The 144,179-nt window shown below is 43.8% G+C and overlaps 1 protein-coding gene and 1 long non-coding RNA gene across 2 annotated transcripts in view; both read right to left on the reverse strand.

The window, feature by feature from the left end:
- Positions 1-1,949: 1,949 nt before the first annotated feature.
- kdm6ba (lysine (K)-specific demethylase 6B, a) lies at positions 1,950-78,324 on the reverse strand. The gene is made up of 27 exons (XM_037480570.2): positions 77,658-78,324; positions 74,784-74,956; positions 74,482-74,522; positions 48,781-48,841; positions 26,554-26,615; positions 14,852-14,938; positions 13,100-13,204; positions 12,797-12,920; positions 12,553-12,648; positions 12,109-12,397; positions 11,908-11,985; positions 11,562-11,732; positions 11,279-11,461; positions 10,525-11,070; positions 6,812-10,380; positions 6,531-6,657; positions 6,246-6,351; positions 5,915-6,120; positions 5,579-5,682; positions 5,432-5,500; positions 5,197-5,345; positions 4,995-5,109; positions 4,598-4,785; positions 4,375-4,516; positions 4,000-4,126; positions 3,505-3,675; positions 1,950-3,404 (listed from the first exon to the last, which is right to left on the reverse strand). Exons 8-27 carry the CDS (start codon positions 12,913-12,915, stop codon positions 3,390-3,392), a joined length of 6,570 nt encoding a protein of 2,189 aa, XP_037336467.2. The 5' UTR covers positions 12,916-12,920; positions 13,100-13,204; positions 14,852-14,938; positions 26,554-26,615; positions 48,781-48,841; positions 74,482-74,522; positions 74,784-74,956; positions 77,658-78,324; the 3' UTR covers positions 1,950-3,389.
- Positions 78,325-105,783: 27,459 nt separating this feature from the next.
- LOC119222764 (uncharacterized) overlaps positions 105,784-144,179 on the reverse strand; it is a 39,411-nt gene continuing 1,015 nt past the window's right edge. Inside the window, exons 2-7 of the long non-coding RNA XR_005120823.2 lie at positions 136,876-137,039; positions 136,592-136,800; positions 135,869-135,998; positions 135,695-135,795; positions 126,842-126,964; positions 105,784-108,085 (exon numbers count right to left, since the gene is read on the reverse strand). This is a non-coding gene — a long non-coding RNA (uncharacterized LOC119222764). The remainder of the gene's footprint in view (positions 108,086-126,841; positions 126,965-135,694; positions 135,796-135,868; positions 135,999-136,591; positions 136,801-136,875; positions 137,040-144,179) is intronic.

Consider the following 144,179-nt stretch of genomic DNA (forward strand, 5'->3'; position numbering starts at 1 on the left):
TTTCTAGGTTTCTATAGCGTAAAGAGGATATTTACATGGTTAAGTTTCTTTTACTGGCTTTTCTGCTCTATAACATAAAAAAGCTTCCCTTACAATTCAGGTACACCGTCATGTTAGCCAAATAGTTTACATTACTCAATAAGATACAGTATGGAGTTTTTAAAAGTATTATGACCACTTAATGAATAATCGAACACTGAGCAGTCTTGTTAGTGCTGTCTGCCACTAGTCCAATCACCATCCTTGGTTTACCCCGGGCCCTGCTGTCTAAATGGAAACTTTCATATGGACGTGAGCTTTTTTTTTTTTTTTTTTTTTTCACACGCATTGCTAACAATAGCAAGGTCAAGTTTGGGACAAAGCTGTGATAAATGTTTGGCACAGCTAAGGGATATGACTTGTTATTGTAGAAATAGAGTGGAAAGGGACGTAAGGTACCGAAGGGGATGTGTCTTAAAACAAATATTTACTCTTTTTGGGACATAAACGCAGAAAATGGCAGTTGACACTTATAAGTACGAATTTGTAATTTCAGTCCTTAACAGCCGGACTATTTTAAGTTTAAGCTACGAGTTGGAAAGTGTTTTTAGACCAGAGGCTCTACTTTAAATGATGCAGTCAGAACGACAATGAAAATATGATACAAGGAATTGGGTTCTAGTAAGATGAATCAATGGTCAAAGATTTTACATTACTGTTCATGTACTGTAAACGGTCCTTTGCTCTCCTCAAGTTAATGTTCATGTTGTAATATTTAAAGCCAATATATGTGCATGATAGTTGGTGATGTACTTGTTGGATATTTATCATAAATTAGTAGTTTACCCAAAACTAGGCAGTCATGACCTTTTTATATGAATTATCACTTTTGTCGTATGGGACAGTTTTCATGGTAAACTCTATGACTTCAGAATATACCATGAAGCATTAGTACTAAATAGTCTGGAAAATATTTCTAGTCCAAAAACTCAATGTAAGCTGTAGAATTGTATGTCAAAACATTTCTAGATCCACCACAGATCAAACATAGTTGACTAAAAAAAAAAGACTGCATAGTATGTTGAAACTTATAGTAGGCTATAGTAAGTCTAAAGTAAGAAACCGCCATGGTCCGTTACGCTTTTCCTTCTGTACATGAGATTACAAAGTAAAAGGACCCTTTTCAACATGAGGGTCTCCGGACACAGGACCCTTCTCTGGCCAATTTAAGATCTTGGTCCGTACAAAATGATAGTTATGGTATAGTATGTGGAAATGGTGACAGTATAGTAGGTTTAAAAAAAGGTGTGTTTTAGAATTTGCAGCACTGGTCAAATGTTTTTATAAAGTAACCTGTTGAAAGGTTATATGTAGACAAGTCAAGTGATTGTATGTTTTCCTTTTTTTGGTACTTTGTTAAATGGTGTAGTGTATCAAAACGGTGAAAGTCATAGTGAGGTGACTTAAGTCCTCTTATAGTGTGTAAATGTATACTAAACTATTTTGAGGAATTGAAAAATGTTAGTTTATTTCTGTCGAGGCCCCCTTTGATGATTTAGGAACATGGAAGGTCCCTCCAGCAAATGGGTCGTAGCTTTGTTGTTTAAAATGAAGTTTTGAAACATTTAACCGCATGATATGGTGATGGGTTTCCAGGTTTGTCTATTTAGTGGGCTTCATGCTGTCAATCAGTATTTCAACACACCAGGGTATTTCTTCTTATGTTATTTGTGTTGTTGTGGTGATTGCTTCCCTGTTGCAGCTGTAAATCATCTGATTTGCCCTGTACACCAGTCACAAAGCTCTCCAATTTTGGCACATTTATGTTTATCTCCAACATAATATGAAATGACGTACTATCCATTGAGAAAAGTCAGTGTTGATTAGAAAATAATTGTATAGTAAATCAAAAAAGTAATATTGACTTGTGTTTAAATAGAGCAGAAAACAAATATTATGAGACACAACAGTGACTGTAGAGGTATCTTGTTTATAAATGTTACCTGCAGTTCATTGGAAAACAATGTTTTTTGCATTTATCAAAACGTTTTTATTAATGTCACACAAATTCACAAAATGTTTAAGACGTCTGGCTCAGTTTGGTGTGTGTGTGTCTGCAAGTATGTCTGTGTAAATTATCTAAACAGTGCAGTTATAAATACATGACCAAAGAGAAGAAAAATGATAAAGTAATATTGCAACAGGAAAAATAGAATTCTCATTTTAAGATGTTCACGAGAACATTTAGCACCATCTATCCCATTATCATAGTCAACAGATTAAAATCTCATCTAAAAGCCCCTATGAAATCAAAACCATTTCTCAAAAACACACGTTGGAAACAGTTTTTGTCCTTAGTGAGGATACAAACACAGCATTCCATTAGTCATCTTCTCTACGTGAACACTGTGCCTATTGTCTACGGGAAATGTGGTGTTATATTTAAGATAAAGATATCATTCAATATATATCAGAAGAAAAAGGCAGGGGTCACGAGCGACGAGCACCAGAGAAACAGCAGCCCCAAACCCCAAAGTTGTTATGGGGCAATTGCTTGCTATAAAAAAATAAAGAGGGAAACAAATCACAAACTTGTACAACCTTTTAAAAAAAAAGACCATTAATATCCAATAAATAGAAGAAACATTTTAAATTAAATGTACAATGCAAAGAAATCCAGGAAATACTAAATCTGCATATTGGAACAAAACAATCAGAGGTACAACACACAAACACCAGATGGCAATAACTTTCTTTTAAAGAGATTCTCCATACTTAGATGGAAGAAATGAATAAAAAAACCTGATGTGTGACAACGTATTATTCGCCAGAAGTAATTAAAGAATTCATACAAACAAGATTTACAATAATTTGAAAGACAAAATCTCCCCCCCCCAAAAAACAACGTCGTCGTGAAAACCCGTATGTTTAGAAGCATTCTAAACATTTGTATTTTTTAAAATTCTTAATGCTCTAGAAAAATGTTCATAACTCTATTAGTATTTTTCCTTTTGTCTAATTTCTAAATACAAGGCCAATGTGGTATATATCTAGTTTAGAAAAAAAAACAATAAATTATTTTTTTTTAAAGACAGCACCCCACAAAAACTGCAAACAGCATGTACAAATCTCAGTATTCAAGAAAACAGAAACAGCTGAAGTTGTCCATTGAACCAGCCATGTTTGTTCTGTGGCAGCACCAACTGCCCCCTGGTGGGTGACTGGTTAGAAGCACCATCTGAGAGTAAACTGGTATTTCTTTTTGTAAACAGTGATGATGAGTAAACGTATTCAACTGGCTGTTGGGCAAGTGTTAGCAGTAGTAGCAAAAGTGAAGTTGTGAAACTGTCTTTTGTCCCGTCTCGCAGGAGTTTTGGTTTTGGCTGAGGAGACGCAGGAGAGGAGCTCTGTCACCGGGAGGAAGCCTGGTGAGACACAACACACGGACATTTTCATTGACGTGAGCCAGGAAGGAGCTTCAGAGGTTTTGGGGGATGAATGGAAAACAAGTAACACATTGCTTACCAGATTGAAGGAGTCGTACGTGCTCATGAGCTCTTCCATGCGGTATTGCTCCAGCACCACTACGTTGGTCAGGTTGGGACTACGCTGACGTGCACAGTCCTCACAGTGAACCACATACGTTTTCCTGCTGTTGTTCTCACTTGTCACAAACAATAAATTGAACACCTCCACCTGTAGAATAGACGTTAGGTTGGTCAAAAACAGCCTTGTGTACCTCTCAGTATCGGTTGTCAAGTACCGAGTTAACCAATGCGCATGTGTGTAACCGTGTACTGTTGTCGCTGCGGTTATTGAACTAAAACCGGTCACTTCTCACTCTCTAGTCAGAGCTTAGACCTTTTATCCAAACCCTACAGCCTCCTAAATAACTAGTTCTAATAACAGGTAGAAATTAGAGCAGGCTTCTTTCATTAAACTTCACTGATTTACTTTTTAATTATTATATCTAATAAAATCTTTTGCAAGTAGCTCCGTAATGAAGTAATTGCTACTCACGTCACACTCATTGCAGTAGTAGGCAGGCTCATCCTTGACCCGACTCTGATAAGATAACTTCTTCCCGTCAGCTACCAGCTGGTCCCGAAGGATCTGGATGTGCTTCATGGACTGCAGCAGACAGTGTCTGGCAGAAGGGTAGGAATACAAACAAATATATTACTTTTACTTTACACAGCTTCGCAGTGGAATCCAGACAGCAAACCGGATACAAATACTACTTTGATCAAAGTTAGTGTTGAAAGTGAAGTACTACTGTTATCTTACTTAATACTATTAAATGGGTTGTTCATACTTTTGTCGCATGTGAACACATTGCAATGTTGGGGTGTAACGACTAAACTGGCCACCGGGTACAGTCCGTCAAGTACTCACTTGACCATCTTGAAGGTGTCTGGGTCCGTGATCTTGACAGTGCGGGCAGCGTTCCAGGACACGTGAATCATGGGGACGATGGATTTCACCTTCTTCACTTCGTTCCACTCAAACCTCTCGAGGGCGAGCTGGTACTGGTAAGCTGCAGATACACGTTAAACAATGCTGAATGCTGTTTTACAAATGATTCAAACTACTTTCAAAGTGACGTGTATTTGGTTACCATTGAGAGGGCCGACGTTCCATGCGATGTTGTTGCACCAGCCAACAGCCTGAACCCAGTGAACAGTTCCGGCGTTTATCCACACCAAATCTCCAGGCCGCTGAATGAAGCGGTACACTGGGATGTTTGATTTGTAGAGGTCTTCCAGCACTGGCCACCAGGACCCCGTCAGGTAATCCACTCCATGCCTGAACACATGGGCGCAAATAAAATGTTGTGCAGCGGGAAGCAGCCGTGGTGCGAGCCGGACTTTTACATGCCGGTTAGCTTAGCATGTAGCCACGGTCAACTGGCAGTTATGTGTAGTTTGAGTGAAGGCTCTGGCCAATGGACAAATGTAGTTAATAAGCTCTAAAGACACCGTGCATTTCATATTGGTGTGTCTCATTCAACTCACTTTTCACAGAAGTCACTGATTGCCTGCCAGTAGTTCTCATGGACGGAGAACCACTCACAGTCCCCGGGGCCGATGTTGATGTTCACCGAGCAGAAGTTGTTGTTCTCCTGGTGACCTGTTAATTAAAAGGAACAATATTCTCACATACGTTCCATATCGTTTTCAACTAAATCTGTCTTCCACTTGTTTCATAGACGTTAACCTGGCGTTCGGCTCCCTGGAACTTTCATGTAGAGCTGGACGGTGTTCATGCCTAGGATGGTGTGTCCAACGTGGCTCAGCATGTTACCGCTCGATGCCACGCGCATAAACGCCGGCAGCTTCTGCAACTCCTGCAGCTGAGGCTTCCACCTGAGCAGCGTATGAAGAGTTACATCAATATTCGTTTTAAATACTACAGAAATATGTAGGCGTTGTCTAGTGTCTAAATTACTCACCTCTTGGGATCTGAGAGGTCAATGTTGGTTCCAAACTTAATTATCTTTCCCACAGGTTTCTGCTCACCACTGAGAAAAGGAAATGGTGATGTTATTATTAAGTATTGCTACAAAATACTGTTAGTGGACTTATCACAGTATCCTTACCTGCTACTTTCTTTAGAGATGTCCTTGCTTGGCACATCAACACTGGTTGATGGCTTCTTCTCCTTGTCATCTTCATCCTCCTCATCATCGCTGCCCTTCTCCTCCTGGAGGAAGAAGCCACGACATGTTAATACACATATATTTATTTACTTTAACGTCTGTAGCTATGTGGAAGGAGCCTAGCATAATACGAATGTCACTGTACAGATGACCATACATATCTTGAACATTGAATAGAAAAAAATCTAAATCCTCACATATAAAATTCTGAAATCAAAAAATGATTGAATTTTAACAACATCCCTATCAGTGACAGGTACAGCACAGCTTATTTACCTGCAGACTCTCTTGGAAGCTGGAGGCCTGGTACTGGGCATACTTGGCGATGGTGGTGTGTGAGCGGCTGCTCTCACAGGGCCACGTCTGGCCCGTCCCACTCGGGTCCCAGTTCTCATCAGCAGGCTGCTGTACCTGAGTCCTCACCTCTACTGCCTGCTCTGCATTTGCTTCCACAAGGGACTTTGTAGAAAACAGCCCCAGGTCTAAAAAGCACACATTGACATTACAACCAATAGGTCAACATTGTGAGCAAGGCTACAAAGGCTACTAAGCATTTTCAGGAGAGGTGCCTGTTAAGAAATGTAATGCATCAAAAGTGTAAACATACTCAGTCGTAGAGATCCAGCCAGGCCTCTGATGACAGTAACAGGATTCTTGGGGTCTGTACAAAACTGCAGCAGCACAGGGGAGAAGGCGTCCCGCTTACTCTCCAACTACAGAATAGAAGGAATACACAGAGACCAAAGCTGTCAATGTCGTCATGCTCAAAACATCACAAGAGGGCAGCATGTTGTATTTGGATGTTGGATTAAACCTTAAAGGGCAATCCTTGCGTTGCTTGATTTGAATTCATACTTTGCTATTTGTGAAGTTTACGAGGAGTGTGACATACATAGATGCTGGGTGTAGGAGGGTTGAGTTTCTCTCTGGGAATGGGTTCATCTGAGGTCATGATGGGCTTGACAGAGAAGGCTGGGAGCAAGTAAGATTCTCTGAACTTCCCTTTCACTCTGGTCCCCCTATAACAGAAACAAGCATGTTGATTGAGGCACTTAAAAATACAGCTTTCTGTGCTACCTGATGGTTAGTTGTCCTTTGCTCAAAGGTACCGCTCTAAATGAATGCATCCCCTACATAATGGTCCATGTCAGATATTTTTCAAGGACCACCTACTTGCAGGACCTGATGATTTCACTGGCAGAGTTGGTAATGGTGATGTCTTCCAGTGGGATCCTCTTTTCCTCCACCTCAGAGGCGATGAATGTCTCCCTGTCTCCGCTCTCCACTTTGATCAGGCGAATCTTCAGCTCTTTGGGCGGCCCGTCTGACAGCGCTTTTAGTTTCAAGAAGTCTGTTGAACCCAGCGAAGAACCGGATTCAGAGTCTTTTTTGTCCTCAAGAGATCTTTCTCCCAAACTCCTCGAGGTCCACTCTGAATGCTCCCCTTCGCTGGTTGAGGCGGCACCGGTTGCTTCTGTCCGTTTCAGTTTTTCTGGGTCATAATGGGCCCGATTCTTCTCCGATCCCTCCTTGCTCTGAAAGTTGAGGTCGCCGAGAATCCTCCGATCTTTCTTCTCCTTGTGGCTCTTACCGTCCTTGTGCCGTTTGTGGCCAGAATGAGTGGATGATGAAGAGCAGAAGGTCGTCTCGTCTCTCTTGTCTCGATGCTTCTTTTCTTTCCTGTCTTCATGCTTCCTGCTGCTGTGACCGTGCTTCCGCTTATCTTTCTCTCTGTGTTCCTTCTCTTTCTCAGGTCTGTGTCTGTCTTTCACTTTGACATCGTCATCCAGTTTATCGAGGGAGTTGTTGCTCGGAAGTGAGTGCCGACCAAGCGCGATCTCGCAGCTTTTTCCCAATTCTGCCAGTGAAGATTCAGAGATAGTCGACAGCAGCTGCTCCTCTTTGACCACCTTGATTGGTTTGAAGGTAGAAATACTCTCGTTTTTGGAGTGTATTCCCCCGGTTGTCTCAGGGTCATCTCTCCAGTCGTGAGTGTCTTCAATTTTCACGTTTTTGTCTTCTAGCGGGGGAGGACGGGAGGACTTTAGCGATGGGAAAGCTGGATTAAAAGGTGGATCGGTTGAATCTGACGTCGGCGAACTGCCTTGCTGCTGGCGGCAGATATCGGGGCCCAGGGACAGTGACGAGGAATATTTGAGCCCAAGCAGAGCTGATGGAGGGGGCCTCCCAAAAGGTCCACCGCGGTAGGCGTACTTCTGGCTCTCTAGGACTGTCTCTAGAGATTTACACGTGCTGTTTACACCTGTTTGGTGAAGGTGGGGTCTTTGGGGTGGTGGAGAACAAGACGGTGTCTCGGAGTCCTCGTCGTCCTCGTCCTCGTCGACCTCACTTTTCGTCTGCTCGGGGAGGCCGTAGAGTTTAGCCAAGTCGCTGTGGCGGTAATTTGTGTTCCCAACTCCTGTATGCGTCGGGCGATTGGGGTTCAGATGAACATTTGGATACGGTTTAGAGTAGTCTTCTTCCTCCTCGTTGAGAGATGATGTTCGACTGCAGGGGGATGCCAGAGAGCCCTGGCGACTGAGCACAGGAGGGCTAGAGTGCGAAATGGATCCAAAGTCTTCCTGGTTGTGCTGATGCTTCGTTGCTGGGATTAGGTCTGGGGCACTCAGGTAGCTCTTGATGGGCTGGACACAAGGAGTAAAGTTGTCAAGGAGACGTATGGACCCAGCCTTTTCACTGTTATACATCTCCTCTTCCTTTTTGATGGATTCATCCAGCATAGCCATAATGTTAGCCAGACCGTCGGGGAGCAGTGTGGATAACTCAGAGGGCTCTTCCTCAAATTGAGCAGATTCAGCAGCACAGCTACTCGTATTTTCTGAACCACTTCCTGTCATCTGCTGGTTTAGGATTCCACTCATTGAGCTGGAAGATAACGTTTGTGTTGGGTTTTCTCTTGGAAACGCCTGATACAGTTTGGGGGGCTCTCTGGGTGCCAAAGCAGGGAGGGAGTGTTTGCAGCTGTCCGTCTCCCTTGCTGGGTCTTTGGATAGGTTGGGAGCGGCTTGCATTGCCGGGGGCTTGTTGGGGTATACCGACTGGTTCATCCCTGAGGTATTGTGTGTCGATGAGGGGCTGAATGTCGTTCCGCTATTGTTGCTCCACATCTCCCTCTGCCGCTGCTTTTCCCTGGCGTACTCAGTCTGAGGTGTGAGAGGGGGTGGCCGCAGCCTTTCTGCAGGAGTAATACCTGGGGCTGCCTGGCCTGGTGGACAGGGGAGTATGCCCCCACGGCTAAGCCAGGGGTAAGGGGGTGAAGCCTGAGAGCTGGGGGGCAATGGTCCTGAGGCAGCTGCATTCACAGAAGAGAGGCGAGGAGGTGGGGGTGTAAGGGAAGTGTTGCAGGAGAGCAGTCTCTCCAGATTTTCAATAGCGGTCTGCTCTTTGCCTTTTGCACTGCATAGATCCTTCTCCCTCTTCTGTTCCATTCTCCTCCTCTCCTCCTCTTTCCTCTCAAGCTCTTGTTTTTTCTTTTCTTCTTCTTGCCGCTGCTCTAGTTCCCTCTTCCTTATCGCTTGCCTCTCTGCTTCTCTCTTTTTCTTCTCCTCCTCTTGCCACTCCCACTCTCTCTTCTTCCTTTCCCGCTCCTTCTTGTCCCATTCGCTCTTTTTCTTCTCCTCCTCCCTCTCCCATTCTCTCCTTTTCCGTTCCTCCTCCAGTCGCTCTGCTTCTCTCCTCCTTCTTTCCTCTTCTTGCCTCCTTTTTCTCTCCTGTTCTTGCCTCTCCCATTCTCTCCTCCTCTCCTCCTCCTGTCTGCCTTGTTCTCTCTTCTTCCTCTCCTCCTCCTCCAGCTTCTTCCTCTCCTCGTCCCGTTTTTGTCTCATCTCTTCTTTTTTCCACCTCTCCTTCTCTCTAATTTTTCTCTCCCGCTCCTCTTTGTCCCTTTTTCTCTTTTCCTCAGCTTGCATGTGACCCTCTAACTCAGCATCAAGTTTGTCTAGAGCCTCTTCGATGGACTGAGGGGCCGAGGTCGGAGCTGGTGCACGAATCTGGGACTGAGAGTACGCCTGTGTCGAAACAAAATCAGATTGACCGCGTCTGGGGGAGAGCGCTGGATTGGACGACTGAGGTTCAGTATTGGGAGTCGGGCGTGGAGCTGATTGATATTTAACAGGAGAACCAGGAAGATGATCTGGAACCCTACTTGTAATCACACTGTCCCCTACCCTTTGCTGCCGTGTGGAGAGTAAAGAAGATGAGAAAAATGGAGGGGGCTGCTCCATTTCAACATAGCATGACGTCTTTCCCTTCATGGGGCGCGACTTGGTGGGTTGCTGCTGTTGTGGTCTGGGCAGCCCCTGTTGGTGGAGCTGGCTGACAGAGGCAGTATGTCCTCTCTGACACCCTGGCTGTAGCAGATCATCCAGCTGAGCGGTGGGACTATTGACAGCACGGGTGGCGTTTTGAGGTACAGACTCTCTTCCTCTTTGCCAACTGCCATTACTGCTGCCAGTGTTCACTGAGCAACTAGTAGAGGGGGATGTGCTCACCCTGGACACACCAACAATTGGTACGCAACTAGATATCCTGCTGTTGCTAGAGGCCTGGGCTATGGGAAGGTTGGCAGTGATGACAGGTGTTCTGGTGGAGTTGGTTGGGGGCAGAGGAGGGCCGACGCGATGGTGATGTTGGGAAGGACCTGGAACACGGCTATCCACGACATGATTATGGCTCTGCTGGCGCTGAGGTAGCGGTCCTGGAGGCCTGTAGATGCCCGACTCCTGAAGGGACACGTTAAATGAAACATTTTTCAATTAATAATGTCTTAATAATTACTCTCATAAATCTGGCTTGACAGAATAATTGTACATTGTACATATCACAAGAGCATGGCACTCCTAACTATAGTACAAACTTATACTCACGGCAGCGTGACTGCTGGGCCTACTCTGGTATCTCCAGGCTTCATGGGCCCCACTTTGCAAATGCTGAGGTACTGCGGTGCTGCTGGCAGAAGGAGGAGGACCCTTGTGACCCAGCCCTGGATGAGGCTGGAAGTGGCTGTAAGGCACACTGCTGCCGCTGCTGGTTGTAGGAGGGTTTGCTGGTGACAATTGGGCATGTAGGTGTTGATCTCTTTCTCCCCTGGTCGGGGTTGATGCCAAGTGAGAGGTAGCTTGGCTGCCACCTTGGATCCTAAAAGGAGTGCCTCTCTGGTTGTGAGGACCACGAGGCTCCATGGCCTGGCAGGGTGGTGCTTGCCCTAGTTTGGAGCTGGGGCTGGGATAGGACGAGGCAGGGGACTGCTGGTTTACAGCCTGAGGTTGGAATGCATCTTTCTGCAGCTGAGGAGAACATCCATGGTTGTAGCTTCCCAGGGAGGAGTTTGATGGAGGGGAGAGATTTGAAGGAGAAGTGGAAACAGGAGAAGACTTTTGGCCATAGCTACCCATTGCTTGTTTGTTGGTTTCCTGTTATACAATACAAAGACAACATTGACAGAAATAATTAAGAGTAATATAAAACAAACAAATTTGGGCATGTGTTATTTACTATAGACTCAATCCATCTTTATGATGGCACTTAATCCAATACAGGTTTTTTCATTGCTACGGTCAATAGGAAAACATTAACCCTGGCTTCAAGACCCATATATGTAATGAAGGGATATTTTCTCACTGTTCGGAGCTGGAACTCTTGCGATTGTGGGTTCTTGCGGTCAGACGTCTGTGGCTGCCAAGGAGCGTTGTTCTTGTGAAGGGGGTTCCAGAAGGCAGCCTTTGGAGGGAGGTGGTGCCCTGATGACTGGTGCTGTGATAGCAATGACTGGCCAGGGAAACGATGCGGACCAGGATGGGATAGCTGCAATATTCGGGAAATTACAATATTTAATTCTTCAAAAGCATGAACATGGACAAACACGCAGTGTGGCTGTTTTTGGTATAGCAGTATATTCTCATACCTGATCTGTACTCTTTTTCCTTTTGCTGGGGCTGGGACAGTCCTCTACAGCCGGGCGGGAGGACGGGTGCATGGATGGCGGAGGGGTATGCTGGATAACTGAGTGCTCTCCTAGTGGAGGGCCTTGTCTCTTCAGCGGACCCCCTATCATCTTCCCTGGGTAGCCCCTCTGCTGTTAACAGAGATGAAAAGGTCCGTTCAAAAAACATTCCATTGGTAAAATATTTATCCAGATCTCAGTGACAGAGGCTCTGTCTGGTTGCAGCAGAAACTACAGCGAAAGCAGAGATTGTTCTATGTCTATATGGATGATGAAATATGATCACAGCCAATTAGAGAGCTCCTACCTGATGCACCTGAGCCCACATCTCATCTCCCAGCAGTGGTGGACCCCGGGGAACATGCTGCTCTTGAGGACCCCCAAACTAAAGCAGACAATGATGAATACACAGAAAGTTTGAACACAGTCATTTTATCTTCATTTATTTTTCATGCACAAACCTGGCAATGCTACAGGGGATAAAATGGGGGATTTATGCACCACTCACCTTCAGAAGTTGGTTTGGTCTGCTGGGAAAAAGATGAGGGTTGGGGGGAGGGCCGCCGCCTCCTGCATAGCCTTCATTATGGAGACGAGGTGAGTGCTCGTTGGGTAGTGGCCCAACCGAATGTCCTTGAGGGGGAAGATGGGATTCATACAGCTGACCTAGTTGCTCCCATGACCTGTGGGGAGGTGGAGGGTGAAGATGATGATGAGGTGGAGCTCTCTGCTGCTCCCTCTGTAGACCTGGTAACATTGGCTGTGCAAGCTCAAGCTTCTCACTTCCTCGCATAGGTCTGGACAAACAAAAAACAATACAAAAGGATTCAGCAGTAGTACGACAAACAAAAAATAGACCTTATCTAAAACACAAGCTTTGTCAAGTAATGAAAACAAATGACTCGCTGCAATCTAAACAGTTCCTTCACTGGCGATTCTGTGCATGACTGACCCATTGCTGAAGAATTTATTGAGATGGTTCATTCCGCCCACAGGACCAGGAGGTAGATGGGAAAGGAGCTGGTGTTGGCTCATTCCAGGCGAACACCTAAATAGTAACCGTGACGACACATACGGTACGGTCAGATTACATTTTCTGTGTTTGTAAAGCACATTCAATATTTGACATTTTATAGCAGGTGATAGAGGTTCATGGGAGTCTGGTTTTGTCTGTGTGTGTTGTCATGGCCACAGACCTGGCAGATGGCTGCCAGGCACGGCCGCCCACAGGAGCCCATGGTCCCCGGTTGAGTCCGTCCAGAGGGAAGGAATCCCGTGTGCCACGCCCGCCAAACTGCTCTACTGCGTGATGCATCCAGCCTGTGAATGATATTAAATACCACCATTTAGATACTCCAATGCTTTTATACAGAAATAAATGAGTTACAAACTGAACATGATTACCATAAGCGTATCGTTGAATAAACCCCTCACACCTTCCTGATTATATACAAGTATATAGGGTAGCAATAATTGACCGTAATTGTGATTCTACTCACCAGACTACTGTATCCGTGAAGCCCTCCACTGCAGCAGAGAGAGGGCCTCACTCCAACACTGAGGATGCCCTCTGTCTTAAGCACCAGGAGCCCAAGGCCTGTTGACTGTAGAGAGAGAGATTATGAGAATGAGCTAGACGCATTGAAAGGCTATTTATTGAGTAGGCTTGTTGCTGTCTTTATATGTGTGAGTTAGACAGCAGAGAGGGGAGGGTGTAAGTAGGATATGTATTGCAGGGAAGTGAAGCGTTTCATGCGACAACCTTTAATAAAAGCCTTCATCTAGCCTTAATTGAATCTTTATTTTCTCACCACTGGAATTTCCTGATTTTGCTCTAGTTCGGTAATTTCCCCCGGCAACATGAGAATGGGTTAAATTCCCTTTGCAGTCTTAAATCATGATGGATGTCTATTGTCTGTAGCTGGCTGCTAGGAGTCCGTCAGCCAGTAGGAGGCGCCAGTAAGCACAGAAAAGGATTACGTGAGGCCCAGATGGCTCAGCGGGGAGCTCACCTACGAGGACGGACCTGGGGTTACTGTAATCCTTACCATGGGCCCCCCGATAACAAGAGACAGAGGGAACGAGTGAGAGGCCTTGGTCACGTGCCAAGTGTGTGTTGTGTTGAAGGCGATGCCAAGTGTGCAAGCTGCATGGTCGTTTCAGGCTTGTGCAGATTTAGTGCATGAGAGAGAGAACGGTGTGTCCTCTTAAGTGAATAATTGTGTGCATGTTGTGTGTTGTGTGTGCTGCAGTTCTCAGATGGGTGTAAGTGTGGATGCCCAGTGGATACACTAAAGTTTAATCTCATTACGGCAGGCGTAATGGAGAGGGAGGGGGGCAGCCGCGACAGACGGTCTGAACAGGATAGAAAGATAGATAAAGAGAAAAGATGCAGAGGAGAGGTGGGAAGGCTCGGGGGGGGGGGGGGCGGAGTGGAGGAACGGTGCCATGAAAACGCCCACACACCTTCTCCCACCCACGCACGCACGCACGCACGCACACAGAGACGACACAAAGGAAAGCGGTTGAGGGGAAAAACGAGGCTGCAACGCAACACCCTCCTTGCTTTTTCCAACACTACAAACACACACAATTCAAAACACAGAGGGTGTCACAATACAAAGACGTCTATGTTTCAAAACACCTTGATTCTAAAATAGACAAAAATAACAAGAGATCCTTGACTAGACCTGAGAGGGATCTATTTGTACTTAGGCCTTCACTACTGCTGTTAAAAACACGTCTCAAAACATCAAACATAATTGCTAGATCAAACCGAATTATCCCAAAACTGCAATATCGCAACAAAATGTTCTGCATACATCTCTCTTATTTGAATGACATAGATTCAAAAGGGTGATGCGAACATCCTACAAGAATATTGGATTTCCGTCACATTGGGAGTGAAACGCAAGATTAACAAGTTGTTCAATAGCAAGAGAAATGAAACCTGCACACGGGTTACGATTCATTTCTCTCGCTCCACCAGTTTTCCTAAATTAGCTATGGCCATACACAGGTTCCTTTTCCCGCCTGTTCCTCTTCTCTGTCTTTCCTACTCCCACCCACTCTGGATTGCTTTAAATAGAGAAAATCACTGGACACTTTTAGCTCATCCGGTGTGGTATGCCACACACACACCTCTCTGATAACCATACAGCAGGCTTTGCTGCTATATGAAGATAGGCTGGTGTTAACTGTCAAAGTCGCATAAGACAAACCAATACAGTCACACCTAGTGCTTAGCTTACCTTTGGGAGTAGCACCAAGTTATTGATTCACAGATATGTTGTGCCTCAGCTACGGCTGTCGATCATCTCTCTTGGGTCTCCTCGACCCTGAAAGACAGAGTAGACAAAACATTAATGTCAAGCTGATGTAAAAACCGTGTGAAGCCAAATCAAACACTATACACAGAGGCATAATGAAATACAACACTTTAATTTGATATAATTAAGGCTGACTTCTGCAGCGAGAGCAGTTTGGAAACCGTGAGGTTGACGAGGTAAATCAGCAGGGAGGCTGACACAATGGGAGTGAAGGGGGTTCACATCCCCAACTGGCACGACGGAGAGACTGTGCAGCTCAACAGTAAACACGGCTGGTCTCGCTCTAAACAGGAAGAGCTGTGCCAGCAAAGTGAACTATCTCATGTGAAAGAAGCGCTGGGAAAACAGAATATGAAAAAAAGAAGAAAGAGACCTAGCGGGAGACCCAGTCGTGACTGCAACCAGCGAGGCAGCGACACAGCTGTAATTACCAGCTTCACGCGCTGTGTGTGTGTGTGTGTGTTTAGGTCTGTTGTGGACAAGCGGTCGTCTATTCCAGTGGCTACCGAGGCTATCACATAGCTCACAGCCACTCTATCAGCACACTGTGAGGGTGTGCACATAGACACCAGACCGTGTTACATACCAGCGTGGGTTCTGAAACCGTGAGAGTGCGAGTGAGAATTGTGGCATTATATATTTTTCAGGGATCCCCTTGATGACTCAGCGTCCTGTGAGAGGACTTACCCCTAAACTCCGCCCCCCCGGGACACCGCTTACAGTCAGGTGACCGGGGGCGTTTTTCTGCACCGCCACCGATGTGAGAACTGCGGGGAATTCTTGGACTTTGTGATGTCAATTTGTCTTTCTATTCAGTTTAGTGTGTATGTGTGTTTAGATAGAAAAACAGGATGTGGTTGCAAGCGTCAGGAGAAAATAATCAAACTTCCAGAGTTGTTCAAGAGAAATGAGGTAATTCCTGGAACTTCAGAGCTATACCGTAAATTGGAAAAGTTTGAATTTAGTTAACAAAACCTTAATTCATTTTCACTGGTACTGTGTGTGCTGCATACTTAAGTCTGATTTGCTTATACTTTTGGCTATACTATACTAATATACTTTGTTTAATTCTCTTGCTATTTCAGGGTGGGGGTAATGAGACAATGTTACTGTCCGGTTGAAGTCACTGTCTTTTCAGAAATGACCAGATAAGGAAGGGAGCACAAATAACAGACAACGGTTTGTGGAGAGGCCGTGCAAAGACCCGTCTTCAACCTTCTCTGCCTCTCCCCATCTCGTTGTGTCCTCCCTTGCCCTCTGTAGACCAGTTACTCATTACATAGTCATCCCAGATAGGGATCATGTTCTGAAGGAAACACCATGCATTTCTCTCTCTCTCTCTCTCTCTTTAACACACACAGGAACACCCAGCCTGGTTGCCAGCCCCCGCGATGCAGGCTAACTTTGTCACGTCCGCATTCTTACACACACACACACACACAAACAAAATGTGTGAGTTGTTCAAGGCATCACACATACAGCAGTGTTGGTCCGCCGAGGCCACGGCACGCCAACATTGTTCCTGCACACAAACACTGAGGGATCCAACCTCCATGACGGTCAGTTGTCTCCTGCAAGAATCCAAGCAAACAACACAACGCTTCCTCAAGAGCAAGGAGCTCAGGCCGGACCTTTCATCCAAATACGCTGAGAGCCAACACGCTCCGCAGCAGTAGGCCAGGTACATGCTCTTATTTGTCTTTGTCTACTACTACTTTGTTTGTAGAGGCGCTCCCTCACATGTGCTCTTCATTCAGGCTACACACAGGCGGTGGAACATCTGTCTTCATGCAATGACTGCTGGGATGGTTATAATATCAACATCATCTATTTTGAAACAAGCTTTACGTTCACACAACGCAATCCCGTTTTGGCTGTTGGTCACGTGTCAATCTGACCTGATTTTTGGAGCCTTAGTGACACACTTACAAATAACTGTTGCCCCATTTTTTATCTGTTAGTGAAAAAATAAACAGGACGAGGAGGAAGGTAGCTGGGAGAAAAACAGAACAAGAGGCCCCATTTGTCTCTGCAGTCACCACCCAGACATCTGGGCCTTCGAATGACAACACACAACTGGGTTAGTGTGGTGCATGTGTTTTTTCTCTCTCACACACACACATGCACGCACACACCAATCAGATGCACGTGTGTGTGCGTGACGTTTAAAAGAAGGGGAACAGAGCTCAGAGAGGAGAGGAAGCACTCGTCACAACTGCAGGAAGTAGGCCTCCCTGAGGGGGGGTGTATGTCTGTGTGCGAGAGGCCGCGGTGGGTGGTGGGGGGGGTTTGGAGGCTTCCTGTTGTAAAGATATCAACTGTATGTGTATTTTAGTGTATCCGCAAAAATATTTCTGATAACCGTAACAAAATATAAAGTGATCTTATGTGACTTCTGAGTCTTTGATGGGAAACAATGAGACTCCATTCAGAAAAATGGTCAGTTTTACTCCTAAAATCCACTTCAGATACAGTCGTCTCGTGTGAGCGGCACATGTGGCCAACTCATGACTAACGCAAGTCTGGTCAAAACAAACCACACAGTCAACTGACTTAAAAGCTATTTAGTTGCCAGGGTGTTAAGTGAAAATCGTCATCTGCTCTATTCTTAGCTAAACGTGAATGACAAACATATGATTGCAAAATGTGTGTGTGTGTGTGTGTGTGTGTGTGTGTGTGCTGAATAACCAAACCCAGTCACTTTGGGAAAGGAACCATCAGTCAGTTTGTGTGTCAAAAGTGATTCGTAATAAAAAGAATGACTCAACACCTGGCCTGGAACGCGATAGAAAGGAAAATGCTGTGTAAATCCCGACGAACCGCAACTCTAAGAGGACGTAGGCGAACAACTGACAATGACTTGATTGTCACTCTCAATTTCCCCACTTGAGCAACCTCAAAGGCACCATAACTTTCTTTCTATGTCTCACCTCTGACTATTTTAACACGCGCACGGGACGAAACAGGACATCGCACTGCCTGTTTTCAGGGAAAAACCTCCTCAGAGTCAGCACTGCAAAATCCCCCCTCCCTCCCCTCGCCAGGTGCTTCTCTTCCACATTCAGGACTCACTCTCACTAGCTCAGAAGTGCACCAAGCAAGGCAAGAGACTCTGCTCCTTTGGTAACAGTTGCCTAGGGAACCAATCGCGTCCTCACAAACAGTTATTAAACTAAGCCAGAGGCAGATATGGACGAAGAGAGGAATTCGTAGGACGGTTTATGAGCAGCATGTTTACAGAGGTACAGGCAGGCTGACCTCATGCACCATCCTTGTCCTCCATGACCCACGACATAATGTCTCATCAGTTGTGTGAATAACAAAAGAACATGGACAGACATCAGAGTTAATCACATGTTATACTTAGAGTGGGTTGATAACAGATCTTTTTAACTTTAATCAGAAGAACTGACGCAGGAGGACCGCTTTTTGTTATGACCCCAATTTATGCTCATTTAGTCCAGACAATCCAAGGACTGTTTACATATTCCTGATACCAATGTTTTAGATCTTTCAGGACTCGATTTTTTTAAATAAATCTCTCATGATGCACCCAGGCTTACTCACTGGCTGTTTTGCTGACGTGGTTGAGGTGGGTAAAAGTAGTCACAGGAGATGAGGGGAGGTAAAAAAGAAAAAGGAAGAAAATTCTTTCCAAGCGGTGTGAAATTCAGTCTATGAGTCACACACACACACACACACACACACACACACACACACACACACACACACAGCGCGTAGGTCTGCACCCTTTCCACTGTGGCATCATCAGAGACAGAGAGCCAGAGATCACAGAGATGAACTGAACCCAGAGGCAAGACTTTCCCTTTTCCTCTCACTCGGCTGAATGTTCCTCTCGCATCCAATCTTGAGACGGCATACTTCTCTTTCTAATGTCATTTTTGGTTCCGTTTTCTCAGTACGAAATCCCTCTTCAGCTTCTGGAGTGAACCAAACTATTGTTATTTCTAACTATTCTGAAGGGTAAAACACAGTAAATCCAAAACTGTATATATGGCCAACATGTATATGTGCATCATTCTCTATATACTGTATATACATCATTTATATTCTTTGTTGATGTAAAATATCCAAACTTTTTTTCCAACCTTAAGGATTAGCCTATTATCCACAGTAGGCAGACGGACACTGCAGTGTGGAATTCCACACGTGGTTGACTCTCAGGTCCAATCCAGCGGGCGCTGCTGCACGTTCTGGGAGGGTTTGGGGCCGAGGCGCCGTCAAATCGCTGATGGTTTGAGGGCTCTCTTGTGGACATTTGGAGCTCTTTATAATCCCTCGCCGCGAGTCCCCATTTCGGCAGACTTTGTTCGAGGGAGTCACCCACAATTCATAGCAAAGTGACTTTCAGGTTGTTATTGCAACTGCCAGTAAAGACTTCCAAATTGGGAGTAAAAAGTATAAATGATGAAGTTGGAGGAGTCCCCGAGGGTTCATAGTGTAAATAAGGGAATTAGAATAACGCAATCTTCAAATGTTCCGCGTCTCTGCGGGAAATTCCCCATCTTATTTTTAACCATTGCGCCGGCTGAGACGTACAGGAACTCTTGTTTTAACGCTTGACCCGTGGGGCGTGTCAGGAGTCTTTGACAAAGCCTTAGCTGGGCAGATGTTGTCTGGCGCCTCCTTTTTTTGCCGCCGTCTTGTTTTGAGTTGCTGGAGGAGAAATGACACCCTTTACTGGAAAGGTTGCAACAGCCCGGTGTGACACCAAAAGACACTTTGTTACGACACCCACTCCTCTCACCGACCCACTTCTCTTTGAAACACAAATACTTGGATTGTGACTTTGTTTGTTTTCTCTAACAGGCACAAACATCTGATGTGTGGCAGGACAACCCCCCCCCCCCCCCCCCCCTCAAAACGGGATGGACTTCCACACACGCCTCACGTTTCATCACTGTCAGCACTCCTGACCCATGCTTGCCACATACATAAGGAAATATCTGAAATTAGATGAGGTAGTTTGTCACTCCCTTCACACTCCACATACACTTGTCCGCTGGTGCACTTTATCTTTAACCTTCATTTTGTATTTAAATTCCTATCTGTATTTACATTTAAATGTCCTATCTGTCTTCTGGTCCATTGTCGTACTGTCTGATGTGATGCACCTACCACCAAGTCATGTTCCTGTAAATCCACTATCATAGCTACCTATGGGTAAAGGGGCGTGGGGGGGGGGGGGGGGACACTTGAGTTGTGTGACTCAGACACATCTGAGTCGGCAGCCTTATTTCCCCCCCCCCCCCCCCCCGCCTCCTCCTCCCGGCCTGTGCATCCCTTTAAGAATCTTTCATGTTCGTCATCACTCATAGTAAAAGGGGTGTCGATTGTTCATTAACTCACTCGCACACACGCCTATTCAGATCACCAAGAGTGTGCATGGAGCGCGTTGGAGTTTATACTTTTTTACAACCTCTGACATTAGGAGTAGGGACAAAACATGCCGCTGGTTTCTAAGCAAATCAATCTGATTGATAGGAAGAAAAACCTTCAAAGGCTTTCTCTTTTTTGTTTTCTTTGCGACCCCATGCCAGCACACCCCGTTCTTCCTGATCTGGGTTCCTTTATTGAGGGCAATAAAGCGACAAATAAGCTCCCAGTCGGCCACACGTTCTCATCAGCTTCTTGTCCAAAGACATGTGGGGAAGAGGGTGGATGTCATTGAACGTCTGAGGGCGTCTGGGTAATAACTACCAATATCAATAACTATTCCAAAGAATAATACCATGCCCACCAAACTACTCATCTTCATCCTCATTTAACTTCTATTGTTTTGATAATTTGAACACCGAGTGCTATTTCGGTGGAAGGAATAAGCGTTCAAAAACACAGACATGCTTTATAAGTAAACCCATCTGACTCCTGTGGGCTATTACCCCAAATGTGTCTCAAAGTCCCTCGACTTAGGACTAGTGTTCCATGTAAAGGCAATCATTAGATAACAGATCACGTTGACCAAACAATGCTGGTCGGACATTAGTGAACCGACTCCCCTGGATCCCAGACCTAGAGGACAGCCCCAAACACCACCCTCCCCCCAATACGAGAGGTGATGCAAATCACTTCCTTTCAATCCGTCCCTTTGTGTTCGTAAGGGTTGACTGGGGGGTGGCAGCTATCCATTCACTTTATACGGCTGCCGACCTCAGTGATCCTGCCCACCCCCACTCCAACTCCTGCAGAGCCACACACACACACACACACACACACACACACACAATGGGGTGAGATCTCCTTACACAGGCAATTTTCTCTCCCTGTCCTCTAGTTCTCCTTCCCTCTTCTAGACAGGGGATGAGCAGGAGTTTTCAGGGTAACAATGGCCAAACGAGGAGCCAGACTGTCCCACAGTATCATGAGTGGGTCATTTTCATGAATATGTGTAGCCTTTTAAAAAAATGCATCATCTTCACTGCATATGAGCTGATCACTACACTAAACGTCTTCGTCTAAAAAGCTTTCTTTGAATCGTTAGAAATTGGGGATTATCTTGTACATTTCAAAGTAAAATCTCATGAACCGCAAATTCACATCGAAGCCAATTTACAGAAATGACACCACGTGCACTGAATGATTAAACACGTCCGGTAAAGATGATCGGGCTTGAATATAAATAACATTTGCGAGAATTGATGCATAAACGCGTGGGTTTTAAAAGCCACCCGTGGTTGAGGAGATAAATACAGAGACCCCCCCCCCCCTCCTCCCCCGATTAGAGGCGATCACAAACTCCCCTTCAATCAATTACTAATTATTACTTATTCTATTGCTGTCCTAATTCAGAGTTGCATTCACACCATGAATTGCACAGCCTCTCTGATGCAGGAATAAGTGGACACATTAAAGTGTGTACTCTATCAACACCAACTCGGCTGCTTACAACCAAAACAAAGTCGACCTGACTTTAAATGGCCCCGGTTCACAAAGCAGCGGAGCACTCACCGTTCGCTCAACGTAGACTTGAATAAATGGACGCTCCAAAAAGAAAACAGTCGCCAAATAGAAGCATATAAACATCCGGTTCCGTGAGGTCCGCGGTGCCTTTTTTTTTATCCGCACGCAAGTCTGCAGAGAAATTCCCAACGAGCCGGCTGAGCGAGATCCGCCACAGTCCCGTAATCCCCGTCCGCGTCCGCCGCTTCCTCGCGGAACCACGGCCGAATAAGAGCAGCCTCGTGGCCGGAGAGCCTTCCCCCGGTGTCCAGGCAAAAAGCCGGTTACCGATCCGTCCGCTCGCTCGGGTCTCGGTGTCTCTCCGCGTCGAGCTCCTTTTTTTCTTCTTCTTCTTCTTCTTCTTCTTCTCCCCCCTCCACTACTTCTGCCTCGCACTCGCTAGCAGCCAGGCACCGCTCGTGTTGCGCCGAGCTCCGTATTTAAAGGGGACAGAGCCGCGTGCGCTCACAACACACGCAAATCCAAACAGAGGGCGCGCGTACACGTGACGTCACCGCGCGGCCCCCGGAATTCCCTGACAGCGCAGACTAGCACCGAGTCGAGGTGCCGGTGTCGGAGCGGCTCCCACAGACAGCCGTACAGTCACTGGCCGTCCGCGTGACCGTCTATTTATGGACGAGAACGAGTTATTTAGCCCTAAAGCCCTGTTACCACGGGAAGACAGGCTCGGTGTCACAGTCTTCTTTTTCCATTTAGCGGACTAGTTCTCAATTAAACGTGCACTGTTCACTTGATCATGGTTGGTGAATAAAGCATAGACACCAAATAAATGAATAAAAGTACATTTATGAATACATATGTATTATGTTTGCCTGTCCCTTACTAAGCTTTACTGGAAGGCATAGGGAAAGAAGTTCACTACTGTACCAGATATATTTTACACCACAAGCACATTTTATTAAGCATTTATGAGTTGTAACTAATTGCAAATAAACAAATCAACCATGATTTAGGGATCAGTTAAGCTAGTGTTTTGGTCGTAAATAGCTTGTAACTGATCTACAAAGCATACGCCACCAATTAAGTTATTAATTACATCTTATAACTTATTTGTAAAGGTGTATAATTACAGGCATAGCCCACGTTCCTGTATGGAATGTTACATCATTATACTTCCTGGTTTTGTATTGTTCAGTCAAGTTGTTTAAACGTAAAATATTGATATAGAAACAGACGTGTAGATTTTAAAAGAAATATAATCCACTTAGAAGTTTGCATACCTAGTATATGAAATATGTATACAGAGAAGGAGGGAGGGAGATACTTCTGAAGGCAGAACAATATTCATGTAATATTTTATAAATCATTGCAATACCGTACACATGGCTAGGCCTATCAATAAAGCCTAAGTTATGAGGCTAATGCACGTTCGTTTCCAGTGGGGGACATAAACATCTTACATATCATGACTGTGCAGGCAGAACAAGAGGAATGATATGCTAACAATATAATATAATATATAATATGGGCCTCTCTAAGGCCGGAAACATCTGTACCAGCTTGCTAAAGTTACCATCCTGTACTCTGTAATAACGCCAAAGAGCCATACTGGTACAACCAACAGTATGTGACCCCAACTAACACACTCACACATAAAGGTTATATTTAGAAAGCACCACCTCAGCAGGAACGCAGGAGGCAAAATTAGCTGCAGCAGGGAGGTTGGGAATGTGTCATAGATAATGCGGAGAGGATGCTATAAGGACACACCAAGTTGGTCATAACAATTCTAATAACTAAATAACACAACAACACAATCAGGAGATAATGAAACCTCTCTGCAACTGATGCCATCGTTCTCTTACTCTCTGTTCTTCTTTCTCATATCACAACTTGTTACCCACAGTCCATATTCAGATAACTCAAGCGGCTATACTTCTACTATCATGTAATGAAGGGTGACATGCATGTGTCCATGTGCGTCCGACTCAAACCACTATTGAAGTAAGTGCATTGCATGTGCGGTATGTGCCACGATGATATGGATTCTACTGTCAAGTGACAATGAATGCTCAATAATGGGGTTTGTGTTTAGAAAGAAGGGGGGTGCAGAACAGTGGAGGTCTTTATGACCATGGGAGGTAGTGTGCTTGTACAGGGATGTTTTGTTTTCTTCCGTAACCTCATGGGAAAGACCCAGTTGATACAGTGACAGTGATCTTGACTGCAACCTTCGTAAGTTCATTGGCCAAAATTAAAATATTAGCGGCTGATGTTGTGCGAGCAAAAGTGATAAAAATGAAGGATTTCCAGAGACACTGAGACACTTAGTGTCCCTAAGACACTGAAAGATTGAAGCAGCTGCAAAGCTCCTACCACAATGCAGGGAAATTTCTCTGTAAATGGATGGAAGTGGTTTAATCCCATATGATCTAATTACATACTCATACTCAGAAAACCTGCATCAGTAATGCTCTAATCAGTGTGTGCATTGTAATACATCAAGTCCGGTGAAAAACGTTTTTATAACATAATCTGGAAGCTATTATTCTCTGAAGTGCTTTAAATACCCATCATGGAGTTGTAAACTAGTGCATTCTGAGTGTAGGGTTACATTATGTTATTATGTGTTAAATTATATGCGTCTCATCACTGCTGTCTATTTCTGCACCGGTCTAACCTGCATAAAGAATAATTCTTATTTTCATGCTGATCATGTTGCTGTTTTTTGTGGGTGTGTATGGGACTGGTTTTTCCCTTTTAGTAATTTTCATATTATTACATCATGTCTTCAATCATGCCCGTGGATTGTCTGGATAACACTGTAAAGTCCTCAAAATTGGATAGGTAAAGGATTGCTGATTGATGTGGGAGTGGGTTCGATACCAGACATACACAGCTTCTTCTTTCATAGATTTACTATAATGTAAATAATAATAGTCTGAGACGATTGCCTCTATGTCTGACCTCAATTTTCATCCTTCATGTCCCACAACTAGAGAAGCCAAAGCATTACAGTCTGTCCTAGGGTGCAGAATGAGCAGCAGAAAGGGACAGTAAAGGAAAAGACAATTTGTGAAACAGAGTTTTAAGTTAAAGGCTTTTAGGCATGATTCACAATCCTGTATTCATGTGTGTGAAACCAAGGCAGACGTGTGAGTGGTGGGGACTGTAGGTGTAATTAAAGAGATTGGGACAAGGACAGCTCTGTTTTCATATACAAAAAATCTCTTTACACAAACACACAATATATATATATATATATATTATGGACATATTGAGTGTAGTAGTTCTCCCATGGGTACGTGACCCTATATTCCTGCCCTATCAACCACACAAACTTATTATATTAAACAGCATGTAATATACTTAGAAAAGTAAACATGAGTGTGTGTGCGTGCCCTGCAGTCGTAGGAGACTTTGTCCCCGATACAGATGGTACTTCTCAGCCTCCAATATGTAGTGGAGGCTGAGTATGCATGTGGGACTGTGTGTGCGTATATGTGGCATACCGTGAGTCAGCCTTTTGGGTACACCGAGAGACACGATAATAATCACCTCCACGCACGTACTCACACCACGAGGAGACGGAGAGCCACACAGACAGACAGACAGACAGACAGCCTGGCTTAGCACACCCACATGTAGCAGCAATGTAGCCAGATGAACAGAGAGCTCAGCTCTCATAATTAGGGTACTTTTTTCAAGAGCAGAGGGGCCGATAGAGAGCGCAGCTTTCCTCGTAGCTCCTCAAACAACCGGCTAATTGTAGCTGTAGCTCTCTGATAAGCTCAGCACCCCAACCATAGACTGTGAAACGCAAACTCCAGTTAGAGGAAAAAAAAAAAAGCTCAGGTGGCTCTTTTGGGGCATTTTTGGAAGCTGAAAGCATGGACACCAAATCATCCATCTGTTCATGGTTGGTAAAATTGTCATTATTGCTAAATGCCAATACTTTAATTTACACTATACTAGTAAAAGCACTTTAGCTAAATGACTGAGAATAAGCCTGGGTGTCTTAAATGGAGGATTGTAACAATTAAAATTATTTTTTGTGGTTCTATTCTATTTTCAAGATTAAAGTAGTTAAAACGGTATTAACACTAATATACTTAACACCAACTACTAAATCTTGTGGAGCGTAGTGTGAACATATTTTAGGTGGGCTTATATTAAAATGTTGATTGAAACTCGCACTGGTTTTTTGGAACATCAAGGCCCGTTTTAATTATTTGTAACTCGTAATTAACAAATTTGCTGTTTTGCTTTCAAAGTAGCCAATGATTGACCTTTTAATTTCTCATGCGGTTTAGAAGAGCAACGTGTTAAATGTTTGATATCTGACTGATGTCTTAAAGTACACAACCCTCTGAGCACACACACAATATTAAAAGGAACAGTTGATTTATGTGCATGTTTTTGTGCGTGTGAGATTGTTAAAAGGAGCAGCAGCCCACTCACACCCATGATTTCACAACACACTAATTCCTTGAATGAATGTGTTCGTGTGCATAATGCAATCTCTTTGTTTGACTAATACTTCTGCCTTGCCCACTCTCATTACACATTGTTCCCTGTTTGTTACCTGTACATTACAGAATTGTGTCTACATGCATATAGAAGTGCCATTATCATGAAAGCATATAAAAATGAAAACCAGGGGGGAGGCGCTGTGTCAGCAGTAAGCTAAAATAGATTCTTACCTGGTGATCATGGGTAATGAAGTCAGTTCTGTTCGGCAGGCCACTGTGACACCTTCCACCTCCTGAAACCACAACATGAAGAAAGAAAGGTCACCCTAGAGTTTGTGTAAGAGTGCAAACTACAGCGGCAGCTGGAACATTGAAACTTCAGTGAATTTTTTCTTCATTGGTCAGCATTCGCGCACGCACACACACGCACACACACACACCAAGTGGTCTGCTGGGGCAGCAGCATCTCTACTGGAGACAGGGAGAGACTGAACAGACGGGTTAGGAAGACGCCCTGTGGATTGCGGGAGAGAGATGGATGGCCAAGCCATCATCCCTGATTGACAACCCCTCCATGGCAGCTATCCCCTCCATGCCGGAGACTCTATGAGCTCTGTGCAGCCCCTTCAGTGACAAAATGCTTGGGAAAGCGAGCTACGGCAGGTCCTTCCTCCCTGCCGCGGTCAGACTACCAACACCGATAGACCACAAACAAGTACTCGTACTTGTAATACAAATACATCATTTCTACCCAATTTGCACAATAATTGGTATTATATAGTATTTTTGCTTGTACTTGTTTATAATTCCTTACTGTTTATAGTACTATTGATGTCCCTTGTTTCACCGTCCACTTTGCTGCTGTAGTTGTACTTCCTCACTGGGGTGCCAATCTAGTATCATATGTTAATCATTTTTCTGCCATGCTATGTGCTTTGATGACAAAGGAGCGTTTCTATTTCTTTGGTCAAAACTATGTCAAACATGTCTGACATTCCAGTGCAGGTTGAAGCAGTGGTCATACCTTCAGTATACGGTTGAAAGATCGAGACCTTGTTTTTCTATTCTATTCAGTCTTTATATTGTGCAAGTCTGATGCTTAGCGAATGCTCTGTGGCCATGATGTTGTCGATATGTAATCCAGTGCCGCTTTTACAATTTATTCGTCTGTGTATGCGTGTCAGGAAAAATGCACAGCAGGGCCTGGACCAGCGCTGGGGCCATCTGTGTTTGCGTGTGTGTGTTCCTCATGTGCCGCCTGTTCAGTGATTCAGTGTCAGAGCTGGGGCACATTACTGAGAACAGGTGGCACCCTGGTCTTCCTCCCTACCCTCAAAACCTTCACATGCGCAATCACACGCACTTGCACCTTGAACACACTCAGCCATACAGATAATGCACCGAACACACCGGAGAAAGTGAGAAACACATTGTCTCCCCCGCCCACTCCCCCCCTTTTTGCTCTCTTAAGATTAAGAATGTGCCCTTTTAAAAAAATTGCCTGTGGTTGACACTTGCTGTGACATTTATGTTGCCATTTCACACTTCGCATGGCGCCCATCAGCCTGTGCCCTACTTGCTCCTCTCTGCCCCTGTAACATCTACCTGACCGTTGACCCAAAGACTCAAAGACACGGTGTCCTTTTGGCTTTGTTGTGAATATGCTAATCTTTTTGGTGGTTGTACTGTGGGCCAATGTCCATGCTGGAACAACAAAGAGAATGATCTACTAACATGAAACATGGATGAATTGTGTGTTTCCTATGTTCAAACCAAGCTCAAAGCCTCTTTATTTCCACTTGCCTTTCCCTACTCATTCTTCAATTTTTTTCCCTTCCTGTCTTAAAGCGCACACACACATGAACTAGTACACTGAGAACCATCATACATACACATTTGTGTGTGTGTGTGTGTGTATGTGTGTGACAGTTGTGTCAATACAAGGCTGATATAGCTGGCTCAGTCTACCCTGATCTTGCGCCTTGGTAGTTAAGGCCCCGAACCTTTGAACTCAAGGTCAAAGGCCGCAACCCCTAAAGGGCCGCAGCTGGCCACACTTCAAAGGGTGGATGGGCTGTGTGTGTGGGTGTGTATATAGCTGGGTTAGGAAGAATGTGGGTGAGCAGGGCCATCTCAAAAGAAGGCAAGTGTATGTGTGACGGTAGGTATATTCCATGTTTCATGACCCATCAAATAAACGCTGCTAGCTTTCGCCTAATCATTGGACCGAATCATTTGACCTTGCTCGATAGCAGGACAGTAACAGGGCAGGGACAGAGGTTGCGGGGGTTGCAAGAAAGATAAAAAAACAGTTAAGGGAGAGAGAAATGGGGAGGTGTGGCGAATCATAAGAAAATACAAATTTAGAGCAAAATGTATGGACATTCAGTTTAAAATTATAATAGTACTGAAAAGGATAGACAGAGTTAAAGACAGAGACAGATAAAGACAGAGTGAATAAGAGAGACAATCAAAGCGTGAGCCATCGACAGATAAGAAGGTCTACAAAGCAGTGTTTATCTTCAGTCTGTGAAGGTTAACCCGTGGGTGCACCTCCCTTTGACATTAAACACCACAGGGAGGTGGCGGGGGTGGGGGGCAATGCAGAGGTGGAGAACAGCAGAGATGTAAAGGCTGAGAGGAGGAGGAGTGTAGAGTAAAAGGCCTTGCGCTAGACAAAAGATGATCACGAGGACAAACTAAGGTAGGTTGAGAGAGACAGCGAGGGGCTGGGAGCGGATGTGACTTAAGGCATTGCTAGAGGATGGAATAGCCAGAAGGGTATAAATACTCACTCAATGTAGAGTAAAAAAACCTAAGGCAAAACCCCCCCCCCCCGACACATACACCTCAGCATGTGTGAGCCTGCATGGCGTGAGTAGAGTATCCAAGATTGGGCTGCCCCATCCCTGAGTCACAAGTGATTCAGTAGGTCCCTTCAAGTTAGGGCAGCAACCTTCATACCTGCGCGCGCGCGCACACACACACACACACACACACACACACACACACACACACACACACACACACACACACACACACACACACACACACACACACACACACACACACACACACACACACACACACACACACACACACACACACAATGGCTGGCTCCCGTATGAGTTGTGTCAAATGTTTTGATCTTCCTTGTCAGTAAGTTCACATTCACTGTCCCCCTGTGTGTCTCGGGGGGCAGTGGCAATTGGTAAACCCGTTAAATCCTTGAATGAAGGGTCAACGTCAGTGGAGACTACAACATCAGCGCTGATCAGCATGCACACAACGAGGAGCGATCAGATCTCCTTGGAATGCTGTTGCACTGCATCCTGAACTTGTGTTTGAGTTCAGGATGCGGGTCGATGAGGAGATTCTTCTCCGCTTTGGAGGTTTATTATACAGATACAATTATTTTACATGCTATCATGCTCACTATTTAAAAAAACCACTGCAAATCAAATGTAACACCACTGAAGCCCAATTAAATGTATTTAGGCGGAAGGGCAGAAAGTGCTTTTTTTAATCTTTTATATGATTAAAGAAGCAGCGAGCCGGTTCTGTCTTGGTTGCCTGTGAGCATGTCTGTGTTTGGGAGGCCGGAGCTGGCTCAGCAAACTTCTGCCACATGGCTTCAGTGAAAGGTCATGGTCAAAACCACGCCTGGCTCACAAACCATCACACCCACTCCCACACAGGCACACATAGATAGACACGACTGCCAGACACTCTGACTTCCGCAGGAAAATGACACCCACATAAAGAGGAGGAGGGGGACAGACAGACTCACCGACAAGAGCCACAACACATTACACCCCAAAATGGTCTGAAAGACAAGCATCGATGAGCCCACGCCAGATGTGAAGACAGACAAGGAGACATGAATGAACAATTGGTAATAACTTCCGTCTAGACTGACGCCAAGGAAAGCAGCTTTGGGTGCTGCCAACACCAGGACCTGTGAACACTGGATTATGTGAGTGCAAGTGAGTTAGGGCAAGAATGTGTAAATGAAAATAATGAATAATTGTGCAAATGTACACACACACACACACACACACACAGCTGTAAGCAGCATTCGGAGCCACATCAGTCGGCGCCAGCAGTCTTGTGACATCACTCCACAAAAATTTGCCGTCAAAACTTGAAACTTTGACTTATCAACCCTTTTCCCTAAAAACTTCCAAAGTACCTGAACACAGAAACAATGAGAAGAACAATACGCATGAACAACACAGCACTAAAATGCCTGAATAAGTATTTTTCTTATGTCATCATCAGACTCGTTTCTTCTTGTACAGCAAAACAATCAAAACCCCAGAGTCAGGTTTTTACATGAATGATGGTAGCAAACATCCATGAAACAGACTGACTACATAAATGCTCCAAAAATGTTGCTGCATCCCACTACCACCAAACATGTCCCCCTAGAGGTATAGATTACAAAACTGTCTAATCATGGCTTTGTAATTGCAGAAGGGGGAGAGCTGGACACACACACACACACACACACACACACACACACACACACACACACACACACACACACACACACACACACACACACACACACACACACACACACACACACACACAGGAAGTTGTGTTCAAGGCTGTAGGCAGTAGCCCAGGAACCATACACACTATATGTGTGTGTGTGTGTGTGTGTTTGTGTGAGAGAGACAAAGTTGGAGAGCGGTCAGACAAGCCCCGCCAAGCCCACATACCAGTGAAGAGTTGCTAAACTGTGCTATCCAGTTGCACAATGCCATTTAAGTTAACCGTCACATACCAAAAAGACTGACTCAGGCCTTTAGTCACCAAGCCGTAATGATTTCATACTTCATGAATACTAAACAATGGCAATTTAACAATGAGTAAGTTTAACAATGATCTGTTGAGTGAAAGCGAGCTGAGAAAGAGAAGTAGTGTGCGTGTGCATCTTGAGCTGCATCTTCTACATCTGCTCACAAAGACTTCTTTATCTGCCGTGGCACACGTGAATCCCACATGGTGGCTCATGCAGTCTTCATTGGACCACACACACACACACACACACACACACACACACACACACACACACACACACACACACACACACACACAGTCTTGCACAGTATGACAAGAACTCAATCACCCGTACCAGCAAGTGAGCATACAATGTACACAAACCAGCCCCTGCCTTCGCCTCTGTGTGTCCTTAAAGGGGAGGAAGGCCTTCTGGCTGCCCTCCAGACACTGTGACCCCACACTTCCTGCACTGGGTAGACGCCAGGAAAGACAGACAGACACACAGATCCATCTGTAATCACACAAAAGACCTCAACATATGTGGAGAATCTACAGCTACCATAGACAACTCTGTGTGCGAGTGTGCATGTGTATAAATATGTGTGTGGGTGGAGGAAGTCGAGCCCCTTCCAACCTTGCATATCACTGTATAGCGCTTTTAGTCTTCTGAACACTAAACTGCATGTCGGCATTCACCCATCCATACGGTGATGGCAGGGGCTACCATGCAGCGTGCACCCTGCCCATCAGGTCTCTAACTAAATCAGTCCCACCCATTCGTATACCGCCTGATAGGGTACTATTCGGCATTAGCCTAGCTCAAGACACATCGGCATGGATGAGCAGAGCCAGGGATGAAACCACCGGCCCTTTAATTGGAGGATGACCCTGCTGAGACAAACTTTAAAAAAAAAAATGAAAATTGAAAGTGGTGAAAAAGTGACAGTGTTTCTTGTAAGGCCAATGACCAGCTCTCCGGTCTTATAAAATTACAAGTGTGTGTGTGTGTGTGTACGCGTGTGTGCCATGATCATAATGTTCATATGATGTTGATACATTTGATACCTTCATGAGAAATAAACGAACAATATGAAGGTCTGTCACGTCGAATACAAATAACCAAAGACAACTATAAATATTCTAACGGTATGTGTGTGTGTGGGGGGGAGGGAGGGAGGGAGGGGGGGGGTTGGTTGATACAGTATGAATATGGTATGTCCTGTAATCCTGTTCTATTGGAATTGTGTTGGGAGCCTTCATTACACACACGCTAGTTTGTACTAATGTTGAATTTGATCCTTTTACATTTTGCATCGTGTCTGCATTGGAGGTGTGTGCATGTCACTGCCCTTGTACTTTTAAGTGTGTGTGCGTGTGGGCCTGAGTGCCCAGGACATGCCGGTGTGTGTTTGTGTGTCCTTGACCAGCTGCAAGGGCAGAGGAAATGAGGTGGAACTCAATCTGGTCCACACCTGTCTGTCTTTCTCTAGAGGGAGGAGCCCAGGGCATCAAACACACACAGCTTGATAAGAGCACTGTTCACGTTCTGTATGAGCAGATAGATCATGCATGCAGTGCCCAGCTAAGTAGCTTGGATCCATTAATGTCGCCCCCAAGACAGTTTTATGTCAGTCTACGCTTCATGAGAGAGGGGAAGGACAGTGAGAGCAATGACATGTGTTTGTGCTAGTGACACACAAGTATCGAGAAGAGGAAGAGGGTGACTACTTTAGGAGCGAGGGAGGAAGGGAAGATGAAAGAGATCAGGGATGACGGTGTGAGACATATAAGCACACAAGGACAGAGAGAGAGAGATTGCACTGGTATGGGAGGGTGGTGGGTTACTTCGGGACACCAGAACCCAGTGACATGACACAGATGCACTGTGCAGAGAGCAGGGGAGAGTCTGCTTTAGAAGATGGAAGAGGGGGGATGGGTCAGTGAGAGAGAGCGCACCACTCTGTTTCCACATTGGTCTCATGGTCGGCTCAATGTGGAGATGAAAACATGTTTCTATGTTCAAAAAATGCATGCAACACCTTTTTGGAGATTGGTCCCACAGGTCTGAAACTGAAAGGTCTGAGGCTCAGTAAAATGCTCAAAACCATTCCTGATTCCTGATCCCTCATTGCCTGCATTGCTAAACGATTTTGAGTTCCCCTCTCTCACGGTTTCATCATTCTAGGGTTTTAAAAAGCCCATTGGGCTGCCTTATTTTTATTTGTAAAATCGACAGTGCACATGCATTGAATAGCAGGACATGGCTACATAGTTATTAATTGGTCCACTGTAAGGAGGGACAAATTATATCCTATCCTATCTGGCCAATTATCTACTTCTTGTGTCATATCACTTGCATTCTGTCTGCAGGGAGTATGGTCTAATTTAAGAGGGGCCCGGTTGAGGTGTTGTACTTTCTGAAAGCACATAACTGTCCGGGAGGCGTTTGCAGGGATGAATGTTCAATCACACACAGCGATGATACTTCAACTCATTGGCCACTTCATGCATAAAACAAGGAAGCACTTGGGTAATGATTTAGGACTATAAGTCAGAAAGGAAGCGACAGAGATGGTGTGAGTGAACTGAGAAGACGAGCGGTAGAAGAAAGGGATAAAAAGTTATTTTCTGAAGGCTGTTTCGTTTCAAAGCTCTTGGTTTCACTTCCTCCGTTGCACTTTATTCATTACATCCAACATGCATCAGCAAAAGACTTTTTGCAGTTAATGTGTTTTTTAGATGAGACGTGCAGGATTTACTCAGCAGCCTATGATGACGCTTACAACGGGAAACTTTCAGTTTTGAATAAAATGACTGAACATAAGGAAAAATAAACATACATAAATAAAAGACAGGGAGAGACAAAGGAACAACATTCATTAATTCTTCATATGTATAGGAAATATATTAACAGAAAAGTGTGATGGGGCTGAGGAGTCATCTCCACCATCATCTCAATGGTTCATTGAAGGTGTACCATTCCAACTTGACACGGATGTTTGCGCAACAACTTTAGGGTGGAATAGATTTAGAGGCACACATTGTAGCATATAGTTAATTATGTATGTCAGCTTGATAACACACACACACACACACAAGCCCAATTCCAGGTTGCATGCAGAGGACCTTACAGCAGAACAAGGTGCTTCCACCCACACACAGCATCAGTAGTATTTATTTCACTACAGAATGTCAAACATTTGCATACATATATATGCATGCATGCGGGTTATCAGTCTGCCGACATATAACAGCATCCATCTTTCCTTCCCTTCATGCTCCCCCCCCATTCATCTCATACCATGCTTCCTCCACCTGGCAAGCCTACAGCAAGGTCACACACCTCAATTACACTGTGTGCACGCACACACACACATGCACAAAGAGCGAGTGAGGGAGTGTGATAGGGAGGGAAGATAAGAACGGAAGGGGTGGGAGCAGATTTCACGCTACCATGAACACTGGCTAGCAGGCACCAGTTTCTGACATTTTATTTATGATGTGCAATGTTCAGCTCCTGCCCTCTCCTCTGTTTTATCTGCCAGGTTGTGTCTCTGGCTTGGTCGACCATACGCACTACTTCTTTGATAAATATGTTCATTGGTCAACCATATATCAAGTAACACATTACAGAACCTGCACATAATTTGTCTTTTCATTAGAAGGAATAGATTTTTCCATGGTCAGGATTCGACGTTCACCAAAATGTCAATTGAACAACGACTCACAGCGGCCTGTAGGGCGAGCAGGCACTAAGATACTCAATAGTCACCCGCTCAACAACTCTGACAGTCTGGATATCGGGATGCAGCATCGCTCCCATTCCCAATGTGTCCAATAGCCATGTTAATGTCCCAGTGAGAAATGGGATCCCAGTGAGAAAGAGGGCTTTTCATGTGTGGAGGCAGACTGCTGTTCACCCATGTAGCCACGGGAGGCAACCAGCTGTGTTTACATTGTGGGCTAATACATCTGCCATGTGGCAAACACAGTGCAAACATAACGCATGCTCAGTCCTGTGTCCTAAAGCTCCAGCTCAAGTGGAAACGTTGAATAAAAGAGTTCTGAGTCTATAACTAGTTAACTTTGTGTAATTATGAGTTCCCTAATTATTAGAATACTAGAACAATTTTCGGTGAGAATATTTATCAGCAGCGAGTTTGGGCTGTAACATTCATTTGAACAACAACACTGCTCCAGTATATAAAAAACACCCACACAAGTCGGCCTGTGGTCAACAGGTCATGCGTGTAGGAGTTTTTAATGTCTTAGCCGTCTCTTATTAAAGGATTCTCAACTCCCAAAGCCACTTCAACTACTACCTTTTTTTACACCTCAAGAATGTTTTTATTGTCAGAGTATTTATTTTTCTATGCAACGATGACAGAAACACGAAGACGACTGACTTCTTATAGTTGACCACTGGACAAGAGATGAATGAGAACACACTGTGCAACTTATAATTCAATAGGCCAAGTCTCCCACTTCATGTCCTTCTCACCTTGCACCACATACAATCTACATGTAGCATAACCTCAGTTATCAGTACAGTATAGACAGCTTACAGAGTGATCATCTAACACTATTCAAACCAAGGAAACAGAGAAAATCAATTGACATCACCTACACTGACCCCTAAACAGAGACAGAAGGCGGGTGTGGGGGAGGTGGGTCTCAAACAGATTTATTTCAGGAGTGACACAGATTTAAAAGTTTCTGGTTGTGAGGAAGAAAGGGGGACAGGAACAGCGGATGCAGAGAAAAAAGAGAAGGCTGTGAACGGATACCGGAAGCTATAGGAGAGAGGAAAGGAGAGGCAGGGTGCAGACAGACAGAGGAGGGATGGAGGGCTCAAACTCTTTAAGACGTATCCTGTTACCAGTCTGGGGGCATGCAAACACACACACACACACACACACACACACACGTCACAGTGCACCCGCTGCCCTCCAGACACCCATATCGTCTTCAACACTTGTACACAGACACAGCCTTGATTTCCCACACAGCATTTTAAACACACACAGAAACAACGAAAGCATGCATGCAATTTCCACAAATCAGAAACATTTATTTGTTTAACATACAAGGATTTTCTAATGGTTGGTGGTGCATGCAGGGCAGTCAACAAAAGAGAATAATTTACAATTAAATCAACAATAGTATATAAAAGAATATAAAATGCAAACCCAAAAATAACAAGTCCACAAGCAAACAGATAACAATACTAGACTATACAGTGTGCAAAGGTGCCTTTGGTGCCAATGGTGAAAGAAAGCATGCAAAATATATTAGACGGAAAATGAGGATGGTAATAAAGTAGAAAATTAGAAATAGTCAACTGGATCTTACCAAATAAATGAACTTGTGTGGTCTCAACTGTGACTCATGTATTGAGAGGAACTGGAGCGAGATATTGTGGAATAAGCATGCACACACACACACACACAAGAGCACAGTTTTCATTGGAGTTACACGTGAGAGGGGTCAAGGTCCAGCGTGGAACTGTGTTAAAGAGACAGGCGATGTAACACATAGGAGAGAAGACTATGGCAGGTAAAGAAGAGGAAGAAAGCAGAAAAGAATAGAGAAAACAATGTATGAAGCTGGATAGAAAAGAGGGAGGAAAATGAGGAAGGACGGAAAGATCACTGCTGTTTTGTAGAGGTAAACCTATGTGGATTGCTGTGTAAAATAAAAATGGTAACACATGATTTCACTTCCTCATATGCGCAGCTGTGGAGTAAATCCACATCGTCCCATGCAGCAAGTAAAACCTGTGGGAGTGTTTAGACAAGGCAAACCTGAACACGGTGTTCAAGTTGTGCATCATTAAACAGCAGAGGACAAACACATACCTGCTCAGTGACAAACACTGTAGAGTTTTCATTCACAAAGATGGCAGGCACGCAGGCACACACACACACACACACACACACACACACACATAAAGAGAAATCGAAAAGGAGGGCAGTATAGGAACAGAAACCTTCAAAGAGTCTGCACATTTGTTCCACACACAATTACAGAGTGCAGTAAATACACATGGCACGACCAAAGTCCTGTGTGTGTGTGTGTCTTTACAGGAATCTATGTTTGTGCACTCACAATATACTTTCTATGGTTCACATGTTGAGCCTTCACTAGCGGCGCCTACCCAGAGGGCCACAGAAGGATAAGCGTCAATGGAATACACACTGCTAACACTGAGTAGAATCAGTACGACATCAACCAGTATTGTTGGGGAGACACAGATGCGTCAGATTCGTTGTGTGGTTCACACCCGGTTCACTCAGTCACGAGCCCTTCATACAGAGGCCAACTCTGTAAACCTATACAACATTCACACAATCAGTGTGTGTTTAAGCGTGTGTGTGTTAACGGCTACGCTATATGGCCACAAATTCACATCACTGTATTTTGTAGGATTCTTTTTTTTCATGAGTAAACACATTCAATCATTGACGCCAAAAAGGACCGCTGGGCTGAACAGCTTTTCACGGCTCGTTGGCAGACTCGCTCGCAACTGCTGTACCCAGCATGCAGTTCGGCGGGAAAACTTTATCAATTTAAATTTATTAACATTAGGTTTATGTGTCACCAACTGTTGTGTCAGGGTGTTTTACCCTGTTAAGAGTGTTTGTTGCGAGTTATTAATTGTTGTGTAATGTTATTACCATGACAACACACGTAAGCTCCGACCGCTGCACCCTCGACGGGGAACAAAACACTTGCTGCCTGCCAAAGAACATCAGCAGTTGTTACTATTCACCGGTGTGACCTGTATGGAAAACTTACCGTGAGGAAATTTGAAACCAGTAAACCCGGTGTACCCACCAGCTTTAGTATGTGTGTGTGTGTGTTATCCTATGTTATCTTCCCATCAGATGTTGTCTCCACTCAGCATGTCAATCCCCTATCTGTCCTCAGTAGCAGTGACAAAGACCTCTCCTGACTGAGGCAACTGGAATCCATTACCTTAAATCAACAGACCGCAGCTCGACGCCATCACACAAAGACGCCATGTGCACACATCCTACTATATATTTGCCAGCGGACAGGTTTGTGTGTATGCATTGAAAATGTATCAGCGTGTGTGCTTCTCCCTTTTTCTCCACTCATTTCCTTTTCTTCAGTGCAATGTATCTGACATCAGCTCAAGAAACACTGCAACTTTAGAAGGTGAAGCCAGACCGCATTATGTGATTTTTGAGTTTAGGATCTTGCTTCTGCAAATCAATAGCTCCAGCGTTCCCACTCTACACACCGGACTGCTGCTAAATATTAGCAATGCTGCTACTCCAAAAATCCTAAATCTATTCCTCAAAACATAATAATCTCTACATTATGCAGTCGGGGACATTTTTAATGCCCCTTTTTCATAAACTAGTCAACCCGCATTACATTACATGTCATTTAGCTGACGCTTCTATCCAAAGCGACTTACATTGCATTTTTACGTTACGTTTTGCCTGGGAAGCAAGTCGGGGGTTGGGTGTCTTGCTCAGGGGCACTTCTACGTGGCACATGGGATAGCTGGGATTCGAACCGCCAACTTTGCAGCTCAAACTACTCCATGCAACACCATCGCCCCTCATAATAAAATATGCCTTAAACTGTAAAACCGTAAACTGTAAAACTAGTGTAGTCACAGATAAAGCCTCAGAGCGAAGAATTTACAGTACGATATATATAAGTCTATAGCAGCAGACTCATGCTGCTCAGATACTACATGCTGCACAACAGTCACTCAACTCTTCACCCCTCCATTATATCTTTAACACATCATGATCAACGCCTCCTGGCATGAAGTCATGAAGGTGCAGCGGAAGTGGTGCATAGAGATGCCCAGATGTACACAGTAGGCTTGGTCTAAAGCAGTGCAACATCAGCATTACTGAGATGACATTAAATAGATGCCCAGATACAAAAAAAGTGTATAAAAGTAAATACATATATATATATATAAATCAGCCCAACCAACAAGCACTTTATAGACATAAATGTGTCTCAAACAACTCCTTGAACACAAGCTGTTATTAGCCCAGCTCCAGCCCATCCATCCACAGACACAACCCAGCCAAGGCGCCAGCCAGCCAGCCTCCCCTCCACCCCCTCACCTCCTCTCCTGCCTGTCTGCTCCTCTCCTTCTCCTCCCCCTTCCCCCTTGTTTTAAACACAGAGCAGCACAGCCCCCCCCCCCACCCCCTCCTCTCTCTCTCTCTTCTTTCGTTTTTTCTTTTTCTTCGGCAGGCAGCACCCTCAATCACCCTGCCCCTCCCCCCTGCCATTTCAGCCTCCATTCCAATGAATGCACAATCTCCCCCCTTCAGCCGAGGGGGGCTATGGAACCGGGGGGGGGGGCTGCCCCAGGGTTGAGGAGGGGTAGAGAGGAGAGCCGCAGCACACATGCACACAAATTCAATCACAACCCCCCCACCCCCTCTCTATGCATGTCTGTGTATGTGCACATCTGCAGAGGAACACAGGAGCATGCGGGGGTGACACACGGGGGTGGGATATTTGGTTGGCGTCCTAATGGCTCTCTATGCAGGAAATGGCTTGTTGCTACACAGACAGATCCAGAATCAACTGTTATCACGGGCCAAATTCCCATATTCTATCTGCAAAACACACACGTTCGCTCACAGCTGGGCCAGGTCACCCCTCCCCAATTAATGACTATGCAAAACTGTATCCGACGGAGAGAAGAAACCACAGCCATAATGGAAAGTAATGATATCTCCTATAATACTATATTACTTTGTGGACTTACTAAGAGCATAACACTTTTGTTTTGCTTTTTTGGTGTTTGATTGTCGTTTTTACCCTGATGTAAAGAATATTTCAGGTAAATAAAATAATAGAATATATCCCTTCTTTGAAATAATACTTCCATCAGTTATGTTCCACCACTTCATATCATCATATATTACATTATTTGTGTGTGTATTTAACTTATACCATAATTTACACCATATAATAAAACATGAATAACTTATAACAAATTCTGCCATAATGTAATGAAATGTATCATGACATACTGTATTCAGTATGGGAACCAGCAGCACTGGTGTAGGATTAACACTGGCTGAGTCCTGTATGCATTACATCCTAAACGGGCAAGGTTGTATCAGGTAGTGAGCGAGCAGACATAATGCACTCCATCTCACAGCAGGGGGCCCTGGCTGAACCGCGCCTGGCACGCCTTTGGATAATCCTGGTTGGGCAGGAAGTGGTGGATGAAAAAAAAAAAAAAAAAAGGATCAGAAAAAAGGAAAGAGAAATGTCAGAGTATAGAGTGCTCTACTTATGCTGCTAACACACTGAAAAGAGAGAAAGGAAGATATTCCCTGGGGAGGGGTGGGCATGAAGGGTGGGGGCGGCAAAGGGAATAGTAATGGTGATTTCGCCTTGTGTGTGAAAGTGTGCATGTGCGCATGTGCGTGCCGGGCGCTCTGTGGGTGTGTGGCGGAGTAAGGTACGGATCAGTTTACAGTAGCACGCAAGAGTGACTTTCTAGTCAGGCCTTTATTGCAGGAATATTTGTATTGATTTAAACACAGATTTCCTGTAATAATATATATTCATATTAATATTCATTTAATACAGGGACCAATGCACACACAACAACATTAGCTCCAGGCTGACGGCAGCGCAAGTGTTGTGTTTCTCACACCCTTACGCGAGTAGGAGCATGCATACACAACGCGGCTTCTATTAGGTCATTATATATCAGTCACACACACACATCCACAAAACGGGTGCTGACCGCAGACCACAGTACTGACAAGAACAAGGTGAAAGTCCCCTGAGCACAACACACTTGAAGGGGCAGTACACACTTTGTAGTACAGGAACTGCGAGTGTTTATATGTGTGTGTGTGTGTCTGTGTGCGCGGAAGAGATCACAGGCGATCCCAGATTAATGCTTAGGCAGCAAAGTCACAAGACCCATGTATTTCCCAAATACAAGACCTCTGTATTTCCCAATAGAGAGATCAAAAGGAGAGATAAAGAAGAGTGAGAAAAGGGAGACGAGGAGAGGACAGAAAGAGACCTTTTGTGCCTGCTCGCGGTTACAGCAAAGCTCGAGAAAGAACAGTAGGAAGAGCAAGAAATGACACGTTAGTGTAAGGTGAAGGACTATAGAGGGATGACCTAAAAGGAGACAAAGAGAAAGAGGAGTAAATATGAACTACTTTTGCAGTTTGATTTCCGCGCCGGTGAGCCGGCTGACTGCCGTGCCGTCGGGGGGGCATTTAAATGGCCCTGGCTCTGACATGAAATGTCCCTTTGGTTTACCAGTAAATTACAATCACCTGCTTTTTTGCCTTCATGTAAAGCAGGAACAGTCACAAAGTGAGGAACACTGTTGATAGGAGCGTACACACTCTCCACCTGAAGCCTTCTTGTTAAATCTCTTACCAAAAAGAGCCTGCGTGGTCGGTGCTTGTCTATTTTGGGGCATCCTTTGCATGAAAAAGTTTGGGACGCCTTGTGACATAAACATTCAAACCTTTCCGCAAACGACACATACACACACAGCCCCAGCTGGAGCACACAAGCTTCCTTTGTGCTGCATTCCTCACGCCTTTTAGCCTTAGCTCCAGCATTTAGCTTAGCTCTTCGACATGCACGCGCACACACACACACACACACACACATACACAGAGCAACTTTCTCCTGCTTTTGTCTGCAGATGGGGTAGCGGTGAAAACAGCTGAGAGCTTGTGGATAGGAGGCTTGTCTTACCGTGGCCGCGCTCCGGTTGAGCCAAGAGGGAGACGCAGGGCCGGCTCGGTGGAGTAAAATTCCAAAGAGGTTTGTCGGCTCAGCAGATTCACGCTACCTTTCTTTTCCTTGCCTTTCCTGCTGCCTGGCCTGCCTGCGCTCCCAGCTTTGTGTGCCTTGTATTTTCCCTTTAAATTGCACAGGCTGCCTCCCCCCACCTCCTCAGCACGCGCACACACACACACACACACACACAAACACACTGAGCCAGCAGAGAAAACACACTGTTCTCCAATATGACACTGTTTTCAAAAGCATGCAGCGCTGTTGTTTTTTTTGCTGTACATTTTTTTCTTATTGTACAATCTGCAAGGGAAAAAAAATAATGAAAAAAACCCAGGTCAAAATATAACTCCTTTGTCTACCGTCTTATTCTCTCTCTCTAAAAAAAATTGGGACTCTTTTTAGATCCTCTTCTCCTCCTCTGTGTTTTTCTCCCTCACCCTATCGCTTTATATTCTGTCTCGCATTTTTCCCACTCAGTAGTCAAACAAAGAAAGGAAAGGAACAGAGCGAGCGCGCACACACACGAGCACAAACGCACACACAGACATACACGACACACATTTGCCTGCTGCTTTCTCTCTCCCTCTCTCACATACACATGCAGAGGCTCGGAGCCCAACCCCCCAGCCTGCCTCCCTTGGATTTTTTTTTCATTCCCTGCCTTTCTCTAAACAGCACCTCCCCCTCCCTCCCTCCCTCCCTCAGCCTGATCTGGCCTCGTTCTCATTCGACTACCACCCCTCCCTCTCTCTCCATCCTTCCCTGCTCTACCTCTGTGTGTCAAACAGATGGGATTGGTGAGCAGAAGGAGCCGCTCTGTTCATTCTGTACCTTGATTTCTCTTCTTCATTAGTCTAATGTAAGCTGTGACCTACAGTACAAACCCTGATGAAAAAAACTAAACACATTGATAGATGCCTTTCGATCAGGGTTTTAGGACGGTGCAGCGCGTCTTGCTGCCCAGATGTGATTTTATTGCACCCACATCTCTGTACCAAAAGATCGAGGGTTTAGCACAGAAAGCAGCTAACATGTGGCTCGACAGAACAATGCCTTCTAGCTACAGAAACCAGTTTGCCATCAACATGACTGAAAGACTTTCCTGCTTTTTGTCAGCAGTCGTTTAGTCCTCTGACTGGATTGACTACTGCTAAAATAGGTTTCTAATCTACATTAACCAGATTAAATCATTTCGGTTTGACCCAAGTTGATTGACACAGCTTGGGCCTTTTTTGCAGTTGAGTTGCTATTATGAGGGACTGGGTGAGACAATCAGACAGTTATCACCCCCCCCCCCCCCCAATGAACAGCCTACCTAAAGCACCACCAATTTACCATTGTTTTCTCTTCTTTGGCTGTGAAGGCAGTTTATCTTAAAGTTGTCTGACTGCATATGTTTGTACCTCCTTCATTGCCAAAAGCTACAATAGTAAGAAATCCAAAAATAATAGGCAAGTCGTTCTTGAAGAGAATAAAACGATCACATTATGAACTTGTTCGGTTTTCTTGAGGAAACCTAATCAGTATTACTTAGCGAACAATTGACCGATTTAAAGTGTATTGTAAGGTTTTATAACAAATAGACTTCTCATTGCCCTTTACTAGATGTGTCTAAATGAACAGTAGGAACAGAAACCATGTTTGAGCTCCACACAGCCATCAAGCCGGGGCTGTGGAACAAACAGCGCCCGCTCGTTGGCATGCGGGGGTCACACACCAAAAGGCATGCTCCGTATTTCCCCTCAACCGGAGATGTGTCCTATATCGCACGTTAAGACGCCCTTTTGGAAGGAAGATGGAATTCCAGAAGGGAGACAAAAAGTTGGAGGTGGAGAGAGAGAGAGAGAGAGAGCATGAGGGAGGTGGACACAGCGTGGTAGGGGGTGACGGGATGGAAAATAGAGCATGGAATTGCTGCATTCTGACCAGCGCATAGGTTGAAGGAAATATAGGAGCCATTACAACACTCACTGACTTCTATAGCACCCCCCCCCATAACAAAGTCAAGGCACCAGGAGCCCAAGCTCCAGGCACATGACGAAAATATATATATATTTTTTAAAACCATTGTAACAGTCTCTAAAGTTATGTTTTGAGCATTTTCAAACTGATCGATCAATTAGGTTGTTGTAGCCAAGACTAACGCTTCGAAGGGTGTGACGCATTCATATATTTGAAATGCGCGATGAGTACACGATAATCCGGTCGAAGTTGGATTTTGCTCAGTTTGGTGGCCTTTAGGGCGCCCCTCGGGTGAAACACGTTTTCAACAAACACTCATTGGTTGAGCATCTAACAAGGAGGCGCAACGGCAAACAGATTGAGAAAGTTTAATTCATCAATTTGATTAAACCATTCCAGTGTTTCCCCGTGGTTTGAGGGGGCGGATCGGGTGGCGTACCAGCAGGGCAAACGGACCGGCTGCATTATATCAGCCGGGTGGGGCTGTGAATAAAAAACTAGAACTTGCCCCTTAAAGGAAGAGTTCTTTAAAATATGTTTATTTGCCTCTTTGCCAAAAGTTAGATGCCAAGATGTGTAACAAAGACATGGTGTGTTTTTAAAGCAGTTATGTGCCCTAGTATTGCCTTGAAGGGTTAAGAGCTAGGGTAGGTAGGGGAAACACTGCATTCAAACATCACACCAGTGGTGCATGATAATGGACCTGATGGGGCAGAAGCACTGTGATGACATCACCCTGTAAAATGAGGTAATCCGCAAACTATTGATTCCACCGGTAGAAAAAACCTACCTAGTTTTTACATGAACACAGTATTTAAACCGTAAACAATAATGGCCTGTTTATCATGAGGCGCAGTGGTGAGGACTAAGAGCTGAGTCAAATATCTGCAACATCTAAAGTAATTTAATGGAAGGGAGGTAGAGCTTGTAAACAATAGGATTCAGCAGCTGTTTTAAAAGCTTTAAAAAAAAAAAAGACTGACATATTAAGAGTAAATAATTATTCGTTAGTAAACATCTCAAGTCGATGGGGTCTAAAAGACACCATTCGCAATGTGGGTGCCTAGTGGACAAAAAATTGGAGTTGATGCCATGTTTTTATGCACATACTTGATGAAAATCTTTCCCCATGCAAGGACACTAGAGCGGGCATTAGAGACCAACTACAGCAAGCATAACCCTGTAGACTCTAACTACCTTGCAGATCCCCCAATACTGCAGACCAGTGGCCCTAATGAAGCATATACACAAGCCCAATAGTTTGTGTAACTAAGCAAAAAACGGAGATGCCAAATGAAAGTTCAGTAAGGCTTTACTGCTTTTTAAATGCTATATTATACTAATGTCAGGTTGAATGACTTGTTACAGTTCACCACATTTACATGATCAAGATGTTTGATCACCATATAGCTATTGGAACTTTAATGACAGTAGTTCCTCTAATCCTGCAAATGTGTGTATTGAACATGCCACCACCCCAAAACTAACTCAGAGGCCAAGGCTGCTTGAATCAGACCAAGGAAAACAAGGTAAGCTGATGACGGAGTGCAGGGGGCGGAGGAGGCACCCACCCAGGGATGGAGGAGGAAGGAAGAAGGCCAGTCAATATGGTGGCACATTACATAATTCTCTCACTGTATTGATTTATCACCTTGCAGATTTGGCCCCAGGCCAGTATGCAATAGCATTTGTAATATTTGAGCTGGAGCCCAGAGAGAGAGAGAGAGAGAGAGAGAAAGAAATGGGAGGGCAGATAGATGGCAACTCAAAGGGAGGACGGAGAAAGAGGGTGGGGGGGTAGAAGCAGGGATCATTTTGGGATGAAGCCAAAGTAACACAGAAGAGAGCGGACTGAAAAGAGACTGTCGGAAACAAAGGTGTTTAATTGAGCGAGATGGAAACAGTTGAGATTTGAGGGAGAGAAAACAAGTGCGAGCGGATGAAGACATGGTGACGGATTGAGGGAGGGCAGGACACAAAGAAGGTATGTCAGTGGGTTCACTGCAGGTCACCCTCTATGCTGTAATCAGTACTGTTACATAAGAGCCAGCAGCACTGGGCAGAACAGCCCAAGACATCGGACCTGCAGGACGGACTGCACACACACGGACACAAATACACAAAGTGTCTCTTAAAACACTAGAATAGAAAGTGCCTGTGGCCGTGTATGCTAGATATAAACTTCAGCAGCACTCACAGGTTGCGCTGAAAATACATTCACACCAGCGGGCTCCATCTCTCCGTAACCGGCGACCTGACCAATCGCTGCACATTTCAAGCGGCGATTGGTCAGGTGGTTAAGCACAATTCTTTTCAATCTTTACTATTTCAAATATACAAAAAAGTGCAACAACCGGAAGGCCTTCGAAGAAAGCGCGTGCGGTTTTCCACAGGTCTCCTCAGCATTTCCTCATTAGCTGACTGAGGTATGGACGCGGTCGATTACACCGTTCACTGGTTTAATCCTTCATCGCCTTCATGCAGGAGCACCAGGGCCTCTCCTCCCACCTCCATACCTCTCCCCCCCCCCCCCCCCCCCCACTGGCACTTCCTCCTTGTTGTGACATCACTCTCTCAATCTCAGGATGAACTACAGAAAGACGAACGGAAGGAAGCTGCGATAAAGGCAGGAAACTAGATTAATGGTCTGAATGGAGCACAAAGAGGGAGAGAAAGCGGGAGAAGATGGAAGAGAGAATAAGCAGAGCAAGAGAGCGAGGCTGAGCTGAAACAGGCTTTCCTTGTGCTACTGTGAATAATTTACTTTATTCCCCATTCTGTTTTAAAAGATATATGCAAGATATATTCATGGGAGGAGAGGGAGCTGATTAATTTGCAATTAATGTTTAACGAGGTACAGCTGTGTTCAATTAACACTGGTTTAGCCGCCCCCCCCTCCTCCTCCTCCTCCTCCTCCTCCTCTCCGCTTCTGCTGTTGATTTCACATCTCAAGTGTTACTCGAGAGAGAGAGAGTAGAGAGATTAATACACATTATTAAGACGTCGATGGGAGCTTATTTGTTTGTTAAGTTTGACTTCCAGCTGTTTTTGCTTCATTGAGGATTTTACCCAAAAAGTATGTGTGTGGATGCAAAGGTGTCAGTAAATGCTCGTCCTCCTTACGTTCGAAGTAAGCGTGTTGATGATCACAGACGTCTGCGCAGTCATTCTCTACAAAATGTTATACTGCTGTAGGAAGTTCGAGTGTCATGTCTTTTTTTCTTTTCTCCATGAAGTCGGCGCATCCAATTAGGTTGTTTGACGCGCAGCGACATTGACATTGCAAAGACTAGGGCGGTTGTGCTCGGTTTCGTAGCCTTTAGGGCACACCTCAAACAGAACAGGTTTTTTTAAAAACACTCATTTGTTGAGCAACAAGGAGGCGTAACGGCAAACAGATTGAGAAGGTTTACTTCATCAATTTCATTAAACCATTCCAGTGGTTAACAACTTTGTGAGTGGGGGGTGGGGGGGGGGGGGGTGGACCGGTTGACTGGGTGGGGTAATAGTAGGGTAAACAAAACCAGTTGGATGATAATACGTGTAAAAAGGACACAGGTTATGTGCCATACTATTTCCTTGACTTCCTAAAGTATTGCCTCTCATCCTGGTCTTCATGCTAAGCTGAAGCACACAGCTTATCGATCTATAAATCTAACTCTCAGACAGAAAGTGTCAACTTATTTGTTATTGAGGAATGGTTAATAAGTTTCCTTTCAGTAAAGTTGAAAGAGGTTTGTGGTTCCAAAAATCTATGATTTCCCATCAAAGAAGAACCAATAACTAAAGACTTTGATTTTCAGGAAGCCCATTTTTATTCACGTCAAACGGATGATGGAAAAGACCTCATTTACATTATTTTAAAAGTGTGCATGTAAGTAAATGGAGCTTAAGGAGGTTCAGAAAAGAAGATCCCCTTTACACCACTGGGTAATTTATATATACCTCAGTCGCTCTCCCAGCATTACTATATCAACCAGATGTGGCACTGTGTCTCCAACCCAATCATATTGTTGCGGTCAAACTTTAAAGGGATCCTCATGCCTCCACCCCCCCCCCCCCCCCCCCAACCCCCATCCCCAAAGATCCACAGGACATGCAAGTTTGATACCTTCTTTTTTCTCCCCCTCCAATTCTGCTTTTTCTAAATCCTACTGTATTTATTTTTCTAACCGTTTTTAGAATTTAGAATTATACAGTAAACACACCCACATGAACCTAATGGGACTATTTGGTATGTACATAGGTTGGTGCGGAAGAATAAGGAAACAGACAGCAACAAGTGATAAAATACTGTATCTGTCTCGCACAGTGATAGTTTGTGTGCGCGTGTGTGTGGTTTTGCGGTCGTAGATACAGTTTTGCTTTCATCACAATCTGATACCTCCACCCATCTGTTCACAGAGGAGAAAGGGAGAAGGGGCGGGAGCATGCAGTTGGCTATCACCCTTCATATCTGCTCCTCCTCTTCCTCTGCTCTCTTTGTCCTCTACCTCTATCCCCATCTCCTTCACTCTATCCTTCTCCTCCTCCTTCTGCCCGCTTCTGCACTCCTCTTCTCCTACTTTCATCTTCAGATAGAGGCAGAATGGAGCTCAGCTTCCTCTAAAGGCCCAGCAGGTGTGTGGTGTGTCTAATTGCACGTGAGTGTGTGTGTGAGTGTGCTAAATGTGCTTTAAAGTCCTGCGCATAAGAGCTTTTTTCCCTCTGAAGTCCTGCCGTGCCTGCGTTTGTAACTACAGTATGTTTGTTAGCTGTGTGTGTTTGTATGTGCGTATTGGAGATATCTTGTTTCCTCGGGGGAGTCCAGGCCCATTTCCACTGTCTGCTGTAGCCAACCAACCCAGCAGTGCATCGATAATCTATTAGGCTAGAAACACACACACACACACAAATTCCTCTTACCTGCTCCTGCTGAGCATTCTCGGTGTGTGTACTGCCTGTAACTGGGTGGGCCAGATATTGCCTGAAAAGCAAGCATACCACAAATAAGAATAAATACACACAGCATTTATCAGATAATCTATAATGAAGGGAGTGCAATGATTAAGGAGTAGACAGCCAGGCCCCTCTATTGCATCACATTCCTGCTGTTCAGACATGCATGTTAAATGCAGCGAACATGCGACAACACACAAACTACAGCAATGCATTTAATGTACTTTCTGCCACACACCTCAAAAAAACCACTCTGTTAGTGTCCCAATCTTCATGTCAACATTAATGCAAAAAGCTTGCAGTGAAACATTCAAAGACACCCTAATTGGAGCCATTTTATTAAATGAGTGAGCGTAATGTCTACAAAAACACACAGTAAGTAAATATCAAATCGGAGACTCAAGACAACAGGAGAAACGATGTAGATGAACTAGCTGATGTAATCCACCATGCAGTGGCAGTTATTACATACCAGACACCAACATACACTCACTGTCATCATATCCTTAGACATCCAGAGCACACCCCCCCCCCCTCGAACACACACACACACACACTTTGAGATGGACGCCTGCACACACAAACAACACATCACACAGCCTGACAAAAAGCATGAACAAGATACCAGCATGATGTAAGAAGGTGTAATATCAAATACCACCGGAATTAAAGCTAAAGCCTGTTTATTGAACGGTTAAAGTGGGACAGGAAGAGCTAATCCCCAAAGATGCAGCTTGTTTACAATAACACCGCCACACACGGATAGTGTAACCACATCTAAAATATCCTGCTGCTGCCAAACTACGTCTATTTGTAGGCACGTTGAACACCATTAGGTTATTTGTGCCATATACAGGGGGTAAAGCCATGTCAAGAGGGATTGTGAGAATGACAGAAAGCTCCCACACAAATAAATTAGTTCAAATAGAATATGTATCGAGTAAGTTATTCAGTCTTTGTTTGATTTGATTAACACTGCAGGTATGGATTTCTTTAATGAGTGATTGATATTTTAAAGAAATGCCACATCCCAAATTCCCAAAGGATTTATAGTGATTTGTAGGAGTTGACTAAAAGCCAATGTAACTTCCTTCTGACTTATGTCAATAACTACATGCTACAATCGCACAAATGAAAGACTGGGGAGTGACAGATGAGGCTAGTGGGAAGACAGATCCTCAAAATATAAAAGTATTCAATAGGTTTGAACAAATGAGGGTATTAACTGTATTATTATGGAGGTTCATTACAACAGGACAGCTAGCATCTTACACGGTAGATATCTAAAAAGATGTGTGTGGTATGTTTAGGATGAGCGGCTCCTAAAATTCAAGAAGACATTTTATCACCTCATATGGTAAATAAAATTGGGCATGCTGTCACAAATTCAACAATCGAACCCAAGCAATAATTTTGGGTAAACCCTTAAGTATTCCATCATCTACCATTTTCCTCTCTTAATCCCAGGATTCCTGCCTTATAGAATTCCTCCACAGATTACCGCTTAAACCACTCCAGGGCCAAGAGAGTAGGGGAGGGAAAGGGGGAGGGGATGGAGGCGGGTAAGGAGGAGGATGGGGATGGGGAGGGTTTGGGGAAGAGTCGTGTTTTTAGAAGTTAGAAGTCTGTGAGGCTTACAGTTCCCCCTGTGGACACGTTTTGTGCATGTCAAGGAATGCACTCGCTACATCTCTCTTGTGTAACCCCCAATCTCCCTTCTTTCTCCTTCCTTAGGGAACATAGGCATGAAGGTAGACAGACCGACGGGCTAACTGACAACAGCTCCCGTGATTTGCCTGACAACAGCCTGAGGGCCCACACATACGCACAATCAGAACAGACACATGGAGGAAAAAAAGAGACCAAAGAGGGGCCCCGGGACGGAGCCTTGAGGCACTCCAACCGGATGACACAGCAGCAGCGGCTTCCCTTCAGGCCCTCAGCTGCTGAGCCACCTAACCACCATTTGTACACTGCCTCTGTTTGCTATCCGCCATTGTTTGGCAGAAAACAATCACTAGCCCCCGCTCTCTAATTTACAGGGGGGTTGGCTCATTGCTCTGAGTGGAATGTACAGTCAGAGCAGCTTTCATTTCATGACCGGGTCGAGAAATCCCCGATGAGGGGGGTTGGTTATCCCGCTGGAGTGGGGCTCATTGGAGGGCAGGGTGAGTGAGTTTGGCCACTACTTTTAGATTACATGTCAATTTAAACTGGTGGTTTGTTCTCGTTCTGTGGTCAAGGAATGAAACAACAGTGATGAATACACATACATGCAGTGATATCTGTAGGACAAAGTTCTGAACCTGAAAAGAAGAAATTCAACCAACTATTAGCTGCAAAACCTGCTATCAAGGCTACACCCCTTCCCAAAGAACAAAGACAAATTCACCTTCAGACAACAGGTAACACAGCACGAGATAAGCAATAAAAAACGTCTACAGAATGAACAGCAAATATAAATCCTCCATAAACAGAGGACAGATAATGGAAGATATCGAGCCTTTCTGAAATGCAAACACAAGCATACGCAAACAGTCACACAATGGTCTCCAAACCACGCCCACTCTATCCCGTCACCTTGCTTAACCTGCAGTAAACTGCAACCGCTGACAGAAGATGCTCCGAGAAAAAATGTAATTCTATATCAACTCGTCTCAGTGAGCGAGTGCTGAGCCTGAAATGAAAGGGAGTGAAAGAGTGAGAGAAAGATAGAGAACATATGGTGTACGGGGACCTAGTTTCCTTCCCTTTCCCTCATCTCCTCAGTCCCCCCTTATTTCACACACCTGGGACCTTAACTGCTCGTGCAATCAACACCCAACTTTGTTCTCTTCCCGTTCTTTACAGCCTGTCCTCTTCAATTTGTCATTTACAAATTACCGTTTCGAGCTTTGCATCAAAAGTGAACGTGGAGTTCTCACAATTTCCACGCCTATTGCCTGTTTTTCTGGGTGTGGTTTTGAGTCTCTGAGGGAAATATGATTGAGAAAGTGGGACTGTTCCCACATTTTACTGCTCAATTAGTCAAAGACGATATGACGGGAGGGACAATATACTGCTGGCAAATTCACCCGTGTATGAGGGGGCATGAGAGGGAGACAGAGTGCTGACAGAGACATGACAGAGAGCAGAGTCTACATGCAGGCAAATCCCAATAGCAAGACAGAAATACACTGGATGTGATTTCAGCAAACAGCGGCCTGCCGAGAACATGAGCTATCACAACTTGTCAAGTGCTCACAAACATCGCTTGAAGCCTTTTTTCAAAGAGTTTCCCTCCTGCACACAGCGAGACACCTACGTTTCCTCTACAACTTAAGACAGGCTCATTCAGGTCATTGTGTGGACACATTTAATCTCCCTCTGGATAACAAACAATAACATAATTCTACTTAAGAATTGGGACTTTTCTCAGCCTTATTCTCTAAGGTTGCCTGGGTGAGGTTTGCATTAAAAAAAAAGTAGCTGCTGACTTGGCTGTCTGTTCTGCTTTGATGTCTTCAATCCTGACAACAAAAGGGACATGTTACTATATTTGTGTGTGTGTTTGTGTCAAAAAACAGGGTATAGAGAAAATTAGTGCTTATTTAAATCAGTGACCTCAAACCTGTGAGCCCACATCAAAAGTTGTCTACTTGCTATACATTACATGTGGTACCCTTTCTCTTTAAATAAAAAAACCCATACTTGTAAGTTCCATCAAAATAAATAAGGGTAATTACAAGACACTGTCGGAGGAAAGCCCCACATTTCATTTCCATGTAATCCATACATCCATCCAGGATGAAGGCGAATTAAACCGGCTCAGCCCGAAGTTCCACGTCAAGGATTCCCGACCCGACAACAGAACCAAGTTCCAACGAGGAACTTGTACTCATCATTAACAAATATAACGCCAGGATAAACATTAGAGTTTTGCCTACAATCCCCACATATCCGTTTGAAAATGCTCCAACAACACACACATTAGTCAAATTACTCCAGATATTGTACACACGGCAGTGTAAAAGTTGAAGACTCCATCGAAGCTAAAAGCTAACACGGAAAACCAGGTAGCAAATCGGTTGGAAGTAAAACGTCAGTCAAGTGTAATTTAACAGGGAGCGGAGGTGTTTCTTTTTCTTTCCATTCGATTCGGCTCCAATAGGATCAAATAATTCGAGCAAGTGATTGAACCATGCGGATCAGCCAACCAGTGCCGAATTTAGGAAATGAATAATTTGACGTTCCCCAGCCGCGAGACCTGCACTAAAGCCTCCTCTAGAGTGGTTATCAGCACTCTATCACTGTGAAACGTTTCATGATTAATGGCCACAAACTGGGCTATCACTTTGATGTTTTAGCCTAGTATCTCTCTACACTTTTTAATCATGGGCATGTGGCATAAAATGGCAAAAAAAACAGCTAGGACGCTGAGTTAAGAACATGTCAAAAAAGAGGATTTCTTTGTTGGGATGCATGCAATTTAAATATGGGATATGAATTGATAAGTGTAGCCGAGTACCTTGTAATGTATGTATCCTTATAAGGCTCAGCTCCATGACAGCCATTATTCTGAGTTGTAGTGGTCTTAATGAGAGCTCTGATAGTGCCCGTATTAATGCTCTATGTCTTCAGAGTGAACAAGATTCAGACAAAAATGACTTGTTGGACTTTCCACCACACAAGATATAAGTACACAGATGTTAAGTAAGTCACAGTAGAAGAAAGAAACTCTAAAGAAAATATTACATTACGGGAACTGAGTCTATCCGCGGCAGGGCAATTCTTCAGATGTGCAACTTCACACGGGGTAAATTAGACCAATGGAAAATTTGATTCTGAAAAGAAAAATCTATTCCACAAAAATAAACCGTGCTTGTTTTTGGAATATTCTCAGGAAAATGTGACAGCCAAATATGCTGTTTAGTCAGGTTTGCATCATGACGTTGACATGACGTTGTGTTGCTATGAAAGTACAGTGAATCTTATTTTTGTGTTTTGTCTGTGCCAATTAGAGGTTGGACTGCAATGAAAATCATTGGGTTAAAACAACCAAATGACGCTCTGGCACTAAATCAGACTGAGAGGGAAAATCCCACAACTGTCTTCAATATGCTGGAGCATGTGTTGCATATTGGTTTTAATGTTGTGTTTGAGAGTCATTGTGTGTGCTTGGCCGATTTCTTTATACCTTTCAGTTTGCTGTTTTAACCAGCTTGTGGCACGTGTCTGACTGTCTGGCCTCACCTTTGACCCCACAGAGCTCTAACCATCATGACCTCAGCAGTGGTGTGGCAATTCATCTTACTGAACACTCCCACCAGACTGTCTGTGTGTGTCTGTGTGCGTGTGAGAGAGTGTAATCCACTATGTCCAGTGTTTTTTCTCAAAGCAGATCTTAGACGTCAGAAACTACAAAGCTACACTAGGTTGTCCAACGGAGAAGCGTTTGCCCTCAAAACATTCATCAGAATACTGTGCTGAAACATTAGACCTTTTATTCTAATTCAAATTCAATAAGAACGATCACAGCAACACCGGGAAAAACTGAGTGACAGACAAGCCTGGTATAGTATAAGATGGTAGAAAGTGAGAGCTATGCGAAAGTTCCCGGGCTGACACCTTCAATCAACATCTGCCCCATAAGGACTGCTGCCCTCCATGCTGTCCTCCATAGCACTCTACTAGTAGCGGCATGGATTCTGCTCGGTACTCACACACACCTAGAAATCCGATCTGAGCGGCCAGACTGGGACGCGTCAGTAGAAAGCAGCAAACACAGGCTAGCTGGGGCAGCGTCACGCCTTTATTTATTCATCAACCTTCTGGTAACTGGCAAGGAGAGTCACAGCCAATACAGTATGACACACGCCCCCAAACGCACGCACGCACACACACTTTGGCAACCTATAGAATGAGATTCTATATAATAAATACTTCTCCAGTATACCTTTGGCCAACACATACTGTAATGACTTGCATTAAAATATAGTACACACGCACACACACTTAAACTCACAACACTTTGTTCAAAGACTTGTTGGCCGACTGGGTTATGCATCTCAGCCCAGAAAGCACACAGAACCTATAAAGTCTGCCGGATATGCAACAAACAAAAAACTCCAGTTTAGCTGGCTCAGCACGGCAAAAACATAAAAACTAAGGTTTAAACGAAATAACAAACCCAGTAACCTTGAGTCAAACTCTACTGTACACACACATAATACTTAAATACATCAAACTCTTGAGCATGTACGGTAACCCGAAATACTGCATGCTCACAAGTCCAAATCCAGTCACAGAAACACCCAGCAACAACGACCGCTTACAAACACAGAAGAACACAGAGGCTCATATAAAATGCAAAAGAAACTGGAACAACACCCACACTAGTTTGGGGAACACAAGCATGTGCCACTTCGCATCTGGCTCCTCTTAGACCAACACACAAAAGAAGTAGTATGTGTTGAGATACTAGAGAATGTGGTATTGTGTGTGTGTGTGTTCGTCATTTGGTCAGCGCTTCGATTGCTGGCGAATAGGGAGGAGGGCTCACCGAGAGTAGAGAGAGAGAGAGACCAGCCTCTGTCAGCTACACAAACCACATGCAGCTGTTCAGCGGGAGAGGCACGTGACGCACACTCACCAACGTCGGTCTCAGTGAACCAGTGTGTCGTACTGGTTCTCCACCATGTGCAGCTAAATCAGTGGAAATCCTCAAGTTGTCCGTGTCGAGTTTGTTGTGCTTGTGAGTCATGTTGTGCGTTGCAGGTCTCACTGTGGTGGTAAAAATAGCTCTGTGTGTCAAGCATGGTTACAGAGTGATGATGAAACAACTGTCTCTACCAGCTGTTTACACACACACACACACACATGCACACACGCCCCCCCCCCCCCCCCACCATTAAGTCACTGGCTCAACTCACTGCACCAACGCGGTTACTCGTGGGTGCCATCTCTTGTCTCTGTGGTGTGTAGAGGCGTCAGTATGTCTAATCTTACTTGCCCCCACTTTATCTGCGGGACACTCCTGTGCAAGTCTCCCCAGATCACAGAGAGAGAGAGAGAGTGAGGAATAGGGGGGCAAGGGGGCAGAGATGAAGGGAGGGTGGCTGACCAGACCGTTTGATGTTAAAGTTTGGAGCCGACCAAGGAAAAACTTCAAACACTGCATAGAATTAAAAAAAGCTTACCTCCCGTGTACACACAGACACACACTTCACAACAGGTCAGCATGCCCTCCAGAGATAGAAAAGGGGAACATCAGGCCTGTAGTTAATCTCTTTTGACTGAAGTTAAAAACAGATCCCAAACCAGCGTTCTCAGTTAAACTTTGTAAAGAAAGGACACTCTGAAATGCGCTCCATTCGCTTTTTCAACAGAAATACACCTTTACGGTGTGATGTTTTGTCATCTAGTGGCGTGTATGACTTTAGTATGGTTGGTGTTTAGAGTGCTACACCATGCAACGTCGACAGGAAAACATTAGAATATGTAACAAAGCCATCTGAGCTCATTAGGAACTTATGTTTTTACAGCAGCTGAAGAAATGAGATCACACTTTCCTCCTTGTTGTGTTGCAACACAACCTTCACAAATTCATGTGGATATTTCATGAATATAACGTGTCTTTATAAAAACATAATCATGCTAAAGGTTGAAAAACCACTCCGTTTGTTAGAGATATTGTGGTTTTATATGACTTGGGTCTCATTTTTGTACTTTTGGTCGTGCCTCTTGGGTAATATCACTACTGTTTATAACTGGTTCTCACAAAGATAAAGAATCACAGCATTATATGATCACACATTTTGTATTACCCTTTTTTTGCTGTTGTGGAGATTATTTCCATTTCATCATCATGAAAAGTCTAACAGCACAATGAATACAAGCAGTCAGACGATCAAGCAGGTTGTATCAAACTCTAAAGTTACCAACACCTAACAATCCAATAAAATCCCAAAGTGTCCATTGTGAACAGATCAAAACCAACTATCTTAATGGCACATTGTTTTCCTGTGGAATTAGGTATAATTACCATTATTACCCCCTGGATTAATATGGTGTGGCTTGAGTGTTACCTAGTCCACATCAGTGCTTTGGTGAGAAGAATATGTTTAACAGATAAAATGATGACTGATACAATGAAAACAGGACCTATGGTATTTTTAAGTTTTCAAACAAAGGATGTTAAAGCCTTTTTCAGGGTTAATTGGGAACTCTGGGGTGAAGGTTAAAAGGGGTGAACAAGGTTGAGAGGTGAGCGTGCTGGGCGGAGAGGGGGGGGGTCTACATTCTGAAGGACCCTTACGTTCAATGACAATCACTGGCTTTGCAACGGTTGTGACTGAAGGAGTCTGTGTGGCTAATCGTTGTGTGAAGTATGCATGCCTGCTGGATTGTCGATTTTCAAATTTAAAGCATGCAGACTCCGCAAAAAGTGGATTCTTTTATACCCACCATTTCACTGCATTTGGACGCTAGTACGATGTTTAGCATTTACAAGTACGTACAACAATAACATATTACAGGCTCATATATATATATATATATATATATATATATATATATATATATATTTCAATAGATCACTCCATTGGACCAATAAATAGTGCAATCAGAATCGGTCCTGAATGGGCTGTTCAATTTTGTTCGACAAACAATCTACAAAGTGTAAAAAAAAGAAACAATAATAACCACACAGAATCACCACTTAACACTTCAACCAACAGGATACCGCATCAGAATGATGTATCCCTATGAGATGACTGTGTGTGTGTGTGTGCATTTGCTTACCCTATGTGGACGGGCTGGTCTTTCATGTGAGGTGTAAAGTTTGTGGTTCAGAGTCATTACGAGACAGTTAATTATAAAGTTACGGGAGGGAAAATAGAAACAATCAAAACAAAAAGGCAAAGAAACGGAAAATAATAAAAGTTTGGTGGTGAAGGAAGGCCGAAAAAAACGGAGCAAATAAATAAAAGTTGTATATGAAATATTTGATATGAAGGGAGAGTGACTATCTCCCCATAAAGTTTCTGAAACAACCAGAGTTGTTGGCAGCAGCACTGTGGGTGGTTGTGGAGGACGCAGTTCACACCACACACCCTTAGTGAGTAATGCATGCTAGCTGGTTTGAGCCGGGTGGCTGGAGCTAGCCTTTATTGGTTATGCAGCTTGTTTGATGTGGAGCCCACACAGCGACGGGATGACAGACCCACTGTAACACACACCACAGAGAGAGGGGGCTATATGTGTGGGAAGGGGATGTGTTGAGTTGTTGCTATACGTGCGTTTGTATGGGAACATTGAAATAGTACATCTGTGTGGAGTCTGAGTGTGTGTGAATGTAACGTGTGTTTCAAACTGTGTGGGAGAGTGTGTGTGAGTTGCTGGATTGCTGATACCTTCACACCTGTGTGTGTAGGGAGGGTATTGTTTGCTATAAGTCTATGTGGGTGCAGATGTAAGAAATAAGTTTGTGTGTGTGTGTGTGTGTGTGTGTGTGTGTGTGTGTGTGTGTGTGTGTGTGTGTGTGTGTGTGTGTGTGTGTGTGTGTGTGTGTGTGTGTGTGTGTGTGTGTGTGTGTGTGTGTGTGTGTGAGAGAGATTAGTGCAGACAGAAAGAAAGAGATGAAAGACATGACATGGCTTTGCAGTACAGTAGAACAAGAGAAAAATAAAGAAAGTGTATAGAGAGATGTGAGAGTGAACAGTCAAATTAAGAAATTAACGATGACCTAATGATGGAGATAAAAAGAGAAAGAAAGTCTAGAAAAAGCAGGCGGGGCCTGACGGAGAGTCTGGCCATGTCCCAGCTTTGTCTTTGGTCTCAGGGGAGGGAGGCTGGCACAGACAGGCAGGCTGGCTGCTCTGGCTCAGCTCCAGGCCACACACTGTGCCACGCTGCCCAGGAAAGGCCCACAGTCCGGGTCCCCCCCCCCCTCCAAAAACACTTCAACGGGCCCCGGGGGACCCATTGTGCCCCCCGCTCGACCACTTGACACATCTGGTCCCCACAGCCTGGTGAAGACTCGTTCACCTTGGCACTGTGCTCGGGCTGCGAGAGAACCACCCCGTCTGCGGTCTAACCTGAGCTGGAGGGGCGCAGAGAGGATCTCACACATATATACAGTACACACACACACACACTCACATGTACGCACAACCGATCAAGTTGAACCGCCTTGAGGCAATTCTGGAAACTGGGCCAAGCTTTCCAAACTACGCTTAAATGAAAAAGGGAAAGGCAAAAGTCTCTGAATCAAAGCCAGAAAATTTTCAGACTGGTATCAGTTGAGCAGCTGCAGCAGAGGCCTCTGAAGATCAGACTTCAGTTGAAAGTGACTTGGGAAGAAAGCAACCACAGCATTCAGCCCAGAGCTGCTCACTAATGAACACTGTTTTTACAGCACTTGCTATGACTGATTAAAACCCAATGAAACCTCCCGCATGTCAGACATACTTTCTTCAAATTACTAGAAGCTATTCAATGCTTTGTGTTCCTTTTCTCTTCCCTCTGACCTCTGTGAGTGCGTGTGTGTGTGTGTGTGTATAAGTATAGAACACATTCAAATCCAAAGGATCATCATTGTTGTTTGGTTGGAAAGCATGTAATAGTACATCATATTCATCATAATGGCATATAGCAAAAATCAAATAATATAAATCCAAAACGCAAACATGTATGCTCCCTCCATTTCAACGGTTTCCACCCCTAATTAAGAATCTCCCCATTCCCGCTCAGGTATTTGTGCTGGCTACATGTGTGTGTGGACATTTCATGCCCCCCGAAGGGGCACATAGCTGATTGAACTCCATTTTCCAGCTGCCTAATAATCAGCCTTTCTCTGAAAGATGGGAGAGGACATTTGCCTCAGCGACGTCGCAATGGGATAAGATCACTGATAAACGGAAGAAAATATGGTTTACTAATGTGTGCTTTGTTATGTATATACATGTTGGGACAGGGTGGAGACTGTGTGTGTGTGTGTGTGTGTGTGTGCGTGAGTTCACCCATATCCAGTGTCTACAAAAATGACCTCTGTGTTGAACGTACAATCACTAAAGCTTAAGTTACCACCAACCCTTCCTCTCTCCCTCTGCTGTTGAGATATAAGGTTACCACAGGCTCCAGACAGTGAGGCCAATACTCCTGCTCCTCCCCCACACCTGACCGGAGGAAAGAGAGGAGGCAGGGAGAGCGGGACAGAAAAAAAAAGGATGAGGGAGCCGCAGAGACCGGCAGGGCAAAGATAAAGAGGAGGATGAAGAAATTCATTGGGAGGAAGGGAGGCAGCGAGGGAAGGAGGGCTGGGATACTGGAAGAGGATGAATAGAGGATGAAAAGAGACATGAGAATCACTGATTGTTTTGTCCACCTGTGGGATGGCCAGGAGGAGAATGGACAAGGGACACACACACACACACACACACGGGATGGGGGCAGCCACAGCAGTCAATAGACGGAAACCTAAGATGGCGGAAGATGGGGGGGGGGCCCCCACGCCTAATCAAGCTTTGCTAGGGGCCCCATAACATAAGCGTCATTCGCACACAAGCACAGAAAGACACACACACACACACCTGATCCTGCCCAACCCCCAAACGAGCCCTTTATTGATGAGGTCACAGGCTGAAAGGTCAAATCGCAGTGACAGAGAGAGATGTAGAGAATGAAAAGTGGCGTAATGGGAGAAGAGGAGAGAAGAAACAGCAAAAGCTGGTTCTGTTGAACACATTCAAATTGAAGACATTTAATTGACATCTTGGGGAGAGGAAAAGAGAATGGAATGAAACTTAACTTTAATAATTAATAAGTTCTTTTTAACTCTGTGTAGTTCTTTTACAAATGTGTGTGTGTCTATAAAATAACCTTTACGGTTATGGTGACATGTGATTTGAAAGCGTGTTCATTTATTTGACCCAGTGCTCCAAGTGGAAACAAATAGGTGGATGCTTTTTCCCATGAATAAAAGCTGCAGAACAGCTGAGGAAGTTGTCTATGGATTTCAAAGCTAGAGTGATTTCATGTTCAGCTGTGGAAATAAAGTTCCTCTTCTCTCTTCAAAGCCAGCGTTTCTTAAACTGCTACAATCTTCTCTCTCCCTGTCTTCTTTCATCTTCCTCCTCCTCCTTCGAATTTCGACTTCATCGCCTCTCTGTGGAGAAGCAGTTATCCAAGGGATGATAAACCTTACACTATGCTGCAGGGAAAGGACTGGAAGAAGAAGAAGCGGAGAGAAGTCCACCAGGTTCGAGGGAACTTTTCTGTGTCAGTTTTTTTAATTTATTGCCTCATCAAATGTCGCTATCTACCAACGACGTTTCATTATATGCAGACAATGCTGCACACAGACAACAGGACCTAAGAACACACACATTGTAATGCGGTGATGAGAACTTGCCATGTCTGAAACCAACGGATGCTCTCATTCGTTTGAACACGTTTCTGATTTTCTTGCCCCCAGATCGTTCTTCTTACCTCCCCTTTGCTTTTCTTTGTCTCAGGCACGGCAAGCGGAGAGAGTGAAAAAAACAGAAAAGGTAGAAAGTGGGAAGGAGACCGGGCTTTTCGTCTCTTCTAGTGAACTAGAAGCAGAGATTGTGTTTTTCTGTTACTTCTATTTTTAGACCGGTGCACAAAGGCTGACTGCTTAGTTCTCCTCTAATAAAGCCTAAAGTGTCATGTTTTCCATTGTTGCAGAAGTGGAAAACATGTGCGCAAGTGTGCGATTGTGTGAAAACAGACCTGCGCTCCCTAAAATGTGCCTAAACGCTCTCATTCCTGGTTCTTTTTTATTTGTGTTGTCTGTTATGTGAGTACCTTTTGAACAGACACATTAACAGCAAGAGGAGCAAAGTGATAACCCAAATGAAACCAGTGGGAGAGCTACAACCCAGCTGGGGCTGTTGTTTTTGCACGCGCACGCACGCACGCGCCTGGTAACGCCTGTAATTGCTTTGTTTTCACATGTGAGTGAGTGCTACCCCCCCCCCTCTCCCTCAACCTTCCTAAAGCTGACTTTTTCCCAACCCTTTATCTTGCATTCTGAATAATAGATAGTGGGGATTATTATCAATGAATGAATGATCGGCGACTAAGGGACGGCCATGGTGTGCGTTAAGTCATCTGAAAGGCAGTCTTGCTCCATTAGGGGAGTTTGATTCATAAGTAAGAAGCATCACTTCAGTGATTCCCCTGGCTCAACAGATCCATTACATACACGCATGCGCACTCAAACACGCACAGAGTAGAAAAAAAGGCAAGGAATGACAGAGGAAGGTGAAAAGAATTTTGCCGTGAGAGAGAAAGCTGAACAAAGAGAGGATGAGAGCCAGGAAACAGGAAGTGTGGAACGAGGAAATGAGAGGAGGAGACAGGAAAAAATGTGTAGAAAGAGCAGATGCTTTGTTTCTGCTTCTGTCAACTTGTGCGATGACGTAAAATATTCCTGCCTCTCCAAAAATGGACAAAAGCCGTCATTCTGTGTGTTGCTGCTGCCTCTTGGCCGGGTTTGATCATTGAGTATCACTGAGTACAACATACTATGGATCTCCTTATACATAGTGCTTGACCAAGATATCAAACTTGGACAGCCTGGAGACCAACATGCACATAGCAAATGCTAAACCCCCAAGTCAGACAGCCAATAACTCCTACAGCACCTCTGTCATGATGAATAATTGATGATGACTCTTTGTGACTGATGCTAACCCACATCTTATGAGTGGATGCAAATGCAATACCTCAGCCTACTCCTCTGTGTGTCATTAACACGCATAATAGCACTGGAGGCAAACAACGTGACATTAGGAAAGTCAGACAGATCCGACTCGGGCTTCAGTCATTCGGTTGTACGTTCAATAGGCGGAAAATTAAACGCTGACAAACTCATGTAAGAGGTGTAAACTTATGTCTTTTTCAAATCTCAAAATTGTCTCAGAGATTTGACGTCTGCTTGAAATATACGGCACTCTCTTATCCTGAAACCCTTAGAAAAACCATGTTGTGGCTTTAGTACCACTAACTTACTCTTACGTACTGTACGTTAGTAATATTATAGAACATAGTAAAAACCTGAGTAGACCATGAAGACCATTATCTTTACCCTGGATGCGTAAGAGTTGGCATGGCAACCACGAAAGCCCACAGAGCCATACATTACGGGATTCCCCAGCAGCGAGTTGAAATATGTCATTGACATCTCATCACATTACTTGAAACCAGCCATCTTGTTGTGTATCCACTTATGCATCCTGAGGACTAAGTGAATAACATGTTTCTTCTTTATTCTTTATTATTGACTACATCTTTTGACTAATTGCGGGATCAGCAGACTATTTGATTATGACGTCAACAAAACTTGTTGACGTTGTACTTGTGTTTAGCGAGCTACAGATATGTATGCTGTTCGGTTAATAGTGGCAATGACCCAGCAGCTGGTATGGGGTACTAAGAGGGTGGAGGGGTGGTGTTGTGGAGGGGGGTTCAGCCCGACGTGACGCCAGGGGTGTACCCAATGCTACCTGGCGTGCATTCAAACACACCCCACTTCAGCTAGGTCCCTAGAGAGCACCGCGACAACCAAAGGCACTAAACACAACATGCTACACCTTAACTCTTTCTCTCTCTGTAACTCAGAAAGATACAAACATAACAGAGGTAAATACAGTACGAGAGCACAGGCATATAAAGAAATAAACCATGAAACAATCGCCCTCCTAAACAAACAAACAAAAACCCTGACAGATGCACAAACACACATGAATAAAAAAACAGCCACAGACATGCAAAGTTACAGGCATGCATGCAGGATAACACACACACACACACACACACATATATTTGTGTGTAGGGCTTCTTTAGATAAGGACCCAGCCCAGCCCAACACAACAAGCTGTATGAAATATTCAGTGAATTTTTCAACATGTGCTCTTTCCCTTTTCACACGTGTAGATGTGGAAAAAAAAGATGTCGGGGGAGAGCAATGGGGAGACAGGAAGGAGGGGGAGAAGGAGTCAATGAGGGCAAAGGCAGAGTGAGCAGCATGAGAGAACGGACGAGCAAGCCAGGGACTGACTGGGAGAGAGAGAGACCCAGCTGATTCTGTTCCAAGCTACTCCCCTTAGCAACAGCCCTGGCTCAGCCTGCATCCCATTGGCCAGCTGACAGCATGCATCACAATCCCATGCATGGCTCCACAGCCAATCAGGGGTTTCCTTGCAACTCTGCAATTTGGATTTCATTTTCACCATGGCAACACAACCCTGGGATGTGTAGTGTGTATGTATATACAGGACTGTCTCAGAAAATTAGAATATTGTGATAAAGTTCTTTATTTTCTGTAATGCAATTAAAAAAAACAAAAATGTCATGCATTCTGGATTCATTACAAATCAACTGAAATATTGCAAGCCTTTTATTTTTTTAATATTGCTGATTATGGCTTACAGCTTAAGAAAACTCAAATATCCTATCTCTAAATATTAGAATATTTCCTCAGACCAAGTAAAAAAAAAGATTTATAACAGCAAAACAAAATCAAGCATTTGAAAATGTCCATTAATGCACTCAGTACTTGGTTGGGAATCCTTTTGCACGGATTACTGCATCAATGCGGCGTGGCATGGAGGCAATCAGCCTGTGGCATTGCTGAGGTTTTATGGATAGCCAGGATGCTTCAATAGCGGCCTTTAGCTCATTTGCATTGTTGGGTCTGGCGTCTTTGAGCTTCTTCTTCACAATACCCCACAAATTCTCTATGGGGTTCAGGTCAGGGGAATTGGCAGGCCAATCGAGGACAGTAATGCCATGGTCAGTACACCAGTTACTGGTGGTTTTGGCACTGTGGGCAGGTGCCAGATCATGCTGGAAAATGAAATCCTCATCTCCATAGAGCTTTTCAGCAGACGGAAGCATGTAGTGCTCTAAAATCTCTTGGTACACAGCTGCATTTACTCTGGACTTGATGAAACACAGTGGACCAACACCAGCAGCTGACATGGCTCCCCAAACCATCACTGACTGTGGGAACTTCACACTGGATTTCAAGCAACTTGGATTTTGCTCCTCTCCAGCCTTTCTCCAGACTCTGGCGCCTTGACTTCCAAATGAAATACAACACTTGCTTTCGTCTGAAAAGAGGACTTTGGACCACTATGCAACTGTCCAGTGCTTCTTTTCCATAGCCCAAGTCAGACGCTTCTTCCGTTGTCTTGAGTTCAGAAGTGGCTTGACCATGGGAATACGGCTATTGTAGCCCATTTCCCGGACACGTCTGTGAACAGTGGCTTTTGATACCTGGACTCCAGCTTCAGTCCACTGTCTTTGAAGCTCCCCCAAATTCTGGAAGCGACTCTTCTTCACAATGCTGTTAAGGCTGCGCTCATCTCTCTTGGTTGTGCAGCGTTTCCTGCCACATTTCCCCCTTCCAACAGACTTTTTGTGGATGTGCTTTGAAACTGCACTCTGTGAACAGCTTGCTCTTTGAGAAATTTCTTTTTGTGTCTTACCCTCCTGATGGAGGGTGTCAATGATGGTCCTCTGGACAGCAGTCAGATCAGCAGTCTTCCCCATACTTGGGATTTAGTTTACTGAACAAAGCTGAGTGTTTTTCAAGGCTCAGGAAACCCTTGCAGGTGTTTCGAGTTAATTAGACGATTCAAGTGATTAGTTGAATACCCTACTAGTATACTTTTTCATAATATTCTAATATTTAGAGATAGGATATTTGAGTTTTCTTAAGCTGTAAGCCATAATCAGCAATATTAAAAGAATAAAAGGCTTGCAATATTTCAGTTGATTTGTAATGAATCCAGAATGCATGACGTTTTTTTTTTTTTAATTGCATTACAGAAAATAAAGAACTTTATCACAATATTCTAATTTTCTGAGACAGTCCTGTATATATATATATATATATATATATATATATATACACACACACACACACACACACACACACACACACACACACACACCAGACTGTATATACAGTGCAAAGTTGATCATCCAATGGCAGACAAGCCAACCCAGCTTACTCTGTTGCATATCCACACCTGTGAATGTTTAAGTGCTCATACCAAAGTGATGCAGAGTGAAGAACACAAGAGATCTGGAGTTCATCCTACACAGACACACCAGGAGATGCTTTGATCAGTGCTCACCGACACTCATAATGAGGAAAAGAAACACACTGTCACACCTCACGATTTCTCCATCTGCCGGTATGCATCATTAAAGTCAACCATCCTTCTTAGTCGTTCTTCCCTCTCATGGTTGAAAGGGGAAGCGTCGAACAGAGTTTCCTTTCACACATGTACAGTGGCAATTATTATGTTGGTGCCATTTTTAAAAAGGAACTCATGTCATTTTTATGTAAAAACTGTTCTGGCAGATTGCCTATTACTTTTCTTTTATATCGGTTATTTTTCCATTTCTACCATTATTTAAACACTCAAAGAAAAATAGAATAATAGAATATTATAATAGAATACAAGAGGACATTCCGCTTGTTTAACCAAGCTACCCATTAACCCATGACCCTCTGACGCTCACGCCCTGTCCCCCTCCCCGACCCGGCTACATCCACATAGGGTTCAACCGGGATATCGGTATCAAATGTCCTTACGCTTTGCATTTTTCACACGCCGTCATACCGGTGAATAGACCTAACTGTTGTCGTTCTTCGGCAGGTAGAAAAAGGTTTTGTACATCGCTCACCGCTGGGGCGCAGCAGCCAAAGCGAGTTGTCTCACGTGTATTGAGATTGAGTCATGTTTATAACAACAAAATGACACGGACACAACAAGGAGCTGTGTGGAGTTTGTTTTGTTTTGAAAATCCGAACAAAGAACAGAAAAAAATGTATTGCAAAGATTGTTGTGCTGCTGGCATTGCCTCTGGTGGCAACACTAGCAGCACAACAGCTAACAAGCTAACCTGCTGGCCAGTAGCGACTGTGACTTGGGCCATACAAAATACTGTGGCTTGTAGTTTTGAACATACAGCTCAGCCCTAATCTAATCTAATCAAACGGTGTACCAGCATAAGATCTGTTTACAGTATGAACTTCTCACATACCATTCATACCGGTGTTACACCATAACAACTGAAGTTTTACTTTTACACGTCATCACAGAGCGCCCGGCGGTCGGTGCTAGTTGTCTTAAGTGTGTCGAGAGTGAGTCATGGTTATAACTTTATAACAACAATGAATAACCCACAACAGCTTGTGACACATAAACATTTTGTAATACTAATAATTGTACATTTATTTATAGCCATAATCATCAAAATTATATCAAAGGCTTGAAATATCTTACTTTGCATGTAATGAGTCTATATAATACATTAGTTTCACCTTTTAAGTTGAATTACTGAAAGTAATGAGCTTTTGCACAATATTCTAATTTTTCAAGTTTTACCTGTATGTCACAGGTAATGCAATTTGATGTAAAATGATGTCATAGGATATTTCAGCATTGCATTATAAGTTGCCTTGGAAGTGCTTTTTACAAAATCTAATATTTAGCCCTTTAGTGGTAGGTTTGGCTCACATTGCTGAAATGTTGGTATGCACACCACAGCATTTGTATTTCAACAGGAGAATGAACGCAAACACACCTCCGGGCTAAGGACCAAGAAGGAGAGTGACTGCGCTGCACCAGATGACCTGGCCTCCACAATCACGCCCCACCTGTCATCAAAGCAAAGGGTGGCTACTTCGAAGAATCTAAAATAGTTCCCTCATAGCTTTGATGTCTTCAATATTAATCGCCAATGTAGAAAAAGACAAAACATTTAATGAGAGGGTGTGTCTAAACTTTTGACTGTGTCCCCATTCTTAGAATTATGAAGCGTTATAATAAAAGCTTATTATTAACTGAATAGCTATAGCAGTCTACATAAGAAGTGTCTGTTCATGATTACAATAATCCAAAAGACACTAATAACTGTTCAAAGGATTCCTGTGTCGGTGGAGAAACTAGATTCATAAGATGAATCCTTAACATGGCACTTCATACATTTCAAACAGGCAGGCTTAGCGACAAGGTACCTAGCCATGTCCTCTTTGTTCTCTCAGTGTAAAGGGTGTGAGAGAAGGATACAGAGTATTAATGATATAAAGACATGGAGAAAGAGATAGAGGGAGGGCAGAAAGACAAAGACAAGAGGAGTATTGGGAGTTGAAGAGAGACGTGTGAGACAGAATAAGCCGCAGGAGGAACAATGAATAGCCGTTCCTCTACAAACAGACACATGATGAATAGGCTCGCTGCATAAAAAGCCAGCATGGCTGTTCACCCAACAGCATGTATGGGTTTGTCAGAACGTCAGTGTGTAACTACAGAAGCGATTCATCTGGGCCACTGTGCCAATGACCAAACCAGAGGTTGACATCCAGTATCACTGTTGCCTCCCACAAAGCAAAACATAGCGAGCAGCTCCCAGAACAGCATTCTGGGTCAGCTGTCAAACTGGTAGCAGGTAATTAAAAGTAATAGCAGCGCTTCCCATCGGGTTTGATAATAGGCGATGTATGTATCCCACCAACAGCAATTAGTTAGCCAATTACCTCAGGGCTTAATTATAATTATCGTCCATAGGAAGGCTACACGAGTCACAAAAACAGGCTCCTATGGCGCCCTTTGTTTATCTAAGTGATCAATGATTAGCATGATCACTGGGAAAGGTCAGCACCTAACATGAATGGCTCGCCATGTAATTGACATTTCTTCTTTGCTACGGTTAATTGGTAAAAGTAGCAAGTGCCGTAGCAATTAACGGTTTGAAAAAGTGCATATTAGAATGCCACAGTGTTGTTAAACATCCCAATGTTGTTAAAGGTCGACAAGCCATACCTCCCTTAAGGCGGGAGTCACGTTTTTAGTGAGTGCTCCTGAAATGTTAACACTGAACGTGTGTTTATTCTCTTAAACACTGTCGCGGTGAGCTTGCCTAGATACGTGTGAATGATGAGTGTGATGGTAACGAAAAGTTGGAAAAATCAATGGAATTTATCCGGGGTTCTTTCCAATGGGCGTGTGTGCGTGATGCAGCTCTCAGAACAGCAGGCTCGCTGGCAGAAGCTGCTCTAATCGAGTTAACTGTGGTAACAGGATGGCAGCTGGCTTTCCAGGAATATCCTCTCCTACGGAGCGCTCCTTGCGAGAGGATTTCACACATACATGCACACAGATAAGCATGCACATGCGCATGCAAATGCACCACTGTGACTTATCTTTTCGGTTTCCCGGCTTTTAAAAATACACAAGATGTGCTGCAGGGGTTTGTGGGGTAAATGTGAAGTACATGTACACACATCGAGACAGGCGAATGGACACATCCATTTGTACGTTTCCACACCAGCTTCTAGCTCCGTTGTGTCGCACTCTATACTCACACACATTACACATGCGTTGACATGATTTGTGTGTGTGCGTGTGTGTGTTGTTTACCAAAGCTGAGGGAGGATCAGTAAGTGAATGAGTCTGACTCCTTGAGTGTCTGGTAAACTATGGACACACGGACTTTAAAGCCCTCGGCCATATGATTGCCCCGTTTAAAAACTTCAAATCAATGACCAGTAACAAATGGAGAAGTTGTGCTTTGTATCAGTTTTTTTGGAATAGCTGATAACTCATGTCTCACTTGATCTCAGGTATTTTTTGAAGTCTGGCAAAAATGTTTACAGAGGGAAGGGAGATCACTTTAAAAGCAGCTGCTCAGGCAGAATTAACCAACTTCTTTTTCACTAAGCCTTTTAAATTAGCGGTGAGTTAGTTCTACTAACAAAGTCAGGACATGTGCACAACTTCACTGTATCTGTAATGCTCTATACGGCCTCCACGGACAACCTATGACAAAACCATGAAGGTGCATTACCGTAGCTACTGTATTTCTGTGTTTATGAAAGGGGAACAAAAGGAGCTTGACACCAGCGAGGTAAATTCACTCAATGTGCAAATCCACAAGTCAAGTAAGAGTTGTCCAAATGAAAGGCTTCAAGCTCGGGATTCACATCTGATCTTTAGGATCCCTCACTTTTTTCTTCCTCTGCAGCCTCCCTCCTCTCTCTCCCTTTGCTGGCCTCTCACACACAAAGGCAGTGGTGGAGGAGGGAGGGAGGGGGTAGAAGGCACAAAGGGTTGCGAGTTGTAGGCTTGCCCTGGGGAGGGAGGGTGAGGGGAGGGAAGGGATAGGGGGGGGTAAAAAGGGGTCAAAGGGGGGCCAGGGGGGGTTTTGGAGAGCTGGGGGGTGGGGAGAAACCTGAGAGTCAGAAAGCCAGAACAGGAGCTGGGGCAGAAAGTGGGGAGCAATGGTGGGAGGGGTGGAGTGGGGGGTGCAAGGGTGAGAGGGCACAACATAAGACAGCCAATAGCTGCAGATTTTTTTTGTCTCCACTTTGAGGGGGGGGGGGGGGGGCAGAGGATTTGTTCAAGAAAGGGATTTAGTTTGGGAAATGCACATCCACTATCTACCAAAGCCTGTGTAAGCGTTTTAGCAGCCTCTTTTATTAGGCAAATAGTGTTGACGTCTGGTGCTCCGATTGAGCATCAGCGACTACTACAACGGCATTTTTCTTCTTATAACACAACAAGGAGGTTTTAATTGTCGATTTAGGTTTCTAAAACCTGCCGGAAAATAAATGGGGACAAGGCTATTGGGCAATAGAATACTAGTTTCCCTACTACACGGGACAATTGTTTCAAGTGATATCAAAGATGGTCACTGTGTGAGTGTTTATCTGTAAACAACACCAATAGATACGCAATAGTTTGTGTGATCTTTAAGGTGCAGTTTGTAAGTCTCTAGTTTTTCTCATGTTTATTTGTGTACAAAATGGGCCAAATAACTCTACACTACTATGAATTTCATTAAACGGTTTCCTCTTCCTCAGAATCCAAATGTGAATGCGATGTCTGGCAAACTCTGGGGGCTAGCATTAAAAAGCAAGATCACTGCCAACATTCTACAGATTTCTTTAATACAAAAGCACCCCTTAGACGTCACCCGCACACACCACATTTCCTCAACTTAAACTACCACAGACTCGCACTAATCTTACACCATCTGACCTCTCCTAACTTACTCCAAACCACCGTGGGGCCCAGAGACACAAGTGCACACGTCAACACTGAATCCCTTCATGGACGTCCAAGTATAAACATAGCTACACTATTAACACACACACACACACAGGCGGAAGAACCGAAGCACAAGCACACACTGTACAAAACATACACACAAATACACAGCATTCCAACAGAGGCATGTGACTGTTTCATAACAAGTGCAGCAGAGGACAGGAGGCATGGGGTATCTTCCTCTGAAAAACTCTCTCACACACACACACACACACACACACACACACACACACACACACACACACACACACACACACACACACACACACACACACACACACAGAGAGAGAGAGAGAGAGTGAGAGAGACCTCTCTTTGCAGGAAAGTTACATAACCACATAGGAAGAGCAGCTCTCTTCCTGCACACTTTTCCGTCCTATATTGAGCTTCACTTCCTTCGCTCCTGCCATTTCTGTTCTCTTATTCACTGTCACTTTACGTGGAATCAGCATTTCTTGAATGAGATTTTCTCAGCTTTTGTTTAAATGTGTTAGAAGCCTTTTGAGAGCAGACACCGGACAGCTAAAGAGTTAATGGACAATGGGCCATAACAGACCTCCAGGAGGCGGATGATGTCAGCTCCACCTCTTCTTCTTCCCTCCCTACGCTACTCCTCCCTCAGTGAAATCGCTGATGATGACAGAAGAGGCGGACGGTGAAGAGGAGTTTCTCTCCCTCCCTCTGCTTCCTGTCCTAGTCCTAAGTCCTCACCCACTGCTTCCTGCCTTCGTCCCCCCCGGGCATCCTGAGTCACCTCTCTCTCTCTCTCTCTCTCTCTCTCTCTCTCTCTCTCTCTCTCTCTCTCTCTCTCTCTCTCTCTCTCTCTCTCTCTCTCTCTCTCTCTCTCTCTCTCTCTCTCTCTCTCTCTCTCTCTCTCTCTCTCTCTCTCTCTCTCTCTCTCTCTCTCTCTCTCTCTCTCTCTCTCTCCTCCTTCAAATCTGTTCTCATTTGAAGCAAAAGCACTTTTTAGCTCTTGCCCTTCATTCTCAAGGTCTCAAAAGATTTCACACTTGATTGTATTCAACATCTGGGGAACAGCAGCAGATGATAACTAAATAGCTACACTTTTCTATCACTGCTGTGACAAATTGAAAATCGAAATGAGATGAGATAAATAACTAACATATTGTTAGAAGTGCTAAAACGCCACTGAATGGTTTGTGAGCATGAATCCTTTTCTGTGGTGCCTCCACAGGGTGTCTGGCACATGGATTGGAGCATTCAGAAGAAAGAAAAGAAGGCGAAAGATGTAGCAAAGCAGATGGGATAAGCAGATGCCAAATCCAAATGTCCTGTCCTGCGCCTAGTCATGAACAATCGCAAACAGTCACCTGCTTCTATAGAAGATGACAGAGTCAACAGCAATGGTCATGTTGTATCACATGATATTTTTAGAAAATAATTTAATTTGGGTGTTTCTGTATCATCCCCGTTTTGAGACTAAATGTTTAGGTTGCTCCCCTTAATCAACATCTACAGTACAGTGTACTTATTGTTGTCTATGGAGTGCTGCTGCTCTGCAAAACAAAGTTTTCCAGCTGAACATATGTCACTCATCTACTAAGTCTTAAACAAGATCCCTGTCCAAACAAACGGTCCAAGAAAACTAGTCCCAGATGCAGCATATGGAATGAATTCACTTACAACCAGCCGATATCTAAACTCTGGTGTAAAGGGTGCTGCCAAGCTCTGCAATTCACGCACGGTGACATCATCACGGCCTTAGATTTATTAGGAGTATTAAAGTACATTTTATGGAATCGTAACAAGACAAGAGGGAATGTCACACTCCCAGGCTGTTAATCGGACTCCCGTTCAAGGCTCATTATAGAAGCAACATATTGCACATATTTCCACCAGGACACAGCAATGCCTAGAGCGTGCACACCTGCATGTCTCGGAGACAGATGTGAGCTGATTGACGGCGCTGTTTCGTTGATTGATGCCAGCGCCCACAGTTATGGCTTCACTAGACGATGTCATTCAGCGTACTCGCTCAAGATGAGTCAGTGTTCCAGATAACGTGTGACATTCACTAAACAAATGACCACATGCCGTTGGTTTAAGAGACACGGATCTAGCAAGGGTAAGAGACTACATTAAAAAACAACAACATGATCAATGGACTGAATTTGAATATGTACCAACTGCCGTATGCAAAACAAGGCTCCTTGTTGTATCATGCCTTCACTGTATCTGCATTGTAGGACCATGAATAGTAGTGGAGAAAAAGTTGCAGATTTGCAAAAAAAAAAAAAGTCACTTGAGGAATCAACCCGTGTGCATTGGAGGAGTATTGTTATCAGATTTGCAAATACTACTTGCATCCCTCTCTCCCTCCGTCTTACTGCTCAGTGTCATATTTCCTACAGACACGCCTGCAGACAGACTGTGGGTTATATGTGTGTGTCTGTGTGTCCATCTGCAGTCATAATGGAAGGTTTCTACCCAGCCTTAAGCAGGATCCAATGTTTTATGTGCATGTGCATTTATGTGTGTAATGGATCCAATACATGGCCAGCTGCAAATGTGTAATAAAGCTGAGCAGGCTAAGTGATGGAAAACCCCAGGTGTGAGGCTCGGTGGGATCCTGGGAGACGGCAGCATTAGGGAGAGAGAGATTGTGTGTGTGTGTGTGTGTGTGTGTGTGTTGGGGGGCTGGGCGCACATCAAAACAGTGAGTGAGAAAGACGTTGTGGTGTTTGACATGTGTGTCATGAATGTTTGAGAACTGTGTGTGAAAATGAAACCGAGCTGGTGTTAGGTTAGGTGTGTATAAGCTTAAATAAGGGTTTTGAAAGGATGCAGCTGAAGTGGGCCTGTGTGTGTGTGTGTGTGTGTGTGTGTGTGTGTGTGTGTGTGTGTGTGTGTGTGTGTGTGTGTGTGTGTGTGTGTGTGTGTGTGTGTGTGTGTGTGTGTGTGTGTGTGTCCAGTCCCAATGGGTTTAGTGGCAGTGTTGAAAACGGTAACTCCTCTTTGGAAACAGAGACAGACCTGAGCTACACAAGTTATGGCTATTGGAACTATTAGCGCCTTTAGAGGACCGATTGACACCAATACAACAGGTGGCCCTAAAGCAGAGTGGAAGGTAGAAACCCAGCACCAATAGACAACAGAAGAAATATTTTGGTGTGGCTTTGGGTATGAATTAGTTTATTCTCAACAACTGCCCTGAATAAAACAAACTTTTGGACTCAAACCGGCTCCAATCACATATGGTAAAAATAATCAATGACTATAACCTCAAACAGTGCAAAATCGGTGGAAATGGAAATGCCTCTAAATTTGGAGAATGAACTACACAGTAACAGAGATTGTACATAAACATATTAAATCCATTTTCTGTTTCCATTGCTAACATTTGAGCTAGTCAAACATTTTATTGTTCTGAAAGACATTCAGGCAAAAATATCTGCTGGACAGACAAAACAGGAATGACCGACCTCCCAAAATGAATAAACCAGGATGTCACGCACATCCCTAGTGTGACTGCAAGCAGGTATAATTCTGGATTAAGGGTGGAAAGTCTTACCTGGAAAGCTGGGTGCTTGAAGCGAGATGCAGATGGCTCCCCTACAGAAAAACACAGCAAGTGAACAAGGGTTCTGATCTGGATCCGTCCAATTAGTCTGCTGTTCTTTGCCATCAGTTATCAGTGTAGCTGTGGGAAAATACCTTTAAATATTATTCAATTGTTCCGTTGACTAAGTAATAGAAGAAATAAGACATTTCTGACTAAAATTCTATGAAATCAATCTGGCGAGAATTGTTTATTAAGTAGATAATTCACTTGGGTAAAGCTTAATGAAATAATTTTTTTAAATCCAGTCATACCATCTGTAAATAATGCCATCATTTCCAGAGTATGCAGTCCTTCTTGAAAAGTGGCAATGGCAGTTTAGACGCTGCGCCAATCAGAAGGTTCATTTCACTCATGGCTTCAGTCGGGGGCCGGGAGTTCTTCAAGCAAACCCCAACGACGCTTTGCCATTGTCCTCACTCCTTCTCTGCCAATGACAAAGCAATTTATGTATTGACATTGTTGAACATCAAAAAAAAAGCAATCAGGTTCAACATAATGATTACTGACATGATTACTCATCAATATGGAAAATAAACAGAGCACGGCGTTCACTGTAAGCTCGATGGCCATTTTGGTGAAAAGGCAGGGAGATATTATGTACGTATAGCTGGCATGGAGAGAGAACACAGCCTTCTATCCATCCCTTCACTGTGAGAAATTAGCAGCTGTTCACCAAGGTCACGCTCAGATTTGGGCTGGACTGCAAGAATGTCGCCATCTAGGGGCGAATTGGCAGTCTTGCAATATGTACAATTTCTAAAGCTTTGAATACTGGTGCATACATGTCAGTGTTGACATGTCATTGCCCCCACCATGAAACTTCTCATCTGAATGAAATGTCTTTCAGTGGTAGAAGAGCAGCAGGCGGGAAAAACAGGTGATTTCACAGTGGAGATGCTCCCCATCCAGCAAAGGGAAAAAGGGTACGCAACTTAACTAGTTGTCCCTGAGATGTTTGAATGTTTAAAAAGGGGATATGCACATCAAATTACTGTATTACTGTACGTCGTTGTATGCCTGTAAAGCTTATACACAATACATCTCAAAGGCTCAGCCAACCATGCAAATGGCCATTGGGTACCTTTAGGTAAACAGGTGTATTGTTTTATTGACTATTTTCGTTTGAGAGGAACAATTTACCTTACAGAATAGAGGCGGCCTACAGAGGAAAAGCGCGAAAATGTGATATTCACCCATTATAAGAGTCACATTTCATGGTAGTGTGTAGTTTTAATATAGTTACATTTACTGAGATCAAGCCACACCGAACTGCCTCGACCAATACGTCACGTTTTTATTGATTCAGTTCCGGTCGGGCCGAGGAGGGTATATCGTTACATTCATAATCAAGTGAACTTTAATTTTTCATACACAATTGTTAATTTAAGTTTAAATCAACCTGCCACACAGAGCTCGTGGGCTAAATTGTTTAAAATGCGCAAACAACACAACGTGTATTGACGGGCTTCGCTAGCTCGCGCACGTTGTGTCTGTGTAACAGCGGAATGGCACGTACCTGGGCAGAGGCCCTGCTTTGTAGCCTGCACTCAAATGTGTGCCGTTACAGTAGCTCAACACCCAACTTTTGCACTACCTGCAAACATAATAAAGCTAACGTAACATGTTTTGCTTCTCCTTCCCGGAACGGTCTACACTTAGTGTAAACTATTTGCAGCTGTGCATTGCGCTCCTGAGTCACGCTGCATTGTGGGACATCCACGGCACACTCAAACCACCGAACGGATTCATTTCAATTCATCAAGTTAAATCTTTTCACTTTTTAATGTGGACATGTGGACCCACAAACATTTAACACTAATTTAAAATCGTGCAAAATCAAGGACCACATTAGAAAGATGGTCAGTATTGATTCATTCAAATTTCATTCAAATATCCAAAACGTTCATAGTGTGACACATAAACCCGGATATTTAAAATGCATGCTCCACCACCAGCGTAAAGGCGCACCATGCCCATGACGTGCATGTGAGGAAAACTTAATCCCTTTCCAAGCGGCTGACAAACACGGAAGTTTCGGATTACTGCCACCTGCTGGCTAGGAGTGTGTATCGTGCTGCCTAAATTAAAAGTGAACCAGAGAAAATACATACATTTCTGCAGGATATCCATTTGGCTACATTAAAAAGTACTTTGGCCTTGGCGATGTTTGAATTAACTCCGTTCTTTCACCCTCGTGTATCTTTGGCACATCTGATCCCATACACTCCTAGAAGTGGTCTAATCGACTCGCGGTCCTGGATCGCCGTCCAGTGGCAGCATGTCCAAAGTGCTCCGGTGGCAGCAAAGAGAGGGGTGGAGACGACACACCACGCACACACATTCTCGTGAAGAAAAATTCAAACCCTCTTCCTGGAAATAGTCGAGAACCCGCCACAACTTCACCACATGACATTTCGGAAAGAAAATGCGACACCCCTTCCGCCAACCCCAGAGCCCATCTTTTTAAAATTCCTTTAAGGCCAATCCTCTGCCCCCGGCCAGCGAGATATCGCAGCCACACGTTATACATCACACCCACGTACGCGACCCATTACAGTTTACATTAAAAAAAATAAATAAAATAACCGTGATGTACGAGCGGCGATTGCGCCATTGCCAACTCCTGACCTACCTGCTCGAAAACTATGCCTTCCTTACGGTAAAAACGTGACATCACTAACACTTGAAATATGATTTGGGGCAAAACAGCTGTCAAGCCACGCAGCAATAACTGCTGCAATGTCTCAACTTATCGGCGCTATTGTGCGTAAAGTTCACAGTGTACTCATTACATTGTAGACGTGCTTATATAACACCGTCAAATGAGCACATTTAAAAGACGGCCACCTCCTGTTTTCATGTAAATGCATGATGTCTATGCTCTGCAAAAGCATAAGTTTAATAGACTTAATAATACTAATGATTGCCTCCACGGTGATCCACATCATCTTGTATTGCATGCAGATCGCTTCCTTTAGGATTTATTACATGGTGAGGATACTGTAGTTCGGGTTGTTTTCAATGGAGTCTCAGTGGTTCCCCAGTTGCAATTAGGTAACACCGCCTTTACAGCCTCACATGCCAGCGTGTGTGCCCGATTAGTGTCATATACGTTATAGGCTTACCTTTCTATGCGCAATCCACAGTGTGCCGTAACGTTACCGGCTTGACCCTTCGCTGTGGAAAGCAGTGTAATAGAAGAAAATCTGCAAAGCAGACCATCTTTTTTTCCTCCCAGCCGCGGATGACGCAGCCCCCTAAAAACCCTCTCCCCCCTAAAAAAAAAAGAAATCCTATTCAACATCCATAACGCGTTTAGGCGCAAATGTCGACACGGGGAGCCCCGTACAGATCGATCACAGCCCCGGCCGAGGAAATGTTGATGTGTCCGCCCGTGGGCAAAGACATGACGGGTGGACTCATCACTGATCCCGCATCTCTGCACAGTCATATCGCCTCTCCCAAATGATTGCAAAGCTCGTTTCCACCTCTGAAGAACATCTGATACCAAAAAGAAAAAACACCGCCAGCTCCTGTAACCTCCAAAGGCATGGGAGGGGGAAGCAATGGTCACGTTTTCCCTAATCATCCCACCAAAACACACACACACACACACACACACACACAACTGATGTCCATTTCCTGGAGAGGACCGATCCATCGCGATCCGAGCAGGCAGTCCGCAAAGAAATGCGCAGTTTATATTCCATTGAAACGGAGACTCTTTCCCTTCTGTCCCCGTTGAAAAGGCGCTCTCCCTCCCTCTCTCCCTCCCCTCTTCCACTCTCTCCTTCTCTCTCTCTCTCTCTCCCTCTCCTTATGCAGGTTTATTCTCGGTGGAAGAGTTTTGGACATTAACTGCCCCGCCTCCATAGTCACTGGCAAACACAAAGTGCAACGAAGCCGAATTGCATTATTAAGTGATATTCAGTGGAAAACAAATGGACCCCAGATTCCCCCCCCCCCCCCCCCCCCCTGATAACTAGTTGGAACAAGTCGAGCCCTGAGCTGGAGGTATGGTCCCCAAGTGGACCGAAAAGCCACTTGAGGATTCAAACCGTGTGCACTGGAGGAGTATTTGTTATCTTTTTAAGTTCCTGCTCATTTCCAAGAAACTGACAGCCGGGGCAGGAGTATGCTGGGAAATCCAGTCACAGCACGAGGAAAAGCCATCTAGCCAGCAGCTCCCACACAGAGGCTCACTTGGCTCCTTGAGGTGCTTCAGGTGTTGTCAAAGGCTTCCCATTAAACTCCAGATTGATTTCAATTCACTTGGGCAGACATTCAACAGCATGATCAGACTAGACATTTTTATGGTGAACGACCACGTTCTCTAACTGGTGTCTAAAGATTTTTTGGTTGAAGTTTTCATTGGTCCTTGGAGGCACAAAAAAGTCTGAATTTCCTCACGGCAAATTGTCAATAAACGTGGAAAGTGTAGAAGCTGCTGTTTTTAGGGTTCCTGAGTTGATAAGGTGGAAAAAGTTGCATGCACCGTTTATAGGAGATACCAAGTCTTACAAAATGCAAATGTTCATATTTTTTAAAACCATAGCAGCCACAACACTTTGGATACTAAATTGATGTCATGGGATACGCAAATCCTATTCAAATGTTAGACCGGATGGGTTGATGAACGCAGAACAAATACATCAAAAATGTTTCCAAACCGCATTGACAGCCCGGTTCATTGCAGCATCTTCATTTTGCATAAAACAACAATTAAAACAAATACCTCCCAGGTCTGATATTTCTGTTTCAGCCAGGCCTGAGAATAAGCCAATTTGGATTTGAATTCAACATGTTGCTGTAAGTGCCCCGTCCCCACCCAACCAGAGACCACCAGTGTGTGTACACACACACACACACACACACACAGAAAGAGAGAGGAAAAAGAGGGCGAGTGACATGGGTCTAATAAAGAGGCTCTTAAACTGAGGAGGTTCGTGGTCTGTCTTTCAGGGAGACAATCCTTACGTCTGAATGCAACCTTGAGTCCCCCCCCCCCTCTCTGGTTCCCGTCTCTCATTACTGGACCATTCTTCTTCCCGGCTCACTTTCTCCAGGGTCCTTTGCTTGTTTTTCTCTCCCTCCCTTTCAGGACTTTGGGCTGAGTCCTTTCTGGAGGGGAAGGCCGGGCCTTCTCTCTAACAACGCTGAGCGACTCCAAACGTCTTGTGTGTGTGTGTGTGTGTGTGTGAAGCTTCATTACAATTCATTTGTTTGAATATCTTCACTCCTCCCTCTGTCCTCTTTTTCAGGAATGCAGATTAGCATTCAAGTATCCTTTACCTAACCTTGATTAACTACATTGTTTGTGTGTGTGTGTTCCTACTGTGAGAAAGTTTCTGACTGTGGCAAACCAAGGGCAAATCTACTTTTCTAGAAATTGAATATATTATTTTTTGGTTAAAGGATGTAAAAATACCCCGACTTTTGGACGAATAAAAAACATTACCCGTATTTCCAGGATCGTCTGGTCAATAACTTTCAATGTGCTTTATTATGGGCCCCATGAAAACATTGTGAATTCAGTGTAAACTAAAACTGAAGCACCCACTTCCAAAATGTGATTCATTGCATACCTTCTACAGCCCTTTACCGTCTCCACGCAACCAATAACAGCTCGTTAGATTACTAAGGAATTCAATGAACACAACAGACACTTCCATAACCAGACACTTGATCCAGATGTGGCCAAGAAGCAAATTTCCAGTAAGAGTTCCAAGAAAAGGAAAAGACAGTATTAGACCATTCCATGTTTACGTGTGTGTGTGTGTGTGTCCGTGAGAAACTCTCTGTTTGATCTGGGTTGAGAAGGGGCCAGAATGGAAAGACTGATCCAGGTCGGCGGACAGCCAAGAAGGAGACAAAATAATGGGGGCGGGGGAAGGGGGGGCAGTGAGACCTTACTTGGTCCATTTACTCTTAAAGCCCAGGTGTGAGGACCTGTTATACACGTATGTTTAACTCTAATTAGAATTTTGCAATCTGGACTCCGAAGAGGTTCCCGTGCCCAGCCTGTCCCACCCGCCGCACGCACCAGGAAGTGGCGACAGAGATGAGACAGCAAAACCACAAGGCATGACATCACGGAGTGCGATGGGGAGGAACTCTAGTGAGTGGTGGCAATGAGCGGAAAGAAAAAGGATGGGCCCGTAAGGTGAGAGCTATCGACACCTGTTAGGAGGTGACATTCTGCCTACCGCTTTGGTTTATGACAATTAGGTGATCAAACTGATAGAGGAGTGGGAGGGGCTACAACAAGGGAAAGGTTGAGGACTGCAGGGGAAACTGAGGGAGCTAAGAGAACGGGATGAGGCCAAGATGGAGAGAGAGACAGAAGGTGGACAAAAGACAGGAGAGTCCTGGAAGTGTGCCTTGGTTTTGGAGTATAGCACAGCGAGGAAAAGGGGAGAGAAACGTGGGTGGGCACAGAGGAGCTGGTGGGGGAAGAGAGTGAACGGGGATGAAGTGAGCGAGAGGCAAAGACAGCTACTTTGAAGCGGGGGGGAAAACGTGACAAATGAAAACACTTTTCACCAACGTCAAAATCAGATTTTTAAGGTAATAGCGTTAAAGTGCAAGAGCAGATTTGAGGCGTGGGAGGGGAGAGGCGCAAAGCGGCATGCAGCGTTGAATGAAAACACGTTTCCTGACAAATGTGGAGCCAGAACATGCAAACTGATAGACTTGCAGATCCCTGCTCCACGCTGCCAGGGGGGGGGGCTTCAGGGAAGGGTGTGCCCTGTGGACAGAGAGAGTGAGAGCGAAACCGTCAGTACCCTTTGTGCCTCCAACTGTTGGCTGCCATTTATAATGCTGCAGTGTGGGAGGATTGCGTAGAAGTAGTTATGTTTGGGAAAGCTTTTCTCTTCCTTCGGTGACATTGAAATGATTTGCAGAAGATTAACAAGAATCTAGAAAAATCAAATGATTCGGAGGGACGTAAGTCAAAGCATCAACAGTGGAGCTCATCCTCTTTAAATAGCTTTTGTCTGGTAACATGACGTCACACATTTTAACAAAACTCCAAATAGAGGATATTCATTACACGTTGCATGTGTTTTCAGATTTAGCAAGTACCTCATTGTAAGGCCTCGAGAAACAAGTCATCATTCTACATTCATCAGGCGAGCATTAAGTCTGCTAGTGGGCACGCACATGTGCCATACATGGCCTAAATAGTTACACAAAAACACCTACACAGACAGGCACAGACGCACACAAAGGATACAAAATGGTCGGACACAGACAGGAAGGCCGGCCAAAATTAAAGCTGAAAAGTCTGTGAGCTCATGAACTTCTCACAGGCAGCCATGCTGAGGAGGAGGGGCGGAGAAGAGAGGGATGAAGGGATGGAGAGATAGACAGGCAGTCTATGTTGTTGCTCCTTAAACCAGATCAGGCATGAAGAGCGAGAGAGACAAAGGCAAGCAGCGAATGTAGGGAAGACAATTTGGAGGCTAAAAACGGGATGTGATGCAGACAGAGATGCGGTAGACATTGAGAAAAACTAAAGTATGCAAAAGGAGAAGTAGACCCAGTGGTCAGTAAAACAGAAGAAAATGGAAGCTATAGAAGCTCAGCTGGAGGCAGCCGCCCTGATAGCCGTCCAATATTGCTATAAAAGGAAACACACACACACAAGTAATAAGCTGTTGGCTAGAGCACAATGAGCTCAGGGTCTTAGGGTCTCAGGGAAATGGAGCAGGCTGAGGACCAAGGCATGCTTCACCTGATGAACAGCTGCTCACAAATACACACGCGCCACAACACACACAAACATACACGTGCGTCTGCTTACATGCTCTCGCACGCCGCATTCGATAATGAGGACCGAATCAGACACTTGAAGAGAAACTCAAGCTGCCCTGAATGACCCCTGGTTGCACACACACACACACACACACACACAAGTGTAGCCAGAATCATGTCTAGCCCCTTGACCCAGGCTGACAGCACCCTGTGTTCTCTCCTCACTGTAAAGAGAGGTCCAGTGATAATGAAGCCAGAATGGAGAGTTCAGACAGAATTACAGCTGGAACGCTGCCAGAGCCCCATCAGTGTGTATGTGTGTGTGTGTGTGTGTGAGAGAGAGCAAAGCCTCTGAACGGCGCAGAATAGATCAGCGGTGATCAGATCTCAAAGATCATTACACAAAGAGCCCCAAGTGACTAAATGGCAGCACACGTGTCCCATTTGTTGTGGAGAGAAAGTTTGAGGTGCACATGAATAAGTAATGGGTAAATAGACATAACTGTCTGCATCCAGGCACCGTGACCCTCACAAAGGGATGCTTGATCAATACTTGATCACGCTGTTGAGTACAGCCAAACCAAAAAAAAAAGGCTTGATCTGTTCTATTTTTGAATGTGTTCATGCTCTGCTACCTTTTCCAAAAGCATCCTTCCCATAACTTGAATCTCACCCAGGCAGCTCGTTTAATCATGTGAGATTCCAGTCGACGCACACCTCCAAAACTGTCTTAGTGTTATTGATTGTTGCAGCACTTCTGCGCCGTCGCCAGTCCGCCCACTTTTTGATAGCAGGTGCAGGCTCACTTCAGGAGGTGTGACCCTTCTCGCTGCTGCGTGCAGCTCGTGCATCATCAGTGCACTATCAGAGGTGGAAAGCTGAGAATAACGCCCATGGCAGCAGCAAAAAAGCAGAGAATTCAGCGTGTTTGTCTAATTTCTGTGGGATCAAAAGAACTTTATGCTGGAAGGAGGACTTGAGATTGTGTGCATGATGGCGAGCGCTGTGTGTCCATGGGTTTCTGTCTGCTACCTTCTCCTGCAGCGGTGGTGCATGGGCGTCATAGATGAGGCAGAAGGTGTCCTACAAGGCGGACCGCATCACCGCTAAGCCTTTGATCCCTTTCTCAATCTTTGCCAGGGAGGAGCCAACACACACACACACACACACACACACAGCAACATATGTCATTGTTGTCATTTCTACCTCCTTTTGTTGCAGTTATTTCTGATTCTTTCTGGTCAAGACTACTGTGCACCTCAAACAGAGGTACAAATAAACGGACCGGGGATTGGCCTATTGTTGCCGGTAGGGCTCATATTCTTTGAAAATCACCGGTTTGCGTTTTTTGCATTGGCATTAGATACTCGCGTGTGATTGGTCGGACAAGCCCAATTCGATTGGCCAAATGTGGTGAGAAACAATGCTGGAAAATCATCTCGGAAGAGTCTGACTTTATACTTCTGTAGGAATTGACAATTGCAAATCATTTTAGCTTGGAAACAGGCTAATGTCTCTCCACGTCACGGTAATTTAATCTCGCTCTAGGTCAACCCAACCCAGTGCTGATAGGCTGCAATGAACATTGTACACAGTGTACCTGCAAGACCTAAAGAGCCCTCCCCAAAACTGACTTTTATTTCTTTCCATCTCCATTATCTCTATGCCACCGAACACAAAACTCGTCTATGAAAGTAAAACGCTGGCTGTTCACTCACGACAAACAGAAACATTTTGATCAATGTCTTTGGCAACCACGTCCTTTTGTTCCGCTGCCACTTTGCTAAATGTTGGCTTACTCCGGTTCACACCGCTTCCCATTTTCATCCGTCAGTCAACAATTAATGTGCCGTTTCCCCCTTTTCTACTTGACAGCATGTGAAACACACATCCATAAACCCTCTCAAACGACTTGTTCCAGATGATAATTATACACATTGAGCTACAGTTTTATTTTGACACAAAGATGCATAGATTTGCTCCCACACTGTTGCATATCTGGGTCTCTTGCAAGACCACATTGTGATTGCTTTGGAGGAAGGACCGAAGCCCTCACAGGAAGATCTTCCCACAACTGTATGCCAAAGAGCTTAAATACCTGAAACAAAAGCGGAGCCAGATCATTGAGCTGCATACAACTGGCGGACTAATAATAGTTCAGGCTGAGCCTCTTGATGATCATTTCCAAAATACCGAGATTCTACAACAACAGTCATACCCCAACGACCACAAGCGTCTCTATAAAAGGAGCGGGATGATGAGATTACATCGCAAAACGTCCATGGACAATTCACTGAATTTGTCCGCACTATTACACTAACATGACATTAAAAGCACCCTTAAAGGCCATTGTTCCACTACAGTTTATTTTAACAGAAAACACACAATTGGATCCTTTGTCTTCAAACAGCCATTTCTGGCTTGATGTGAGTGGATATAAGGTGAGAGATTTATCTAAGCGACAGGTGGTCAAATATGTGTTAAAATGTCACCTGAGAGACCAGCGTGAACCAGTTATAATGAAACCATTTGAGTTTTGTGGTGAGTTAAGTGTTTTGACCTTTTTCTGGGACTAACGGAACATTTGTTATTTTAATATCAGACTCGGCACTCAGGAGTCAGGAGGCATAGATTCCAAAAAAAAGGGTTTTAATCATCTAATGGTGACCTGTCCTAAAACTTGAAAGGACAGTGTTCTCCATAAAAAAAACAGGTTGTATATCATTAAACTGATGATCTGGCATTGGCTTCGTGAAAGAAGCCCCTTAAACAAACTAGTTGTTATTTTGGATATTGACTGGTTGGCCTCAAAAACGGCCTGTTAAAAAACTGAAATACATATGTCAAATACATGTCAATCAATGGATTGCCTAGATACGCATGGCATACCAGTATACTGGTATTTCCATCGGAATATGCAGGCAGATGAGGCTGAGAAATCACATCCATCCATTTAAATTGCATGCAATACATACATGGACAGTTCAATATTAGAAACACAGGCTGTGACAATCTCACAATAATCATTATATATATTGTCAATATAAATGTATAAATAACTGTAATAATTGTATCGTGCACTTGGTGGTGCTGGCACTCTGCAACGTGGGAGCAACTTGAGCAGGCAGTTGAAGTGTCCTCTGTCACTGTGACGCAGCCGTGCCTTCTTCAGGTCGACTGCATGCAGCTCGTATTCATCCACAGACATAGCAAACGCTCACCTGGCTCCGGTGGGGAGGAGGGGGGAGGAAACTTAACAGACTGACTTGGAAACGCAAGATACAGACCAATGGCACCTAAAAAAATACATTCTCCTTTGTTAATAACGGTAAAGCAGCAAAGTGGCGCCAATAGCATAAATATCATCAATAGCTGAGCCAGATTTTGGCTTGTGGTATCGGTGGCTCTAACCTAAAATATTAAATGTGTATGTTAATATTCATGTGTAGTTGTTGTGTGCTTGTGGAAATATGGTGGTGTACGTCAAACAAAAAAAAGTTGGGGAAACAGGAAATAACACTATGAAGCCGAAAAAATGCAACAGCTGTTTCGGGCAATGGGGGCGTGGACTTGGCCCAGCGAGAGTGCTTGCAAGTACGTGTTCACACCTGAGGCCTCAGCTGGCTGCAGCAGGTCTGCTGTGAGGCCCACCCGAAGTGAGAACGGATGAGCCAACAAGCTGGAAGTTCCCAAGTGAGCCACAATCAAATGGAATTATGCAGACGAGATATACAATCAACATAATATGATATCTATTATTTAAAATAGGAGAAGCGGCGAGGATCAAATGTACTACAGCATGTCAAAAATAGAAGTCTTCACAAAGTGAGACACAAAGTAGTTAAACAATGAAAGAGGAGACAAACGTGCATGGAGAAAACTACCGTCATCTTCTGGAGCTCATTACAGTTATTCTTCCCATCTTTACATCAGAGGAAATAAACAGAGAGGGAGGGGGAAAGAAAGGAATTCAGAGGATAGGGCAGTTTTGAGAAGGGAATTTGAATCGGGGTATAGGGTAATCAACAAAGAAGACTTTAGCCGCGTTAAGCGGGGAATATTTGTACTCAGATAAATGCTGTCAACTCAAACTCTCATAACACAAAGCAAATGGAGATACACGTACAAGCACCCAGAAATCCTCACCTACACATCCACTCTCCTCTATATAATAGTAGAGAAAAAGACACATGCATGCCATAACCTGGGTTCAACATACAAATCATATGCATTCTTTGCTCATACTTTGAATGCAACACCAAAGAAAAGTGTCCCCGTGTGGCATGGCTTGGCTCGGCAGCGGTGAACCCAAGCCTCCAGTCTCCGGGGTGCCATTATTCAAAGGGAGCCACGGTGGCATGGAAGTTAGGGTAGCTTATGCAGCTCTGTGAAGTGGTTCCAGCTGGAGTCTACCAGCCGACTGGCACTGGGACGGTGCGTCTGATCGGCCTCATCAAGTGCTTATAACCACAACCGTCAATTGATAAAGTGCATCAGTAAATTCGCCAGCGCCGCAATCATAAAGCACCTGGCCTGTCCAAAGGATACTAAGAAAATTGCTGGTGAGGATAGGACAGTACAGTTATGAAAGATGTAATCCTTAAAATATTCCCAGGAAATCTTTTGGAAACCCAATGTGAATGAAAGGTGTTTGAGAGGGATCACTACTTCCACGTGGCTCAACATTTACATTTCTGTCAGGGATTCAAGTGTGTTACAGTCATTTGGAAATAAAAAGGAGCTGCACCTCATCCATGTTGAGTTTCCACCTCCAGGAGTTATGCACACATCTGAAACAGTCCAAGACTTGTGTACCTACAGAGCTACTGTAACTCAACAAACACAATGCATGTTTGTGATAGGATTTTAATCGGCATTGTCCAGCACACTATTGTTTGCTACTGCAGCATTATGGGCTGTGATGCCATGGTATGTCCCAGTTCACAGATGTGGCTCTGGAGATGAAGCGGGTCCTCCGCTTACTCCTGCATGCAAGCTGAGATGGTCCATGAAAAGTCCTCTTGTGAAGTGTTTACTTACGTGCATATGGCATGTGTGTGGGAGATATAAAGGTTGGCGATCCTGTTCTCTGGGTTGGTGGCCTTAAAGCGTTTCACAAGGCCTCATGTCGCACAACGAAGAAGAGATTGAGAGGCTCACTGGGTGAAAGGCCTGTTATATAAACATACTGCAATCACAGAATGACAATTGTCAATTAAATATGGAGTCGAAGGCAAACGGGTGCCCATCAAAACTGTCCACAAACACGGTGATGGCTTATAATTGAAACTTCAGTGGCTGTCACTTCTGATGACTGCATGGTGTTCACCTGCTACCCGCCGTGAGCCTCGAAAGCCGCCTGCTACAGCAGACCTAAACATAACAAACACCGACAGACCAAGAAATGCAAAGGGTTTGTATTCATCACAAAAAGTAACACATATCTAAAGAACAAGATGCAAGAAGATGCAATTCCTTATCAAATTCATGGTGTGGGTTTCGGATGTGGACTAGTTGACTTGATATCTGCTTTAAAAAGACATAAGGCGGACTGCAGTAGTACGCTGAGCTGAGCCTGGATGACCAGGGCAGATGTTGTGCTACTACATTGTTGATGAGCCTTCAATTCATTTGCCGAAAATTTGGGAGGCAGATTTCACTGGTATCACCAGGAGTAGGAATAATAAGGCGGATATTGGGGGGAGGGGTGTGAACTGTCAATCATAATTACCGATAATTCATTTATGACTGTGTGCGTGCGTGCGCGCGTGCGTGTCTGTGGTGAGTGCGTTGATCAAATATGATAGTCACACCTATTTCTTGTACTATCATATGATGTTTTATGTTTTGCTTCATCTCATCCTGCTCTTTACAAAGATTTTTATTGTTGGTTTAACCCAGTTTGGGCCTTTTGGAGAACGCCCTATGCAAAAATAATATACCAGTTATATAAGGTAAATAAAAGAAGACAAATGTTAGGATATCAGCCTAATCTTGCCCTTACCATTCACAGTCGCCTTACTATTCGTAGCTAATGGGAAAGCACCCAGTGCTTCGACTTGTTTTTGTATCTCCTGAAGGCTTCTTAGCTCGACCTGGCTGTCTGTTTGCCCTCTTTTTGTAGATGACTTTCCACAATCTTTAGGATTCCTCCGGTAGCTGCTTTATAAAAGATATACAGGACTGTCTCAGAAAATTAGAATATTGTGATAAAGTTCTTTATTTTCTGTAATGCAATTAAAAAAACAAAAATGTCCTGCATTCTGGAAACACCCTTGCAGGTGTTTCGAGTTAATTAGACGATTCAAGTGATTAGTTGAATACCCTTCTAGTATACTTTTTCATGATATTCTGATATTTAGAGATAGGATATTTGAGTTTTCTTAAGCTGTAAGTCATAATCAGCAATATTAAATAAAAAAAAGGCTTGCAATATTTCAGTTGATTTGTAATACATACATGTAAATACAAGTTAAATACGTTAAGATGATGAAAATGAAACAAATATAAATCACTAGACTTCATTGGTTCTTTAGACAGTTAACCTCTGGGCAGCCATTTTGTTGAGAAAACCTTAATGAATATATACTTTTAAGTATAATACATGTGTACTACAATATGTAATAAGAAGTAAAACACAACACTCAAATACTTTTAAGTTTAATGTCTAGCCCCCAGTATTTGATTTCTATCTGGATCAGAGGTGTGACCGCTCGTAAAAACGCCTTCTGATAAAACTTATGTTTATTCTTCCTATAAAACCAATTTATTGTTTTATCACTATTAACACCTTTAACACTCTTTGATCAACCTACTCACCACACACACACACACACACACACACACACACACACACACACACACACACACACACACACACACACACACACAGTCATAAATTAATTATCGTTAATTAGGATTGACAGTTCACACCCCTCCCCCCAATACCCACCTCATTATTACTACTACCAGGGTTCGAAATGACTTTTGGGGGGTCTCCTAAAATGTAACTATAAAAAATACTGAAGAGTTCTTTGCTACATTATATATTGTAGGCAAAATTATATTGACATATTTTGAAGGTGGGATAATGGTCTTAGGATGTTTTTCATGGTTTGGGCTAGTCCCAGTATTGTAGTGGTGTCTGGAGAAGTGGATTGGCTATAATCAAACAGGTAACCCTCTAATTCTGGAGCAACAAAGTTACAGCACCTTATATAAATCCCTGACATGACAAAGTGGATAACAGGTCATTCTTTCCTTGAGCAAGGAAGTTAACCAAGTTACCTAAATCCACCAGGTGTACTCATTATGGCAGCACCATGCACCTTCAAAGGGTTTGATCAAATACAAATGGCATTTGGTGAGTAGTCGTGCAGCTGCATTCTGGACCAGTTGTAATTTATTTATAGAGGAGTGAGTTGCAATAGTCAAGACGGGAGGAAATGAAGGCGTGGATGAGTTTCTCTGCTGTAGGTGGGTGTGAGGGACGGACAGATTTTTGCAATGTTGCAAAGGTGGAAAAAAAATATTTTTAACCAGTTGCCGGATCTGGGGCTCAAGGGAGAGGGTGGAGTCGAATATCACGCCAAGGTTACGTGCCTGGGGGCAGGGGGAAACAGAACTGCCATCGATGTTGAGTGTGAGGTCGTTGGTTTTGGCGAGGGTGGATTTGGAGCCGATGAGGAGGAGTTGTGTTTTGTCGCTATTGGGTTTTAAAGAGTTCTGTTGCATCCAGGCTATAATTGCAGAGAGGCAGGAGTTGATGTATAGTTGTCTTTGGTTGGCAGGTCAAACTTCAGCCTGGAAGTTGGCCATCAAGTCCTCCCAATCCTTTGGAAGCTCAGATCTGCCTTGTCAGCCATCTTCTCGGTGATGACATCACATTCCTCGACGTCGGCAGTTACAGAATGAAAGATCCGATCCGTAATGAACGATAATTTGCCTTGAATCCACCTGGGTCTCAGCCCACCGCTCACCTGCTGTTTATGCATGAAGACGGTGCTTAACAACCAATTAATCGACATCTTTGTCCGTGTGATTCATTTTGAGTGTGACCAGCAGAAAGAGAGGATTCCATCGGCCTTCATTTCAACCGCCGAGCGTGAAATTGTGTCATCCGGTCTTATCGGACGAAGGAAGGGAAGGAGGAAAGAAAAGAGGGAAAGAAGGGAGGATTGCAGGGTTGTCTCACACTGTCTCACACAGTGTCTCACACAATGTCTCACACAATGTCTCACACAGTGTGTCTCACAATGTCTAACACAATGTCTCTAAGTGTCACACAATGTCTCAGACAGTGTCACACAGTGTGTCTCAAACTGTGAGAGACAGTATATGAGACACTGTGTGAGACAGTGTGTGAGAAACTGTGTGAGAAACTGTGTGAGAGTGTGATACAGTGTGAGACACACTGTGTGACACACTGTGAGACAGTATATGAGACACTGTGTGACATACTGTGAGATACAGTATATGAGACACTGTGTGACACACTGTGAGATACAGTATATGAGACACTGTGTGACACACTGTGAGATACAGTATATGAGACACTGTGTGACACACTGTGAGAGACAGTATATGAGACACAGTGTGAGACATTGTGCAAGAGTGTGATACAGTGTGAGACACACTGTGTGAGAGTGTGATACAGTGTGTCACACAATGTCTCACAGTGTCTCATATACTGTCTCTCACAGTGTGTCACACATTGTCTCATATACTGTCTCTCACAGTGTGTCACACAGTGTGTCTCACACTGTCTCACACACTGTCTCACACAATGTCTCATATACTGTCTCAGTGTGTCACACAGTGTGTCACACAGTGTCTCATATACCGTCTCTCACAGTGTCTCATATACTGTCTCACACAGTCTCCCATATACTGTATCTCACTGTGTGTCACACAGTGTCTCATATACTGTCTCACATCGTGTCACACAGTGTGTCTCACAGTGTCTCACACAGTGTGTCACCCATTGTCTCATATACTGTCTCTCACACTGTCTCACACACTGTCTCACACAATATCTCATATACTGTCTCTCAGTGTGTCACACAGTGTGTCACACAGTGTCTCATATACTGTCTCTCACAGTGTCTCATATACTGTCTCACACAGTCTCTCATATACTGTATCTCACTGTGTGTCACACAGTGTCTCATATACTGTCTCTCACAGCGTGTCACACAGTGTGTCTCACAGTGTCTTATATACTGTCTCTCACAGCGTGTCACACAGTGTGTCTCACAGTGTCTCATATACTGTCTCTCACAGTGTCTCACAGTGTTTCTCACACTGTTTCACACTCTCACACAGTGTCTCTCACAGTGTGTCACACAGTGTCTCATATACTGTCTCACACAGTCTCTCATATACTGTATCTCACTGTGTGTCACACAGTGTCTCATATACTGTCTCTCACAGCGTGTCACACAGTGTGTCTCACAGTGTCTTATATACTGTCTCTCACAGCGTGTCACACAGTGTGTCTCACAGTGTCTCATATACTGTCTCTCACAGTGTCTCACAGTGTTTCTCACACTGTTTCACACTCTCACACAGTGTCTCTCACAGTGTGTCACACAGTGTCTCATATACTGTCTCTCACAGTGTCTCATATACTGTCTCTCACAGTGTGTCACACAGTGTGTCACACGTTGTCTCACAACCTGTCACACACAGTGTCACACAGTGTGTCACACGTTGTCTCACAACCTGTCACACACAGTGTGTCACACTCTGTCTCACACAGTGTTACGTGTTATGTTACGTGTACACCACACGCCACAGCCGAGCATTCACTGCCCGACAGACTGTCTTACACACTGTCCACCAATATACTGATCTGCCCATACACGGATTCACAATTCAAGGGGTTGGGGGTCTTGCTCAGGGGACACTTGCGTGTAGCAGCCGGGGTTCAAACTGCCAACTGTGCAGTTTTGGTGTTATTGTGTCTCCTCCTCCTGGTATACCCATTCTCAGTGTCCCTTACCAACATCTTCCTCCTTAGTTTTTCCAGCTCAGTGGCTCTGTCTTGCAGTCTCCTACCAAAGAACCCTAAAGTCCTTTTCTTCAACCAGAGGCAGATGTCCTCTAGGAGAAGCTGTTCATCCTCCAGTCGCTCGCTTTTCATCTGCTCAGCACAGAAGGCGGTCTCCAGAATCCTGGTTTCTCCCTTCAGAGTCTCATACTCGGTCTTCAGAGTCTCAAACTCTGTCTTCAGAGTCTCGTAGTCTGTCCTCAGAGTTGTATTCTCTGTCGTACAGTTTGTTTGGATCTGGGCGAGTTTGGTTGTTGCGTTTTTGAGGAGACTTCTGCTTTCTGAGAGGCACTTCTCAAGGTCGATGTTGGTGGACTTCAGGAGATCTGCCTCCTTACTAACCAGAAGCTTTTCTCCAGAGAGCTTCTGAATTTCTGCCGTGTGAAGTTTAACCACCATCTTGACCTCTTGGAGTCTCTCATTCAGACTGGAGATTTCCAGCCCTTGTGTCGCGATGGTCTGATTAGCCTGGGTCATTTCTGCCTCATGATCTTTGACCTCTTTCTGGATATCTGGGAGACACTGTTTCAGACTGGAGATTTCGAGCTCTTGTCTCTCGATGGTCTTCTGAGCATCAGACATTCTTGCCTCGTAATCTCTGGTCGTGTTCTGGAGATCTTGAATATTCTCCTTTAGACTATTAATGTTTTGCCTTTGTCTCTCCATTGTCTTCTGAGCCACGTTCATCTCTTTCTTGTGAAGGCTTGAGGGAGATAGAGTGATTGATAGCGTAGAGGGGGAACAAGCGGCTACATGCCCTTCCTCCGGCACATCTTGGTTGACAATATGCTCCTTCCAAAACTCCATTGTGTTTTGAAATTGCACAATGCAGTTTTGCTTTATTTCCCCCAGTTCAATCTCGTAATCCTTCATCTTCCCAATGACACCGCAAGACTGTTTTGTTGATCTGAAGCAGGTTTCCTCAAGGAGTTTCCTTTCCTGATCCCATGATTCTTTCTCCTCACGGAACTTGGCAATCAGGTTATTTTGCTCTGCTTCAACCTTCTCCAGATCAGTGATTTTTTCTAAGCATTTTTGGATCGTTTCTCTTAAAGTCGATCTTTGGAGTTCAGATTGTTTCTCGAGGTCCTCCAGTTCGACCACTCGATCTGTCAGTTGGTTGATTGTCTTTGAGGACAAAGATAGCTCCTCCATTATATTATCCAGGGCGTCCGTGGCACTGATTATCTGATTATTGTCAGCCATTAGTCTGCCTGTGTGTCCGTCGTGTTGAACGTCTAAACGTGTGTGTCCGTCGGGTTAAACGTCGTGTACTAAGCTTCAAAGTAGAAGGGGCAGGTTATAAGATGACGTGTTATTTGCCATGGGAACATCAATGCAAAAGGGGCGGGGCCTAAGATGACGTGTTGTTTGCCATGGGAACATAAACGCAAAAAGGGCGGGGCCTAAGATGACGTTTTGGTTGCCAGGTGAACACCAACGCAACAGGGGCGTGGCCGAAGATGACGTTTTGGTTGGCAGTTGATCGTCTAAATTAAAGGGGCGTGGCCTACGAGAGGCGTGGTTTATCACCCTGAAACGTTTGATTTTCCGCCCTTGTTTTTCCTCCGCATCGAACTGGGAAGACATAGCGACTCTTTACTTGTTGTGGAAGTCCTACTAACGTCGGTGCTAAATAGCATCCGTAGGCGCAGACGCCTCGATGAATTTCATCGACTTCTACAGAAACTGCGTCTGGATGAGTGCCGCATCTAGCGGCACCCGGTCCTAGCCGTTGCCCGTTTGAAAGCTCGTTGGCTCGGATCCGGCACCGGACATCGCCGCCTTCGCATCATACTTCCACGCCGAGGGAACGGTCCCGTGGAGAGACATCGTGTGCATAAGCACATCCAAACACACGTTATCATTGAGCAAATGTCCTTAATATTACTTAATATTATGTATCAGTATGTCATTAAACAATATAATTAGATGAAATTAGATTTGATTTCACTGAACAGATTTAGAAAGATTTGAAGTTAACATAATATTTTCTTTATTACAACAAAATGCAAATGAAGCACACACACACACACACAGGAACAATTTATCATAAAGAGACATTTATCTAAATGATAATCTATAGATAAGGGCTGCAATGACGAATCGATAAAATCAATAAAAATAAATTATTTAAAGTGTTGGCAACAAATACCACTATCGATTCATTGTGCCGCACGATTATTACGTCACTCAATGAGTCACAGAGATGCTTATGAAGCTGTGGTCCCACCAGAGTCCAGACCAGCTCAGGTACCCCTCACCTGCTCCACCTGCATCCACATGTTCTCTACAGGAGGAGACTCTCCCTCCTACAGAGAACATAGAGACATTGAGCAACCACTGTACCAGAGCCCAAACCCAGGATAAAGAGGCTCAGTGAATGTGGTGTTGAAGGTGTAGATGTGGATCAGTCTGTCAGATGAGACTGTGTAGAAGGACAGAGAGCCAGCAGGCCAGTCCACATACACCGCTACTCTACCAGAGGGGAAGGAGCAGGAGGAAGACATGATGCGTGTTTCTGTTCCAATGTACCCTATATCAGAGCATTCCAGATACCAGGACTGATCATTGTATCCAAACCAACAGGCTTCACTGTCTCCTTTCCTCTTGATTCCTCTGTAATTCACTGATGCATTAAATCTTCCTCTACACTCAACCTCCCAGTAACAGCGACCAGTCAGACCAGTTCTACACAGCAGCTGATAAGTCAAATCTGTCTGGATGATCAGGATATGACTGAACCTCCTCCACATGTGTCACCTTCATGTTGTTGTCAGACAGTGTGAGTTCTCTGTTTACTGTGTTTGTGACGATTGTGAGTTCACAGGAATCTGATGAGATAAAAAGATACAATACAGCTGCAGTTATTAATCATGTGTTCATCTAGTGACACTTTGATGATGACATCACAGAGGTGAATGAGTGATGTCACAGTGTAAAGATGGTTCAATCTTCATGAATCAAACTCAAAGCACACTTACACTTCCTCAGACCTGGTCTTGCGATAATCTCTGCATGGACAACAAAAAAAATCGAGAACAGATAATCGAGAACTATGTCCATGAAAATACTAAAAACTTAGATAATTAGATGGTTTTACAAAAAGTCTTTTCACCTTTCACCATCTCTCATTAATCCCTCATTTCGAACCCTGGGTATCACTACTGCTTTTTACAATGTGCTCAACATTACCAAGATGGAAAAACAATTACTGTTACCAGCTGAACACCCTGAGGATCTCATCTTCCAGCTCCTGCAACCTTCTCTGGGCCATAGCAATGTTGTTCACCCAAGTCCTTCTGTTATTTCGCGCTCTGGAGGCTCATTACGCAACACAATTCCCAGCAATTTGGCCTCCAGATCCAACACACACACACACACACACACACACACACACACACACACACACACACACACACACACACACACACACACACACACACACACACACACACACACACACACACACACACACACACACAGCTCAACTCAAACATATACAGTACACAATAGTTGATGTACATTTGTGTTATCTAATTAAATGCCAACTCCACAGCAGTTTGATGAGCTAGAGGGGAAAGTAGTGCAGTTGCTAAAGGTGGTGCTCCTCCACCACCACCACCACCACCGACAATATGCAAACAGACATTACATTACATTTAGCTGACACTTTTATCCAAAGCAACTTACATTGGATTATAACCCATGCGATACATTTTGCCAAGGGAGCAATTAGTGGTTGGGAGTCAGGGACACTTCGACATGGCAGATGGGGCAGACAGGATTCGAACCACCAACCTTGCGGCTCCCAGCGCACCACACTACTCCATGCGCCCAAAAGTATGCCAAACGCTGTAAAAACTAATCGCTTTCATATAATCTGTTTTGTAAATTCTTTCTGAGGCATGTTATTTCTGTTTGAATGTGTATAAACAGTGTGTTTTTAGTTTGCCCTAAGCTAGCATTCTTAATTTCAGGTGTCTCTTTCAGTTCTACCCAGGGAGAATTGCCAACAGAAGAGCTTAACAGTTAAGTTATGATATTAAAAAAAACAATGCAACTGGATGAAGCAGTTCTCACGAAAGTGAATCTCACTAATAGCGTGTTGCTCAATCTGTGATCCCTTTCTTTCCGGGTAAATTTTTTCCTTTCTTTAGTATTACTCAACATAATCTGTACTTGTCTGGTTTGGCTCTATTCATTTTTGGAGCACTTGGTTTCTTTGCCAAACTCTCTTTTCATCCATCCCTAAAGTCTCTTGGCTTCGGCCCATGGAAGGCTCGTTTCCCAGCAGGGTCATGACCGCCTGCGTTCCCGTCTGCCGGTCTGCGTGCTACGGGGTCTCACAAACCTAAACCATTATGTCATTGACGGTTACATGACGTTACATGTAATTACTGGAAATTCCCCCCGGCAAAGCCGACCACTGCACAAGTATCCCCACACATAATTGTCAAAAGTAAGTCGTTCTCCAACAGAATGTGGATGCGAACCATGTAAATAGCAAATCCACGTCTTACGTGAATCTATTTAGCGGCTGCGCGTGCATGTAAACACGTTAGTGGCGCTCACGATCTGCTCTACAGGAACCCGTAACCCAAGCGGACATTCAGTTTTCACTCCTTAAAACAGAATCAGTGAATCAACCCTGCCGACGTTTTGTTCCCAGCAGGCGTCATACTCTGCCTTTCATCAGTTGGTAACTGCTAAGCTAACAATTCGGTTTCCGTAGCCATGGCCGCGCCAACAACAGCGCCAAGAAAGAATAACGGCAACACGCTCAGCAGAACCTTTTTGAACGAACATCAAAGTATGCTGAGGACCAACGTTGGGAGTCTGTGGATTTTGACGGTTAATCGGCGTATAGCAGGACTTTCTGAGTTCTGGCCATGTGATGTAGATCCTGCTAGCAGGGAGTGGTCAAAGGGCCCGGACGCCTCGTCGCCCAGAGAATGCTGATTAGCTCTGGCTAACGGCGCCTGCCAACCCAATTAGTGGCTTTATGTGTGACCAGTACCCTATACCGCTGATTACAACCGGATCAGCACTGCTTGAAGGGGAAGAGGTGTTGAATGAATAACAGTTAACTTGTGTCCATCTGTGTCCGGACAGATGGCCCTTTCGGTCACAGCATCAACGCTGCTGCAGCATCACCCGAGGGACTGGACCATCAGCCGTAAAACAAACGCTGAGCCCCGGACTCCCCGTCCCCAGTGACGCTGTGAGGCGCTGCCAAGGGGAAATGGAGAAATGAGTCACCTTTTAGATGACCATGCAGCGAACCTAAATTCCTGTAATGTGGATGTGCCGCAGATGTGTATTAACAAGCAAATACTAATAAGATAATTAGAAAGAAGTTCAATGAGATTTTCACGAGAAGAGCAAACATGATGCTGAAACAGAGGTGAATAAGAGGCAAAGAGAAGGAATATTGTAGGACACAGTGTCTGCCTGAAGGGCTCCCCCATCCGGCTCACTCCGGTAGCTGACCAGGGAGTCCACTGCTTCGTCTTTACTGGCAGACTCTGGCAAAGCATTGCACATACAGATTTAGTATGACTTAAATGTGCTGGTTTGGAAAAAAAAAAAAACACCCTAATTTTACAAAAATGACCCTTGTAATTTTACAAGGGTGAAATTCATGCTGGGATTTTGATGGAACCAATATGTCCAGAGTGTTTAAAACCAAACCTCTACAGTGGGTCAGGTTCCACCTCAATCCTTAACCTTGTGTTTTATAAAAAAAGGGTTGAATTAAACCACAATTTAAATGTAAATACAAGTATGCAAATAAACAACACCAATAGCTACATAAACAAATAGAGGTCAGGTACCTCACCAGAGCTCAGAATATTATTCATGTCCTGTGGGAAGGATTCCTCTACCATCTGAAGAATTTGGAACAGCTTCTTGATGTCTGTAAGGCAAGATAGAAAAATCATCTATAAATATATACACAGTACATTAGGGTGCATCAAAAAACACAATTCTTGAATTTTGATATGGCTGGGTGCTAAAAGTGTTCGAATATATGTAGAAACAACACATGCAAAATATTTTTCCAGTACATGATGATTTAGGGGTACCACCGCTCATCTGTTTTTGTTGGATAAAGTGGTTAACAGTGCTCAATGGTCGCCATGGAGATCTGAGGTAAAGAATACTACAGCTCAAGAAAACTGAGGTGATCTTTCCTTTTGAGGTGATCTTTCTGTGTTGGGTATGTATTATTACATATTACTATCTTATATGGAGCAGGTGCGGCCATTTTACAAGAAAGCCAAAGTCCCAATGGTGAGCGACAAGCGTGCATGCCACAAGATTGTAGACTTGGTCAATGCTAACAACAAGCTGCGGAAAATCTCCCAGGCCAAGCGCTCCAGTGAGACTACAGCGAAACAATTGAAGAAACTGGAGTGCAGACTTGATGCCACATTTACGCTGTGGCCTCCAAATGTTGAAAAGCTGATTGAACCCAGAAGACCGAGTTTTCTTGGCCAGCATGAAGACTGACAGAGTGGCCACATTTGATGTATTGGACAAAAAGCTGCAACTAAAGGTGAAGCGGCGAGAGGAGCATCAAGCTGCCGCAGCAGCCAGGCAGTACCATTGTGAAAAGGAGCTGGAGGAGATGACGGCAATGTCCAGCTTGGAGTCGGAGAGTGAGATACTAACACAGTCTATCCACCATCTTTGGGTGAACCATAAGAACACTGGAACAAACATCTTCATTCCACATGACATCCTTAGCTGACCAAGTGTCGTGTCACTGGCTATAAGGTTGAAGATGTCACCAAGGCAACAGGCTGCCTTCACGCGTGGTCTTGTTGCAGAGTCGGGTGGTGAATGTACACATCTCTCTGCATCTTACGCAACAGCTGACCGAGCAAGACGCCAAGTGCTGGACACAACCTCCATTGTGCACCCTACACTGGGACAGCAAGTTAACACCGCTGCTCAGCAATGTTGGAGCGTCTTACAGTGGTTGTTGGAGATGCAGAGCGGCTGAAACTGCTTGGTAATGATCCCTCCACATGTCTCATTGGTCTGTTTTTTATAAGCCTCCCAGCTTATAAAAAACAGACCAATGAGACATGTGGAGGGATCATTGCCCGGTTGACATGCAAGTTGCTGCAGGACTGGTGGTGTGCTGACCAGGTTGTCAACATGGCATTTGACACCACTGCGTCAAACACTGGCCATCTCACCGCAGCCTGCATTGCCATACAGCTCTCACTGGGCAGACCACTGCTTCGGTCTGGGTGCCGGCACCACACTGGTTTTTGCAGACCTGAAGGTGGAGTCATCACGGTCACCAGGCGACCAATGCTGCGTTCAAAAAAATTGAAGTCAATGTACGTGCAATGAACGTGGTCAATGACTGTGCCGAGCGTCAAGCTCACATCCGACTTTGTCGCGATGGCAAGGAAGGAGAAGCACCTGCAGAATGTGCTGCAGGCAGTTGAACATGACCGCAACCAACAGCCACCCCTTTGCCGCTGCAAACTCAAGCTAATCCCTGAATAGGATGGTTACTCTTGGGTGGCGGGTGGGTAGACATATCTGGGGGGAAACGCACTGGCTAGGTTCAGAGTTTAGGTTCCATTTTCTCACTCTTTCTCCCTGGTGGTGTTTCTCAGCGGAACAGACTCTGGCACAGACTGAGCAATTAAGTTTGAAGTTTAAGGCCCTGTTAGTTGCCAGTGAGTTAGCCACTAAGAGACGGTTTGTTCTTTTTTTCAGTATGTAAGTACCCTTGTATTTAACAATAAGGTCCATTAAACTTTATATGTATGTCTGACATCCATCACTGCTGCACTAAATTCAGGGTAAGGCCACGTGAACATGTCCCATTGACCTCATTCATGTTTTCAATAGGACAAATGAATTGAGAATCTTGAAAGTTGAATTCTGAGAAATTCCCAAGTTGCCCAAAGGGCAAGCAAACAAATTTCAATTTAATAACCCTATAGAACACTTTTACTGTATAAAAGTTCACAGTATTCAGCATTTCCAGGTCAAACTTTTTGCAATTAGACTAAAAATTGCACATTTTCGTAATTTCGCCAAAGTTCATGTGTTAGGTGGCACCCCTAAATCTCAATAGAATTCCTCCAAACTTTGCAAAAGTCATTTTTATGTTAATTGGAACAAAATGCAATGCCAGCCAAATTGACATTTTGAGATTAAAATTTCCCATTCAAATTTGATGCACCCTACAGTACATATGTATAAAATACAGCTGACTGAAGATGGAATGAGAGAAACTGACTGAAGAAAGATTTTTTTTAACTTGGACATTTTTCCTAATCTGTTCTAATACTTGACATCCGTGGAGTGTTGGTCCATGGTGTTTCTATAGTGATGTAGAGCTATTGACTTGCAGTGGCGTGTGGTAAAGTGGCAGATTGACAGCAGTGTGCTGAGAGGCCCTCTCTCTGGGTAGCTTTTAGCTGAGCCTCCTGCTGTGAGCCACAAAGGAGCTTCTAACAGGGTCTGAGTCCCAAAACTGGCAAACTGTGAACACAGCTAAGACACACGAGGGAGAAGCAGATGAGGACCTCTTGTATTGATTGTGGTAATGCATTGGATTGACTGGAGACAACTGTGGCTGTGTGTTGATGGGTCAGGGGAATAAAAGGGGGTGAAAAAAAGGATCGAAGGCATATAGTGTAATTAAACAGGTTAAGTTGAATAAGCTCTGGGTAAATTAAAAAAAAACCATCACCATACCCAACATTCGTATGAAGTGCTTTCCCCAAGTTAAATTATCTTTGTGAAATAGGCTCCTTTTTTAATTACTGTGTGTATATGATGTGTGCGGTAGGTATACTTGTTTTTATCTAACCCATCTATGTATATGCATTATTGTGAATATTCTAGATATCCCTGAGGTTGAAGAGTCAGTGGATCTTGGCTGTACTGGAAGTAAAAGACGCTGTAAAACCGCACGACAGTAATGAGTCAAAGTGAATCCCGCCTTAACCCCCCCCCATCTGCCAAATCTGTGAATCCTGCATACAGGAGAGAGAGGGTCTGTTCAAGTTGGGCACATCTAGTCAATGCTACTCTCATGTCAACCAAATGCATAGATTTCTAACTGGTACTGGTCGGGTACAGAATGAGAACGCAATAGGAATTTTACAAGAGGCATGATTCTATTTCCTGTTGTCGTTCGCACATTCAAGAGTCAATGTGACCCAGGTGTTTCTTTCATGAATTCAACATGGCTGCAGTCAATTTCAAAAGCAGATCTAGTTTGCTCTGTAGTGGCTATTCAAACAGCAGTGAAGAGGGGGGTCTAGAGAGCCCCCAGGAAAGGAATGGGTGAGAGACAGGTTAAAAGGAGCAGAGCAACATGAAATTAATTAATTAATTATACAGCATGCGAAGCATTGTCAGACTTTGTTAGACAATCGTAATCTCTACGTGTCGAATATGAGAGTGTGCAGTTTTGCAGTGATTATTCATAGTCAGTAATTATTGTATAGAGAGATAAAAAGTAGCCGTTGAGAAAACCGATGAGATTAAAAAAAGAACGCCAGGTGGAATTTTACCAGGATCAGCACTGTTGGAATGAAAAGGGACCAAGACAAATAAAAGGACTATTGCTATAATGTCTATCTTAGTCAAAACTACTTGTTTATTTGATTGGAGTGAACAAATACATTATTGGTGATATTTGATAAATGTAATGCTTAAACCCTCACAGGTAAAAGAGCTAAATAGCTAATAAAGTTCAGATTGAATCAATTCTGTAAGCAGCAGGACACGTGAGTCTTTCCTCCACCAGGGGGCACCAGATGTGACCATGGAGGATGCAATGAGAGGGCAGAAAAACAATAACTCACACACACCTCACTCCAGCCCCCATTGAAATGCCATTTCTCACCTTGACAAAGCTATTTTCCTGCCGGTCAGCCCAGTACCGCCAGTTGGTCCAGAGGCGGTGCGGCTGCAGCGGTGGCTTTGGGCCAAAGAGGTCGTTCGCTGGCATGCTAAGGTCGTCCTTTAAGCAGCTGCTGGCACAAACCCGACCCTGGTGCTCTTCTCCATGCGGCTCTCCAACGTGTTTTTAGACAGGGATGGATGCACAAAGGGACATCGATGCAGAAAAGATGAAATGGTATGTTGCAATGTGTATGTTTTTTTTTTTCTAAGAGCAAACCAACAGTCACAGTTAATTGATTGCACATTTTCTTTTGTTTGTGTGTGTGCGCTTGTATAAGAGATTTTAGCTAATCGACCAAATTTCACATTTACTGGGATTTGATAGCTTGAAATGGTAATATGCAAACCTTTTGTGACTTGAGGTAATGAAGGGAGGAAAAGTGCATTCTGGGTTAATTTGTGAAATTCAAATGCCAAAGTCACACATTGTAGTTTTGCAGATGAACTAAAGTATGCAGAGTGCCTGAAGGGAAGCGAATTGATAAAAAAAGATAATTAATAAGGAACCCTTAGCGAAAAATGTATGAATCAATTGAATGCCAGGAAATGACACAGACTGCACGCTAGTGAAGCTGAGAGGCCATTCAAAACATGAAGTGATGGGATAGAGGCAGTTGCAATCCCACTTGAACCCCACACACGCCCGCACATACGCGCACACCCACTCACCACACAAGCACATATACACACCCTGAATCGCCTCAAATGTACGTTTAGCTGACAGATGGCCCATATGAGACAAACTATCAGGACAACAGAGTATTTTACAATCATTAAAGTCCAATATCAAGAATTTCTGTAAAAAAACATAATAAATAAATGAACGAGTACAAGAAAAACCCCTGTAAGCCGGTAATGTTGACAAAAAGAGAAGCCGCACATTTCACAAATTGAATCCATTAGTTTGATTTGATGGTATTGCATCTCTATCAGTGTAGAATGACTCATCCACTGATTGCCTGAGCTCTTCACATAAAAGAAGAGGGAATGTTTTATTAAGACGGGGATAACTCAACACAATGTACTTTATGCATCAGTGCATAATCAGGATAAAAATAGCAACCACACCGAAATGTCTAAACAGATACATCAAACTGCTGCTGCATACGATGCTCACTGTCTTCAACTAACCTTTACCTGCAACTTTCTTTTATTTTGTGTACACAACACACTATCTGTATAAAACATCCTGGAGTGGTGGAAGCTCTTCCAAACAATGCGGTGTGGGGAATACGAGTCTGACACCGTGGAGAGGAACATGGACGTGATGTTGTCGAGAAGCTCAGTACGACCAGCGTAACCTATGGAAATATGCTAATGGAGAGAGCATTTTAGAATTCAGAAATACACAGTCACCACATCTTCTAAAAATATAATCAACTATGTCTGCAGCACAATCACCCTGAAAGGCAATGTGCACTAACTAACATTTTGTGGGTCTGTCCAAATGGGATTTGGATTGTCTAGCTGAGTGTAAATTTGTCTTCCATCAGACAGGTTGACACTGTGAGAAATGTGGATAATATAGAAATAATAAAGTGAAACAGAGGGAGGGTTTTGTGTTTTAGAAGTAATTTGAACCAAAAACGATTGGATCATTAATAGCTAATTGTCCATAACAACATTCTTTCGGTTTCAGCTTTATTTTGGCAGCAAGCGTGACTAGTTTTTATTTTGTCGTCAGTACGTTTTCAACGTTTTATTGTACGGTGGCCGAGAAGGTTCAGACAAATACAAAAGCAACAACACAAACGCAAACGCCACAACACAACACGAACGCCAAAACACAAAATACAAAAGCCACATCACAACCGCAAATGCCGCAACGCAACACGAACGGCGCAACACAACACGAAAGCGAAAACGGAAGTAGCTGCCCACGGGAGCGAGCGTATTTTGGAGGAACGCCCACGGGAGCGAGCGTATTTTGGAGGAACGGAGCTGGAGGATGCCAGATCGTTTAAGAAGTAAGTGAAACATGATTCCTTGCGGCTACAGTTAAAGTAAGGAATCATGTTTCACTTACTTCTTAAACGATCTGGCATCCTCCAGCTCCGTTGTTACGTGCCGACTGGTTTTTGAACCTACTGGTTTGGCTACGCGTTTAGATGTTATTAAGAGAGTAATCCTACTTGGGCAATGTGCTAGAAAACCTGACAGAACTATGTATTTCACGCTGCGCCACCAAAAACCAGTTGTCTTGGCTCACCCTGAACCAAAAGATGTTCTTGCCACTGACGATTTGCAATTTCATGATAAGTAGTGAAATCAGTAGCGGCATTTTACAGCTCGGTTGGCCGACGGCGTAGCGCCGCCGTCTTATAAAGTTTTGCTATTTTGCTCGACTGCGGGTTCGAATCCAGGTTGTGGCGATCTTTTAATAAACGTATGTTCTTTTATTTATTTCTTTATACGTGGCAGTGATGTAGTGCTCACTTATACAATCATAATCGCTGCATTGGATATGGGATGCATTTTGAACATTTTCAGCAATATGTTTGCGACTGTGTGACGGATCAGGTGACCGAGGCAGACAACATCTGCCGCTGTCGGGGCAAAACAAACACGCACGCGTAGCCAAACCAGTAGGTTCAAAAACCAGTCGGCACGTAACAACGGAGCTGGAGGATGCCAGATCGTTTAAGAAGTACGTGAAACATGATTCCTTACTTTAACTGTAGCCGCAAGGAATCATGTTTCACTTACTTCTTAAACGATCTGGCATCCTCCAGCTCCGTTCCTCCAAAATACGCTCGCTCCCGTGGGCGTTCCTCCAAAATACGCTCGCTCCCGTGGGCAGCTACTTCCGTTTTTGCTTTCGTGTTGTGTTGCGCCGTTCGTGTTGCGTTGCGGCATTTGCGGTTGTGATGTGGCTTTTGTATTTTGTGTTTTGGCGTTCGTGTTGTGGCGTTTGCGTTTGTGTTGTTGCTTTTGTATTTGTCTGAACCTTCTCGGCCACCGTATTATTGACTTAATCTGGCCGGAAAATAGCTTTGTTCTCCATGTGAGCTGCTCATCATGAAACTGCTGCATTATAAATGACTTAAATGACTCTCCCCTTTGAACACCAGGAGTAGACCCCTGATCATTATTCGTTGATTGTATATGATAAAGACAAACAGTTAATCAAGGAATAAAGTAAGACTATAATAATTTGATCTTGTGAAATGACTTCATATTCCCCTCGTTTTAGAATAAATAAATGGACACAATGTTTTGTTGGCTCTCTGTCTCTACATCTGTCTGGTGCCTTTACCGTTGCTTAAAACTTCCACATCCAATTTGTCTCATGTTAGCTGCATTCATGCCAGCAGCCATGTGGAAATATGTTTTCATATACATCTGATAGGTTTCATTTTCTGTTCCTTTCTCTCCTCTGTTCTACCATTACAATCAAACTGCGTAAATGTCCTTTACGTTTACTTTGGGCCGGCCCGACTGTAGCCCCCCCCCCCCCCCCCCCCCCCCGTCAAATCAGAGGCAACGGTTTGGGCTGCTAATTAGAGCGTGCCCGGGGTCCGACTCTATCCATAGCTGTATGTAGTTTGATTCCTGCCTGCAGCAGGCGGCCTGTCACTCGCTCTGCCCGCTCGGCTGGGGCCACTAAACCCCCCCCCCCTTTTTTTTTTCTGACATCTCCAACAAGGCTGTTAAGGAACCTTTTGAGGCCTCCAGTTCCTTGATTAGCAAACACAAAGGTTCATTATTTTCCTTTTTGAAATGTTTAAAAAGGCAACGTCCGGATTGAATTATCAATGCCTGGAGACCATAAATCTTAGCATGAGTTCTACATCTTGTATATATCAGAGATGGAGAACCTTTCAGTGTATTTACCTCATATCCTTTTTTTCCACTCGGCACATTGGTTTAGGTGTTGTAATCTTTTGAGCACATTATTTTGCACACTTCACACATTTTCTCCAGTTTATTATTATTAGTGTTAAAAGGATGATTTGTCTCGTGTTCAAATTACGCAGTCGGTCAGCTAAAGGAAGAAATGTCCCAGTCATCAGTGAAGTACTAAAATGATGTCTGCTGTGTGCTTCTTGAGCTTACAAAAGTACACAAAAGTAGGCCATTTGTGAAGTGCTCCCACGTGAACAGAGAGATATCCTGGCACGGCAGATGTGTCACTCGGCTCTGTACGGGAGCGTCATTAGCACACTGACTGACGTGACTGACAGCCGGCACTGGGAGGAGAGGGATGAAGGGTGAAACAGAGAGGGAGGAGACGGAGCACAATCTGTGCCAACTATCACCCTCTCCGGGTCTTCCTTCTCGATCGCAGCAACAGTGGTGTCATTCAGTGTGGGGGGACTTATTCCTCATATTAACCAATGACACGCTGAGGGATCTGCACCCCGTCAGTTCCACGTGTTTGAGTTGTTTTCGCTCAAATGTACGCATGGCGTTTTACATCGGGCACACAGCGGCGCCGACAGCAGCGTCACAGCACCACACCAACGCACACACACACACACGCGCGCCATGCACAATGTGTGAAAGTTCTTTTGCAGGAAGGAAAGAGACAAAGTTCACCAATAACAACACCTGCAGATCCCAAATTAGCCTCAAAAGAAACCCGAAGAAACCTTCAAAACACTTAGTGTTACTTTTGTCACTTAATGTGACTTTTGCGGTTTTGTAGATGTTTGAATCAACAACATACAAGGAAGTTTTATATTTCTTGCTATGGAAAATTTCAATAGACGCATCTATATACAAAAAGAAATCCATATATGTACTGTATCAATGTGTTGTATTATTATTCTCTCCAACTACTTTATAGAAGAAAACAAGATGCATTTTGCTTTGTATCCTTTTTGTTCTCTCTGAGCTATTTAATGTTGCAGGGCACAAAGGAAGAAATGGGATGCTGGTTCTGAAATAAAAGAGGAAGACCTAATTTTAGAAGGCAGCCAAAACTTCACGGAGAGCAGACCAAAGTAATAAGCTCATATTGGCATACTCAGCGATATGTTTTATGTCCATCCATCAAAGTCATAGTTGTAAAACACTCCATGTAACAAACCAAGCATGAAGATCATGAAACCTCTCTTAGTCATCTGAATGAGGACTTTTAACTACGTAGATGGTACTTTGCATTCTTGCCACTGCCATGGCGTGCACTGTGTAGCTACTGCTAAACAACAGTTACACAGTATACTGAGAGGACAAATGTTAAAGAATAAGTCATTATTTGTGGATTCTTTGGTTTCAGTCCAGACCTGTCTTTCATGACTGAGCTCCTCAGATCAGCTAAGAGGGATGATCCCCTTGAACTGGTTCATCTGGTTCTGCGGGAACTCTACAAAAAGGATCCACTACTCTTACTGCACACAGACTACGATCAGGTCCTCACTTGGGTGGGATATAGCTGTAAGAGTTTCTTTTAGGGGAACGTTTTGTGAGAGTTCAAGCTTTCACTGTAAAATGCTTTTTCATGCAGACTGTGGATCTAAAGCGAAGCATAACCAACACGTCCATGTCCAGTAGGGTCTTCGCGCTTCTGTATTGATCAGTGCGATTAAATGTATTGTTTTTGCCATTTTGGTAAAATATGAAATGCCCCAAGTCATGCATCACAACTGGGACGTGGACGTCATACTGTAGCAGCTAACAGATTAGCTCTGTGAGGTAGAACCGACCTTCAGCTGCCGCTGGGGTTTGTTAGAACACGTCCTGAGCCGCGCTCGATTCTTCACCCGCAGCCGAGCCGAGCCTTTCAGATGTTGGCATTCAAGTCCTACTGCCTGTGATCTCGCAGAACTGCTTCAGGTGGTCCAAGTCCTGCACACAACATAACGCTGCATCATTAAATGCATTACTGCAACAAGACTAACATTTGCAAAATAAGCTATTATTTCCACATTGGATCACATTCAATGATGTGTTATTGCATGCTACAGAGTAGTTGTAATGCTTGCGAACTGCTTTGCTTTAATTGGGACCACGAGTCACGTGCTGTGCGAGACGGGCTCCGACCTCTGGATGCTTCTGGAAGGCAGCGATTCTATTTGGAAGGAGGCCACACGGAGAGTTTAGACAATTCTGCTGGAACCCTTAAGTGTATTTGTACAAAGCAAACACCATGTTGGTCTCGACTCCACGAGATGCATCTGTGTTCCTGTCATCTTTCTGCTGTCTTCGCGCCGTCCAAACGTGATAATGTCTGTCCCGAGTCGCCATCCAGTTGCAAACGGACTAAAGTGCTGTAGGGAACTTTACCACTATTCATAAAGTCAATGCAGCGCTCACCTCGCACCACCAAACTGCTATTCATTCAGTTAGATGGAGCCGATTCATATGTATGAATATTGGGTTTTAATAGTAGCCTTCAAAACACAACTTCCACCTCTTTCAACAGGATCATACCTCAATGTGCGATCCAACATGTGCTACAGAGCTTAGTGGGCTGAATATTGCAGCATAGCAGAAAGCATGAGTCTTCCTCAACTTTCAAAATGATTGCACAGCTCTTTATCCTCCTCTTACGCTTGTGTCTAATAGTTATGGAAGCCCATTTATATATAGTAGCTTACATTGGCATCCATAATAACCGCTGATCCAGTTGCTCTGATTTAGTGCATGATGACTGAAACATTTTCCCTTCCTTTAAAGGGAAGTGTCATCAGGCCATCAGAACTTACTGTCCATAAAAACTATTCTGTTGAAGAGTCATCTGACCCTATTGAAAAAAAAGAAAAGATAACAATCCACTAAGTGAAATTCAGAAAGACGCACAAAGACCCAGAACAATTGGCCTCAAATTCCCCAAACCTACCTGGTGAATGCCATTACACACACACACACACACACACACACACACGTGAGTCTGATAAAGAGCCTCTTAAAGCCTGAGGAAATTCATGGACAGTCTTTCAGGGGGAATAATCTTACAACCCCCCCTTCCACACTCACTCTCCCGTCCCCCTCTCTGGGTCCCGTCTCTCATTACTGGACCATTCTTCTTCCTGGCTCACTTTCTCCAGGGTCCTTGTTTTTCTCTCCCTCCCTTTCAGGACTTTGGGCAGAGTCCTTTCTGGAGGGGAAGCCCGGGCCTTCTCTCTAACAACGCAGAGCGATGTTTGAATATCGTCACCCTCCCTCCCTCTGTCCTCTTTTTCAGCTTTCGGAGGAATGCAGATTAGCATAAAAGTGTCCTTTACCTCACCTTGATTAAACTACAGCGTGTATGTGTTGCTTATTTGGGAACGTTTATGTATATGTGGGTGTGCCAAATCAAGGTTGGATGTCATTTGGTGAAAAATGTAATAGTATCCAGTAGGTATCACACACACACACACACACACACACACACCAGTAATAAGCTGCTGGCTAGAACACTATGAGTTCAGTGGCTTTTTAGGGAAGTGGAGCAGGCCTTGGGTGGTTTACTTTGCTTTTTACACCACAATTAGTCCACAGACTGTGGCTCCGTTCAGCCACTGAAGACCAAGGCACCTGATTAACAGCTGCTCACAAATACATACATGGTAAAACACACAAACATACACCTGCGTACGCGCTTTCACGCACAACAGCCGATAATGAGGACCGAATCAGACACTTAAAAAGAGACGCAAGCTGCCCTGAATGACCCCTGCACGCATGCGCGCACACACAGTGTAGCCAGAATCATGTCTAGCCCCTTGACCCAGGCTGACAGCACCCTGTGTTCTCTCCTCACTGTAAAGAGAGGTCCAGTGATAATGAAGCCAGAATGGGGAGTTCAGACAGAATTACGGCTGGAATGCTGCCAGAGCCCCATCAGTGTGTGTGTGTGTGTGTGTGTTTGACAGAGGAGAACAATAAGAGTGTGTCCGCTCAGCCGGGCAGAGTGATGGATAAACGCACCTTTAATAACAGACCAGTGAGTCGATACAGACTCTGAAGGGAGCCGAGTACATAAGCGGTGATCAGATCACAAACATCAGTCCTGATTAGGAATAGCATAGTAAATGTTAAATGATGGCATGCTACAACTAACTTCTGTATTCAATGAAGTCTAAATGATCCAGTAGGTGTCGGTTGACATGGAAAAACATCACAAGTCTTCGATCACTTTTTCCAGCTCCAGCAGGAACTCTCTCTCACACACACACACACACACACACACACACACACACTTGCAAACGTAGCCTTAACAGAGCCATGGCCAACCAGCATAAAGCATGCGCTGTGATACTTAAGCTTACGTTGTATTTACGCTCAGTTCATCTGGAAATCAGCGCCTTTATCCGCCCACTCCACCATACATTGCAAGCATTTTAACGAACAATGAAGTGTTATTTGGGCATTAGTGGTGGGGAAATGATCCTGATGGCAATGATTGTAATACAGCCTGGTCTTGGTGAGGACTCAAGCTGCAGCATTCAATATTAATCCCTAATAGAACCCACACAACGATGGAGATACAAAATCAAGTCATCCATCGACACATTTTTAACGTGCTCCAGGTAAAGGACCCCTTCACGGTTATCTGCATCCTCCTTGGAGAAGGAACCATTTCGGAATGAGGTTGAGGTATTTTACATTTTATATGCGTCCACCTGGATGACAGAGAATCCTACTATCTGACAATATTTAGAAAAAATTTTTTAAGGTCAAATGAATAACTAGTTGCCATAGTTTCATCTAAATATTAGGGTAGGCCATTGTGCAAACCATCGTGATGTAGTTTTCCGAGTTATTCATATGGCCTCATATGATGTTTGGTTGTGACTGCAGGAATAAAAAATCCTGACGCCCTCAAAAAATATTTTTTGTAAATAAGAAATAGCTTTTTATCTGCTTTACCACCAGCGTGCCTCGGCCTTAAATACTTTGGTTGGTTGGAAATTTGGCGAGAGGACACGGGTGCCTGTGTGCATTCGCTAAAGCCATTAAATTAAAAAACGACTGTCTCTCTTCGGCTGCAATGGTGGGATCAATCACTTGGTGGTGCTGGCGCTTTGCGACTAAGGCTCTTCAGCAGCGAGGGCGAAGTGAGCGGCCTCGGTCAGCTGTTGTGCAGCCGCAGTGCGCTTACCCGGCTCCTTTTTTCACCCTCACATTAGTGGACTGCATTTATTTAAATTACATGTGTATATTTTTAACTTTATGGTGGGTATTTATATTGTGGCATAATTGGAGTTTGAAAGAACAGCTCGCAATTACTTCTGTCTGGATACATTTCCTGACTTGAAGAGGCACTCGTGTCAATCTATAACATTATGGCCATACAAAATGAGTGGCGTCAAAAATGTGTGTGTCTTATGAAAAGGGCTGGTTGATGGCGGCATCACAGAGGCAGCCATTGGTGTGCTTGGGTAGAAGTCGTCTGTTGGAGTCATTCTGTGACCTCCGTAGTTGACCCCAGCGGTGAGGTACTTCACTGCATCCCAGCAATCTCCTCAATCTCATCCAGGTACAGAGTGAGCAGACGCTCACTTAGCTGGAGGGGGTGTGGGGGTCTTAACAGAGCTGATACCAGGGGAACGTAAAAAGTCTCTGCTGGAGGCAGTAGACAGAAACACAAGAGATAAAATAGAGAGGAAGACATTTGAACAAAGTAGCCGTAAGCCCAGTTTTGTCTCAGCCATTTGAACTAGTTTGTCCTTATTCATTAGTCCAACGCACTCTGGCAGGGTATAAAATAGCCTTCAAGCTTGAGCTCTTGACGTCTTTACAGCGCTTTAGAGCAGATTATTGACAAAGAAGGCATCACCACGCATAAATTCCAATCAATCATCACTGCCACTATCACATTCACAGTCATCATCTTGACCGCGATGATGGGAGTCCATCTGACGGCCAATATGCCAATAAGTGCCCCTGTTTAAAAGGTTTCCTTCGGAACTGATGGGCTTCTTTGTTCCATAAATTTAAAAAAAGGTCTATCTTCAAATGAGTTTTGAAAGGCCTCAAGGCTATTGCACCTTAAGCTGATCCATCACCTTCTCTAACGTGGCTCTCCACGAGTGAGAGACAGCTGCCTAGTTAAAATATGAACAGCTCCTGATATCAAACATACCAGAAGACGAGCAGATTAAAGATACGGACCGGGATTGTCCAACCTCAGGTCCAAGAGGAGCCGAGCGGATAGCGTCCTGGACACGGAACCATGGACCAGCTCTTTACCCTCGCAGGTCTCATGGAGGGGTCATGGGAATTTGCCCCAGCCAGTCTACAAAAGTGTTTTGGCAACATGAAGTCTTGAGGGCAGAAGGCATTTGAGGCCATGGTTCTTTGCGGTAAATGGTGGTTTGCACCCTCGGGGTTGGGTGTGAGTCACTCCCAAGGGTCTTGTTTACAACTGAGGGTAAAACTGTGAATCGTAAGCTGCGACATCCGTTTGGTGTGGCGTCAGGAGTGTTTTGTGTGTTCTATTAGACCATTTTGGTAGGTCGTAGGTAAGGTGCAGCTAAAGACAAAGCCCTCAATTCACCCGTCCATCGATGTACAGAACGACCCCTATATGTTAGTGAGCATTGGTTTGTGACCGAAAGAATAAGATTGCAAAATGAGCCTCCTCGGTATACCAAGGACACATCCCCGAAGAGGTTTTCTGGGCAAGGCCCCCGGGGTGGACCCGGAAAACACTGGAGGGATTACATTCGTCTTCAGGACCTCGCTGAAGAGCGGTACGTCAGGATTACCCTCATAAGCCTGGAGCCCTGCGATCTAGCCCTAGATAAGTGGATAGTAAATGGATGGCTGAACAGGGGACATGGGGAAAAGGAGAAATGTGCAACAACAAAGGTTTTCTCACCAGGGTCAAACCAGGTCTGTTGCTTTGATAAGGTGTGTGTCTGAACTAATGAGGCACCAAGTAGCCGCATACTTTCTTGTACACATATGACATTCTTGGTAAGTGCTGGCTTCCACGCTTAATGAGGGACTTAATGAATCAATCAACTGCATAACTAAGAATATATTAGAGTAAGATAAGAGGTCTAAGCAGGCCTATGTGGATGCCAGCACTTGTCTAAGAAATCTAGCCATTTTCGTTCAATCTTAACAACAACTGAAAGAAATAAAAACAGTGAAGAGCTGGTTATTGGTTCGATCGGTCGTTACCTTGGAGACATTTATGTTGTATGTGGTTTTAGTAGAATGGCTGCATCCCCATATACCCAATAGCACCCTGTTTTATGTATTGAAAAAGACTGGGAACTTTCAATAATTGAAAAAGCAAAGAAAAGCAAAGAGAGGATTGATTATGTTTTTTTTATTTGATTTGATTGATTACTCACAGCAGCTGTGAAGTTGGCTGTAGATTGTTTGCATTTGAACACAGACCCTTATGACTGTTATGTATCTAAGGCAAAGAATTGGCAGGACATGGAAGGGTGAAAATGAATCAAAGGAAAGACAATAAAAATCGACTTCCTCAAACAAACAATTTGCTTGATGTATCGCAGTGACATTTCCCTAGCTGCAGAGAGGCGTGTCTGAAAGGCAACAAACCATAGAAACAGACAGTCTGGCCTCCACTAGTATAATAAATCGCTGCAAATCACGCTGATGAGCGGAAAAGGGAAAAAAGTGGGTCGATACAGTGAGGGAAAGATTCCTCTGAATGAACCAAATCAATCAAACATTCATAAAGTATTTGGCGCACTTTGTCAAACGCAAATGACACAAGCCAAGAGGAAACCCCGATGAGCAACAAAACAAACGACAGCCAGGAGAACTTGCCGGACAGCAAAGCAACGATGTACTTGTGCCAATCTCTGCGCCCTCGTCTATGGTGCTCTTAGTCTTGGCAATGAGGACCTGAGCCTTGGCCCAGAGAGAGAGAGAGAGAGAGAGAGAGAGAGAGAGAGAGAGAGAGAGAGAGAGAGAGTGAGAGAGCGTGGAAGCGCTTGCTCATACCAGAGGCCTGGGCCAGCTGCAGCCGTGCTCCTGTAGGGTCGGCCCAGCTGCAGAGACACAGAACACACAAGTCTTAATGGTGGATTGCATCGCAACGTGGGGATGGGGGAGGGAGTCGAGTCAGCATAGAGCAAAAAAGAAAGAGGGAGGAGGGGAGGGGGGGGGGGGGTTTCAAGCAAACCATAACCTTTTAGAACTGAATTTCAGATTCGTGAAATAGTTTATTCCAAAGTCGATACAACTCCAGTCCTCACCTCAACAGCTGAGAATTCAAGCCCCGCTTGAGTCTCTGTCGGCCTTTTACGCCATCAGACATGGACTCGCGGTGGAATGTGAGTGGGCTCAGGCTGAAACACAGAGACAGAGCCACCGACATGGATAGAGAAGAACAAGACGGAAGAAGCACCAGAAATAGATGGGATAACAGCTGACACTCACAGCGTGTAGAGCCGCAAACTGATAACAATATGCAGTTCTGACGTAGAGTTTCTCAACAGCTTCCGCAGCTAATTACAGATATTCTCCCCAATCACTTGAAAACGAGGGGGAGCAAACCTCTGGAATTCAGAGGGGCTGAAGGGCAGTAGCAAGAAACCGCAGGTCCGAAAAGGCAGAAGGTGTACATACAACATAAAAGAAAGACCAGACAGAAACTAAAGAAAGAGGCAAGAAAGCACGGTTTAAAGTGCTGAGAATATGAACACTCCTCGAACTTGCCGACTTAGTAGGAGCCATGAATCATGACCCCACATCATTAACTGAGCTAGAGAAACACTAGACTCCACACTGAGCAGAGGGGAGGTGAAATCTTGGCAACGGCCAAATCCTCATGTGATCAGATTAATATTTGTCAAATCTAATTCCCACTGATGCAATAAAGCAACGGAAGTGAGTGAACGATCTCCAAAAGACACACACTCACAACGTGAATTGATCATCCTATGTTAGGAAACGCTTAAGAGAATACAACACCACCACGATACACACACACAAACACACATTCCGTTCTTCATCAAATACAGAAAGCATTCAGATGTTCAATCAATTGTCAGGCAGAGTACGCAGCAGGAAATGTGTGATGAAGACAGCAACACACTGGTGCTGGTGGGAAAACTATTCTGGCTGCAGTAAGACAATGAATCTAAAGACACAGCCTTTTGGGACATGCAGTGTGTTCCAAGGCTTTGGAAATCTAAAGGTTTGTCTGATTAGATTATCTCAAGTAAGTCACCTCAAATAAAAAGGGCCTTTAAAGTTGCAGAACCAATATATAAAATAGTGTAGCGCTAAGTACACGCAGACAGTTTTTTAGTACTGCCTACGTTCAGTGCCAAATCTTTTCCTTTTAGTTTTAAGAACAAGCTGACAAAGTCGAAGCTAAAGGTTTGATCGCAGCAGTGAGCTTTGGAGAGGTTGATTGAGAGAAAAGACAAAAAGGTAGAGAGGCAGAGAAAGCGAACAAAGGGGAAGCAGCTAATCGTGCGGAGGTTCGAGGAATAAAACATTTACAGGGTAAAATAGGGTTCCTCTAGTCCATCCGTCAGCATTGCTGCAGTGGAAATTAGTCTTGGCCCGATCGTATTCACCACCTCTGCAGTTCTACAATACCCAGATGTGTCAAATACTTATTCTCTTATTTCTCTGGTCTACATTCTTGGGCTGCAGACTTTGCAGGTCTTTTTTTCATCCTGAGTCAATATTTCCCCGTACTATCACGCTGAGGAACAGCTGTTTGTATAACAATTCACAGGTGACTTACTCTTTTTTTACTTGTATTGTGGGAGTTTGGGAAATTTCTCTTTCTGAGACAGTCTATAAGAAACAGAAATATCCCGTTCTGCAGCAGTGGACCATGTGCGTCTTCATTTGTTTCAGGATGTACATTCAAGTCTTACAAATTGGTTTCAAATCAAATATTTGCTTTTCCTCGCTAAGCCGTGTCTTTCCTCTCCGTCTCTGTCCTTGACTTTTACTACTTTCCTACTACTACTTTCCTGCTGACCTCAACACTCTTTTTTAATCTTCAATCAGCCGCCCCCCCCCCCCCCCCACCCTCTCATCCCTCTTCCTTCACAATACCTCCTCCTCCTATGGCCCCTTGCCATCCCTCAACCCTGTCCTCTTCGGTGAGGTTGTATTCTCCCCCCGCCCCCCCCTCACCTTGTTTGGGGGGGGGGGGGGGGGGGGAGGAGGCTGCAGTCTCTTCATAAGATTCTCATTCCTATATATATTTCCACTACCTCTTCCTTTCTTCTCTTTATCTGGCATCATCAATCCAATACAACTTTCCAAGAATGCTAAAACAACGACATATAGAATTGATCATTAGATACTTTGAACAATCCTACATGTATCATCGGCATCACTATTAATTATCAGTTGTCAGAATCAACACATATGTATTAAAATAGATTATACCTAGACTGCACATACATCTATTTATGTATAAATACATAATGTGCCTTACCGTTCCTTGCTCTACCAGCAACCCTGTTCACATTACAGGAAGTGATTTCTTCTTAATAGCTTGCTTCTCCAGCAAACATGAGTTGGTTTGGACTTACCCCATTGTCAAAAAATTAAGAATCTATTCATTTGTTGGGTAAAAGGCTTCCTGAAATAAACTTTGTTGTATTCTATGATGGTTCAAAGTAATACTTCTACTATTTAAACCCAAACTTAAAAACCTACCTCTCAGGGATGAAAGGCCCTTTATAAATAAAATTGCCTTGCTTTACTTCTTTTAGCAGAATGGATGGACACACAGAATGGACGAACAAAGAGACAAAAAGGGTTATTGATTATTGTCGAGTCAGAAGGAACAGAAGACACGGCTATTAGACAAACACGCTCTCTCAAACGCTGCAGTCGCAATCTATAACCGCCGCGACTCAATTGTCCCTAAATGTCACGCTGTGGCTACATTGGGAACTGGCAGCTGAATGAATTGGGAGCGACTGAAGCGGAGCAAAGCCTCCGTGAGAGAATAAAAGGTCAGCGAGACCAAAGAGGACAAAACTGTCCGAATGGCACACACTGGGCAGAAATTGGCCACAGAAAAGAAAGCCGAGAGAGGAGAGGTTCTGTGTGGCTGCAGAGGAGAGGCGGGACGATGTGAGCGACGGTGACCCAAAGATCGAGATGGAAAAAGAGTGAGGTGACTAACTCGCTCATTCTCTCCGGCCGTGTCCCTTTGATAGTGCACAAGTCTCTGCAGCCCGCCCAGACCTCATGCCACACATTCTGGACCTGAAGGAAGAGACGATATGTCAGAGTCACTTTGTTGGCACGCAGTGGCTGCAGCCACATGAGGCATTTCATCCTTAAAAAGGATCCGGGCTGGTATTGCGTTTTGTTACCTGATCAGCAAATAGTGGAGTTTCTAGAGTTAATAGGTCGGTTAATTGCTTTGAGAATTACTGGGCAGATGATTTCAATATTTCATTTTGGTTATCGGATTACCTTTTCTTTGCATTTGGACTCCAGTTTATGTCCTATTTTCTTTAGTAATCACAATAAAAGGATCCGTCCTGCATAAGCATTCTAGCTCAAGCAAACCAATGACAACGGAACTGATTACTTTGGTAAATTGTAAATTGTTAGACCTTTATAAAAAGAAATCAGATTCTCAAAAATACCTCATTTGATTCAACAAAGCATTTGAAAATGTTCATATTTTTACAGAAACAAAGTGATCCATGTATATGCATGACGAAAATGCAAGTTGGCTCATGTGTGTGTCTGTGTGTGTGTGTGTGGGGATGGGGGGGGGCAGGAAGGATGTATTAGCTCCTGTAAACCTTCTTTGAGGCTTTCTCTAGCTTTCCACTACTGATGGCTTATCTGATATCCAGTCAAAGTAAATCCCGTCAAATATCAAGAGCCGTCCTTAAATATGGCCAGAACGCCTCAGCTGATAACAGCTCAAGAAACATCTGGCCTCCATTATGAAGGTCTGGAAACGGGCTAATGTTCTTGTGTCCGACATGTTTTCAATACGTTGATTTCTTTCCTTAACCTGTTAATGTTTGAGGCTGAACTGCTTCACAGAGAGGAAGTGAACGAGCATAAGAGGTAACCAGTGACAGAGGCTGCATAGGTGACTGCCATGAGAGGCAAACGCCCCCCCCCCTCCCCACCCACCCAATGACGTCAACAGATTGAAGTTGGAGCACTTTCCGCTCCCTGCACAGAGCACTCTGTAACGACCCACGACTGCTCCAGGTTCTCTATTCCCAAAAAAAGAAAGCCTTGCTCCGGAGTTGCTAAATAACAAATGAAGCAAATAGCCTTCAGTTGCATCATACAACACAAAGCAACATTCCAAGCTGGCCAGATACTTGGGTAAACTACAATGATACACGAGACAAAAGGGAATAAATTCCACAAACGAAATCAATCGGGAAAGATTTAATTTGTGTGTCTGCCTTTCACACTTTTTCATATCAATCGGAAGAAACATTATTTTTTAATACAGGCCTACAAGAATGGAGAGATGGAGAGACAGAACACGGGGTCCACTAGTAGGTCTCTGTGTATATCTGTTCTTTGATAGAATTGCTTCTAAACTGGATTAAAATGATCATCAATGGTAACAAATTTATGAGTGAAATTTGCACTCAACAATTTCCTATCTGGACACTTAGATGCCCGCGATTTCTTCTCCATGAATCTAACTTTGGATCAGGTGAGACAATACAAAAACGACTTCATTCTAATGACGGATTTCATCTCCATATTGTGAATTCACAGCCGCGGACGTAACCATCACACAATATTTGATGAAAGCAGCTACAAGTACAGTAATGAAAAGTACACACATCGTTCCACAAAACGCTTTCAACGGGACACAATGTGCCAGCACGTTTTGGGGACTGACGCCTACAGTTGTGAAGCCGACCCTCTGTCGGCTCCGTTGAGGACCGCCCTGAAAAAAAAGGCACTCAACTTCTGCCCAACAAAACACACGAGGGCCAAAGTCACCGACAGGGCAACAGTGGACGCTCTGTTTGCTCACGTTCTCAAGTGTCTCTGCTTCAGTGTGCTCACGGCTAATCTCAGTCCATCGACCTTCAAAGACACCTCCCCTCGGGTTGAGAATAAGTTGGTCCCTTTCTCGGCCATGATGTGAAAATAAAGCTGATAGAATGGCCCAGCCAATCGCCTGACTTGAATCTCATTGAAAATCTATGGAAAGAACTGAAGATCAAGATTCATAGAAGAGGCCCGCGAAACCTTGTTTGTGTGGAAGAAGAAAGTCACACCAGAGCAATGCAGGCGACTAGTTTCTCCAGACAGGAGGCGTCTTGAAGCTGTCATTACCAACAAAGGCTTTTGTAAAAAGTATTGAATAAATATCAGAAAGCGTGTTCAATACTTTTTCCCTGTGTCATTTCACACTATTACACAGAATTTTATTTCTGAACTTCTTTATTTTCGTTTCTCTGTATGTCCGCATTACTTGGGTTGTTACCAACATCTGGTAAAAAATGTCATGTCAATAGCTCCTTTGGAAATATATTTACTGAGAAAAATAATGACGTGTTCAATACTTACTTCACCCGCTGTATAGGGCCTGGACTTGTCTCCATTCCCCCCCCCCCCCTCACCTGTCACCTGGGGGTTCCCCTGTGGGTTTTCCGCCCCCTTCTTGGGTTTCCCACATTAATAAAAAAAAAAAAACTCATTTCATAAAATCCGGCACACTGATTCAAGCGCTGGTGTATTTTGATTAGTGATTAGAATGTGTCAAGAGCACGGCACCATCACTATGATGGCTGGAAGGTTCCTTAAGGCATAAAGTTTGGCTAACAAGGCCAGCACTAGCTATGTAAACGATAGTGTTAATCCAAAGCATCCTATGTGTGACATGAAATGACTTGTCTAAGATACATACCTCTATGCAGGGCTTTCCTCTCCTCCTCCTCCTCCTCCTCCTCTCTGTTTTCGTCCCTTTGCACCAGAGAGTTTGGACCTTTTGATTTTACGTTAGCTTGATTTTGAGCATGAGGATGACCATTGCCTTGCAACACATGCAAATATAAGCGCGCAACCATAAGGTCCGTTGCTTGGGATCGTTGCACCCCCCCCCCCCCCCCCAAACATATATAAAATTGAATTTCAGCATATGGCGGGGCGCCATGTTTATTTGTTTTAATGATGGTTTTATTTCATATATATTTTGTTAATCAATATTGTTGAGAGAAAGATGTATGCTTACGGGCACACATAGAGGGTGCCCCCCCCACAAATTTGGCACCCGAGGCGGTCGCCTTGGTCGCCTATAGGCAGGGCCGGCCCTGCTTCATTGTGTATTCTTTTTTTATTCCATTAATTGGGATGCGATCACAGCGAGGGATCGCAGGGGAGACATGATATACGTCCAACCATCTGATGCAATCATATTCATCTAGCAAACTCCACCTACTCTGTAGTGTTAAAACAACCACTATCATTTCATTCTATGTGTCCATCCTAGCAAATTGGGGGATCCAAATGTTACAAAAAAAACAAAAACATGATGTACTTTCTTAGTAATCATTCAAAATATTGTTAAGTGTATGTATATTTGTCCAAGTAGGCCACTGAGCGGTGGATACGTGCGATGCATTGAATGGGCAACGTGCCGTGTTTTGAGTGGGCTGGTCTGACAATAACTCCCGGGCCACTTTTTACCCCAGTTCGCCCCATCATCCCCGCAATCATTAAGATGAAAATAAGCTCAGTGAGTCAGAGGGGAGACAAATGCAAGCAAACTTCATTATATTTTACAGCACTTAGGAAAACAATTTCCCACCAATGACATCTAACCATTTGTAAACAGCAGCTAATTATAACGTGAACTCAGTGATAATATTCTGAATGTGTGACTTTGATTTTCCACTTCTTTATAAAAGGAATTTTCCCCTGGCGGTAATCTAATTTGAAAAGCACTAACATTAAAATAAAATGGAAAAACCTAAAACAATATGTAAAAGGAAGAGAAATTGAAAACCTTATTAGAGACAGAACTATAGCAAAAAATCTACTTAAACAGCTGGATGCTGTCACCCGATTTTCTCTCCAAGCGTTGAGTGACTCTCCACAATCCAAGTCAGGTTTTACTGCGCTTATTTTTAGGCCACTTGACTGCTCCCATTTCCTCAGCGTTTCTTCGCCACCCTCCTCTTCGTCAGGGCCAAACGGCTCCCTCTCCCAACATCTCGCTCTCCTTTTATTTCCTTCCCAAAACCATCCCTTCATCCTGCTTCTGTCTCTCTGCCGAGGTGGGCTCTTGGCCCCCGGTGGGCTCACGCTGGCCCGTATCGATGTCTCCACAAATGCATAGCGGACGGTCATCGGATGGGATCTCTGTCATGTTCTTTTTATTCATGAGGCTTTATAGTGAATGAGAAAGGACGGCAAATAGGCGAACGGGTGACTGCAGGCCATACCCCTTTATGAAGGTCAGATGCTTTGATAAATTAATACATTCTTCTGGCAACTCTTCACGTTCTAACTTATTTGACCGCCTATGCAGAAGACATCCAATTATTCAAGTATCCTTTTGAGCGTATTCATCGGTTGTAGTGTGACACTCTATGCTGAATTTAACTAAATCATATGAGTATAAAATGATGTACATATAATTATACAGAATTTGTCTTGCAGTTACTACATTAGTATTGGGGATGCTGCATTAGTATTGCGGATTGAGAATACTGCGTTAGTGAGGCAGATACTACGGCATTGCTATTTCCATTACGGCATCATTATTGTGAATACTGCATTAGTATTGCAAAAGCAACTCCTTCTGCCTTCCATGATTGTATCTATGAGACGTACGTTTCTGAATGCTGAAAGGCTTCTCCATAACGGTAACACAAGGACTCGCAGATTTGCCTGGATGAAGAGTTAAAGTTAATGTCGACAGGAAGCTAAAGGAGAAGCCCGGCCCGTGTTTCCACGTTGTGGAATGTGTGCCATTGGACGTGCCATCTAGTCATCTCATTCAAATGAAATTATCTAAGGCCTACAGGTCTGCGATCAGAGCACTTTAATCTATTTATTTTTCCAGGTATAAAGAACATTTCAACAAATATAAGCTTCTTATTTTAAAAATCCATCCCACCCTAGCTTTAAGGGGAAAAGGTGCTCCTACTTTATCCTGCCCAGGAATCCATCAAGTGGCTATTGAGACATTTCACTTTAAAAACGGCAAATGTCAGCCTCATAGTTCAATATGGAAGAAAGTGGAGGCACATAATAAATTCTTCATAGGTACTAATGCCCCGCTATGTCTCTGTATCGACTTGCCATATTGTGTAAAAACCATAGTTGGGTTTCTGTAAGATTGACAAAAAGGTCAAGGGATAACGTGAACGTCCAACAGTGTGTTTTCTGTATAGAAATAGGACAGCCCAAGGTAGGGGTGGGGGGGGGAAGGGGGGAGAAAGGCTTTTATGTCAGAGGCACATGGCAAAGGAACTATTCAAGGGTTCCCATCTACGCCGCGTCAAGCTGTCTTCTGTTGCTTAATGACGGACAGGTACTCCTCACACCGGAACTCCTGCCCACCTGCTTCTCGCCCTCCAGCTCGACAGACACGGCCTCCACCGCAACCCGCGAGCCCCCCGCCCCCCCGACTCAACGCACCGCCGCCAGAGTCTGGGACGCAAACGCAAACGGGCGCACACAAGTCAGACAAGTGACACTGTGCTTGTTATGGAGACAGGTGTTTAGCAAGAGGGAAAGTCAGAGAGAGCCGTGTATTTACAAAAGTCAGACAGGTGGCAACTTTGAAGAGAGTAAATAGAAATAGATAGTTTTGTCTTTCTTCACACGAACATTGGTCCTTGGTGCCTTTGACCACACCTAGCAAAACACAAGGAGCATTAGTGGAGCAGTATAGATGAGCTCTTGTTATGTAACTAAATCATTGAATTGAGCCATTACAGTTTTGTTTCAATTGCTAAGAACAATTCATCAATACTGAGGACCAACGCGACTCGGACCGAGGTCCGTTTTTTTTAGCGTGACGTATTGGATGTGTGGCGTTGAGTGCGTGGGAAAACGTGCAATAGCGTGTCAACGCGGCGAAACCGTGAGAGTTGGCAGCCGCTCTGTTTCCTTCTCCCGACAGCCACATCGGTTGCCCGGAACTTGCCCCCGTCTGTCTCGCTCTTAAAAATGCACCATTGTATATAAGCCGCAGGGTTCAAAGCGTGGGGAAAAAGTAGCGGTTTATAGTCCGGAAATTACGGCAGTCCTTTTTTTGTGTAAAATTTGAAGCAAAGAAATACAAATTAATTCCAAATCTCTTAAAGTGAGACACAAGGTTTACAGTGTGGTCTATAATGGCAGCAGTTATCTCAGACCAGCGCTTTTAGTCGTCTCCTTAGCCTGCCCCCCCTCCTCCTCGCCTTTCTTCTTCCTCCACCAACCGGTCTGCATTGAGCTCTGTTTTTGCTCTGACAGCATCATTGTGAAGGGTTTGGGGGTTGCAACACGATTAGTCAATTGCTGTCATCTCCTGAGCTGAATACCAGAAAACAGAGCCAAGAACACCTGAAGAGGCCGAGCTAAATCAAGTGGTCACTTGGGTAAATATGCATGTTTGCGTGAATATACTTTTTGCGTAGAGCTTAATCATTTATGACAAACCATTATGAGACAAGTCTAAATAAAAGGCTACTGCTCTCTGACATTAAATGTCAGGCCAGGCTAAATCGAGCATCGTGGAAAGAGGCTCCAAAACCCTAATTTGAAATGAGGTCTTGTCGAGAGGTTTGCGAATGCAATTAAAGTCAGGTCATGTTTAATGGGCACGGAAATGAAAGCCTCCTGATGTGGAAAGCTAGAAAAAAAAACTCCTGTTCAGCCACGTTTCGGGATTCCAGACAGCAATCCTCCCGCCCGCTCTTCTCCCCTCTCTCTCCCATTTCTCCCATTCTCAAAAGGCGGCTGCACTCACAGGTTGGCTAGCCACGAGGCACTGATGGGTCAGAAGCCTTCCACGGGGCTCTGAAAGGTCTCATGTCAGAAGAAGGACAATGAGACGGAAGGCACACCAATAGCTGTGGCAGTACGAGAACATTTGACTGCTACACCGACTGACAGACTCCCTTCCTGTTAGCAAACACAAACATTCAAACAACTGTATTAATCATTTCCTGTTATGGCCCATTGAGCAAAGATTCGCTCTAGAACTACAGGTGGGGACGAGGTGAGCATTTAGCTCATGCATTCTGTAAGAATGGTAACAGCACTGGCGAGCGTTTAAGCAGCATGAACCAATTCAAAGGAATTATTTTCCCGATGGGGTAAAGCAGAGTGTTCCATGTAGTGTGCCCAGCAATGTGATATGGATCCTGTTAGCAGAAAGTGGTCAGAGAGCCCGGATGCCTCGTCACCCAGAGAATGGTAATTAGCTCTGGGTAATGGCGCCTGCAACCCAATTAGTGGCTTTATGTGTGACCAGTACCCTATACCACTAATTACAACCAGGCTGTGAGAGTGTGTGTGTGTGTGTGTGTGTGTAAGTGAGTGAATCCAAAAAAGATGGAAGTGTTCTGTGAGGAACAGTCTGTGTGTGTGTGTGTGTGAGACAGAGGGAAGAGAGAGAGTGACAGCTGACCCTCTTGGCCACAGCAACCGCCCTCTCGTTTCCAATTACAGCGAGCATCGGGTGTCTGCTAAAGCATCACCCAGATTACTCGACCTCATTTGCTCAAAGCCGAGCGTCAATCAGGCATTAACACACTGTCCCATGGTGAGACAAGAGCAACCGAGTTCAAGGTAATAGTGGGGAGCTGCCGAGAGGCGCTGCCTGTAGGGGCATAATCAAACGAATGCATGTCCTTTCAAATCATAAAACGGTCATTGCTTTTATCTCCTTAAGAAATGGTTCGATCGGAATACGAATGCCTCTCAATGAAGTACATAAGTCAACATGACCATCGACTGGAAGACAATCTATGTCTATTTGTTTGTTCTTAACACTCGTCATCGGTGCAATCTACCATAATCTGACAATACTGACCAGGCTCACCACAATCACACTAATGTTGTTTATTGCATGTTAATTAATGTTTAGGTGCAATATTTTGCCCTGACTGAGACTGACTGAGTAGAGCACACCTCTCTGACCCTGTTGTGGTAAAATGAGATGTCGTCTAAACGGGATCTGGCGCTCGGAAACACTCTTGTCCACAGGCAACGCCAACATTACACCGAATGAAAGTTCCTGGCAGAAGCTTTTAGGAACAGCGCTGCGCCAAAACACACAGCAGGGAAGATCTAATTTGCAATACAGCTCACAGCAGGAGGTCCAATGAGCCTGTGTTTACATTGGACCAAAAAAAAAAATCATATTGTTTATAATCATACACCAAATACCACAGAAAACCATTGATTCTCCTCAATTTAGCATGTTAATTAAAACAAATTAGTATAGAAATAATTACCCATAATAACCAGTATATGCAACCCTTTTCTGAAACTTTGGTTTATTTACATTTAAACTTGATTTCACGTATTTTTAATCGTGTACGAGTTACACGAGTGATTTCCACGGTCTTGTGTGGATCAGAATGTTGCTCTTAACTACGTGGCAATGTGACTTGAGGTCCCCCTTTGAACCGAGCAGCGATTAAAACGAGTGAGAGACGCTTTTGTGTGTTCTATTATTCATACATTTCTTTTCACCCTGATGTGCTGGTGAAACTGAGTATATTTGAGTTTTACAAGATTATAAAAAAATGCCCGACAATGCGTGAGAGATAAAGAATACCACCATATAACAACAACAATTCACATTCAGCTGCTAGAGGGAAGCTGCCGTGTCATTTAGTGCAGCGGCTCTTGAGCGTACAAGGACAGAAATATGATTAACGCTGTGCTACTTTTCAGAAAGCTGCGTGTTGACGGCTAGGAAGTTAGTGAAGGTGCCTGGTGAGTGCCCGGCCAAACACATTAGCAGATGAAATGTTCTGCTCTAATTATGGTTGCACAGGCACAGCTATTCATCTGTGTTAATCTACTCATTGGAGGACTGGGGGTCAGAACAGTGCGAAACAAGAGAGAACAGGATACTCAAAGAGATGAGAACATAAGAAGAGGAAAACGGGGTGGGGGCCAAATGGTGTACAAGCCAGTTCCAGTTATTTTATGATTTCATATTTTTTTACTTTATACATGCACTTTATACGCTAATTATTCACAGAAAAGGGTAATTGGAAATAATGCAAATGTGGTCTAAATGAATATTTTTACTCCATACATTCATCCATGTATGATAAATATCCACATAAATCACACCATAAAGCAACCTGAGGCATGTGTGGCACCCCAAAGCTCACATAAAGACACAAAATCCTAAATCTAAGTGTGTTATTGTACAAAAAAAAGCTTTTTGAACCACAAGATTGATTAATATAGCCATCAGTGTCAGTTTTAGGAATCATATACAATATGACAGTCTGTTTAGCCACATTGAGAGCAGAGTCGTGATTTGTGACAAAACAACATCAAGTGCTGATGTTCATTGGAAAGAGGCTGCCTGAATCCAGTGCAAATCTCTGCTATAGTGGATCAGGAGGCTTGCAGACAAATGACCACCTGACAAACACAATATCCTACTGCGCTGTTCCCAAAAAATGTACATGAGGCATACAGCAGATATAGGCTGAAAACAATGTGGGACTCCACCTGAAAGGCTCTCCCACTGGGCTCAGGCTTGTTCCTGACGCGCTCCATCAGGCAGCTGACCAGGGAGCCGGGAGGCTCCGCTGCGTTGGTTCTCCTGGCAGACTTTGGCCGAGAATTGCACACCTTGAAATAGAAACACAAAACAAAAAACATGCTGTGCGTTTGATTTTTCTTCACAATCTCCTCAAATCTCCTAAGGACAAACTGGGGAATCAGCAGCCTAAAAAAAAAACTAAGGTGCAAAACATCCGGCCAATCACATGTAGCTCGCTGCGTCACATTAGTCACTTTTTTTCAGCATTTAAACTACTGACTGGTATAATTCATGATCACATGGAAACACGTCTCACGTGTTTGCACCTACTGGTTGAATGGCTTTTAGCAAAATTTGTGAAATGAATTCTGTCAACCGTCATACATATTTTATTAAATTAAATCTTTCTTGCACGTAATTCAGTTATGGAGCTTAAGCCGTAGTTCTAGAAGGAAGACTCCCTTTATGCCACAGGTAATTTAAATATGCTTCAGCTGGTCTCCCAGAATTATCCAATCAGCGGCGATTGGCTGCACCCAGAGGTATACGACCGACAGGGGTATACGACCGACAGGGGTATACGACCGACAGGGGTATACGACCGACAGGGGTATACGACCGACAGGGGTATACGACCGACAGAGGCGGCGCTGTGGCTCTAAACCAATCACATAGTTTCTGTCAAACCTTTTAAGGGGTTCTCTCTGTGCTGCTGTCAGGTGTCATTTCGATTGTGACCCTCCTCCACCCCAGGCACCTCCAGCAGCTATCAGGCATTCTTCACTCGTTTTCATCAACTCCCTTCTTCACCACCAGTGTCTGGACTCCGGGGGGGATTCGGCTAAGCAGAACTCGGCATCGCGGCCCCTTGATTACCCCCGATTAGGATGGAGTCCAATTGCCAAAGATTCTGCACGATTGCAATGTTATACGGTGTAATACATGCTTGTCAATTCGGAGTCTGTCCTGACTGAAATGAAATCTTTGAGCCTGGTTGAGTAGGATAAGTGATATATGTTAGTTATTTTGGTTGCCCTGTTAATGCCGAATGAATGACTTAAATAAGTATGAACTTCACATGTCCATATTAATTCAGCTTTACAAAATATAGTTGACACCAAAAACTGAGAATTTGAGAAAAGCAAATGATTTTACCCAAAAAATGAGTTCTGACACAGACAATATTTAAAATGAAATATTGTGTCCCCACCTTGAACCAAATTGCCGTAGTCACTGGGAAAAATCTCAAGCCGAAAGCCACTGTGTTTTTAGTGGCTTTAACAGAAATCCAACTCTGTGTACCTTTTTGGATCAGTGGAAAAAGGAATGTTTTGAATATGTACCTGGGTAAGTAAGCACAGACTTTACTGCCTTGTCTGTCGACAAGGCCGGAAAATCACCTTCTGCACAGCCGACTGAGAGGAACTGTACAAAGGTGGAGGTAATTCATCAAAATGATAATTAAGGTCATTAAGTCAGGAGACAAACTTCTTTATCCTGTTTTTGTTGGAATAATTGAGGAAGTCATTAACTACAAATTGGGTCCATTGTCATCCGGCAGGTCTTTCATGGATCTTTCAGATTGGAAAAAAGAAATGTGGACGGGCCGCCCCTTGAACCAGTAGTATTTCCCCTGCTACTTCATTGTCTCTTTGAGCAAAGCAATGAGTCCCCCTCTGCTGTTGTGCAGCATGTCACCTCCATTAGTAGGAAAGTTATACGCGGTGCAGTAGGCATCAGTAGTATCAGGTCTCCCTGAGGAATATGAACAAGTTTGATAGAGTGGCCTCCAATATACTCCATCAAGTCTTCTCAATAAATACAAATTGATGGAATACAAAAACCCTGATTATCTCAAAGAGATGGATAAATACAAATCAAAGATGATTTAAAATGTCACTTCGTTGATATCGAAGTATTAGATGGGAGCTCATTTCAACAGAGGACCAAATGTGAGTAGACACAAAATAACTGACAAATGGTGTCTGTGTAAAGTGTCCCATTTAGTGGAGATCAGCAGCATAAGGGCTGCAGTCTGAGAGAATTAATATTTAATGTTCAGACAGTCACAGCATTATAAGTCACTCGATTACGTGCCGATGAGTCTCTTTAACTCTTTCTCAATCTCCAACCCTCTGCAATGTAGTGATGTTGATCAATCCTCTTTTGAGAGAACTGTTGCATCTCAATACGTGGTAAATAAACAGCGGAACGAGGCCTGTGTCAGCGGAGTCGTGGTCTGTAACAGAAGACCGATGGAAGATATACGTGGCCGTGGTTCGATCTAATCTGCTTTCATTTCCGCCTTTGGTTCCAGTTTTCCTTGTGTTAATTTCTTAGAGGTTGGGGCGATTTCCTGGTATGAAGGTATCACATATATTCTTTCTCCCACATCCGGTAATGTGCAAACGCTGTCACCTTGTTTGAGCCGCTGCTTGGTGTACTGCTCGGTGACCTCCTCCTGCTACCTGGTTCACAGGTAGACTTTGTCAGTAGACTGGCAAAGGGGAAACTCAAATGAAAGACACTGGAACGTCTTGTGTTTTATGAAACAGTCGATAGTCGCGTTTTTTCAATTTGGAGCGTTAATACATTGCCGTTTACTCGATCACAAACCCACAACACCCACAGCAATGTACAAACGACATACAACAACACAAAAGCCATCCGTGGAGTGTTGGTCCATGGTGTTTCTATAGTGATGTAGAGCTATTGACTTGCAGTGGCGTGTGGTAAAGTGGCAGATTGACAGCAGTATGCTGAGAGGCCCTCTCTCTGGGTAGCTTTTAGCTGAGCCTCCTGCTGTGAGCCACAAAGGAGCTTCTAACAGGGTCTGAGTCCCAAAACTGGCAAACTGTGAACACAGCTAAGACACACGAGGGAGAAGCAGATGAGGACCTCTTGTATTGATTGTGGTAATGCATTGGATTGACTGGAGACAACTGTGGCTGTGTGTTGATGGGTCAGGGGAACGTTGTGCACTGCGTGTCCCTCCAAATATGCGCCGAGGGTGTGTGTGAGTGTTCTGTTGTGTTCTCAGACGAGTGTGTTCGATGGCGTCTCAGAAGAGCACAGGGCTCATGGGCACTACGCCAGGAGATGGGCTGTGATCCTCCACCTGGGTCTCCATGCACTTCTTGAGACCCTTCATGTTCAGCTGGTCCTCATACTCACAAAACTCACTGAAATTACCCGACACACGTAGACACACACACAGAAATGAACACACGTAATCACATCTCCAGCTTATTAAACCCCAGCCCATCCTGTAATCAAGCATCTGATCTTTGAGACCGTCTTTGCACCTTGACAGCAATAAACGCACCAGATATTGACAGTTGTTTTGTGATCTGAAATGGACTTCCAAAGCAAAGATCATCCAGTGCACAGCAACACTATGCCTGTATGTTCGCAACAATATCATGTCCCACGCACACAGCCATTAAGCACCGAAACGAAATGTACTCCTGGACTTCCACCCCGTGGAAACCCTTTTTTGTTTTCTTAAAACGATGACTTTTCGTCCATGTTTTTATAATGCATACTTCTCTTATCTTAAATGCTATACTCTGTAAATGAAGAAAATTTCTGAAAAAACCCTCAACCGCTCAATATATTATTTTTTCCTTAATTTGCAAATGTTGCAAGACACAGGATGTATTAAATGTTGATGCTTTTAGTTGTCATGGTTACGAATATTTCCCATAGAAATGCTGTTTAAATGATTCTCTTATCATAATCAAACAGTCCGCTTGCAGTGTTAATTTGGGGTCTTTTCATTCATGAAAACATATGACTAAGACAAATAAAACAAGAGTAATTTATTTGACTTTACTGCCAGGATACTTTACCCTGCAGTAACTCGTGTGCTTCTGGCTGGCAACCTGAGATTAGTGCTCCGCTCCCACCTAAATCACGATGAATGTTAATATAATATGCAAATGTTAATTAGCATGTCATTTGCATGAGAAGAATAATAACTAAAAGATCAATAAATATTCAAAGTTTCCATTCTACATCACGATAAACCAATTTCTCGGTTTTGAGAACACTTTTTACGGTTTCTTTTTAAAGGGTAGAGGTACATAAAATATAATAATAATACAAATTTAATAATAATAATAAAATCTTACTTTACAAATCCAACAGTAGATTTTCATTTGGCTGGATGAAAACAGGACATTTTCATTAGGAGAAAGGGGCCACTAAATTTCAGCTAGGCCGGCGTATTGCCTAATGCTCCCATATGGGAGACCCGGTACCAGAAAAAATGGGTCAGAACCAGAACCAACATTTAGGGTACTCATCATGAAAAGATATGCTATCATGCTTCACCTGGTTCGATTCACTTGAGTCATGGTTAAACTACACCACAATGCACTTAAAAATACTCCTAACTAGATTTTAGCCAGTGTGATATTAGTAAAATAAATGTACTGTGCAAATTAGTCCAAACATTGTGTTCAAACGTTCAAATACTTTTGATGCTAACGTCACATCAAACGTCAAACACAACAAACAGGACACAAATGGCGTGTGCAAATTGCGCTGAATATGGGGACGTGTGGATCCTCTCTCTCTCAGACAAACCATGCCGAGCTTACAGTACAAAACCCACCAAGCCATCGAAGCAAAACATTCCTAAATATGTCTTACTTTTGTCGGTTTTCATTGAAATGATGGATTAAATCTGTTGTTTTTGTAATGGACTACGGCCCCGCGCCTTTGTCCCAGTCTGTGCAGTGAAATGAAATGAGGACTTGACACAAAGTGTCATGTGAAGCACTACGCATCTTTGCTTTAAAATGGTTGGGGAAGCTGTCGATCATTTGCCCTTCGTATTCAGTTCAGTGAGTTTAGACGGTTGATACGAGTGGTGGAAGGACGCCGATCGACCAATGAGAGCGAGGCTCTGAAACGCTTGACTCTGGCTCAGAGTCTTTACACTGTTCATCATGGGTGTGCCATTTTCAGAGGAGAAGCCAAAACACAGCCTTAGTGCGCTGCAGGTTTAGTGGGGTTTTTAATATGCTGAGGAGATAAAAGCGCTAAAAGGTGTCAATTCATCATCTTACTTCAAAACAAACAACAAATCCAAATCAAATGCTATGTTGCAACTATGAAACCAAAGTAAAGGAAAAGTCAATTCTTGCATACCATCAAAACAGAATAAGACCGTATGAGTAACATTTTTTTTTTTCTGGTTCCAGAAAAGTGAGGCAATCGCTTTTATAATTTAAATCACACTGATGTACCATGTATACCATACTCATATTGAGATTTAAAAATGCGCTATTGTAGTGTTCTATGCATATGTGTAATCTATGCTCATAGCGTTGAGTGGAAAATACCCAGGAGATTACAAACACAATGATAACATGGACAGCGGTGCTCACACAGTATTGATATTCAAATATACAGCTGATAATATCACACGTCTGGAGGGACACGCAAGCTGAAGGAGCCGTTAGATAACTCGATTGAGTGTGAGAACAAACTATACACGAAATACAAGAGACCCTGAAATACCCAGATGGAGATGGAGAGGTTGACAGGAAATAAAAAGCATACAAAGCCAAGTTTATCCTGATGGAAATGTAAATGTAAACATCATTGGGAATATTCATGTAAAATTGACAGTGTATCCAGTCAGTGAACGTCTGAGCCCATGAGCAGAATGTTAAAGCTAAACTGGACATAGTGTTACATTGTCACAGTCCATTCCACTATAGTTAGAGTTAATATTATAACATAGTTTATACTACACTGAGAAGTCTTACATAAATGTTACACTATGATATAATCAAGTTATTCTAAAATACAGCTATGGCTAAAATGTCAAATTTAAGGGATTCATAAAAACGAACTGTGTATATTGAACTATTATTTTCATAAGTTGATAGAGGTACCAAGTAAAAGTACATGACAAATTAGAGCACACAATCATGGTATTTGAAGGGCATGAAGATATTTTTTTGTAGTTCACTGTAGCAACAAATAAGTTTGAGAAAATCTGAAAAAATCTTTTTTTGTAGCTGGAAGGAAACACACCTTGAGGCATGCCAAATGCTTCTTCAAGCAAAATATCAAAATTATATCAATATTCTGAGTTTAAAATAGATTTGGTCATTTAGGTATTGGAATATTGTAAGCGACAGTGTTTTCAAGACAATATTACAGTGATTAATTTTTAACTGATCATAATTAACATACTAAAATATATATTTTGGAATTTACACATATAAACATTACTAATGAACACATATACACATTACTAATGATTATGTATCAAAAAAATTTCATTGTGTGAATATTGTGTGAAAATAGTATTGGTCTATCATTTAATACTGTTGCAATATCAATAGTAAGACTTTTGTCAAAAATATATTTGATTTGTTCAATTTAAAAAAAGTTTTTTTTCCATCTTGTAAATTATAATGATTTTGATGTAACTCTGGGGAAGAAAGGCAGAGCAGCAAAAGCACAATGAAGGGCATACATCGATAGAAGATGAGGCAGAGTAACAAAGCCATTTCCTATTGTCCACTTCACATATTCAAGAGCAAACTCTTTCCTGAATGCAATATGGCCAAAAAGCAAATTTATCTGGTTTTCTTTGTGGCAGGGGAATAGGCAGGCACAAGATGGGAAGTGGATAGAGGGAGAAGAGAACAAATAAGGGGATGAACCAGGAGGGAGTAAGGAGCGAGCCGAGGACAAGTGGCGGAGGTAAGAGGGACCAGGAAAGGTTGAAAGGAGCACAAAAACAGAGATGAAAGACGGCCAGAAAATTGAAAAACACTGAAAAGACACAAGAGGTGAGCAGGAGAGGGCATGGTCAATGAGTGGAGAGTGCAACGACTGTATCAAAAAGCCAACCGAAATAAGACAAAGAAAAAAATAGAAACAAAGAGAGATTGAGGTAATCAAAAAAAAAAAAAGAAGGAGATGGAGGAAACATTTGCACGCAGCCTTTCAGTCAATCATAATCTCCTGCGTGTTGGATATGGGAGAGAGAGTGCAATTTTACAGTGGTTATCATTACCATCACAGCTATAATCATAATCAGGGTAATTCCAGTGTGGGAAGATGGAAAGGCGCACAGCAAAGGGTGATGGAGGAGGGTAAAATGTCAGATAGGAGAAACAAGGTCATTACCTAGCGTTACCATGGCGAAGTGCATAGAGACCGGGGTGTGAAAGAACAACACAAAAAGGACGGATTGCCAAAATGAGTAAGAGGGTCATTTAATCAAATCAGATTAAATGAGTTACGGATGTACAAGGCCCGTGTTGAATACAAGATTGTTGGTTTTCAGGGGAAAAGGATGTAATGAGAATGTAGTGAAAGAATAACAAAATAAGGATGTTTGGTAAGACAGAGGTCTGAAATCTTTTTGGCTTTGTCCATGCTTCTTAGATTCTACGGTCGACCGTTTGATTAAAAACAACAAAAAAATATGTTCTTTATTCAATCGGCTTTGGATCTTTTTTTTAAATTAGTTATTCAGCAAAATATTAAGGCTCATTTAACAGGGTGTATGGCAGTAGGTGTACATTTAAGAATCAAAGTAAAAGAGAATTGTGGTACAGTAGCGATGACAGGAGAGGACCTCCCGTCCTCCCTCCCATGTGAGTCCTCCCACCTCTAGACGGGGACATGGACACTAGCAAGAACATGTCCTCACAGGTCGTACGGACAAACAACCTGGAGAGATTGTGTTGGTAACAACAACGTTTTGAAAAATATTTAGAAAATGTAAATTGTAAGCCATATTGTAGTACCAGTAACGCACACCTATGAGAAGGACTCATCATACTTACATACACTTACACTTTGTCTCACACACACACAGTTAAAAGGTGGGAGGCACAGAGGGACAGACAATGACATTCAGAGAGAAGCTGGTAGTTTTTTTTTCAGCTGGGCGCACAAGCTGTTTAACTTGGCATATGATGGCAAGTGCTAATTGAGATGAGATTAATACCTTACTGAACTAGTCCCTTCATAGAGCTTAGCCGTTACTAAATATTAAAACCCAACTACTGAAGTGTAAGTGCTATTTTGTCCTACTTAAAGTGCCTGTCATTGCATATTATTTCCCTCCAATGCTTATTTGCAGAAATACTCATTATCTGATCTGCAACATACTTTTATTGCTTGCCCTATTGACACAGTCTTGAATAATTTCAATGCTGCAGTTATTTTGCGTTTTATTTATTGGTATAAATATCCACTAAAAGCACTCTATTAACTCCTGGTGAACTTTGTCACAGGAATATACAGCTGATAATATCACAAGATCTAATCTAATTAGTAGCAAGAACTTCATGTGTGTACCTGACCTGATAAATACGATAGAGAGAGAAAGAGAATGATGTTTATTCAATTTTAAAAAAAGAAAGAAAAAAAAGAACCTGTATCTTAATAGCAGGTGCAAAGGAGTGGCAATTCCAGGTTAGTAGTAATCCATCTATATTTGATATATTTACATATACTCAGTGTTGTGCCTGAACGCGTTCATTGAACGATAGTTCATGAACTCGTTCATATTTTGGGCGAACGTGAACTGAACGTACTGTATTAATGCCCGATGAACGGCACTGTGAACTCGTTCATTCTGGTGTCTGTGAACGGCGCGTTCTTTCAGGTTAACGTCGTTCAAATAGGGTGCCAGATTTCTATAGAAAACACACCGTAAACGCGCCTTAATAAGTAGCGGAAAAAAACACCCAATCTGGCAACACCAGCCACCAGCGTCGTAAGTGAGATGTGTTGTTGGGGTGGAATTTATTCTTTTTTAGTTTAGTTCAACTTACTAGTGCGTGAAGCCGTTGCGTATGAAACGCAACAATGCCAACATATGGTCAGGGTAGGATTGCTTTTTGCCTTCCATCTTTTTGACCAGCTCTGATGGAAACTGTAAAGCAAAACATCATAGTTATACGTAGTGAAAAAGAAGACTAGTTGGTCTAAAAGTTTGTTAAAATCACCTTATCTTTCCACTGTTTGAAGGCTGCAGTACCAGGATGTTCCTCCAGCGAAGAAATCAATTTATCTTCAGGATTTCGATAGTTTTGCACATCAGCCCGGTCTCCAACTTTTTGAATGTAGCCTAATTTTCTGAAAAATAAAATACAGCCTACGTTAAGGGTGGGTGTTTGACAAGGTGAAAACAAGTTGTTCTTATATCGTATTGTATTGTTTTTTATACAGACAGGCTCTTGCTTTTGAAATGTATTGAGGAAAATAAGTAGCAATTAATGAAAAAAAAGATAAGCATGATTAAAATAATCAGTCAGCCAGTCCACCACATGATTCCATCTGAAATATTACAAGAACTATTGGATGGATTGCTAGGGCAGTTCGTATGAGCATTCATCATTCCCAAAGGATGAGTCGTAAGTTTTTCTCTACCGCGCCATCAAGTGTTTTTAGTTTGGCCTAATAACATCATCCTTAAATGTAAATAAATGTTTTTTCTTTTTCTTTGGAAATACCAAGTATTAGCTAGTAAAGTACCAAACTAAGATAGCGGCAATGGTATTCATCATTTCTTAGCATTGGCATATAAGCATGGTGATATTAGCTTTTAGATGAAAGCACCGCTGTGCTTTCAATGGCAGTCCTTTGGGTGGCTGTAGACCAAGTTTTGTTAATGCAGCGGAAAAACAAAGAAAGTTGAATTAATCTGAATGAATTGGGAAAATAACTACCTGACTGGGGTCCAGAAGAAAGGGTGACTCAAGCATTCTTCCACTTGAGGTCTATTCTTTGGTTCTTTATCGATCATCGACTCAATGAGATCTTTTACTTTGTCCAAAGTGTATTCACCATTGGAAATGTTGCCCATACATTCAACGGCCTCGTCACCAAAAGGATGGTGTCCTTCAGAAAGGATGTAATATATCAGCATGCCTGCCACCTTGGAGTGAACATAATGGTTATGTTATTGAAATATTTCAATTTCAAGAAATATTCACACAGCAGAAGTACTAACCTGGATGTCGGTGCTCCGCCTGTAGTATGCGCTAGTTTCTTCTTTTAAAGTCTCTCTGGCCATCCAGCATTTTGTTCCTGCAACAACTGTGCAGTGTGCACTGCGGTTATCGAGTAACCGCCGACTAATGCCAAAATCCGCTAATTTTACCCTTCCCAAAACATCTGCAGGACAAATGATATAAATTTAGTCTTCGAACAAAAACAGCTTTGCAGATTGCACAGGTTGAAAATCATAGCTGCAACAAGTCAACACAGTTAAAGCTGTTGCAGTAAACTTCAGAAATGATTCTTTTGACATTGTTGAGCCGTCTGTTTACACATTCACATTCAAATGCTCATATATTGCATCCCATATATTTTACTAATGGTAACTCTATATTAGATTTGGGTTGATCAGTATCAGACGGGATATTTTTACCTATATTAAACAGTGTGCATTTTCATTAATTGCAGCTTAGGTTTAAAGTGAAATACAAGATTTAAAATGGATAAATTTTAATTTTCTGTGCAGTTTTCTAAACATGCACTATCATTCAATAGGAGACACATGTGAGATTTGCGTGTCTTTATGCGTGACAGTCAGCAGTGTACGGGTCAGCTTTCACTGATGCACTCGCTGCAGATATGATCAGCTGTCAATGCAATGGCTCAACTTATCCAATCACAGGCCGAAACTTAAGATTGATTTGTCCTCGGTATATCAGTTTCTTATTCGAGTGCTGTTACGTATTCGCGCTCAAACGGAAATTGTGTCCGTTTCACAGTTCCTCGAGTTCAGCAATTTCACTAAATGTTGCCTAAATGTACTCTGAGCATTCTGGACACAGTCGGCTACTTTTCAGTGAAATACAACAACAGTGTTGCCGGCCTCTTGTTTGTGCATTAATGGGCCAAAGGTTATAAGGAAGGAATGAGTCAACATATTGAATAAGAATGTACAGTAGCTTTCCAACTAATGACACACACATTGTCAACAATACTTTCCCTTGTGATGGTAAACAAAAGGGCTGGCATTCCTAAGGGTCATACCCTTGACTGAATGACTGAAAAAGCTGGTTTTATTTGCTAGTTTCATTTGCTGGTTTCATTCTTGCCTATTGGTCAAAGAAAGGAAAAGCAGCAAATGAGAAAAAGGGGGGGATGTCTTGTAGAGGTGGGCAGGAAACCAGTGAACTAGCAATGAGCTGCTCACCATGGATAGGTGAATGGCCAGTGCTCAGGAACTTCTTTGTTTTTTCCTCCGCCCCTTCCGTCACCCCATTGGTCTAGTTTACATTACATTACATGTCATTTAGCTGACGCTTTTATCGTACAATAAGTGCATTTCCACATAGATACAAACTCAGAAAACAAGTAACAAGAAAGTACATCTTTCATCAAATAAGCAGTTACAAAACATGTTATAGAAAAGTGCCATTATTTAAAATTAATTAATAAATTAAGTACAATTTAAGTGCTATCATTTGTTAGTGCTACGGTTTGCTAGTGTTTTAGTCAAGGTAGAGTCTAAAAAGGTGTGTCTTGAGTTTTCGACGGAAGATGTAGATGTAGTTTCCCTCTCCCCCTTTATCTACAGGCTTGTGGTCGTTGAAAAAAAGGAAAAGATATTCAGGACTGTTGCTGGCTGCCTTCTCTGACCCCCAACCATCTGATTTCTTCCTAATCAGTGAAAATCAGGATTTTCCGGTTAGACCATAAAAACAAGATCAACGTAGTGCGCCGTAGCTCTGGAAAGTTCAAACTAGTTAAACGGGATGATGTGGACCCCAAAGGGAGAAATAGCTACAAAACTGACACTCTTTGAGGACATGTGTTATCTCCACACACCTCAAGTTCTATATTTAACAAAAATCTGAAAAGAGGTGTCAAACACAGAAAAGAGAGGAAAAAACACAGATGCATAAAACATGCTTGCTCAAACGTTTAGTAAAAAATGATACCTTCAATGTAATGGAGACTGTTGGAAAAGGTTTCAGGGCAATATAATTAATTTCAGCAAACATCCAAATCTATTGCAAATCAATGAAGGTATGAAAATCATTTTACTACTTAAGTAGTAATAAGTAATTAAGCTAAATATTATTCCAACATAACATAAAAAAGCAGGAGGAGAAGAAATCAGATTTTTTCTTTTTCAGTGCGGGGGACGCCCCTTTGCCCTCTATTGGCCAGCTGCCACAATGTGTCACGTTGTATGACCGGAACAAAGAGACATACTATACTATACTATACACACACCCGTACAAACACTGTTATCACAGTTGCCGTAACACTCACAAAGATGTCATACCAAAGGATATTCATCGCCTTCAGAAATGCACTTGAGCCAGTCAATGGAGAAGTATGAAAACATCTTGAAGTTTGAACTACGAACTGAACTAGTTAATTTTAAAATGTGTGAACTGAACTTTGAACTAGTTCATGTAGAAAGTGAACTTTCCCAACACTGCATATTCTAGTGTTTGTCAAGATACCTATTTCACTGTATTAATCTGTATTAGTCAGAGTCAGTTCAATCCAGCCGCCGCAACATTGTTTGGTTACATTAACGTTTGATGGATTGTTATTTGTTAAATCATCAGCACAGTATCTCTTAACTCTAATCCTATTTCTTTCAGGAGCCAAAGCTCCACACAAAATATTAATTTTCAATAAACAAATAGTAGCATTGGAGTTAAGTATTAAAATGGTTGTAGAGCAGAGAGTAAACGTGTGTAGAAGGAAGAGATGGATTAAGACGGGCAAAATGATCCAAGCTAGGTGAAATGCATCAAATTAAAGAGGGGGGGGTAGGAGAAATTGAGCTATTAAAAGAGGTGCATGACTCCGAGAAAAAAAATATGGAAGGAAAAGGGCGAGTGAAGCAGTGATGGAGGCAAGGGAGATAAAAGATGAATAGACTTGCGGATGAACAGAAGAAGGGAAAGTGGATAGAATGTTGGAAAAGACAGAGGGAGGGAGAGAGAAAGAGAGAGAGAGAGGGAGAGGGAACAGGTGTAGGATTCATGCAGAGCACTTATCCCGAAATATATATGAATCCGTGGCAGGAAATGAGACAGATGCAGAAACGAGAGGAGGGAAAAAATGGAGGCGAGGCGGAGCGCTGCCAGGTCAGAACGACTCTTGCTCCGAGTAGTTGCCCGGGAAAGTTTGGTGGTAATGGTGATGGATGTGGAGGAGAAGTGTGTGTGGGGGGGGAGTGGAGGGTGGGGGCTGTGGTGACGAATGGTGATGATGGTGGTAAAGGTGGTGGTGGGGGGGGGGTTTGGGTGATGAGTGGCTCCATCATCCCCGGCTCTCTAATAGCCTTTCATCAGAGCTGTCCGGCGCTGACATGACTCAGTCTAATTGCTGCGCCTTGGAGCAACGCGTCACTTTTACTCTAATGTAGTGGAGCAGAGTTGGATGCTATTCAAAGTCGCCACGTGGTACGGCTGAAAGCAGAGGTTCTCCCTCTCTTTTTCACACACACACTGACGCATGCGTGTACTCACTCACCTTAAGTGTCTATATCTCTTGCTGCGAGTGAAGGTGGCTTGTCCAAAGTTATATTTGGCAGACGGATGAGACGTGGCTGCAGGCCTGTGCATACGTTATATATGTTATATGAATGTACGTGCATCTGTCTGCGAAGCCTAATGGACATTGAATATTGTCCACATCAGGAAAACCAAACATTGTATTTCCTTCAAGTTGGGGGGGGGGGTCAAAAGGTACACATTTAAAAAATACAAAAAGCAATTTAGTATTTGTAAACTTGCAAATCCTTTGTTTCCAACAACGCATCCCCATCCCTCAAGTTTGTATCACACACAAGTTTTTAAATCTATAAAACTAAACCCTGATGACATCACCTCACATAAAGTACAATTACTAAATAGCGATACAGCGCCTGGAGTAGTGTGATGCGCTGGGAGCTGCAAGGTTGGCGGTTCTAATCCCGGATGCTCCATGTGTCATGTCGAAGTGTCCCTGAGCACGACACCTAACCCCTAATTGCTCCCCAGGCAAAAATGTAACGCATGGGTTCAAATGCAATGTAAGTCGCTACAATAAAACACCCACGAAGCCAGTTAAAAGACAAGTTATGGACCGTGCAGGTTTACTTCCAGTTTCTCTCTCTCTAGAACCCTTTTGGACCACGTTTGTTGGTACTTTGATGCATTTGCTGCGTCGTGCATTGACAAACAATACAGGATGGACAGAATGTAAGACCTTGCCTCAGAGAGCTATTCATGCCCACCAACTCTACACCAAAGGTGTGATTTGTCCCACTTCCACAGGTGCAACGAAGGCAACAGGACATTCATAGGCGCCGAAGAGCCAATCGCTGCCGGCGCCGAGCAAAGAACGCAGCGAGATAGATGTGTGGTGGCTGTTAGCGATAAGATTTTAATCACTTCATATGTACACCTTTCATTTCAGTCCAGAAAATCAATGTGGTGTTTGACTGCAGAACGTGTTGCTTGTTGTTTTTTAAAGTGACATTATGTTCACCGTTAAGGCAACGTCTGATAAGCAGTCAGTAAAGTAAGCAAACCGACAAACACGCAAACGTTTGAAAGAAAGAGCGAAACGTGGGATGAGATGAGACGGGAGGGATAAGAGGGGAGGAATGAAAGCGTGACAGGAGGAAGAGAAACATGGGAGATATGGGATGAAGGGCGAGAGTAGAGAGAGGCAGATGAAAGCGTGAGAGGGTGACACGGATGACAAGATGAGTCGAGATGGGCGTGGTGGAAGGAGAAAGAGAGGGAGAGATGGCAGGCATAGAGACAGGTGGGTGAGGAGAGAAAAGGTGAGAGAGAGGAGAGGGGGGGGGGGGGCATATGGGGAGATAGAAATGGATATACTGGGGTGAAAAGGGTAAAAAGTAAAAAAAGTCAAACCAATACCATATCATACATAAACACTTGAAAACAAGTAAAACGTAGTTTGAAACACTGTTTCACTAAATGTTTGCTTTTTTTACACCAGCCCTTTATTTTTATTTATTTTATTCACTATGCCTACCAGCCGTGAACAGCTGAGATTAACTAACCTCGTATTTTGGAACATGTTTGGATGCTTTACATAGAAAAAAATGTTGTCTGCCTGTGAATATATCTGTATTTCACCGTGTGAAACGCAACATTTAGCATCAATATAATTATCGAAGCTCCCTTCTTGAAGCAAGTGGAATCGCTTCAAGTAAAATAAGGAAGTTCTCAAGCTCTGGGTGGTGATACCCTGATGGGGGATGAGGAGGTGGGGGGCGCTGATAAGAACACACACACACACACACACACACACACACACACACACACACACACACACACACACACACACACACACACACACAGAAAGGGATTCTATATACATTGGTGACTGCAGGCTTGGCAGCAGGTGTCTGTCAGCTAGTGGCAGGTGCACATGGTCACACACACACTGCGTAGGCCAGCGTTTGAGAACCAGGGGTCAGGTTCCACATGACCAGATGGTTACTCATTTGGCAGCATGGCACCATCCCCGTGGCAACATACAAAACAAGGCCAGGTTGTACTTCTTATTGTCCACGTAGTTCAAGCAGAAACTTTCGACGTATAAACGTGGACGTTGGTGCAGCCTGCCAAAACAAGGACTTCAAATTGTCGGGCAAATAGCCAGACGCCAGTTGTGGATAAAGTGGATTTCAGAGAGATTTTGCTCCTTCTCAACATGTAGCTGTGAGAATCCTCTAAACACGGCAAGCTTATGTTCCAATTAAAAGGTTAAAAATCCCAAACATGCATCGAGATTCATCACAAAAACAACACCAAAAACCATCATCACTGAGATTAAGATTAGTTTCCATCTCATCTTGTTGTCGTCATGCTGCATTTGTTTTAAAGATGCAATATAAAAGGATTCAGAGTGTGAATATAGCAGCTAATCAGATTGCTCTGTAAAGATAGAGAAGTAATGTCTACCTGAGCAGAGGAATAAGTCCCTCTCCCTCCAAGTTTGTTGTAATTCAACTTCTCATTGCATCGTTGACATAGCGAGACCGGCCGTGCACGATGTTAGTGCATGTGCTTTCTCCTTGCCAGATGACATTGATGTGAGCAGTGAGAGTGAAACATAACAAATACATTGGGGGCCAGAACAAAGAAGCAGTAAGCTGAGAAAAGGCAAGGTGAGGGTGATAACTCTGTGGGTGGATGCTACAGGGGACCTTTTTCCACATATTAGATTATCAATATTACAATCATCAACTATATGGAAGTAGTGCATCTCGTTGCCGGAGCCATGCAAATAGAGCACCTTGTGTAGAAGTGAAAAGCTGAAAAGTTCTGAGTAGCTTCAACGTAGCTTTCTTAAACCGGCAAAGTATGCAGACTTCCCTCTGATGGGATCAAAAGCACACACACAGCACATGGAAACAAAGAAACGCACGCCTATGTGGCAAAGGAAGCATCTCCTTGCATGCTCTGCTTAACTTAACCACAAAACAAGTTCAACTTCTCTCCAAGTTTTCAACTGAACAAAGTGGGCTCGGATAAAAAGGGACGAGAATAGCACTAAAGCTGGCCTACAAATATGTGATCCTCATGTTACTTCCACAGACATGAGAAGGTGAAGCTCTTCAACGTGACGTAAAAGAATAAGTTAATGGAGTGAGATAGTTGGAGCGTTTTATTTTCCACATTCCGTTATATTAAATGTAACCTAGGAAACGGACAGAGATGACTCAGCGACTGAATTAAGTCACTAGTTGGTGTATGTTCAACAGAACAGAAGAACTCCCCCCCGTCACTGGAAAAGAAACAGGAAGCTTCAAACGATGGGCACATTTAAATAGGAACTAGTTCCTGTTGCCTGTAACAAGCTGGAAATAACAGGTACTGGACCTAACCATTGAGGAGACTGCACGGGGCCCAAAAAAAAAAACACTTAATAATAATTAAAGGTATAGTGGGGGGAGAGATTATTCTCCCCGGTCAACTAAATGGCAGTTTCAATCATGTAGTTTTCCTTTTGGGGTCAAAACTATTGAAATGTAAATAATACATCAAGTGTCCGAGTTGAATCAGACTTCTGTATGGCAATACATGTATAGAGGTGGGGAAGGCCACATTATGTTTTCATATTTATTCTTAAATTTCACAGGGAAAACGTCTCGTTGATCACTTATACATAAACATATAAATATATTTGTATAATTTAAATATTACACAAAGACAGGAATACAAGATGAACAACTGTGCTGCTGATACCAACAATAACAGCAGATTAATAAAAAGGCGGGGAAGGGGCGTTTTAACCCGTGGATGAATTGTTATT

Source organism: Pungitius pungitius, chromosome 1, assembly GCF_949316345.1.
Source record: "Pungitius pungitius chromosome 1, fPunPun2.1, whole genome shotgun sequence".
Taxonomy (NCBI): Eukaryota; Metazoa; Chordata; class Actinopteri; order Perciformes; family Gasterosteidae; genus Pungitius; species Pungitius pungitius.

Coding starts and splice junctions, on each gene's coding strand:
- kdm6ba (XM_037480570.2), bottom strand. CDS start 12,915: ATGCATCACGCAGTAGAGCAGTTTGGCGGGCGTGGCACACGGGATTCC. Junction 12,649..12,796: donor GCCTGGCAGCCATCTGCCAG/GTCTGTGGCCAT, acceptor GTTACTATTTAG/GTGTTCGCCTGGAATGAGCC. Junction 11,986..12,108: donor GACCAAACCAACTTCTGAAG/GTGAGTGGTGCA, acceptor TGTCTGCTTTAG/TTTGGGGGTCCTCAAGAGCA.